Source organism: Plecotus auritus (assembly GCF_963455305.1).
Source record: "Plecotus auritus genome assembly, chromosome: 1".
Taxonomy (NCBI): Eukaryota; Metazoa; Chordata; class Mammalia; order Chiroptera; family Vespertilionidae; genus Plecotus; species Plecotus auritus.
The window spans coordinates 175,579,536-175,723,714 of record NC_137770.1 but is presented as its reverse complement, the minus strand read 5'-3'; the positions used below and the strand labels follow the sequence as shown (position 1 = coordinate 175,723,714).

Here is a 144,179-nt window from a genome sequence, read left to right as displayed (position 1 = left end):
GGTGAGGGCATGTATGGGAGTGGGGTCGGCAGACAATGGGAAGATATGTACACATGTAATACCTTAATCAATAAAAAAAAATTTTTGAAAAGAAAAAAAGGAATGGATTTCTTAAGTATTGTAGGTCACAATGGAACAGTTGGCAAATTACTGTTTGGGATGTTAAAAAAGCCCAAAGTGACATTTAACAAAATATAATTTTCACAAATGCATTTTCTTATTTAGTTAGTTATTTATTTTCCATATGATCAGACAGTAAGTTAGCCCTTTGATGTTTCATAGGCAGAAACAGTCTTTAAAAGTCTATATCATTATGTTTAAAACTTGTGACCTTTTTTCTTTGAGCAAATCTTAACCTGTATCTAAATCAGGCGTTTAAAATAACACTCACCCTTAATTACTAATTTAATATGTTCTCAATTAAGAAAATTTGGAAAGTACTGAGAGGAGAGAAGTGGAGTCAACTCTGAATGGCCCCCATAAGCACTGTTAGGAGTTTTGTTGTGTCCTTTTTTTTTTTTCTACTAAAGTTTTTGTCATGTAACATAATTTCCTATCATGTTGTATAGAATATGTAATTTCCAACTCCTTCTAATTTGCGTCTAACCTTCCTTTTTCCTTAGCAATCCCAAATATCTTCCTATGTGGTAAGTATTCACCTATTTGTGGCATTTTTATTCAACATTATCCTGCCTTCCCTCTCACAGAGGAAATAAAGACATTAGAAAGCTACCCCAACTTCACCTGTAATCTGCAAGTTATTTGTATTTTTGCCCATGATTCTTACTTTACCCCCTTGCTCAGTTTTCTCTGTTCCTTCTATGCATGATCTTCTCTTATGTTCTGAAACCTGTTATGTTAGTACCATATCCAAGGCAACATGGCAACATTTTTTTCATTTTTATCTACCTGATTATGTTTTTGGCAAAAACTGTTTTTCATAATATTTTATTGTCATGAAATATTGATAGACATCCTTTTTTAAAATGAAAATAAACTTTTTATAAAAAAGAATATATTCATTTCAAAATTTCTGTATTATTTTTATTGTACGTTTTATTTCTATACATATTTGAAAACTCAAAAGGTATTATAACAACCATTTTACATAAATACTCAGATTTACAGAAATAATTGCACTTTCTGATCATCTTTTTTTTTTAATTTTCCTGCATTACTGTGGTTTCATCCAGGACAATTTTTTTTTTCCCTAAAGAACTTCTTTCAGTAATTATTTTATTGTGGTTCTACTGGTGACAATTTTGTTCAGTTCTTTCTTTTTGCCTGAAAATGTCTTCATTTGCCTTTATTTTGAATGATATTTTTTGCTGATTATATTATTCTAAATTGAAAAATGTCTTCTATTAGTATTTAAAAGATGATATTTTGTTACCACTAGACTTCCATATATTCTGTTGTATAATCAGCTGTTAAAATATGGCTGTTCCTTTTAAAGTGAAGTGTCTCCACCCCCACCCCCCACCCATTGCTTTTGTATTTTGCTTCCAGCAAATTTTCTGTGAGTAATTTTATCTTTGTTTTTTGTTTGTTTATTTTTCTGATTGGCTTTATAGAAGTTCTTGAATCTGTGGTTTTATATCTTTTATTTTGTTTTGGAAATTTCTTAAATATCATTATCTCCTCAAACGTTAGGTCACTTCTTTGCCCTCTTTTGTCACTTCCTGGGATTCCTGGGATTTTTAGGAAGTTTTATTACTGTGTCTCTCCCCCCATTTTTCTGTCTGTATTTCAAATTTCTATAAACCTATATTCTTCCTATTTGCTGAAACTTTAATCTGTAGGTAAATATTTTATTTTATTTTAATTTCAGATAATTTTAGTTATATAATTTAGTATTTTTCAGTGTTAAGACTTTTTAAATTTCATTTTATAGAGATTCCATTATTCTAAAGAAATTTTGTATTTATCAATTTTTTAAACATGTCCATTAATTACAGGTACATTAAGATCAAGTCTATAACTGAAAGAGCTAGATTAACCAGGCATGTTTTCCTTTTGCAGTGTGTGTGTGTGTGTGTGTGTGTGTGTGTGTGTGTGTGTGTGTGTTTTCTCTTGGTTTTGGACATTTGTTCCTAATTTTTGACAAGACTGTCATAGTTTGTTGAATGTTTGACATTGCTTATGAAAAATTGTAGAGGCCTTGGTTGAAATAATCTTCCAATGAATAGAACAAATTTTTTTTCTTAGTATTCAAACTGAGTAAGGTCAGCCTACCTCGATCTAGTTAAAGCTAGTCTATTTCCTATTTGCATTTAGTTGAAGGAAATGGTTTTTCTGGATTCTTAATGGGAAGGCTAAGGTATTTCTCATGGCTTCTCTGTGGCAGACACTGAACTCTAGCACTTGGAGACCACAAAAATTCATGCTTCATTTTTTTTGCCACTTTCTGTTTGGTTTCTGAACTAATACTCTATGTATTTACAACTTAGGAATCTGCAAATATATCTACAAAAATTGTAATCTGTCCACTAGATTAATTTTCTGTGACTTGTTTTTTTCTGTAATTTTAGCCATAAATCCTAGAAGTCTTGATAATGTTGAATTTTGAATTGCTTCCCAAGCCCAGTGAGATTGCAGCAAGCTCTAATCTACTTCTTGCTGTTCCACACCTATATTTTATGGTAAGAATCAGCAATTGCTTAAGAGTGTGTATGACATCTAGTATAGAACTTACTGTTTTCCTGAATTTCCATTCTCATGAGGATTTGGTTTCTTGTATCCAGTTTGTTCTATTCTCAAAAAGCTTCATAAAACACTTTAAAAATATTTATTTACATTTTTACTTTTTTTTACTTTAAATAATTTTTTTATTATTTTTCAATTACAGTTGATATACAATATTATATTAGTTTCAGGTGTACAACCCAATAATTCGACATTATATAACTTACTAAGTGACCATCATGATAAATCTCATACCCATCTGACATCATACATAATTATTACAATACTAGAGGCCCGGTGCACAAAATTCATGCACGGGGGGGGGGGATCCCTCAGCCCAGCCTGCACCCTCTCCAATCTGGGACATCCCTCTCACAATCCAGGACTGCTGGATCCAAACTGCTCACCTGCCTGCCTTCCTGATTGCCCCTAACTGCTTCTTCCTGCCAGCCTGATCACCCCTAACCACTCCCTTGCCAGCCTGAATGATGCCTAACTGCTCCCCTGCCAGCCTGTTTGCCCCTGACTGCCCTCCCCTGCAGGCCTGGTCACCCCTAACTGCCCTCCCCTGCAGGCCTGGTCACCCCTAACTGCCCTCCCTGGAGGCCTGGTCACCCCTAACTGCCCTCCCCTGCAGGCCTGGTCCCTCCCAACTGCCCTCCCCTGGAGGCCTGGTCTCCCCCAACTTCCCTCCTCTGCCAGCTTGGTCACCCCTAACTGCTCTCCCCTGCAGGCTTGATCATCCACAACTGCCCTCCCTTGCAGGCCTGGTCCCTCCCAACTGCCCTCCCCTGCTGGCCATCTTCTGGTGGCCATCTTGTGTCCACATGGGGGCAGCCATCTTTGACCACATGGGGGCAGCCATCTTTTGTGTTGGAGTGATGGTCAATTTGCATATTACGCTTTTATTAGATAGGATAGAGGCCTGGTGCATGGGTGGGGGCTAGCTGGTTTGCCCTGAAGGGTGTCTAGGATCAGGGTGGGGGTTCCCTTGGGGCATGGGGCGGCCTGCGCGTGGGGCCTGTGGTTGTTTGCAGGCCAGCCATGCCCCCCCCCCCTCCGGTGACCCACGCGGAGGCCCTGGGATCTGGGATTTATTTATCTTCTATAATTGAAACTTTGTAGCTTTGAGTGGAGGCCAGGGCCAGCCAGGAAGTTTGGCTTCCTCCATCACCGGGGATACCTAAGCCTCCTGCTCACTCTGTGGCCACAGCCATTTTTTGGGGATTTATTTATCTTCTATAATTGAAACTTTGTAGCCTTGAGTGGAGGCCTGGGCCAGCCAGGGTGTGCAGGAATCTTTGTTTCCTCCATTGCCGGGGAAACCCAAGCCTCCTGCTCACTCCATGGCCGCAGCAATCTTGGTTGGGTTAATTTGCATGCTCCCTCCTCATTGGCTGGTGGGCATGGCTTATAGGCGTGGCCTGCAAGGGAGGTGCAATAGCTGGTATCAGACAAAGTCCTCCCATCCTGCTACCTTGTTGTCAGGCTGCAAGGGAGAGCATTTGGGGGCGATCAAGCCTGCAGGGGAGGGCAGTTAGGGGTGTCCAGGCTGGCAGAGGTGGGAAGTACTCATCTGATCCTGGTAGTACTGGTTTGATGGGAGCTCTCTTGTAGGTAACTAGCTGTTTTCTCTTGCTGCTTTTAAGATTCTCTCTCCTTCTTTATCTTTTGGCATTTTGATTGTGATGTGTCTTGGTGTATACTCTTTGGATTCATCTTGTTTGGGACTCTCTGCACTTCCTGGACTTATATGTTTATTTCCTTCACCAGGTTAGGGAAGATTTCTTTCATATCTTTTTAGATAGGTGTTTGTTTGTTTATTTGTTTGTTTTTTATTGATTTCAGAGAGGAAGGGAGAGAGAGATAGAAACATCAATGATGAAAGAATCACCGAATGGCTTCCTCCTGAACGCCCCACCAGGCATGTGCTCTGACGGGGAATCAAACCATGGCCTCCAAGTTCATAGGTTGATGCTCAACCACTGAGCCACTGAAGCCAGCTACATAGATTTTTAAGTCCTTGCTCTCTCTCTTCTCCTGCTGGCACTCCCATGATGTGAATGTTGGTACACTTAAAGTTGTCCCAGAAGCTCCTTATAGAACTCATTTTTTTAAATCTTTTTTTCTTTTTGCTGTTCTGATTGGATGTTTTTTGCTTACTTATCTTCCAAATCTCTAATTTGATCCTCTGCTTCATCTGTTCCACTGTTGATTCCCTGTAATATATTCTTCATCTATGTCTGGTTCTTTTTTATGTTTTCTATCTCTGTTGAAGTTCTCATTAAGTTAATATACTCTTCCCTAAGTTCACTGAGCAGCCTTATAACCAGTGTTTTGAATTCTGCATCTAGTAGATGGCTTATCTCCATTTTGTTTAATTCTTCATCTGGAGCTTTGTTCTATTCTTTCATTTGGAGCATGTTTCTTTATATCCTCATTTTGGCAGCCTTTCTGTGTTTGTTTCTATGTATTAGGTAGAACTTCTCCATCTTCCAGGCTTGGTAGAGTGGCCTATGTAGTAGGTGTCCTGTAGGGTCCAGTATCACAGCCTCCCCTGTCATCAAGCCGGGCACTCCAGGTTCGTGCCCCATGTGGGCTGAGTATACCCTCCTGTTGTAATTGATCCATTCATTGCTGTTGGTACATTAATGGGAGAGATTTACCCCCAAGCCAATTGGCTACAAGGACTGGATGTGACACCAACCACCATGAAGAATAAGCTGGGGGTGGGCATCCCCAAGAAGCAGGAGTTACTTCAGTGGAGCTCACTTGCTTTAGTGCCTACTGAGTTTTCCCCTGGACTGTATCATTTGTGGAGGTGGTTGAGTGGTTCTTCGATGTGGTCTGAAGTGGTCCACCAGGTCTGCTGGCTCTGGGGACTCTGGGTAGTGCAGGTCAAGGTCAGCTGCCACATTTTCAGCTATAATTGGTAGCAGGATGGGAGGACTTAATCTGATACCAGCTATTGCAACATAGCCAGAAATGGAATTCCTACTTCAGTAAATTTTACTTTAATTTTAAACTTCATCACTTTTGCTTAGAGATTTATTTTATTGTTCTTTTTCTTAGTCATAAACTTGAAAGCTGTATACATCTACATGCACTCTTTCTTGTATATTTTTTATGGCTATGCATTTTCTTCTCAACTGCACTTTAGCTATATTACATAAGATCTGGTTTCTGGTTGGCTCCCTTCCCCCTCCCCCAATCTTACTGAATGTTTTGGAATTTCCCTTTATATTTCTTATTTAACCAAGAGTGTAAGAAAGAATTTTATTGTTTTAAATTTTATAGACACTAGAGGTGTTTTTTTTTTTCTTATTTCTGGTTTTGTTATTAATTTCCAGTTTTATTTCATACTAAATAATGTAAAATGTATTATTTACATATTGGAGTTTATTGAGGCTTTTTCCTCAGTCTAAAATATGAAATTTAATAAGCATTTTGTGTTGTTTGGAAAAAAAAAAGTGTATTCTCTGTTTTCAAGTTTTTGAGGCCATGACTTTTTGTGGTCATCTTCCAACATATCTTCACTCCTCTAACTATTGTTGATTGTCCCAAGGATGATCAGCTGACTTCAACCAAATGAATCAGCATGCTCCACACCTCCCTTCGTGACTGCAAAGATTAGCTCTTAAATTAATCTAGGTCAACGAATGCCCTTCATTATGAATTTTTATAATAATTTGATTGAGATATAATTCACATGTCATGAACCCCAGCCCTTTAAAGTGCATAATACAGTCATTATTAGTTTACAGAGTCCCATGATCAAACCCACTATCTAATTTTATAATATTTTAACCACCCTAAAAAGAAACCCTGCACTCAGCAGTCACTTTCCATCTGCCTCTAACTCCCAAGCCTTGGCAATCACTAATCTACTTTCTGTCCCTAAGGATTTGCCTATTTTAGACATTTCATATAAATAAAGTGATACAATATCTGGTCTTTTGTGACTGGCTTCTTTAACTTGGCACAAACTTTAATGTTATAGTATGCATCAGTACTTCATTCTTTTTAATTGCAGGATAATATTCTATTGTATGGATATACCACATTTTTATGCATTCATTCATTGCTGGGAAATTTGGGTTGGTTCCACTTTATGATTATATGGATAATGCTGCTATGGGCATTTGTGTCCACATTTTTTTAAACTTGATACCAGAGAGGGTAACTCCCAATGCTATGCAGTTTGCCTCAGCTGGGCATGTTTTAACTTTTTGTTTCATTTATTTAATATTTTTATTGTTTAAAGTATTACATATGTTTCCTTTTTCCCCCATTGGCCCCCTCCCCAGCCACTCCCACTCCCCAGGATAATCCCCACTGCCCCAGTGTCCCTGTCCATTGGTTATGCTAATATGTATGCATACAAGTCCTCTGGTTGATCTCTTACCACCCTCCCCTCCCCTGCCTTCCCTCTGAGGTTTGATGTTCCTTTTCTCTGTCTCTGGATCTATTTTTGTTCATCAGTTTATGCTGTTCATTATATTCCACAAATGGGTGAAAACATGTGATATTTATCTTTCTCTAACTGGGTTATTTTGTTTAACATAATGCTCTACAGGTTCATCCATGCTGTTGCAATTGATAAAAGTTTCTTCTTTTTTATAGCAGCATAGTATTCCATTGTATAAATGTACCACAGTTTTCTAATCCACTCATCTGCTGATGGGCACTTAAGCTGTTTCCAAATCTTAGCTATTGTAAATTGTGCTGCTATGAACATAGGGGTGCATATATCCTTTCTGACTGGTGTTTCTGATTTCTTGGGATATATTCCTAGAAGTGGTATTACTGGTACATGGAAGTTCCATTTTTAATTTTTGAGGAAACTCCATACTGTTTTCTACAGTGGCTGCACAAGTTTGCATTCTCAGCAGCAGAGCATGAGCGTTTCTTTTTCTCCATATCCTCGCCAGCACTAGTTGTTTGTTGATTTGTTGATGATAGCCATTCTGACAGGTGTGAAGTGGTACCACATTATTGCATCTCTCAGATGATTAGTGACTTTGAGCATGTTTTCATATGTTTCTTGGCTTTCTATATGTCCTCTTTCAAAAAGTGTCTATTTAGGTTCTTTGCCCATATTTTTTTTTTTGGATTGTTTATCTTTCTTTAGTTAAATTGTATGAGTTCCCGGTAAATGTTGGAGATTAAACCCTTATAGGAGATAACATTGGTAAATATGTTCTCCCATGCAGTGGGCTTTCTTGTTGTTTTGTTGATGGTTTCTTCTGCTGTGCAGAAGCTTTTTATTTTGATGTAGTCCTATTTGTTTATTTTCTCCTTACTTTCCATTGCCCTAGGAGCTGTATTGATAAAGATATTGCTACTACATATGTCTGATATTTTGCTGCCCATGGATTCTTTTAAGATTTTTACGGTTTCCAGTCTTACGTTTAAGTCCTTTACCCATTTTGAGTTTATTCTTGTGTATGGTGAAAGTTGGTGGTCTAGTTTCATTTTTTTTTTTTTTTTTGCATGTCTCAGACCAATTTTCCCAACACCATTTATTGAAGAGACTGTCTTGACTCCATTGTATGCTCTTGCCTCCTTTGTCAAATATTAATTGAGCGTAGTGGTTTGGGTCAATTTCTGGGTTCTCTGTTCTGTTCCATTGGTCTACTAGTATATGTATATTCTTATGCCAGTACCAGGCAGTTTTGAGAACAGTTGCTTTATAATGTAGCTTGATATCTGCTATTGAGATCCCTCCAACTTTGTTCTTCTTTCTCAGGATTGCTGCAGCTATTCAGGGTCTTTTTTTTTTTACCCCATATGAATTTTTGGAGTGTTTGTTACAGGTTTGTGAAATATGTCATTGGGATTTTAACAGGGATTGCATTCAATCTATATTGCCTTGGGTAGTATGGACATTTTAATGATGTTGATTCTACCAATCCATGAACACGGTATATTCTTCCATCTATTTATGTCTTCCTCTATCTCTTTTTTCAATGCACTGTAGTTTTCAGAGTATAGGTTTTTTACATCCTTAGTTAAGTTTATCCCTATGTATCTTAATTTTTTGGTTGTTGAAATGATGACTGGGAAGTTTTTTTAGTTTATCTTTCTGTGAGTTCATTATTAGTGTATAAAAAAGGCATAGATTTCTGGGTGTTAATATTGTATCCTGCTACATTGCCGAATTCATTTATTTTGTTTTATTTTATTAAATACTAGAGGCCCGGTGCATGAAATTCGTGCATGGGGGGCAGTGTCCCTCAGCCCAGCCTGCACCCGCTCCAATCTGGGACCCCTCGAGCGATGTCTGACTGCGCTCACACAATCCAGGACTGCTAGCTCCCAACTGATCACCTGCCTGTCTTCCTGATTGCCCCTAACCGCTTCTGCCTGCCAGCCTGATCACCCCCTAACCACTCCCTTGCCAGCCTGATTGATGCCTAACAACTACCCTGCCAGTCTGTTTGCCCCTAACTGCCCTCCTCTGCCAGCCTGGTCACCCCTAATTGCCCTCCCCTGCAGGATTGATCACCCCCAACTGCCCTCCCTTGCAGGCCTGGTCCCTCCCAACTGCCCTCCTCTGCTACTCATCTTGTGGTGGCCATCTTGTGTCTACATGGGGGCAACCATCTTTGACTACATGGGGGCAGCCATCTTGTGTGTTGGAGTGATGGTCAATTTGCATATTACGCTTTTATTAGATAGGATAGAGGCCTGGTGCACAAGTGGGTGCCAGCTGGTTTGCCCTGAAGGGTGTCTAGAATCAGGGTGGGGGTTCCCATGGGTCATGGGGAGGCCTGGGCAAGGGGCCTGTGGTTGTTTGCAGGCCAGCCATGCCCCCCAGTGACCCAAGCGGAGGCCCTGGGATCTGGGATTTATATATCTTCTATAACTGAAACTTTGTAGCCTTGAGTGGAGGCCAAGGTTGGCCAGGGCTGTGGAAGCTTGGCTTCCTTCATCACTAGGGCAACTCAAGCCTCATGCTCTCTCCAGCTCTGTGGCTGTCTCCATTTTTTTGGGATTTATTTATCTTCTATAATTGAAACTTTGTAGCCTTGAGTGGAGGCCTGGGCTGGCCAGGGTGTGCAGAAAAAGCTTGGCTTCCTCAATTGCTGGGGAAACCCAAGCCTCCTGCTCGCTTCGTGGTCGCAGTCATCTTGGTTGAGGTTAATTTTCATACTCGCTCCTGATTGGCTTGTGGGCATGGCTTGTGGGTATAATGGAGTGATGGTCAATTTGCATATTACTCTTTTATTAGATAGGATATTTTCATTGATTTTAGAGAAGAAGGGAGAGAAAGAGAGAGCTAGAACCATCAATGATGAGAGGGAATCATTGAGTGGCTGCTTCCTGCAGGCCCCCTACTGGGGAGCCAGCTTGCAATCCGGGCATATGCCCTTGACCAGAATCGAACCCAGGACCCTTGAGTCCACAGGCTGACACTCTATACACTAAGCCAAACCGGGTAGGGCCCGAATTCATTTATTAAGTCTAGTAGTTTTTTAATGGAATCTTTGGGGTTTTCTATGTACAATATCATGTCATATTCGAATAATGACAGTTTACTTCTTCTTTTCCAATTTGGATGCCTTTTATTTCTTCTTCTTGTCTGATCGCTATGGCTAGCACTTCTAGTATTATATCAAACAAGAGTGGTGAAAGTGGGCATCACTGTCTTGTTTCTGTTCTTAGGGGAAATGAGTTTAGTTTTTGCCCTTTGAGTATGATGTTGGTTGTAAGTTTGTCATATAAGGCTCTTAGGTTGAGGTATGATCCCTTTACTCCCACTTTGCTGAGAGTTTTAATCAAGAAAGGGTGTTGGATTTTGTCAAATTCTTTTTCTGTATCAGTTGATATGATTATGTGATTCTTGTCTCTCAATTTGTTTATGTGATGTATCATGTTTATTGATTTGCAGATATTGTACCAGCCTTGCATCCCCAGAATAAATCCCATTTGTTCATGGTGTATGATCTTACTAATGTAATGCTGGATCTGATTTTCTAGAATTTTATTGAGGATTTTAGCATCTATGTTTATCAGGGATATTGGCCTATAATTCCCTTTCTTTGTAGTGTCTTTATCTGATTTTGGGATTAGGGTAATGCTTGCTTCATAGATAGAGCTTGGAAGTGTGCCTTCATCTTGAATATTTTGGAGTAGTCTGAGGAGGATAGTTCTCTTTGAATGTTTGGTAAAACTCCTCTATAAAGCTGACCAGACCAGGGATTTTGTTTCCTGGAAGATTTTTGATTACTGCTTCAATTTTATGAGTACTTATAGGCCTATTCAGTTTTTTTTATTCTTCCTCATTGAGTTTTGGAAGCTTGTATTTTTCTTTTTTTTTAAATATATTTTATTGATTTTTTACAGAGAAGAAGGGAGAGAGAGAGTTAGAAACATTGATAAGAGAGAAACATCGATCAGCTGCCTCCTGGACACCCTCCACTGGGGATGTGCCCACAACCAAGGTACATGCCCTTGACCGGAATCAAACCTGGGACCCTTGAGTCCACAGGCCGACGCTCTATCCACAGAGCCAAACCGGTTAGGGCAGAAGCTTGTATTTTTCTAAGAATATGTCCATTTTGTCTAGGTTGTCCAGTTTTTTGGTGTAGAGTTGTTCATAGTATTTTTTTTACAATCCTTTGAATTTCAGTGGGTTCTGCTGTTACTTCACCTCTTTCATTTCTGATTTTGTTAGTTTGGGTCCTCTCTCTTTGTTTCTTGGTGTACCTGGCTAGAGGTTCATCATTCTTGTTTATTCTTTCAGAGAACCAGCTCTTGGGTGTTTTTTTTTTTTTTTTTTTAATCTTTTGTATTGTTTTTTTTTGGTCTCTATGTCATTTATTTCCACTCTGATCTTTATTATTTCCTTCCTTCTGCTTACTCTGGGTTTTTCTTGTTGCTCTCTTTCTAATTCTTTAAGTTGTAGAGTTAGATAATTTATTACCATTTTTTGAGGTAGGCCTGTAGAGCTATGAACTTCCCTCTCAGGACTGATTTCACTGTGTCCCATAGATTTTGGAATGTTGTGTTTTCATTATCATTTGTTACCAGGATGCTTTTTATTTCTGCTTTGATCTCTTTGGTAACCCAATCATTGTTTAATAGCATGCTATATAGCCTCCAAGTGTTTGATTTTTTTCATTGTTTTTATTGTAGTTTATTTCTAATATTATACCATTTTGATCTGAGAAGATGCTTGAATTTGAAGAGACTTTGCCTGTGTCCCAATATGTGGTCTATCTTTGAAAATGTCCCATGTGCACTTAAGAAGAATGTATATTCTGTAGCTTTGGAGTAAAATGTTCTGAATATGTCAATTAATTCCATCTGATCTAGTGAGTCACTTAGGACTGATGTTTCTTTGCTGATTTTTTGCTTAGAGGATTTATTCAGTGGTGTCAATGGGGTATTAAAGTCCCTTATTATGACTGCATTGCTGTTGATCTCTCCCTTGATATCTTCCAGAAGTATTTTTTTATGTATTTGGGTGCTCCTGTATTAGGTGCATATATGTTTACCAGCGTTATATCCTCTTGTTGAATTGCTCCCTTTAGTATTATGAAATGGCATTCTTTATCTCTTGTTATGGCCTTCACTTTGAGGTCTATTTGTTAGATATAAGTATTGCACCCCAGCTTTTTTTTTCATCCTTTCACTATCAGCCTGTTTGAGTCCTTTGTTCAGATGTGGGTCTCTTGGAGACAGCAAATATATGGGTCATGTTTTCTTATCCATTCATCTACCCTATGTCTTTTGATTGGGGCATTTACTCCATTTACATTTAAGTTTATTTTTGATAGGTTCTTGTTTGTCGCCATTTTTATTCTTTATGCCTGTGTACCTTCTTCCCTTCCTAGTTCATCTTTTTATAGCACTCCCTTTAGTATTTCTTGCATTGTTGAATTAGTGGTAATTAACTCCCTTAGCCCTTTTTTTGTCTGTGAAGCTCCTTTTTTTCACCTTCAATTTTGAATGGTAGCTTTGCTGGGTATAGTATTCTTGGATTCAGTCTCTTGCTTTACATCACTTTGTATATTTCATTCCATTCCTTTCATGCCTGATGTGTTTCTGTTGAGAAATCAGTTGAGAGTCTAATGGGAGATCCCTTATGGGTAACTTTCTGCCTCTCTCTGTCAGCCTTTAAGATTCTTACTTTGTCATTGGAGTTTGCCAATTTAATTATGATATGTCTTGGTGTGTGTCTTTTTTGGTTCATCTTGTTTGGGACTCTGTGTGCTTCTTGGACTTGTGTGAGTTTTTTCTTCCCAATAGTTTTCTGTTATTTTTTCTTGAAGAGCTTTTCTATTCCTTTCTCTGTTTCCTCTCCTTCTGACACCCCTATTATGCGGATGTTGTTTTGTTTCATGTTGTCCCAAAGCTCCCTTAGGCTCTCCTGCTTTTTAAATTTTTGGTTGTTTTTTTTCCTGTTGCTGCCCTGTTTGGGTGTTTTTTTGTTTTCTATCTTGTCTCCTAGCACAGTGATGCGGTCCTCAGCTTATTCTAGCCTACTGTTGATGCTTTCTATTGTGTTCTTTATTGCAGCTATGTAATTCTTCATTTTCTATAGGTTCTTCCTCACCTCCTCTTGATTCTTACATATGTTGTTGAATTTGTCTTCCATCCTTTACAGCATCCCTATAAGGATTGCTCTGAATTCTTTCTCTGTCAAATTGCTTGCCTCCATTTCATTTTCTGGTGATTCCTCTTTTTCTTTTGTTTGGGGTTGTTTTTTTGTCTCCCCATTTTTCTGTTCCTCTGTGGCTGTTTCTATGTATTAGATCAAACTTCTATGTCACCCTGATTTTTTTTGAGTTTTTCTTATATAGTAGATGTTTTGTGGGACCCAGTGGTGCAGTTTCTCAGATCTTCTGGCCTGGGTATTCTAGGGGTTCCCCCCTACTTGGGATATTTGGGTTCTCTTTGTGTAGTTGGGTCTTGAGTGTTATTGTCCCATTTGTGGATGGAGTCTCCTCCCAGGGTGTCTGGTTATGTGGCTTACTCTCTACCATGTGACCAAACAGCACAAAATCCAACTCAAGAACAAACAACATAATGGGAACAAAACAGTAATGTACTCATGACACTGATAACCCCAATAAAATTGCCACCAGAGAAAAGAGAATTTGGAGATAGAAAAGAAAGCAAAAATGATATTGAAAAAAGGAAAAAAGGTAAGAGAGAAAAGAAAAAGAAGGGGAAAATATATTCATATATGGGGAGAAAACTCCACAAAACAAACAAATAAACCAAAAAAAGCAAACAGCAAACACCCGAAAAAATGGGGAGGACAGAATCTGTAGAGGCAGAGCTTATATCCAGAAAGTAAAATAAAGGAATTGAATGAATAGGGAATGGCCATGGTTTAGCATAGAGGAGGCAGGAAGAGAATGAGCGGATAAGAAGAAAAATAGAAAACAAAATAATCAATAAATAAAAATATGAAATTAAATTTTTTTAAAATTTATCTATCCATATATTCATCTATTTTTGAAAAAGGAGAATAGAGGAGAGAGCAGATAGGCTTGAGTTTAATGAGTGAAACTAATTAAGCAACTAGGAGAAGAAGAGAGCAAGAGAGGAGAGGAAAAATAAAAGCCTAAAAAACATTTGGCTAGCAAATAAAGAGAAAAGAGAAGGGTGCATGGACTTGGAGCAGGAGAGAGGAAATTAGATATATGAGTAAGCCAACAGAGACTACAATAGTAATAACATATCAATAAAGCAGATAAAGAAGATCAATTTTTCAAAAGGGGTAAAAATAAAGGAGAGGGAAAAATTAAAGCAGGGATAGGAGAAGAGAAACAGGATGAAAAGGGAAGAAGTGAGGAAGAAAAGGGTGAAAAAAAGAAAAAAAATAAGATAAAATAAAATAATAATAAAAATAGAATGAAGAAAAATAATACAAAAAAAGTTAAAAAAAGAAAGAAAATTTTTCTTCTTTTTAATTAAAAGATAATATATAAAAAATGAAGTGTCATTCACTTCAGCCCAGGTTTAATGTCCCATGAGGCTAATTTAATGCCCTTCTCTACTGTTCTGTCTGTCACCTCTGAGATTCCTGTTAGATAGTCAGCACCATGTTGAAGTTCCCAGCAATCCACTGCTCCTCTGTGTCTGTCTCTACAGCAGTTGGTTTCAGGCAGATGGGACCATTCTGCTTGCTTTGTTTGCCTGCCTGTTTTCAGTCTTATTTACACAAGCATCTATTTCTGACACTGGTTTTAGGTAGGGGTGATGTTTTATCGTTTTCTGGGACCAAACAGCCCCTCAATCCAGTCTCCCAGGGCTCCCTGGGGCTACTCAGATTCTTTGTTTCCTCTGTAAAGCTCCAGGCTGGGTACAGCTGTACTAGTTGCCTGTGGATGCTATTGGGAGTGGCTGGCTCCTCAGGAGAAATATGGCTGCTTATGGTTGGAGGGTCTGAAATGTCCCAGTGCCAGATTCCTGGTCACCTCTCCCTGTCCTGCTCCTCTCCACCGCCTCTCCCCAGCCTGCACAAAATTGCACCTCCACCTGCATGCAGCCTCAGTGAGTATGTGTAATTGAAAGGTCCTATAAAATGGGTTTAGCAAATAAAAGCAAGGGAAATATAAAGGCACAAGTACCACACCACTGTGAGTTTCTGCCCCTAACCCCTCGCCCTGGTACCCTGTGGCTAGGGCAATTCTTTAGGCTGCATTTCTGGGCACAGCCTCTCATGGCTGTGGACTTAGATTTAGATTCCCTGGCTGCCAGCAGCCCTGTGGACCCTCTTACACAGTCAAGTCTTACACATGTCCCCAAGGGACACAGACTTGGTGCAGTGCAGATTCCTTCTAACCTTCTCCTCCTGGTGGTTGTGTGTCTCTCTCTCCAGCCCAGATCCCTGATCCTACAATTCTCCAGGTGTCCTCTGCCCTTTCCAGTCACGAATTGTCTCACCAACTGTGTTTAATTCACCAATTCCAGGTGGATGTTATTCGATTTAGTTGTTCCTCCTATCGGCTCCATGAAAAGGCACAGGATACGTCTGCCGATTTGGCCGCCATTTTGAAAAGCCCATGTTTTAACTTTTTGAGGGAGCTATTGTAGAATATGAAAAAATAAGTAGAGGAAAAGAGAGTAATCCTTTATTTCTGTTTTTCACAAGGCATAAGTATACCATTCCCATTCCCATAGCTCAGTTACATGATCCACTAACATATCACATATTACATAAACTGCTTTTAGCTGGGTTTATATCTATCATGTCCAGACAAAAGAATTAAGGCTGGTACATGACTCTGCTAAAACCTTAAACAATGCTACCAGCAGTGAATCTGTTTAAATAATAAAAGTTCAAAGTTTATAAATAACACAGTTGCTCTCCAATTTCACCTCCATCATCTGTGTGGAAATAACCTGCCTGTGGATATAATCTGTAATCTTGAAGCACCAAACTCCAAATCATACTTTGCTCAGCAGGCTCCCTAAATATTTTATCACCTCTTCCACTTTAGGCTTAACCAATTTCTTCTGCACACTTATTTAGGGTTTAACTTTATGTAAATTATCATTAGTTTACATATCTGCCTTCTTCATTAGGTTGAAAGCTCTTTGAGACCTGGGATTTTGTTGTTGTTTAACTTCATGTTTCTAATCGTTCTCACAGTAATTAATTAATCACTTATTAGTTTTTACATATAGTTACCCACTTTGTTTTGGAAACTATGAGATGCCTGGGGATAAAAAGTGAATAAAGTCTCTTATGGGACTTACATCTTATTACGAGTAGGTTATATTTAAATCAATGAGAATAAAATATGTTTTTGTTATAGTAAAGGTAAGAATAAGTACAGTGGACAAGAAAGTCACTGGACGATGTAGTCAATTCTATTCAGATTATTTAATTTTAGATTGATTGACAAATCCACTCTTAAGCTCAAGAAGGGAATCCCCTTTAGTTTCTGTTAAATCAGGGTTGATCTGCAGTATATGTGAATTAACTACTTAGCCCATTTCAGAGTCACAAAGAGGCCACCAGTCTCAAACTGATCTCTATTGTGGTTTCCAGTTCATTGGGACACATGTCAGATAGTGGATCTCTTCTCCCTTTTACTAGTATGTCTGAGTAGGAGTTAGGTAGATGGGCCTCCTCCTGGGAATAGAAAGGACCCGAATGACTCCTATTCTCACTGGTCATGCTTGTGTGACAGGAAACTATGCAGACCCTTGCATAATACGTACTTCTGCAAAGGATGAAAAAAATCACATGCTTTCCCCACATGTAGCTTCTCTGTTTCTTCTTCTAGGCAATATATCTGATAAAAAAGAAATGGCTAGCAGGATGGAAATTGCAATTTATTTCTCACAGAAATCATAACCCCTTTTACTTCATATGAAAGATATAAAAGGTGAACCTATCAATATAGTTGGCATCTATCCCCTTCAAGTAGAGTTTCAAGGGAAGAAGACTGAAAAAAAAATCATCTTGCTAAGGGTATTACAATGATGAATAAGTTATAGTAAAGATTTAGAAAATAAAATCATATATTTAGCTTTATGCTACAATAGCTTTCCTGATCTATTATCATGTTTCGTTTGTTTTAGTGTAAGATGGAAATCATGTGTGAAAATGGCTTCAATGTACCAAGGAGAACTTGCCTTTTCCTGAATTGAGACGACTTTAGAGATTGTATTTTAATTAGTTTAAATTGGTCAAGAGTAGGGATAATTGACCCTACATGTAAAAAAAAAAAGTATAAAAAATATTTTCAGCAGTACTCACAAGATTAAATATATTGCTTATATTCCGCAGCCACAATTTTTGAAGTGCTCTCCCATTACATCTCTAGCCATTAGACAAATTCACTTCCTCTGTTTTTGTGGCTAGTCAAGCTACCTCCTGGAGATAGCCATACCCATGACTTAAACTCTTACCTCTTTTCAAAATACTTTTAAACATCCCTCTCTTACATATATTTGACTTAGACTTACAAATAACTACCCCCCCCGCCCCCCCCCCCCCCCCGCCGAGTAATGCCTTCCCTTTCCTTCAAAAGCATACATGATGTTTTTGAATCTAGGAGATCTTCATGAAGAAATATTTTTATTGGTCCCAATAAGGATGGCCTGTGCTTTCCCCCAGCATTCCTCAAAGGCTCAGGCTCCATGGACTCTTCATGAAGTCTGCAGCAGAGTACAGAGCCTGTGCCGCTGAGGGGCCTGTATTCGGAAATCTCACAGACAACTCACAGTTTGATACCACACAGCTGGTCTCTCAAAAGGTGGGAAATGAATGCCAAACCAGCCACAGGAAAGGAGTAAAAGGAACTCTCAGGTACTTTCTCTTGGCTTTGGTTTCATGTTATAAACATTTCTATTATTTGCTTTTGGGAAATGAAAACTCGTATTTTTAGCGAGAATTCTCACCATAAATTGTTGCTTTCTGTTTTTATTCCCTTTTTAGTTCTTTGCAGAGTCTATTATTCTAATTTCTTTTTCTTCTTTGAATGACACATCGACTGTAATGACTTTTGCTTTTCAGGTCATAGTCCAAGAGGACCTGGATTTTAGAAAGAAACTTACTTCATTTGCCTTAAGTAAATGTCTGCATTTTTTTCTCTTCTCTGAACTGTGAACAGGCTACTCACCATCCTATGAAATTATGTGGTAGATATAAAAACTACCTTCTCAATTCTCTCCCAATTTTTGAATTGTGTCAAGGGGCACAATTCTTGGAACCTGCCCTAAGCAGTTACACTTGAGTTATACCAATGGCAAATTTATTATCTTTGGTTCTCTTCCTGTTGAAATTTTTCTCCAACCACTTCCTGTTGCTGTCTTCTAGTTTCAAACATTCTCAATTTCAAAGTTTCTTTACCATGACTTATTTATAATAAAAACTGCCCACACAATCATATTATTTACAAGAATATTCTTGATCCATCCAATGGTTCAAAGGTATTTTTCAATCGCCACAGATCTATTTAGTATTTCTTTATCCTATACAATTCTTCACCAAATTGGAGCAGAATGACTAGAAAGAAGACTTTTTGGAAGCAATTACTGTGTCTTTTCATCATTATATATCCATGCCCTGCATTGTGTTTTGTACTAGAATGTGGTAGGTACTTACTAAGTTCTTTTTGAATGAATTAACAAATGAATAATGAAAACATGAAAATAAGTGTTTTCTTTTTGTTGTTGTTACTTCTCACCAGAGGATTTTTTTTTTCATTGATTTTTAAAGAGAGTTAGACGGAGGGAGGGAGATACAAACACACACACACACACACACACACACACACACACACGCACACACATACACACATGCACTCACACGCACACACATACACACATACACACACGCACACACGCACACTCACGCACACACATACACACACATACACACACGCACACACATACACACACACATCGACGGTGGCTGCCTCTCCCATGGGGGATCATACCCTTAACTGGGAATTGAACCCACAGTCCTTCAGTGCTCACTCCCAGCCTCTAACCACTGGGAACGCCCTCCAGAATGAGAAATGTTACCTTCTATCCATCCTGTGGAGGAGTGAAGCCAACAGGTTCAGACAATGAGAGACCTGTGGTGAATAGGTATGAAGGAAAACATTATTACATGTCAGCTAGGGAGTGGGGCTGAAATCTTAATCAAATCAATAATTATAGAATAATAATATAAAACAGTTACCAGAGTTCCCAAAGAAAGTCAAAACAACCAAAAAGAGAGATGGGGGATTTTGGATTATCTTGGCATTCAAACACTTTATAGTATTAGTTGTTAAAACTCAGATTTACTGAGCAAACTCCCTGTCACTTGCTAGCACAAGAGGGGGTGGTGTCAGCTGCAGTATCAGCAGAAAACTTGGTTAATTCAACAAGTCACCCTCAATCTAATAGAAAAGAGAAGATTCAGCACTTCTATTCAATCACTAGAGAACAGAAGCAAGTACATAATGCAAACAGCCCTGCAGGATGGAATATCAAAAAGCTACTACAACTACCAATTAACAGTGAGCTATTGCTCCACAGAGACTTAGAAAATTAATGCTAAAGGGAATTGAATATTCTCTTCCATATGTTTATTTAGAAGAATGTAAAAAAAATTCTTATTAAGGAATTTCCCCTAATGCTCAATTTATCACTGGAAAGTTTATGTGTTAGTTTCCTATTGTTGCTATAATAAATTACCGCAACCTCAGTGATCTAAAAGAACACAAATTTATTCTCTTACAGTTCTGGAAGTGAGAAGCTAAAAATCAGTCTCACTAGGCTAAAAGTCAGTGTTTCAGCAGGACTGATCATTTCGGGAGGCTCTGCAGGGGAATCCATTTCCTTGCCTCTCCAGCTTCTAGAAGCCTCCTTGGATTGTAGCCTTTTCTCAACATTCAAAGCCCATTACTCCATAATCTCTGCTTCTTCATCACCTCTCTTCTCTACTTTCCTGTCTCCATTTTGTAAGTACCCTGGTGATTACATTGGCCAACTTGGTTAATCTAAAATAATCTTCCCATTTCAACATCCTTAACTCAATTCAAGCTTCCATGTAATGTAAGGTATTTACACAGCTTATGGGGATTATGATGTGGATATATTGACAAGGCTCATTACATAGATTAATATTAAAAAATTTAGTTAAATGTGAGAAAGGGTAAGAAAATGAAGGAAGCCTCCCAGTAACAATAATAAAATAGTATTGCTACTAATTTCCTTCAAACCTTTCCAGTATTTGGTCTAATTTTGAACTAGCAAATAAAAAGCATAATAACTGTGAGAATAATATAATTCAGTATCTAAAGATCTGGACATGTCATCAAACAGACTGTCCAACCCATGAGGGAAGGTTGGGGGTGAGGAGGTAAGAGATCAACCAAAGGACTTGTATGCATGCATATGAGCATAACCAATGGACACAGACAGTAGGGGGGTGAGGGCATATGCTAGTGGGTGGAAGTGGCCAAGGAGAGGTCACTGGGGGAAAAGGGAGACTCATGTAATACTTTAAACAATAAATAATTTAAATTAAAAAAATAAAGATCTGGACATGTTTTTTAAGAGGAAAATTCTCCAACAATAAATAGCCAGGAAAAAGCAAAATATGATTTCACTTGTATAATACATTGATCCTTTAGGACAGAACAGAATCTAAAAGCAGAAATAAAACCAACAGCATTAGCAAAATAGTCCACTATGCATAGGTCCCAAGGAATAGGTTATGGCAACAAGGCAACAGTGAGCAACCTTACCCAGCCACTTACTGGAACATAGACTCACCGTGGGGCTCTTATAATCTCCACAAAGTGGGAAATAATATTGAGGTCATCAACATTGTGCTAGAAAAAAAATGCAAGAAGTCAATGGATCCAAGAGTTTGATATATTGAGAAACAGGAAACCAACTGCGGCTAGCATTTTTTATCCTTCTATAATACAGGTAAAATCAGAAACACGCAATTACAGGTTGCTGGTGGCCTTCTGCCTGAAAAGTATCTTAGCGTGAGAATTTCTAAGTGCCTCCTCCCTAAGAACAAGAATCAAGAAATAACTCAGAATTTCAGACCGTATCATTTCGTTAAGGGGAAAAAGCAGGGGTAAAATAAAGTCAACTGTGACTAAAGATGAAGTTGACACTGAGAAACAAAACCAAAATGAGTGAACATATTTTAAAAATATCTTTTCTTAAGTGCATGGGAAAACTTACAATACATGTAAGACTTAAGTCACCACATCTGTGTGTGTGTCATCTCCACACATTTTCCTTTCTTTGTGAAAACAGTGTCTACATATCCTCAGCCAAATAGCACCGACATTGTAATGAATTATGAGTTCAGCTCATGCTTATTTTAAAAAATATGAATGTTCATTTCTATGAGATTATCGCTCTATGGGAAAGTGTGTACAAAAAAAAGCAATTTTTATATGTGTATAGATATAAAATTGCCTATGGTGTCTACGAAATCTTTAGCAATGACTTCATGCGACCTTGAAAGGAACAAAGGATTGTTAAGAGGACAGGCTATGGAGTCAAATTGAGGATTGTATTCCAGCTCTGTCACTTAAAACTTTTAAAACCCAGATTCCTCATTTGTAAATTATGGTTAAAACCATATGATTTTGAAAACAAAATGACATGAACATTGTGAAACATTGTGCTTGGCACATGGAGAACTTAAAAACAAACAAACAAAACCAGAGTAGCTGTTCATAGCAACAACTAGTGAAACAAAAGAATAAATAAGTAAATGGGCTGAAACACTACCTCATAACTTGTGAACAAGAACTGTGTTCTCATTCAGTAGCTGAAACAAATATATAGCTAGAATAATTTTTGAACTTTAGTGGAAGATTTTAAAAGGTTTTCTAACACATAGCTTTATTAAACAAAATAGTTTTTAAAAAAACCAAACCCATAATTTTATACACATTTTTGCTTTGCTTTTTTCATTTATTAGTATCATATTGATGTAAATAGTGAAAGCAAGCATCTGGAGCTATAGTTAACTTTCCTATCTAATGTAAATCTTATTTTTTCTATGTGTATTATAGGAAACAGGATCATAAAGTTATATAGCTGGCAAAGACTTGACTATAATTACTCTAATTTCCTAATTTAGCTGAGATTATAGAAATATTAATTACACCAGTCGCCTAGATAGAAAGATGGAGAGTCGACATGGCAACCTCGGCCTTCTGAGTCCCAGTCCAGGGCTCTTCATACGAGAAGACTGCTCCATATGTGTTTCAGATACAATTTATTATCTGAAGACTATCTTTATCAACTATTTTTTTGCTTGCCTGGACGAAGTGAGCATTATGTGTTTCCACAGAACTAACTAGGATGCCTTTGAAGACTTGGCTGCTTACTTGGGAAGTATAAGCTGGAGTGTTTATATGTCTTCCTTCCTCCTCAAAATCTTGGTCAAAGTATCCTTTGTGGAGAATATATATACTGCCCTAACCAGTTTGGCTCAGTGGATAGAGCGTCAGCCTGCGGACTGAAAGGTCCCAGGTTCGATTCCGGTCAAGGGCATGTACCTTGGTTGCAGGCACACCCCCAGTGGGAGGTGTGCAGGAGACAGCTGATCGATGTCTCTCTCTCATCGATGTTTCTAACTCTCTATCCCTCTCCCTTCCTCCCTGTAAAAAAAATCAATAAAAATATATTTTTAAAAAAAGAATATATATACTAGCAAATGCATCCATTAAGACATTGTTTTCCCAGTGGGTTGGTTTAAAAAGAGTTAATGCTTTCCTAACAATTGAATTTCTGAAAATATTGACCAAGAGTTTATATGGACTAAGAGTTTATTATACTGAGGGCTCTTAGTAAATAGGCATTCACAGAAGACAATAAACTTGTCAATATATTATTTCTTCAATTAGATAAAATGTCTTCATTATTTCAAATACAGAGATCAACTTAAAATTAATTATGAGTTTAGAGGAAGTTTTGAAAAACAATTAGGTCTATAATAGTTTACAAAATTTGTTGACATTTTACAGACTTCTCTAAGTTTTCCTCATTACGCTATAAGTATAAAACAAGGCCAGTTATGTGACAAATATTTAACATTTTGATACTTGATATCTATGGTGCACCTAAAAAAGACTGTGAGATAAATAGTTGCTACACAAGCCTTCCTTTCAGGTTACTTTTCTAAAAAGGGAAGGGTTTGGGGGGGGAGGGGGGGCATTTAAACCACAGACTATTACCAAATCTTTAAATTAATCTTCAACTTTTTTTTTACTTTATAAGATAATTTAGAGATCTTTGAAAGAAGAGGGAAATTTATTTTAAGAATCTGGGGCAACTGTGAGTCTTCTCAGCCTTTAAAGCAAACAAAGCAACCGAGAGCACTGTGGTTTAGAGTACCTACTTAGATCCTTACCTAATTTGTACTGGGTCCTTCACACCTTATGAATCTAACCTAGAAAGTCTGTGCAAAATGAAATATATATATTTTTTTAAATACTACCTTCATCTACATCTTAATTTTTAGATCCATACATGTATATCTTTTACCGCCCATTTTCCAGCACATACCTACTTCTGCTATCCCTGTTTCTGCCCGAAGTGGGGGTATGGTGGGAGACCTAGAATGGGACAAGAAGAGCTGCAGTAACCGGTAACACAGCTTTTAAGATATCCTGAGTGAAAGGTGAGGAGGGAACAGGACCAGAGAGTGTTAGAAACTAAAGCAGCCTAAAAGGACACAAGAGCAAGCCCCTGAGCAGTTTCACTTCCTTAGGGCGCCCTGCAAAGCTGAGCTCAACCCGACCCTGACGCTGAGTCTCTGGTGTGTAACCGGAGACCTTGGCCCCGGCTGCCTGGGCGGGTGCGGGCTGCGGAGGAAAGAGGTCGGGAGACCATCAGCCCGCGAAGGACCTCCAGGCCCGCGACTCCGGAGCTGGGAGGCGGCTGTCTGCAGGCGCCTTGGCTCCAGCGCCGCGATGCTGCCTGCAGCGCCCGGCAGGGCGAGCGGGAGCCGCCGGGAGCAGCCGCCCAGCGGCCCAGCGCCCCCAGGTGGGTGGGCGCGCCCTGGGGCAGCTGAGGGGGAGGCGGCCCGCGAGGCACCGGGCTCGGCGGCTGAGAGAGGGCCATCTGGTCCACATGGGGACCAGAGCTGCCCACTTCTCCGCAGCGCTGCCTGCCAGTCCCTCTGGCAACCCAGCTCTTTGCAGGGAGGTGGAGGAGGAGGGGAGAGGGGGAAATGTGGAGGCAACCAGGTGGTAGTGCAATCTGTGTTCTGGCCAGCTTCCCACCACCTGTGTCTCCAACTTGCAGGTAGCTGGAACTTTCCAGAGCATCAGGACAGAGTCCTCTAGTTTCTATAATAATCTTGGGACGTGTTTTAAAGATTTGTGGGTGTTTTAAAGTTATGCGTGATCGTAAAAATTCTGTCCAGCCCTCACCGGTGTTGCTCAGTGGATAGAGCGTCGGCCTGTGAACTGAAGGGTCCCAGGTTCGATTCCGGTCAAGGGCATGTACCTTGGTTGCGGGCACATCCCCAGTGGGAGGTGTGCAGGAGGCAGCTGATCGATGTTTCTCTCTCATCGTTGTTTCTAACTCTCTTTCCCTCTCCCTTCCTCTCTGTAAAAAAATAATAAAATATATTTTTAAAAATTAAAAAAAAATTCTGTCCACATGTTACAGCAAAACCTCCTAAAGGTTTGTGGCATCCTCTGCCAGTGGCGTCCCCCCCGCCCCGCCTCCCATTTACCTGCCCGCTTTTCAGTTTTTCAAAGTCCACCCCGGGAAATTGGGAAATTGCTCGGAAGGACTGAGACCTGCTTTTTACTCTGACTACATACTTCCAACATGGCCATCCGGCTAATGCAGACCCACCTCACTCCACAGATGTTGCTCACTTGTTAAAAGAAAGAAACGGCCAACTTGTTTGAATATCTAAATGGATTTACAGGTCAAACTGACTTTATGGCATTTGTAGTTAGTTCTTTTTGAAGTATTTCAAATGCATTTGTGAACTTTATAATATTATAAAAAGTGTTCAGTTTGACTTTTTTTTTTTAAGCCTTCACTTGGGTATTATGATTATTGGAGATGTTCACAGTGAGAAATGCAACAAGAAAATCTGTGTGAATTCTATGAATTTGCTGAATAGAATTTCTCAAAGCTTACTAGCATTTTTCAGGTAATGTAGTTTTGGCTTCAGTTGCTTCTCTTGGCTAGTGTATGTTTTAATATATAAAATCGAAGAAGCTGATTTTCAGTTAAAATGGGAAGTATATTTTTGACAATGAAAAATGACAAGAAGGGAGTTGGAGCCCATGATATCTCAATATGTTAAATTTTAAATATTAAACATTGGCAATGTTGAAAACTGTGGCTCTGATGGAGCCTTTGTTACACTTGTAAGTAACCAGCCATGTCTTTTGAACCTAGAGCAGGTGAGCTGTTTTATAATTTCAATTAACAATTTAGTTAAATGAAAGGGACTGCAATTTGTTTTAAATTTCTAGATTGAGCAGAACAGCCAGAAAGTGACTTTCATTTTACTTGATACTCAAGTAATATTTTGAGGCTCTTGCTATTCTGAATAATGCTGGAGTGATGTCAACCCACCTCCCTCTCAATCTGATTATTCCTGTTCCTTCCATCCCCTTCCTGTCTTATTTGGTCCTTCCCAATATGGTACTTACTATTTCTTTATTTACCTCCTTATTTGACCAAAGTAATGACATTTTTTATATAGTGAGCTGTCTTTTGATATTAACCCAGGCCCGTTCCTAGATAGGACTAGTCTTCCAAGAGAACTAGTTTGGATTAATCCCTTTATTAAGTGGAGATCTCATTTATGTGACCACTTTCTGCTTTGGGCATCTCTACAGCATGGCAGACTTTAACTTAGGGATCAGTGCAACTGCTTCGTTTTAGAGAAGAGAAAACGAAGACGCAAGGAGTGATTTGCCCATTCTCCCATAATTAATCATTATTTGAAGATCATCCCTGCATCGCTTCACCAACAATCTTCTATCCCCTCACACAAGATTTGTGTAGTAATACAAATGTAACATGATAAATACAATCTAAAATGGTAAACATGGTTTCAGGCCTATAAAGGTATTTTTAGCATTAGGTGTATGGTGTACTTGTAGTGACATCTGTGTATGCTGCCATCAGAGATATCTATGAGTATCCAACTTGTCCCTTAGTGGTACCCAGTACTAAAACAATGGAAAAATGATTCACAGTAGATAGAAATTTATTCCTTTTGTTCCCTTGCTTTATTCTAAAACTAGAGATTTTAAAATTTAATTTAAACTGCTACCTTCAATAAACAGTTTATTTATTAAAGCACAAATTACTCCCCACCCTATAGTTTGGAGATATATATATATATATATATATATATATATATATATATATATATATAAATTGATTTCAGAGAGGAAGGGAGAGGGAGAGAGAGATAGAAACATCAATGATGAGAGAGAATCATTGATTTGCTGCCTCCTGCATGCCCCCTGCTGGGGATCAAGCCCACAACCCAGGCATGTGCCTTTGGCCGGAATCAAACCTGGGACCCTTTAGTCCGCAGGTTGATGCTCTATCCATTGAGCCAAACCAGTTAGGGTTGTTTTTGTATTTATATTAAAATTCTTTGATGTCTCTTATGAAGAGAGTTAAATATATCATTAGCTTACAAACAGAAAGCATCTCTCCTGTCTGTGCTATATGCTTATACATAGCTTGTAAGTTTCATGGTTTGTCTGGGTCTCTCTCCTATGTCTTTAAGTTCTTGAAGATTTGAAGCTTTTTACTCTGACTACATACTTCCAACATGGCCAACAACCTAGCTTTCTCCTTCTACAGAGACACTCTGATTCTGATTCTTCTCTGGTGGCTGGTAAAACTTTCTTCAGATCAGCTGGAGAGGTTCTGATAAGATTAATGTTGTTGAGATTTTAAAAAGGTGCTGTTTCTTAGGGAATTTTCACTATAATATGAAATAATTCCATCATATCCAATTGTTTATGATTTTAGGCTAAACAGCAGCGTATTTGGTGTAATACTTGGGACAGCAAGTCCCAAGTAGCAGAGGAACGTTTTTGCTGCATCTATCTGAACACATGTTGCAGGTGATCATGAGCACTTCGGAAAGCCTCTGGACTCAGATTGCCTCACATCCGGTCTAGCTTCATTGCTTGTCCACTCTATGATCTTCGATAAATAACTAAATCATTATCTCAGTGTATCCATCTAAAAAGCAGAAGCAGGGAGAACCATAACCTTCATTTGAAAAAGTGGTCTTGAGAATTAAAAGGGAAACATGCATGTGAAGTGCTTTTCAGGGGAGCCTAGCAGGTAGTAATTGTTTAATTCATATTAGCTATGATTTGAATTTGTAGGCCATTGGTCAATAGTGTCACATTTACATATAAAATATGGAGTTCTTATTGACAAAATGATCATGTTGCCTTAGGGGGAAACTTAAATGAATGAAGTCATCAAGCTTCCACATAAAAAGATAATGAGGGAGTATGGTTTCCTGTAGAAAGACACTGCCATATCCTTGGGGAAATATTGTAGTTAGTAGTACTAAGAAGATGATAAAAAAAAGAATTCACAATGAGAAGAACTAAGGATAGGTTGGTTAAAATGGTATCAGTCTAGGACAGGTACAGGAAAGAATAAAATAGAAATTTAATAGGACAGAATGAGACCATGTTTTATTTTCCCAACCATGGGGCACCAGTTATGACCCAATTAAAATATATGGGTGTGTGTGTGTGTGTGTGTGTGTGTGTGTGTGTGAAAAGCATTAAACAGAAAATTGTGAGATACCTCATCAAATTATAAGAAGATGGGTAATCTATTTTACCAAAATATTACTGCTGGGATTTAAAAAAAAAATGTAATATGAAGAATACTCCTACCAAATATAAATCCAGATTTAAGAATTTAAACCTGATTATCTAAGTTACTGTTGCTATTTTAGTACTTTATATATTCTAGAATATATAAAGACAGCTATAAAATAAGATTAGGAAGGGCAAACATTCCAGAAATTATTGTTTAAAACTAAGTTGTTATATGGCCTTGTAATTCATTTCTGTTTTAAATATAAAGACTAGTATCTAAGTTTTACAGCAGACATTGAATTAATCCACGTGGTGAATATGTCATATATTGTATGGAATTATACCCCTTTGGTATTTATTTTTCACTCAGATAAAAATAATGAGCTTTTTAGACATTTACCACTGGACCGAAATTTCTTTGTTGCTTCTAAGTGCTCAGCATTGAAATAATCCATAAATACCACTCCCCTTTGTAATTATGAGAAGTAATTCATCAATGCCTTGTGGTCTTTTATAAGATTTACTTTGTATCCAGTTCATTAAAATAAGTTATGTTTTGTTATACTAACTATGTGTCATATTTTCCTTTCTTTTCAGCTTCTGTGCCATTTTTCCATATTAGTAATTCCCATTGCTTTATGTTTTATGTATTCTATTTTATAAGACATACTAAAAAGTATAAGAACCGTTCCTGACTTGGAATTCCACTTACTATATTCCTCATATTTTTTTGGTCCTGATCCATGCTAAAAACTGACATTCTCTGATCAGGGTCAATATTCTCATTTCTTTTTGTTTCAATTCATTCATAACATCATGTCTAACTTTAAGAAGAATAACATAGTGTAAGGACCACTTGAAATTTTGGCCTCCTTTTAATAGCTACAATTTATTGTGTTCCTACTTTGAATTCATATGGATATCACATTACCTTGATAAGCAAGAGCATCAGAAGATTAGCACCTACTTTGGACAAGATGTTATATTGCTAAGTAGAATCATATGAAGATATTGAATAACTCCTTGTGTTCTTTCATTTCCTACAAAAACTTTCCTAAACTGTTAAAGCTGTAACTTTTAAGTCACCATGTTTCTTTTGGAGGAGTGGGGTGGAAGATGGAGGAACACCCACATCACAAAGATGTGGAGAAACATTCCATATCAAAGTGGCATGAGTCTATAAAATCATGTCACTGTAAAATATTTCTTGTGACTATATGAAAAATCCTTAAAGTATACACATTTTCTACATTGGTCAATCACATTTTATTTAGACTTAACAGACTGATATATTTTTAAAATTTCAGCTGTACTAAAGCTGCACTTTTAGTACAATTAGTGAACTGCAAGGTCACTATTGGAAAATTGAATGAGATAAAACTGAGGCAAAATTCTGTTTTGATTTTAATTAATGAGATAATTTCCTTAATTCTCTCATTGCTTTTCAATAAAAGTTTAGACCTTCCTCCTCTCCAGATACTTTTTCGTAGACCATTAGCCTTTCCCTTATCATGTCCTGTCCATCGATACTTGTGTAAAATGGGTAGAACCATGTATCACCCAGATTCTCAGAAACAGTCACTTGGGCCTAGCATAGGCACTTGATTCAAAGACAGGCAGCCAGCCAGTTGACTGATTAATGGCCAAGGGTGGGTGTTGTCTGTTTTTTGCAGATTTGCTGGACTCACCAAAGCCCTTCTTTCCTTTCAAATAAGAGATAGTGAGGCTTATCAGTGGAAGGTCAGTGTTTGATGATATACAATAGAGGATGACAGTCAGGTTGACTCATGTGCCAGATGGATAATAACAGAAGACCAGGTTAAAGAACTGAGGAATGAAGACAAAGGAAATAGACTTAGTTTCTGACTTCCTACTTCTAGGCCAAATAAGGCCCAGCTGCACTTGTTCTGATCTTGTCTGTCCATGACAAGTTGCCTGTGGGAATACAATTATCTTCTTTATTGATTAAGGTATTACATATGTGTCCTTATCCTCCCATTGCCTCCCTCATCCCCCCCCCCCTCCATACCTCCCCCCACCACCGCTGTCTGTTTACATGAGGGACTTTGAGTGAATTTCACTTTTGGAAGAAACAAAAGTTCAAGCTAAAGTGCCTTTATTTCTCAAATACTGCTACATCTGTTTCCATAAGCTTCTTTTAGAACAATGTTTTTGTAAAAATGATGTCCTTTATGCATCTTCCATTGAAAAGTAAACAATCTGAGAGTTAATTCTATTTCTTTTATTCACTGAAAATAGGATACCTTATGAGAAAGTCTAGTGGTCCTGCTTCTAGCTGTATTACTAAAATTTGAAGAAAGCCCATGTAGTTATTTTTGTCTCTAAACTTGAAGTTTGTAGAGTTGGTGAAAAATAATTCACTCATAGGTTTATATTGTAAGATTTAAGCTCTGTTAAAAAGTTTAGATTTTTGAATTATGTGGTTATCAAATGATGTTATAAAATGATAACAAGTGTCATTCATGTTTTGTTAATAGGATATTTTTACTTATCTGAAAAATGTATAGCATACTGTTTCTGTCATTTTTAAAAAATGTATTTTATTGAGGCATACAAAGTAAAAGAATGTTTATGACATTTACTTAATAAAAGTAGCATAATGTACTAGCTGTTATCTCAATCCCCCTGGCATATGAAGAAAAATAGCTTCACAGATAGGGAATTATGAAAACTTATACATGGTATCAGTAGATTAATATCAGTCTGAAGTAATGATTATTGTACTTCAGAGATTGGTCTTTGATCAACATATTTTTAGTGACATGGTAGAATGTATAAGTATAGTGTCTTTATTAAGTAACAGATGATAGGTTAATAATGGGATTAATGATCACCTTGAAAAACAAGATCAGAATTCAGTGTGCTCTTCCTGAACTGGAGAGATAGGCACAAATTAATGAAGTTTGAGTCTGATAAATGAAGTGTAATGATGTAAGTGAAGGAATAAGACTCAAAATGATAAATTTTTTCAAGATTTGACAAGTATTATGTATTCAGTGTTATAATGAGCAAGGGGGAGAGTTACAGAAGAAGCTGGGAAAGTAAACCGAAACTAAATTGCATAAATCTGTATTAAAAAAACCCAAAGCATAATGAGTAGCTATTGAAAAGTTTTAAAACAGAGGCAGATATGAACTAATTAGATTTTGGTTTTTTGAAGATCATATGAGCTGCTGTTGGTACAATAAATTAGAAGAGGTCAACAATGGAAGTTCTTGAACAATTAGGAGTTACCAACCAATAAACGGATTTACTAAGAACTATTACATGCCTTTTGTGATATAGCAGATATGGATTCTGAGAGAGAAAGAAATGTGAAGAACTTATCCTAGCTTTGTGACTTGAAAAAATGGGAGAATCGAGAAGTTGTCATTTACTCCAATGGGAAAGATTGAAGTGGGAGGAGGAATAGTTAGGGCATGAGAGGAAGAACATCCATATTTCAACTTGGGATATGTTATACTTGAAGTACCTAAGAAAGAGTCAAGTAGTGATGTCAAGTACACAATTTAACATTATGATCTGGAGCTCAGAAAGGCAGCTCAAACTGGAGATGTAAAATTAGGAAATATATAGTACTTTAAACTGTACCACTTAATATATTTAAATTATATGTTAAAATATAACATTCTATACCAGTAAATAAGATAACATAGGAAAGAGTTTAGATTAGAAAGAAAAGATGAACCAGGATAAAGACCTGTGGGAAACAAATACTTACATGTTGGTAGAAAAGGAGGTGTTGGCCCAATATGATTGAGAGAGGCTAAAAATAAAAGAAGGAAAATAAAAGTATAATGGCAACACTTCAAAAGCAAAATGTTTTTGGAAGGCAAGAGTGGTGAACTAGCCCAAATTCTTTGAGTAGTTCCATTACACTGAGGACTGAAATTTAGCCAGTTTATTTGGCATTACGGGACTTACAGATGACCTTAGGGAGAGAAATAAGTAGCTTTAGCGAAGGGGATGAGAGCCAAATTGGCATGAGTTAAAGGGTGGAGGTAGGTGAGATATGGTCACCATGCAGACTGCTTTTGAAAGCATGGCAGCCAGAGTGTAGAAAGATAGCAATAGCTGGAGGAGATATGGCATCAAGGAAAGGATTTTATTGTTATTTTTGTTTTAAGGTCAGTGCTACTATGGCAATTGTACTCAAAAGCTCATGACATCACACAAGAGGGTATTTTTTTTTTCCTATGAAAATTTTCAGAGTTCATGTTCCATAAATTCCATTTGGAACATATTTTCTCACGTGTTTAAGTATTCTGTCTCATTTCCCCCCCTTCCTTCTTTTCTTCTTTTATTCCATATTTCTGGAGTGCCTCCTAGTCCTTGTTTCCTTCCTTCTCTTTCTTTTTTCTCCTTATTTTGCCTTCCTTCCCTCACACTAATTCTCCCACTCAGCATGAATATCTGTGGAAAAGAATGTATTTCTTTTTATGAAAACTTTGTTTCAGTGCTGAATAATTTCTTACCTTTACTTTCTAATTTTATCCAAATTGGAATCCATACATCATTATTTTAATCACATCTTTGCATATGCTTTGACTCTCATCCTGTCCCTTTCTCTGTCATACCCACTTGGTAAACTCCAACCCTAAATAAGTCCATGGATCCATGACACTGAATGTTTTAATAAAAACACATTCAAGCAGGTTGGTCACATTATAAATTTTGACAATTCTTGTTATATATTAGTTGTTTCATATAGATTTATGATAACAATGACAGTGAGCTCAAAATTGTATTCTCTGACAAGTGTGTAGAATGCATATTTTTCTGTGATGTTAGATTACTGAAAACTTACATACTCTCTATTGGCTGATGGGCAAAAAATAGCATACTGTGCTACCCAACACTGTATCCACTAGATTTGTGGCTCCTGAGCATTTGAAATATAGTTGGCTCAAATTGAAATGTGCCTCAAGTGTAAAGCATACACTGTTTTGCAAAGACTTAACATAAAAAATAGAATATAAAATCTTTCAATAATTTCTTATTGGTTACATGTTAAAGCATATTGGATTTGTTGGATTAAATAAAACATTAAAATTAATTGTATCTATTTTTATTTGTTTTAATGTAGCTGTTAAAAATTTAAAATTGCATATGTGATTTGCATTATACACTGAGTGGCCAGATTATTATGATCCCTGAACGCATAATAATCTGACCACTCAGTATATGTATATATATGTTAGAGGCCAGGTGCATGAATTCGTGCATGGGTGGGGTCCAGCCAGCCTGGCCAGGAGGAGGGGACATGGGCGGTTGGCTGGCCTGCCTGCTGGTCGAACTCCTGGTCAAGGGGACAATTTGCATATTAGCCTTTTATTATATAGGATATACACTGAGTGGCCAGATTATTATGTGTTCAGAGATCATCATAATAATCTGGCCACTCAGTGTATATCTTGGATAATACTGCTTTAAACTTTCAGAAAAAATTCCAGTGAAATCCATTAAAGTTTTGATTTCACTCTCATGAACTATTATTGAATATATATTACCAGATAATTTTCATAAATACTAACATAATTCCTAATTCCTCCTGCAGTTTAGAGAGAACCCCTGTCCACTCATGCCCACTACATAATGTACTTTCACAGTGACATTTCACTAAAAATATGAAATATTAATTAAAATTTAATTAGCATTTTTATATCATTTATTCATATTGCTGTTGTGCCTTTGGTCTTAATAATTTGTAAGATTGCTTTACATACTGAAGATTTAAACTTTATCTTATACATCACAAACATTTTTTAAAATAATCATTTGTTAAATGATTTGATTATGGCATTTGTTGCCTTGCATATATTTTAATGTTCCTTAGTTCAATATTCTTAACTTTTCTTTCATAGTTCCTGTTCCTGTCTTGATCGAAGGAGTCTTACTAACCCCTACATGACCAATATAGTTTTTTACATTTTTTTTCTAACATTTAAATTTTTTACAGTGTGCCTGGAATGTATTTTTGTGAATAACAAGAGAATGAAATCCAACTGAAAATTTGAAAATAAGGGCAATTAATTGAGTATCAGCATAACCGTGCTCTTTCTATTGAATAGATATACCATCGTTGCCATATAGCAAACTTTCATATATCCTGGAATTTACACTGTGAATTCTCTATTCTCTCCTACCGATATATTTGTTTATTCCTAAGTCAATATCTGCAAAGGAAAGTTCTCCCGAGAAACCTTCTTTACTACAGTTTTCTTGGCTATTAGTAGATATTTATTCTTTTATTCTTCTATTTGCATTTTACATTATTTTACCTACTTCTCTTGCTTTCCCTGGAACAATTGGGATGTTGTATAACAAATTATTTAGAGGCATTTAGTAGAAAGCAATCTAGCAGTTTGAAGCAGAAAGAACTTTAATGTAGAGAATTAGTTGTTACATAATTTATGTGTCTTGGGAGCAACATCTAGGCTGGGCCACCAGGAAGAATTTTCCTGACTGGCCCCTGGGGAGATATTGGTTATCACCATAAAGAATAGAGGAAATCAGGAAGGCACTGAACCAGCTGTTGGCACCTGGAACACATTGGTGTCCAGATCACAAGAATACTAGCTCATCATCTACTGGTTGTGGACTGTGCATCAACCAAAATAGATGCCTTTTATTCCATTGGAATTGCATTATATTTGTGTACTGATTTGGGGAAAATCAACATCAAATGCTATTAAATCTTCCATTGGATTAATTTGGAAGAAAATTCTATGCATAAAAGGTCCTAGGTTTAAAAGAAATATATAGCATTTTGGTTTATCTAAATCAAATAACAAAGTTGGAAACTTTCCACTCTGATGTAGTTCTGTGAGCAAATGTAACAAGACATTGCTTTCTATGTTGAAAAGGTCTTTCCATGTAACATTTCATTACAGAATTGGTTCATTGAATCATTAATTGGAAAATGTGACCTCTGCATTGAAATTATGGGAAGGAAAAATATCTAATTTTCTATTAGTATTAAACTATATGACATGTTAAAACAAAACATGTAATGCTGTCTTAAAAGGAATTTAAGATAGATCTTTGGATCTATCTTACATAGAGCATTGCAATTTAAAATATATCAAGATCTATACTTGTATTATAGACCAAACCAATCTTCTAATCACTTACCTGTTTTCTGATACATTTCTCTTCCAATTTAACATTAACAAATGTTATTTTAAAAGATATCTGAAACACCAAGTTGTGTTTGCATTTGGGGGTTGAGTATGTATACTGATATATGTATTTATCTGTATTGACTCAGATATGGAATCTGTCACTTACTTGTTGTGTGACATTGAGCAGAGTACTTTTCTAAGATCTGATTTTTAAATATCTGAAAAAACACCTATTTTACATGAACATAATAGTAATTAAATGTAATTCTGTGTGTAAAGTGCCTGGAGCATTCATAGCAGGTATTTAGCAAATAGTAAATATTATTACTTGTAGCCAGAACTAGCATTCAACTTTTTTTTTTTTTATTAGAAAGAATGTGTTTACATGGCTCATTCTCTAAACTTCTATATTTAGAAATTTAACATACACATGAATCACAGGATTGAGAGCTTCATAAAAGTGCTTCCAGTCTTTTGTTTAATTTTTCTCATCACTATACTAAACACTATAATATCTCTACTTTAGGTTTCTTTGGGTATTCACTATAAATTGAATGTGATGAAACCTATGATCTGCTATGAAAGCAAATGACATGGAACTATACATGAGAATTGTCTGTTAATAGTTAATGGGTAAAAAATATTTTCTTCATTTTGAGAATTACTAGAGGCCTGGTGCACAAAAATTCATGCACTCATGGGGGTCCCTCAGCCTGGCCTGCACCCTCTCACAGTCCGGGACCCCTTGGAGGATGTCCACCTGTCAGCTTAGGCCTGATCTCCGGGGGATCAGGCCTATGCTGGCAGTCAGACATCCCTCTGGCAGCCTGGGAACCCTCAGGGAATGTCCAACTGTGGGTTAGGCTCGCTGCCCCTAGGGAGCGAGCCTAAGCCACAGTTGGACATCCTTAGCACTGCCAAGGTGAGAGAGGCTCCCGCCACCGCTTTTTCACTCACAGCCTTCAGCCTGGCTTATGGCTGAGTGGAGCTCCCCCTGTAGGAGCGCACTGACCACCAGGGGGCAGCTCCTGCATTGACCATCTGCCTTATTGTGGTCAGTGCACATCATAGCGACTGGTTGACCGGTCAACTGTCTGCCCCCTGGTGGTCAGTGCAGGTCATAGTGCGTGGTTGAGCGGCCTTAGCATATCATTAGCATATTACGCTTTGATTGGTTGGAAGGATGACCAGACAACTGGATACTTAGCATATTAGGCTTTTATTATATAGGATTCCCCATGCCTGCCACAAACACCACCACCACCACCACCAACACACACACACACACACACACAAAACTGGATCACAGTAATTTGACGTAGACTATATTAACTTTTGCGATAAAGACATTTCTAATAACATCATATAGATAAAAATAAGAGTTGATTTAGTTTTATAGGTAAAGTTTAGTGGTATATTCAGAATTGTTTGTTTTTGTTATGTCTGAACAGTTGATTCCTTATAGGATATAAATCTATGCAGTATCTCACCTAGATCTTTGAGAGTCAACAGGATAACAGAAAGCTCCCCTTAAGTGAATTTCTAGTTCTGCGTAACCTATGGGTAATTAGAAAGAATTTGTGACTTTGGAAGGAAAGGAACAGCTTTTCTATTTTTTTTATTAGGGTCAGATTGCTGAGAAGTTAGCAATTAACACACATTTCATTTCTCCTTAGGAAAATATAGAAGGTTCATTAAAAAGTATGTTTATATGTAATATTGTAAGTAGTATATCATCCCTTAAAATAATTTTCTGATTTGCTGCATATAAAAATCTAGGCTTAGGTTTAGAGTTGGATGCCCACCTGCATCACTTAGTAGTTAATTGTATGATTAGGTAACTCTGTTACAAGACCTCTCTGTACTTACTTCATTATGAAAAGATGAAAAATCACTTAGTAATACTTGCAGCTTAGTAAGTGCCCAATAATTGGTAGTTATTATGGCTGTGTTGCTAAGTGAATGAATGGCCATGTGGGACTTTGTGAAGGGTGACATACTTTTCTTACCTGATGGCCAATACCTGGAAAGCTTGAACTCATACTTCCAGGGCTTTCGTCCTTTAGTACTATGTCACTCGGACTGTATTCTGTAGGGTATATGTTCCTTGAAAAAAGTGTCCTGTGGTGAAATAAGTTTTGAATATACATGTTAGAACTTTCCAATGGGTTGAGAAATTCTGCAACTAACAATGTATCTTCAATTCCCTTGAATCCATTGTTTCGAAAAATATTTAACCATGGGATGTGTTGTCATCACAACATTGGTTGAGAAACAAGTTCTTTTGCACAAAGTTGTCATCCCTGTTAAATGGCAAATAGCTCTTGAGAGCACAGCTTTCAGCTATTTTTTGTAGGTGCTCTCCAGTCCCATGTGTAAATAAAGGTCTAAATCTTTCACTGATGACAACATTTTGAATGAATGAAAGGGAGGGAAGCTTATAATGGGAATAGAAACTGCAGGGCTGTAGAGGAGGGCAAATGGCATTGGTAGGCTGTGAAGAACACACACAATTTCTTAATTATCTTAAAGATTAATCCAATCAGGTGGGAGCTTTGATTATGGGCTATGCTAGAGAAAATAGGAGGAAAATCAGAAGGTGATTATCTGTTAGGGAAAGTAAAGTGTGTGGATCACATGAAACTAGGAAATTGAATAGGGAATTCTAATATAAGAACATTTTGTAGTGTGTGTTTATCTTTAAATAGCATCTGTGCATCTCAACTGAGCAGGTGTCTTTATAGGTATTTTCACATTAAACCATGTAAGCCTGCTACTGTGTCAATAATTATATAAGCTATGTAAGTGGCCTCACATTGTTTAAATATTGGGATTTCATTTATCAAAACATTCCAAAATTAAGAGCAACTTGACTACATGGCCATAAACAGATTGCTTCCATTTCAAAAGTGTTTTTCAATGAAACACATGTTTGAAGCAAGCACATGGGCTATTAATAGTCACCCAAATAAATTATTGCTGAAATATATTTCTACTTGAAACAACAGAAGCTGATATAACTGCAAATAATTTAGTCAGAGAATGGATGTTATATTTTGGAGATTGACTAACTTAACAGGTTATGTAGAAAACAACATCAATATGACAATGACTTTTATTACTCAGATAGACTGAATGCTCTTTAAAGGAAGCGGGTAACCTCGGACATCAGTCAGCAGAGATAAGCACATTTAATAGATGCTTGGTGATAAATAGCACAAAGAATGACATTAGAGAATCCAATTAAATTTATGAAAAGGATAAATAATGATGTATCTACTTCTGAATGCCACATTTCTGAATATCCTCAGAGTCCTCTATCTTCCCTTAGATAACCACTTTGGTTTTGGTATTTGTTTTTCAATTGTTAGGTTTGCAATAGGGCTTCCTTTCATTATGAAAAGAATCTTAAAAATTCATGGAACTTTTTATCCAAAGATAAGTTTAAGACATTTTTAATGATAAATTAACTTTTAATTTGATAACAAATAATTTAGTTATTTTTACTAAGATTCTATAACTTTTTAATATAACAGAATATTTAGCTAATTAAAATATCGTCTGGGGCAGAGAGAAAAAGTATGATTAGAGTCTAAAAGCAAATGAAATTTAATATCCTCCATGTATGTCTAGAAGATTAAATCTTTCTTTCTAAAACAATGCGTGCACATAATTTAAAATATCTCACAAAGACTTTAAAAAATAGAAAAAAGTGGTGTATGTATTCTAGTTTTTATTTTTCTACATTTACTTTAATAGCTTTACTTGTTCAGCTTCGTAGGTTTAATATATTTAACATTTGTATGTGCACTAATTCTTTATTGTTTGAAGTATTACATAAGTTTCCTTTTCCCCCCCATTGACCTCTCCCCAGCTGCTCCCACCCCCCAGCACATGCCCTCACCCCCTACTGTGTGTCCATTGGTTATGCTCATATGCATGCATGCAAGTCCTTTGGTTGATCTCTTACCCTCCTCCTCCCCTGCCTTCCCTCTTAAATTAGACAGTCTGTTCGATGCTTCTATGACTCTGGCTCTATTTTTGTTCATCGGTTTATGTTCATTATATTCCACAACCGAGTGAGATTGTGTGATATTTATCTTTCTCCGACTGGCTTATTTCTCTTAGCATAATGCTCTCCAGGTCCATCCATGCTGCTGTTAATGGTAAGAATTCTTTCTTTTTTACAGCAGCGTAGTATTCCATTGTGTAGTTGTACACTGTTTTTTAATCCACTCATCTGATGATGGGAACTTAGGCTGTTTCCAAATCTTAGCTATTGTAAATTGTGCTGCTATGAACATAGGGGTGCATATGTCCTTTCTGATTGGTGTTTCTAGTTACTTGGGATATATTCCTAGAAGTGGGATCGCTGGGTCAAATGGGAGCTCCATTTTTTAATTTTTTGAGGAAACTCCATACTGTTCTCCACAGTGGCTGCACCAGTCTTCATTTCCACCAGCAGTGCAAGAGGGTTCCTTTTTCTCCACATCCTTGCCAGCACTTGTCCTTTTCTGACTTGTTGATGATAGCCATTCTGACAGGTGTGAGATGGTACCACATTGTTGTTTTGATTTGCATCTCTCAGATGATTAGTGACTTTGAGCATGTTTTCATGTGTCTCTTGGCCTTTTGTATGTCCTCTTTCAAAAAGTGTCTATTTAGGTCTTTTGCCTATTTTTTTATTGGATTGTTTATCTTCCTTTTGTTGAGTTGTATGAGTTCCCCGTAAATTTTGGAGATTAAATTCTTATCAGAAATAACACTGGTAAATATGTTCTCCCATGCAGTGAGCTTTCTTGTTGTTTTGTTGATGGTTTCTTTTGCTGTGCAGAAGCTTTTTATTTTGATGTAGTCCCATTTGTTCATTTTCTCTTTATTTTCCATTGTCCTGGGAGCTGTATCAGTAAAGATATTGGTATTTTGATGCCTATGGATTCTTCTAAGATTTTTATGGTTTCCCGTCTTACGTTTATGTCTTTTATCCAATTTGATTTTATTTGTGTGTGTGGTGTAAGTTGGTGGTCTAGTTTCTGTCTGTGCACTTTAAAATTACATTAGTATGGCCATTTGGTGACTTCTCATTCATAAATATTTCTGTTTTACTCTCTCCTCATATATATATTCTACAATGTTTAGAAACAAAAGAAAACAACAAAAGAAAAATCCACAGCAATTTTTTGGATAAAAGAATTGATCATCTTCCATGCAAGATTATTATTCATTAATATAAAGACTGAATAAATTTTACCTTAATTTAAAAAATTCATTTTTCAATTACAATTGACATACATTATTTTATTAGTTTCAGATGTACAACATAGCGGTTAGATATATATATGTACCTCACAAAGTTATCACCCCAATAAAGCTAATATCTATCTGGCACCACATATAGTTATTATAATATTAATGACTATATTCTCTGGGCTGACTAAATTTATAATTGGCAATTTGTACTTCTTAATCCCTTTAACCTTTTTTGCCTACCTCTTGACCCTCCTCCCATCTGGCGATCATCAATTTGTTCTCTTTGTCTATGCGTTTGTTTCTGTTTTGTTTTTTCATTTATTTTCTTTTTTAGATTCTACATATAAGTTAAATCATGTGGTATTTAATACTGAATAGTTTTTAATAACATAGGAAATAGTTTTTTGGTTGAACTGGATTTGAGGTTAAATAAGCATAGGATCAAGTCGTGGCTCTGTAACTAATGGACCTTCACCTTTTGCAAACCAGGCATCCTCTCTGATGCTCAGAAGGCATTATGTATGTTGATGATGACATTAGTTATTCAGGGGAATGATTGACTCATAGTAATTCAATTTATATATCTTATATTCAAAGAAAAACACTGCAGAAATTAAAACTGCTTTCTCTAGGCATTTGGGATTGAGGATATTTATTAAGAAAAAGTGAATTAATGCCTCTATAGTTTTATGCAGGAGTAATTATCTGCCCTTCATTCATTCATTCTTCAATCATTTATTCCTGGTTGCATGTGCTGGGTTCCAGGGATACACAAAGAATGGCTCCAGCCCTCAGGGACTGTATTTAAGTGAAATTTGGATGGGAACATCTGAATGCCTTTATTTCTTTTTATATTCACTCTAATTCAAATCAGTGACTCAAAAATCCTCAGCCTGCAGAAATATGAATAATTCAGTCATTGAAACTAGTTAACAGGGATTAGCAGCAGCTAGGAGTGTTTTCTCTGAGTACTGGGGGTGACTCCTGATGCGTAACTGCTGTTCCAGAAAGTCATACTCATTTCAGAATGTAGTCATGAGTACAGTCCCCTGGGACAGTGTTTTGCGAATTTTAGTCATTCTCATAAGACCTTCCTCAATTTTTGGCTATACTACCTATCCTCTTGTTTAAGAAACATTTTTCTTTAGAGTAACTTTTTTTGGCTTAAATATAATACATTTAAAAGAACATTTATACCACTACCATCAGTGAAAAATTATTATCACTCGCATAAACAGAAGGTGAGCATTGAAACGAAATAGTATTGAGATACTTATAGCTAAGGACAGGCTGTGGGATACACTCTCCATATTCTAACTCATTTCATTCTCACAACAACTGATCTCACATGTGGTGTTATCCTGGTGTTACATGTGCAAAATTCAGGCTCAGAGAGGATAATTATCTGCTTGAATCTGGATTCTAGGAGCTTGGCCTTTTCACCACTCTGTGACTCTGAAATGAGCTCATTTCAATTTCACACAGACACATATATACATCCATATCAGAGAAGCATTCCTCCCATGCAAACATTTTTTTTCTTTTAAATCAATAGGGTAGCCATGCATAAAGTCATTTTAATAGAGAAATGTCCAACATAAAAGATAATATAATTACCCATCAACAGATCAACTTAGAAACACTTTTCCCCAAGGGATAGATTAGACAACCACAGTTTCCAGCTAATAATCATAGAAATTTAGAACATTTTGCTACTTTCAAGGACCTTGGAGGTGAATGAAATAACAGGAAGTGAAATATCTACAATAAAATGCTAGAAAAAAATGTCTTTAATGAAGGCCATGAGGATATTTAAAATCATGAAAGTGTAATAGAGATGTGATTAAAATATATTGTAAAATGCTTGCAATGAAGAGAACAAGGCTAATCATTTGTAGCTTCCTAATGCTTTGCATTTTCAAAAGAATTTTCAACCCCCTACTAATGGACTTTCAGAAAATGCTCCTAATGTGTCATTTGCTTGACTCAATGAGAAATCTAAACCATGATCATTTCAGCAATTTAGTCAGGGTTGTCCTACCTACAAACACTGTGTTAAGAGAAGCCAAGCATATATTGGACATGAACTGTTTTACTTCAGAAGCCTTCAGGAAAGGAAGAGAAGGAACTGGAGTTGAAAGCAGTGTTCAGGCATTGTGGTAGACAGAATAATGGCTCCCCAAAGGTGTCTACATCCTAATCCCCAAACTTGTAAATATGGAATTAAGATTGTAATCAGTTTACTTGGAGATGGGGAGAGTATCATGGATTATGCAAGTGAGCCTTCTAAGTGAAAGAGGGAAGCAGGAGAGGCAGAACCAGAGCCGTGGCAGCATGAGGAGGACTCAGCCCAATGTTGCTGGCTTGAAAAAGGAGGGGTGGGGCTGTGGGCCAAGAGCAGTGGATGGCTTCTAGAAACTGGGCAAGGCACGTGGACGATTCTTCCCGAAGGCCTCCAGAAGGAATATATCCCTGCCCGCGTCTTGATTTTAGCCCAGGGAGACCCATTTCAGACTTCTGTCTTCCCGAACAGGTGATTAATTTCTATTGCTTTAAGCCACTAGGTTTGTAGCAATTGGAAATGAATACAAATTTTGAAACACAGGTGGACTCAACAAGGACAAAGTATAGCATGAATGTCGCAGATAGGACCCTATGCCTCAGACATTCATACACCATCAGTGTCGTTAAAAAAACTGAATGTAACCAGGGAGAAGTAGCTTTTATAAAATATGAAGAGCATATCAACCCTTACATAGGCATCTCAGCAAGATATATACTTATTCATTATTGGAACATCTCTCTGGAATTACTGTTGTTTTATTAGCAAAATAAAAAAGTAAGTCCTGTTATTTGGGGCTTTCACATTTGGTGTTTGTTCATATTCGGTGGTTTTACCAGTTTAATAATCCTTGTCGTTAATGCTAATGGACACTGCTGCCTTTACAGTTCTTACTAGTACAGAGAGGTGAACTTGGACAAGATATTAAAGTTCTCACTGCTCAGTCACGACAAGTGCAAAACAGGATACAAAGAGCATTTGTTCAGAGGGTTGTTATGAGGTAAAAGAAGTTAATGCTTATAAAACACCAGAGCAGTCATTGATACATATTAGGCACTCACTACATTTGGGGTTAGCTTTTATTATAATTACTATGTGCCCAGTGCACAAATTCATGCACCTTGAAAGGAACTGAGGGCCTGCGAGGCTGCGGTGGGCACAGGGGCATGTCTCAGCCCATCCTCCCTGCCCCTGCCAGGACCCTCCCACCACGGCCTCAGGTCCCCTGTCTGCCAGCAGCCCTTCTCCTGCCTCTGCTGCTCCCACACACTGATGGCAAGGGCCCTGCTCCCTCCCACTGACAGTGCGGCGTGATTGGGGCCGGCGCCAGCACTGGGTGCAAGCGAGGCTGGTGCTGTCAGTGGGTGTGCGCGGCAGCTGCTGCCTTGATTGCACCTCAAGAGCAGGGGGAGGTGGAGAAGCCCTCAGGGGCGATTGGAGCTGGCAGCCACCTCTTGTACCCACTAATGGCGCTGAGTGATCGGGGCTGGCGCTGGGCACCAGTAGCAGGTGCGAGCGGTGGCTCCGGTGCTGGCAGCAGGTGCAAGCTCCAGGCAGGACCATGGTGTGCAGGAGCAAAGAATTTTCAGTAACCACCAGAGGCTCACCCCGATGACAGTAACTGGCATCCCGCTTTGGTCTGACGCCTCCGCTCACCTGCTCCACCATCCTGCTGTGGCCGACGCCTGCCATGTTCCGGACTCTGCCTCCTGCTGCTGATGCCCACCATGTTCTGTACGCATCCCCTTGTGGTCAGCACACGTCATAGCGACCAGTTTTTCGGTTGTTCTGCCGTTCATTCTATTTGCATATTAGCCTTTTATTAAATAGGATCATCATCCTGGTCATCATCACTGACATACATATCAGTGACTGCAGGATGCCAGGCCCTAACCTGACTTCATATATTATTTTTAGGAATTAGAAATCATAATCTCCATTTTTTTCAAGTAAATAAACTGAAACATCTTAACCAAGAAACAACTTATACAGGTTGAAGAGCTTTTAAATGAGGGAAGGACTGTCCCTGAAATATTTGCCTAAACTTCTACTAAGCTTAGTGCTAGATATCAGTAGAGTCCTGTTCCATCCCAACCCCTTAAAGAAAAAGATATTTTGAGAGACAACTGCATTAAATGTATACTCCTTATCAAAGTCACTAATGTCATTTTATGGCCCCACTTTGTTTTACTATCTAAGAAGATGAACCATTTTAATCCCGGTAGGGAATTATTTTAAGATCATTTTCTCCTAATGATAAAAATTCTATTGGAGTCGGTCTGGTTTGCCTTGAATGGAACCATATGGTATCATTTTTAGGGGTATCTACCTAATAAAAGAGTAACATGCTGATTGACTGTACCTTCACGATGCCCACCAGCCAATCAGGAGTGAGTATACAAATTAACCCAACAAAGATGGCAGGTTAATTTGCATACGAAGGCACTGAGCGGCTGGGGACAGGGCGGGTTGCTTGTGTCATCGCCATGGGGGGTTGCATGGCTGCTCCGGGCCTCTGGGCAGCGTGGGAAGACAGAAAGGCAGCTCCGTGCCGGAGTGGAAAGGCTGCTCCAGCCAGAGCGAAGGTGGTGCCGGCAGCCAGGGGAACGAAGGCCCATTCTTGCACGAATCTTCATTCGTGCATCAGGCCACTAGTTTTCTTATAAAAATGATATATGTGCATTGTAGAATATTTGAAAAGCAAAGAATAATATGAGAATAAAGTCATAATATACCTCAGTCCTTTAGAAATAAGTATCCATAATATTTGTCTTGAATTGTGTCTGTGTGTACATATGCAAAAGACTAAGATTATATAAATGGTTTTATAATGTTCAATGTGGTCTGCACATTCATTAATGATACAATTTCAGATATTTTAATGTTAAACAAGGACAGTTTGTAAAATTTACATATTTTTGATTTGTGAATTGTTCAATTCTGCATTTTGTGATACTTAAGAATATACTGATACTTTGTTTCTAAGGTAATACTTTCATATTAACCCTAGGATAAATGAGGTTAGAAGATTCTTCAACCATAGGTTTTAATGAGAAATTAAAATAAATGACCTTTTATTAAAGTAATTTGTAAAAGTCTATGCTCTTTTTATAATATATAACATCTTTTAAGAGCAGGAATTGTTCTTTATAATCTTTACTAGAGGCCCGGTGCATGAAATTCGTGCACGGGGTGGGGAGGGGAGGTGTCCCTCAGCCCAGCCTGCACCCTCTCCAATCTGGGACCCCTCAGGTGATGTCCAACTGCTGGTTTAAGCCTGATCCCGCACAGTGCCTGCCGCCCCCCAGCAGGGCTGAGGGGACTGGGGGACAGAGGCTGGATAAGATGGGGCAGAGAGAACTGGGTGACTCTAGCTGGATGAGGCAGTGCTGAGGGGACTGAGGGACTGAGGCTGGATGAGATGAGGCTGAGGGGCCTGGGGGACTCCGGCTGGATGAGGTGGGGCTAAGGGAACTGGGGGACAGAGGCTGGATGAGGTGGGGCTGAGGGCACTGGGAGACTCTGGCTGGATGAGGCATGCAGTGCCTGCCACCCCCCAGCAGGGCTGAAGGGACTGGGGGACTCCAGCTGGGTGAGGCAGGGCTGAGGGGACTTGGCGCCACCATCTTGTGGCTGTGGGCACTGCCATCTTGTGAGGGTGTGGCAGTCAATTAGCATATTCCCTATTCATTTGCTGCAGATGCTGCCATTTGTAAGGGTATGATGGTCAATTAGCATATTCCCTCTTTATTAGACTAGAGGCCCGTTGCACAAAGATTCATGAAATAGGCCACAGCGGAGAAGCCAAGCCTCTTCAGTCTTCAGTCTTCAGTCTTCAGTCTTCATTCTTCAGTCTTCGCTCGGGCCGGAGCCTTCAGTCTTTGCTCTGTGCCTACGTAATACATATTAACTCACCATCTTTGTTGTGTTAATTTGCATACTCACTCCTGACTGGCTGGTGGGTATTGCGGAGGTATGGTCAATTTGCATCTTTCTATTTTATTAGTGTAGATATTAAATGACTAGAGGCCCAGTGCACAAAAATTCATGCATTTGGGGGAGGGGTCCCTCATCCTGGCCTGTGCCCTCTCACAGTCCAGGACCACTCGGGGGATGTCCACCTGCCAGCTTAGGCCTGCTCCCCAGGGGAACGGGCCTAAGCTGGGAGTCAGACATCTCTCTGGCTGCCCGGGAGCCCTTGGGGGATGTCCAAATGATAGTTTAAGCCTGCTCCCTCGGGGGAGCGGACTTAAGCTGCAGTTGGACATCCTTAGTGCTGCCAAGGAGGCGGGAGAAGCTCCCACCACCGCCGCTACACTCGCTGCTGTCGGCCTGGCTTGTGGCTAAGCGGAGGTCCCCCTGTGGAAGCCCGCTGACCACCAGGGGCAGCTCCTGTGTTTAGTGTCTGCCCCCTGGTGGTCAGTGTACACCAAAGTGACTGGTCATTTCTGGTCATTCCGTTGTTAGGGTCAATTTGAATATTACCGTTTTATTATATAGGATTATTTAGTAAACATATAAAAAGATATAAATAATTAGGGAATTGACATTGACATATTTTATTAACATACTATAGAGGATTATGGTAAATCATCCTGCCTGTTGAATTTCAAAATACTTATCTGAAAATCCAAGTGATGAGTGAGAACTATAAAATGTTAGTGAAAATCAGGGTCATAGAAGGATAAAGATTATTATCTGTTAAATATGACTGTCTGGAAATAAGAATTTCCAGTGAATGAACTGTATCAATGATCTCACCCTGTTAAATATCTGTTGCTGATTTTCGACTTTGTTTACAATTTTAAATTACATTAAGATATAGTAATTGCTGCCCTGGCTCATTTGTTCAGTGTTTAGAGCATTAGCCCAAGGACCAAAGGGCTTAGGTGCAATTCTCAGTCAAGGGCACATACCTAGCCCTGGTGAGGATGCATGTGGGAGGCAACCAATCAATATGTCTCTCCCATGTCGATGTCTCTCTCTCTCTCTCTCTCTCTCCCTTTATCTCTTCCACTCTGTGATAATCAATGGAAAAAATATCCTTGAGTGAGGATTAAAAATAAAAAAGAGATCTAGTTATTCCTCAAATGCAAGTGGTAAATAATACCATCATGTTTTTACAAGCTCAGGAAAAATATACAGGAAAATTCAATATTTTGTTAGCTATTTCTCTACATTATTTTTTTTCATAAAAAAATTTTTTATTGTTGAAAGTATTACAGATGTTCTCCCTTTCCCCCCATTGACCCCTTCTGGCTTGCACCTGCCTCCCAACCCAGGCCTTCACCATACTCTTGCCTGTGTCCATGGGTTAAGCATATCCTATCTAATAAAAAGGTAATATGCAAATTGACCATCACTCCAACACAAAAGATGGCCACCCCCATGTGGACACAAGATGGCCGCCACAAGATGGCCGGCAAGGGAGGGCAGTTGGGGGTGACCAGGACTGCAGGGGAGGGCAGTTGGGGGTGACCAGGCCTGCAGGGGAGGGCAGTTGGGGGGAACCAGGTCTGCAGGGGATGGCAGTTATGGGCAATCAGGCCAGTAGGGGAGCAGTTAGGCATCAATCAGGCTGGCAGGGGGGTGGTTAGGGGGTGATCAGGCTGGCAGGCAGAAGCAGTTAGGGGCAATCAGGCAGGCAGGCAGGTGAGCAGTTGGGAGCCAGCAGTCCTGGATTGTGAGAGGGATGTCTGACTGCCCGTTTAGGCCCAATATCACTGGTGGGATTGGGCCTAAACGGGCAGTCGGACATCCTTCAAGGAGTTCCAGATTGGAAAGGGTGCAGGCTGGGCTGAGGGACATACCCCCCCGTGCATTAATTTCATGCACCAGGCCTCTAGCATGCATATAAGTTCTTTGATAAATCTCTTCCTACCTACCCACACACTCCTACCTTTCCTCTGAGATTCAATAGTCTGATTTATGCTTCTCTGTTTATGGATCTATTTTGTTCATCAGTTTATTTTGTTCTTTAGATTCCACATATGAGTGAGATCATGTGATACTTGTCTTTCTCTGACTGGCTTATTTCTTTTAGCCTAAAACACTCCAGGTCTATTCATGCTGTTGCAAATGGTAAGAGTTCCTTTTTTTTTACTGCTATATAGTATTCCATGGTATAAATGGTCCACAGGTTTTTTATCCACTCATCTACTGATGGACACTTGGACTGTTTCCAGATCATAGCTATTATAAATTGTACTGCTATGAGCATAGGGGTGCATACATTCTTTCTGATTGGTGTTTCAGTATTCTTACAATATATTCCTGGAAATGGGATCACTGGGTCAAATGGCAGCTCCATATTTAATTTTTTGAAGAAACTCTATATTGTTTTCCATAATGGCTGCACCAGTCTGCATTCCCACCAGCCATGTACTAGGGTTGCCTTTTCTCCACATCCTCACTAGCACTTGTCATTTTTTGATTTGTTGATGGTAGTCATTCTCACAAGTGTGAGGTGGTACCTTATTGTCCTATTAATTTGCATCTCTCTGATGATTAGTGACTTTGAGCATTTTTTCATATGTCTGTTGGCCATCTGTATGTTCACTTTGGAGAAGTGTCTATTTAGGTCCTTTGCCCACTTTTCAATTGGATTGTTTGTCTTCCTTTTGTTATATATATTTTAGAAATTAATCTTTTATCAGATGTATCATTGCCAAATATATTATCCCATACAGTGGCAAAAACTAAAATCATTTCTTCTAAGAACAGGAACAAGACAGGGATGTGCACTTTCACCACTCTTATTCAAATAGTACTGTAAGTCTTAGCCACAGCAATCGGACAAGAAGAAAACATAAAAGGCATCCAAAATGGAAAGGAGGAATTAAAGCTGTCATTATTCGCAGATGACATGATATTGTACATAGAAAATTCTAAAGACTGCCAAAAAAAAACTATTAGGTTTAATAAATGAATTTGGCAATGTAGCAGGATACAAAATTAACACCCAGAAATCAATGGCATTTTTATATACCAATAGTGAATTATCAGAAGGAGAAGTTAAGGAAACAATCTCATTAACCATTGCAACAAAAAATAACTAAGGAGGTAAAAGACTTGTACTTGGGAAAACTCTCATTGAAAAAGGGGAAAAAGATATAATCAAGTGGAAGAATATACCGTGTTTATTGGTTGGTAGACTTAGCATCATTAAAATGTCCATACTATCCAAAAAATCTATAGATTCAATGCACTCCCTATTAAAATGCTAGCACTGTATAATACAGATCTAGAAAAAATACTCCAAAAATTTAAGTGGAGCCAAAAAAAACCAAAAAACCAAAAAACCCAAAAACAAACCGAATAGTCATCTTGAGAAAGAAGCCAAAGTTGGAGGGACTACAATACCATATATCAAGCTATATTACAAAGCCACTATAGTCAAAACAGCCTGGTACTGGCACAAGAGCAGATATAGATCAATGGAACAGAACAGAGAACCCAGAAATCAACCCAAGCCATTATGCTCAAATAACATTTGACAAAAGAGGTGAGAACATACAATGGAGTCAAGACAGTCTCTTCAAAAAATGGTGTTGGGAAAATTGGATAGGTACATGCAAAAACATGAAACTAGACCACCAACTTATACCATACTCAAGAATAAACTCAAAATGGATAAAAGACTTAAATGTTTGTTGTGAAAGCATAAAAATCCTAGAAGAAACCATAGGCAGCAAAATCTCAGACATCTCTTGTAGCAATATGTTTGCCAATACATCTCCTAGGGCAAGGGAAACAAAAGAAAAAATAAACAAATGGGACTATATCTACACTGTTTTTAGATGTAAGGAATCCTATATCATAAAAGGCTAATATGCAAATTGTCCCCTCGGGAGTTTGACCAGGAGTTCAACCTCTCGCTATGATGTATGCTGACCACCAAAGGGCAGCATGGAACATGGCGGGTGACCTGTGGCGGTGATGCAGGGGGGCACTGAGGGAGTGAAAGAAGGAGGAGGCGGAGAGGTGGGGAAACTGATCATCCCTGATCCCCAGCCAGGCCTAGGGACCCTATCTGTGCATGAATTTTGTGCACTGGGCCTCTAGTTAATAAATAAAATGGATTCAATAAATAAAATGGATTACTAAAATTGATTAAGAATAAATGTAGCATTATTTTAATATATTCTTGACATAGCTTCATGTTTAAAACTTTTATATGATGTACAGCTTAAATTTTTTATGGACTGCGTCCTTATAGGTTTTAATAGGAGAGAAGAAATATAGGAACATGTGTAATAATTCTTTCTAGTTCTTTATATTCTAAAGTATTTCTTTGTCTAGAAGTTCACAATTTTATTAAGAATTCATGCATAGGTATTATTATATTATACACATCCAAATGTCAAGTTATTAATTAAAACGGCCCCATCAGGAATTCCCAGTGCTTCATTATTTCAGTTCAGAAAAGAGTTCAGTATTCAGTCTTGTACAAAATATTAGCCATGAGTAAAGTAATTAAACATTTTTATTATTTTTAACTTTGGCTTTTGTAACCAGATTAGTGCCTGAGTTCTGGGTTGTTAATTACCTAATATTACACCTGCAGCATGGGAATTAATACAAAAAATCAATTTTTATAAAAGTTAGCATTAAATGGAATACTCAAAATTGCTTTTACTTAACCACGTATTTCATCATAAAATTCTCTCCCCTTCAAATCACAATCTATATTACTTTTTACAATTTTGGCTAACATCATAAACACAGTATTTATTTTAGAAATGCAATCTAAATTTTAGATACGTAATTTCAAATGTTGTGCTTTGTCTGGAAATAAGCAATTTGGCCCTTATATGACAAACAAAATCACTGGGGTAAAATAAGGCAGATTTTGAGCAAGTTAATGATTTTAGTGAATTCAATTATTCACATGCATTTATTACTTCATCAATAACATTATAAATCATTTAAATTTTTTTCTCATTAGGAAAGTTTACAGTCTTCATTTTTAAAATATCAGCAAAACTTGAGAGAAAAATATGGTAGCTATCATCATCAAATATGGTACTAGGATTATTTTCAGTACAAAAGGACTAGTACTTCTCAAACTTGAATGAACCTAGGAATTAGCCAGATACTTAGTGGCATGATGAATGATTCTTTCCTGGGCCCCAATTCCAGAAAATTCTGATTCTGGAAGCTCCCAAAGTGGTTCGGATGCAAGTAGGCCCTGGACCACATTATGAGAAGAAAGTGGAGTCACAATGGGGCAATGTGGCTGTTATCAAATGCTTAACAGAGTTGAAGACTTTTCAAGAGACACAGTGTTTTCATTACTTACCATTTTGTGAGCTCTACCTAGAAGTCAAGTTTTCCATGAGCATAGTCCCCAGGAGGTTCCAGGGTGCCTCTGGGAGTGGTAGAAAAATACTTGTTAGGTCTGCTATTTCCCTCTGGTCAAGAATGGCTGCAGAGGACACAGACATCAGGGAGGGATGGGAGTTACATACTTTCTGGTATGCTCTCAACAAAAGAGTAGAAATTCAAACTGAGTCTTTGTTTCAGTATGTATGTGTTTTCTAGCATATAGCCATTTATAAAATACTAGAGGCCCAGTGCATGAAAATTCATGCACTGGAAGGGGGGTCCCTCAGCCCGGCCTGCCCCCTCTCACAGTCTGGGAGCCCTCAGGGTGGGAGGCGACCCAGTGGTCAAGGGAAGGCGATGCCCCCATCACACCTCTGCTGCTGCCACTGCCGGCAGTGAAAGCCTCGGATGGCCCTGGTTACCTGAGCCTTGGGTGGCCCTGGGTGGCTGGGCAGCCACCATCTGAGGCTTGCCTGTGCCTTGGGCGTTGGCTGGGCAACTGACATCTGAAGCTTGCCTGCGCCTCGGGCCGGCCCTAGGTGGCTGGGAAGCTGACATCCGAGGCTTGCTTGAACCTCAGGCCGGCCCTGGGCGGCTGGGGAACAGAGGGTACTGGGGGACTCCGGAGGCAGGCGTGTGGAATGGATGGACCTGCCTGGGGGCGGGGGAGGCCATGTCACTTGCCTGCCACCCTGGTGGGGCTGAGGAGACTGGGCACCACCATCTTGTGGCTGTGGGCACCACCGTCTTTGAGGGTGTGGCTGTCAATTAGCATATTCCCTCCTTATTGACTGGGTGCCACCATGTTTGTGAGGTTGTGGTGGTCAATAGGATTTTATAATCACCACAGTCAGATGTGAGATAAACTTCGCACAGAAAGTTTTGCTAAAAGTGTGTCTTTATTCAGTTATATTCTTGTATGGTGACATCATATTCTGGACATAACAAAACTGTTGAAAGACATTAGTGTCTAAATGATAATCAAATATTTGCTAATGTAATTAGATTTCAAGATTCCATTAGAGTTTGAGAACATGAAGTGTATTTATTGTAGCCTTGATTTATACATACTTCAGTAATAGGGATTATAAAGCATTCATTTGCACTGTTAGATCTGCTTAAAGTCCATGAAAGGAATTTAGGAAGAAAAACATAAACTATTTAGTCATGGCTCTCAACTCATGAAAAGAGGTACATTTTTTTTTTTTTTTCACACCACATCTTGTGCTTTGGAAAGAAGGGGTAGACATGGGGAGTGAGGGAGGACAAAGAAACTAGGGGATGCCAACACTCTTTTGTCTTGTTCAGAAGTAGGACAGCAAAATTAGATTTGCCAGTGGAACTGAAGTTATTCTCTTTTTAATCTGATCAACTCATTATATGCTTTTGGCCATGAGGAACTTCAAGGAAGGGACTGCAGTTTTATTTCATTTTCTCAGTAATATTGCCTGCAGTATGGCTTGATACCCAAACTAGAGTTGGCAGTAGATGGTGTGAATTTAAGCCCAGCTTCCTGAGTTACTATTGATATGATCTTATCAAGTCTCTCAAACTTTTTAACTTGTGTCTTCAGTTTAAAGTTTTGTTTTTGAGTTAAATTGAATTCAAACACTTTTCTTAAAACTGTATCATACAGCATAAAACACACCATCATATTCATGTGAATGCACTGTCTATATTATTACTACTGAATGGAATTTCCTTTGAAATTTGTCACATTCATACTTATGTGGTACGCCACTTTTTAGTGTAAGAAAACTCAAGGGCTTGTGTTGGAGATGGGGGTAGAGATTGAAAAGAAATATCACATTTCAATGCTTAAATTGTTAATCACATTGAGAAATAAGACAGCGGAGAAATAAAATGTTGCCTTTTTTATTGAAGTTGGCTAATGTGGTGTATATCTTTCAGAAAGTAGAGTTTGTAATGTGAAATCTTGGAATTAGACTGAGTTTCCCATTCAGACACAGAAGACCTTGGACCAAAGTAGCTTAACAAAGCAACAATAGGTAAGGATTGGGATTAGGTTCCAAGTTTATCCTGGTCTCCAGTAATATCCACTGGGTCTTTTAAAGAATTTACAACTTTTAGATTAGAGATGTACTGAAATTATTAGACTAATTAATATAGAGTTATATCAAATTTTGACTGTATATATTTTTAGGTTTAGGTATTATGGGAATATAAAATTTAGTAGAGTTTAAAAGATATTTTAAATATATTATTAACTCTGTTAAGCAGTTGCCACTTGACATATCTTTTTCTATTTTTATAGTTTTATTAATTTCTTATATATTTATTTTAGAATAATAAATATTGAAGTACAATCTACATGAAGTAAAATTTGATTTTTTAAATTAATCTTTATTGTTGAGATTATTACAGATGTCCCTCTTTTTTCCCCTGTAGCTCCCTTCCACCTAGTTCTCACTCCGCCCCCAGGCCCTCACCACCCTATTGTCTGTATCCATAAGTAAAGCATATATGCATATAAGATCTTTGTCTAATCTCTTCCCACCCACACCCCCTTTCCCTCTGAGAATCATCAGTCTGTTCCATTTCCATGCCTCTGATTCTATTTAATTCACCAGTTTATTCTCTTTATCAGATTTTTTATTTGTTTGATTTTCAGGTTTAATTGTTGATAGATATGTATTTGTTGCCACTTTGTTGTTCATATTTTTTATCTTTACATTTTTCTTCTTCTTCCTCTTCTTAAAGTATACCCTTCAGCATTTCATATAATACTGGTTTGGTGGTGATGAACTCTTTCAGCTTTTGCTTGTCTGTGATGCTCTTTATCTGACCTTCAGTTCTAAATGATAGCTTTGCTGGGTAGAGTAATCTTGGTTGTAGGTTCTTGCTATTCATCACTTTGAATATTTCTTGCCACTTCCTTCTGGCCTGCATAGTTTCTGTTGAGTAATCAGCTGACAGTCATATGGGCATTCCCTTGTAGGTAACTAACTCCTTTTCTCTTGTTGCTTTTAAGATTCTTTCTTTGTCTTTTGCCCTTGGCATTGAAATAGGAATTTTAGGGGTGAAATAGGCAGGTTTAGGGAATTTTTTTAAATTAAGGGGGTCCATGAAAAAAACACAGGGTTACAGAATTACAAAAGGTTACATTTCCATAAGACAAGGGAATTGGGAGAGGCAACAGTTACATTGCCATAAAACAAGGGAAAGGCAGAAGTTACATTTTCATAAGATAAAGAAACTGGGAGTAGCCAAAGGTCTATATTTACAAAATAAAGGAGGGCCTTATGTATTCCATGTGAGGTTTGACCTTTGAGCTAAGGAGTTACTATAGTGACCAAACGAAAGGAGAATAGTGGCCAATCAGAGGGGATATCGAGGCACAAAAACTGCAGCCTTTATAAACTGGGGTGAAAGGAACTTGGTGGGACTCTTTTCCCCCTCCCCACATGGCAGTCTGTGCTGTGAGACTCTTTCCCCCTCCCCAAGTGGGAGTCTGTGCTTGTTCTTCAATAAATTTCCACCTTTGCTATACCATCTTCCATCAGTGGTTTCATTCTTAGACTCTGACGGACAAAGAATCCGAGGAAGCCATCCTGCCCAGGTGTTCCAGTGCAAAAAATCCTTTGTCAGCATTTTAATTATATGTGTCTTGGTGTGATCCTGTTTGGGTTCCTTTTGTTTGGAGTTCTCTGTGCTTCCTGGGTTTGTAAGTCTATTTCTTTCACCAGGTAGGGGAAGTTTTCTGTCATTATTTCTTCAAATAGATTTTCAATATCTTGCTCTCTTCTTCTGACACTCCCATAATTTGTATGTTGATACCCTTGAAGTTGTCCCAGAGGCTCCTTACACTATCTTCATATTTTTTTTTTTCATTTTGCTCTTCTGATTGGGTGTTTTTTGCTTCCTCATATTTCAAATCATTTATTTGATTCTCGGGATCCTCTAGTCCAGTGGTCGTCAACCTTTTGGACCTCATGGACCACCACTTGGCGACCACTGCTCTAGTCTACTGTTGAATCCTTATATATTATTCTTTACTTCAGTCAATGTATGCTTAATTTCTGACTGGTCCTTTTCCATTTCTTTGGCATTCTCACTAAGATCCTTGAAATTCTCACTAAGTCCCTTGGAGGTTTCTAGAAGATTCTTGAGTAATCTTATAACTGTGGTTTTGAACTCTAAATCCAGTAGTTTCCTTTCTTCCATTTCTTTCATTTGTGACATGTTTCTCTGTCTCTGCCTTTTGGCTGCTTCCCCGTGTTTGTTTCTATGTATTGGGTAGCTGCAAAGTCTCCTTGAGTTGATAGAATGGACTTGTGTGTTAGGTGTCCTATAGGGCCCAGTGGCTCAGCCTCCCCAATCACCTGAGGTGGACACTCTTGGTGCACCCCTTTGTGGGCTGTGTGCACAGTCTTGTTATAGTTGAGACTTGATTGCTGTTGCTGTCACTGGGAGGAATTGATCTTCAGGCCAATTGGCTGTGAGGACCAGCTGTGACTACAATGAAAGAGCTGCTGTGCAGGAGACACCCCTATGAGCAGGACTTGCTTCAGTGGGGCTTGGGTGCTCACTGAGTCTGCCCCTTGAGTGTGTCGCTTATGGATGTGAAGAGCTGTAATCTGGTATGGTCTCACACTGACCACTGGGTACACTGGCTCTTGGCTCTCCAGGGAGGTGAAAAGTCAGCCACTGCCTGGGGCCACCCAGAAGGAGCTACAGGAAGATCTGCAGATTCCTCTTCTTTGAGTCAGGTTTGGAAGTGCCCAGACAAGGCCCAGCTGTGAAGTAAGGCAGGTTAAGGCTGATGCTGGTGCCAGGTCTTAGGCCTTTTATTGATAGGTTTGGAGCTCCTGACCCAGCTGCATCTTGTTTCACAGGTTTTTAGCCTGAGAAAGGACAGGCCATTAATATGCAAAAGCTGCTGCACACAGCTTGGATGGGTTTATAAATTGGGTAGGGCGAGGTCTCAGGAAATCACTAAGGCAGAGCAAACAGAAATGGCTGCCAGTCAGCCCTGCAAAGGGGAGGTCCCAGCATGGGAATAATGACTGCTGCCAACAGCTCCATCTGGAAGAAAGCCACTCCCGAGTTCCTGCCCTGATGCCAGACAGCCCACTTTCTCCTGCTACATGTCTGAGTTCCCCAGAGCCTCGCTCAGCACTAGAGCTCAGAGGGAGCAGGAGGAAGCGGGACCTTGTAAGTTCAGTTTGTGGTACAGGCCTTTTAATAGGAGCAGCTGGGTCTCCAGCAGCCTGTGTGTCACTCAGCCCCAATCCACACTGGTTTTTACAGCCTATAATTCTTACTGTCCATAGGGACTTCTTTTCTCTGCTCTGGGACCCTTGGCTGGGCGTCTGGTGTGGGCCTGGGACCCATTAGTCCAGTGGTCGGCAAACTCATTAGTCAACACAGCCAAATATCAATAGTACAACAATTGAAATTTCTTTTGAGAGCCAAATTTTTTAAACTTAAACTTCTTCTAACGCCACTTCTTCAAATTAGACTCGCCCAGGCCGTGGTATTTTGTGGAAGAGCCACACTCAAGGGGTCAAAGAGCCGCATGTGGCTTGCGAGCCGCGGTTTGCCAACCACTGACTAGCCCAAGCTTTAATTATCCATTCTAATAGGCTGTTAAGGACACCCCAGATAATTGAGATAACATTAAAACCTGAATCTTGTATGAATACAATCATAAATTCAACCAGATTCAATCATCCGTTTTGTTCTTCTTGGTCTTAATAAATATTAAAATCCATACCATATGTACTTTTCAGACTCTTGTTAATACATATAGGCAAAAACCTATAATAATTTCTGTGTATGAAATAGTTTCTCAAATACTTCTTTCACTTATGTGGTCTAACTCTAGGTATTGATCTTAGAGGCAATTATTGAGGGATGTTGGCATAATCAGGGGTGGGGAACCTTTTTTTCTGCCAAGGGCCACTTGGATATTTATAACATCATTCTCAGGCCATACAAAATTATCAACTTAAAAATTAGCTTGCTTTATTTGGTCAAACATTTAACTCACCCCTCATGTCTTGGCAAGGCCAGATCAAATGATTTTGTGGGCCTTATATGGCCCTCCCAAGGTCTGGAATTTCCCCACTCCTGGCATAGATAATGAAAAAAGTTGACATCACTTGTAAGGCAATTGCCACAAGTGAAATTTTTGAAAACTTTTTATTTTGCTTTAGTTTGTTTGTTTTTAAATGGAATATAGGTTTCCCCAGTAAAGAAAGAGCCAAGGACATTTGGGAGTTAAAAGTTCTCAGCCTCGCCTAGCCGGTGTGGCTCAGTGTTTAATCCCCAGTCAAGGGCACATGCCTGGGTTGGGGGCTGTATCCTCAGTGTGGAACATGCAGGAGGCAATTGATCAATGATTCATCATTGATGTTTCTATCTCTCTCCCTCTCCCTTTCCCTTCATCTCTGAAATAAATAAAAATATATTTTAAAAAAGTTCTCAGCCTTATCTCTGCCCCAATCTTTTCTCTGAAGTCTTATGGTTCCAATTTGTTAAAACAGTTGTTTTACATTAGTTAAAGAATCTTGGAGGGGTTTTGTCTGCTACTGGAGTTGTAACTCTGAGTGCATATGCATGCTCTCTAGGGGAAGATTCAATCTGGAGAGATCACAGAAAATATTCAGGTCCTAAGGAAATCATTCTTGAGTGTGAAGTGGAGAAATGCGAAGCCCTTTAAGAGACTGTGTGAGATGATCTTACTACCATATTTAATCGATTCTGACAATGTTTTTGTTTGTTTGTTTTGGTCTACTCAAATGCTCTGAAATCAGAATTCATCCTAAACCTGTAATATATTATAGCTTATTTGATCACAGTATTCTTACAATAATGGGCTGTCTTATGGTCACCATTATCTTAGATTCAATAATCTGTAGAGTAATGGTAATCAGAGCTGAGAAAGGAGATGGACATTGCAAAATTAGAATTCCACAAAGGTGAACTAAAGAAGTTTGAAACATTTTAAAGCCTCCTTATAGATCTAGAATCTTATGTTTATAATTTTAAATGAAATACTAACAATATGTACTAGTGATAAAAACTGATAGTGGTGGGAGTTGAACATTTGCAGTTTATATGTGAGGAGTAGAAGGTCTTAGCAAAATAAACCTGTAAAAGTTAACACTATGCCTTTTTTTAGAGAAAAAAACGTATCCTCCAAGGTTGTTCTGTAAAGCATGAAAACATTTGTTTGCATCTTAAACAGAAGAAGAAAGGGGAAAGTTTTACATTTGTATAAAAATAAATTTACTGGTTGTTTTTCACTGTAGCTGAAAAGCATAATCTTAAAATGTGTTGGTACTTTCCTGTATTTAAAAGGAAGAACTAGGTTAATTAACATATATGTTAATTTCCCTTGAAGAAGACTGAGAAATGGACACAAATGCAGGTATTTTATTTAGAGGTGAGCTCAGTACTAGTGAGAAAAATGGGAAATGTGAGACAAGAAGGGGAGAAAAGCCAATAATGTATCTATTAATTAGCACAATAATATTATGAGCAGTTACAATTCAATAGCACTGGAAACCCTCTCATTACTCTGTAGAACAAACCTCAGAATTGTCCCACTGAAGATGGCAGAAGCTGAGTTATATAAACATTGATTTCCATCCCTCATTTCCATCCCTCAACTCGGGGTTGCCCGAGTGCCCCCACCCTGCCCCCAGCCCTCTATGCACTAAATCCCCAGCACTTCTGATCTGCCAAGCAGCTCCCTCAGCTCCAGAGAAAGTCCCCAGGCAGCAAAGCAGAGGTCAGTGTGCTTAACAACTGACCATCAAGATGTAACTGGTGGCCAGGAAGATATGGGATGAACATCAGCCACATCTACTACACAGATATATACAGAAAACACCTGGTACTTTTTGCCACTATGAATAAGTGAAATTCACCAACTTTCCTGTAGGAGAAATATGAGTTATACTGTGTTTTACTACCTTCATCCTATGGAAAATCCCTAGTTTTGTTCCCCTGTTGTACGGGAATACAAAGTTAGAAATAAGATCAATTCAGTTATACTTACTATATAATCTGAGTACTGATATATTTGTGTGTGATTATATCAAGATTAATGTTCATGTTAATCTCTACTGAGTCCATTATGGCTGCAAATCATTTCTTTGTAATTTTCTGTTTGTTTTTTCTGTACTTTGGTTACCAGTTAGAAAACATATAATATTGAATAGATACACATGTAATCTTTCTTCATTATGCACAAACATGAGTAAGATATGGGATCTTATTCAAGAAGAAAAAAAATCTACCATTTGAAGCTATAAATATGTAATAAGAAGAATTTTGATTTATGATCAGTCTCATTCTTTTGGCAAAATGTAGTATAATCTCTTATTGGTGCCAAAGCAATTATTGATATAAGTTATTGATACAATTACTTTCAAGTTTAAGGATTTGTTATAATATTTTGCAAGATAAATAAGGCATCATTATGAAATCTGAAAGAACACTTTACAGTAAATTTATAAAAATTAATATGGCTACATTTTGTTCCTACCATTGTGTAATGTTCTCATTTATGTTGCTAGATTGGAGATTTACATTTTAAATAATTTATTTGCTGACCTTAATCACAAATTGAAGCTTTTAGGAATGAAAATTCTGCATTTCTATATTTTAGGTTCATCATTTATTGTTTCATTTCACAGCCTATTAAAATTGGCCAACCTTAATGACAATAGAGCTTCTTAAATGGGCAGAATGATGATTAACATTTTATTTAGTTTAAGTGTATAAATGGAAGTGTATTTCAAGGCCAATGTCAGTAGGCTCCTCTTGAGACTTCATAGAGAATCCTTGTTGGGTCTATAGTTCAGATGTTACTAAAAGACAAGCTTGTATTTTCTAGGATAAGGGAAAAGAATACCATGGATATGAAAAGGCCTTATATTGACTTTTGTAGTTTGACTCAGTGCAGTTTTATACAAAAAGACTAGAGGCCTGGTGCACGAAATTCATGCATGGGGGTTGTGTGTCCCTCAGCCCAGCCTGCACCCTCTCCAATCTGGGACCCCTTGAGGGATGTCCGACTGCCCATTTAGGCCCGATCCTACTGGGATCGGGCCTAAATGGGCAGTCGGACATCCCTCTCACAATCCAGGACTGCTGGCTCCCAACTGCTCACCTGCCTGCCTTCCTGATTGCCCCTAACCGCTTCTGCCTGCCAGCTGATCACCCCCTAACCACTCCCCTGCCAGCCTGATTGATGCCTAACTGCTCCCCTGCCAGCCTGTTTGCCCCTAACTGCCCTCCCCTGAAGGCCTGGTCACCCCTAACTGCCCTCCCCTGCTGGTCTGATCACCCACAACTGCCCTCCTTTGCAGGCCCGGTCCCTCCCAACTGCCCTCTCCTGCTGGTCATCTTGTGGTGGCCATCTTGTGTCTACATGGGGGCAGCCATCTTTGACCACATGGGGGCAGCCATCTTGTGTGTTGGAGTGATGGTCAATCTGCATATTACTCTTTTATTAGATAGGATAGAGGCCTGGTGCACGGGTGGGGGCCATCTGGTTTGCCCTTAAGGGTGTCCCGGATCAGGGTTCCCTTGGGGCGTGGGGCAGCCTGGAAAAGGGGCCTGTGGTCGTTTGCAGGCCAGCCACCCCCCGCTCCCCCCCACTGGTGACCCAAGCAGAGGCCCTGGGATCTGGGATTTATTTATCTCCTATAATTGAAACTTTGTAGCCTTGAGTGGTGCCAAGCCTCCTGCTTGCTCTGTGGCCACAGCCATTTTTGTTGGGATTTATTTATCTTCTATAATTGAAACTTTGTAGCCTTGAGTGGAGGCCTGGGCCTGCCAGGGTGTGCAGAAAACTTGGCTTCCTCCATTGCGGGGGAAACCCAAGCCTCCTGCTCGCTCCATGGCTGCAGCCATCTTTGTTGGGTTAATTTGCATACTTGCTCCTGATTGGCTGTTGGGCATGGCTTGTGGGTGTAGCAGAGTGATGGTTAATTTGCATATTACTCTTTTATTAGAAAGCAGCGGAAATACCAATTACTATCTTCATGGCCCTGACCTAACCTCCCTGAGGCTCAATGTCCTTATCAGTAAAATAAGGATATTAAAGCTAACTTCATGCAATTTTGTAACTATTAAATGAAGTAATGCATGTTAAATGCTTAGCAACATACCTGGTACATAGAAAGTCTTAGTAAGTAATAATTGAGAAAATTAAAGATTAAAAGACCCAAATAATTCAATCTATAGAAAAGGAAGGGTTGGCTTTTAATGCTAATCCTCAGGTTTTTAAAAACTCAAACAGTGATTATTGACACACTGTAAGTCAATACAAATGTAAAAGGAAAACTCACTTTCAACATAAGGAAAAATAGCCATAAAATATTAAGAAAGAGTCATTTTCTTGGGCAGTTTTGAAAGGTAGGTTATGATTATCTCTGGAATTGATTTCTTATGGTTGTCTTTCTATGGTAGTGTGATAGCCAACCACATAATGTGGGAGTGTTCATGCTATACTTTAATATACCTTCATAGTTTAGTCTATAATTTTATTGATTTAAATTTGAGAGTCAAGAAGGAAGTTCTATAAATTCTTCATAGATAACTGCTCTTGGAGTACGTCATATAGTCTATTTTATCTTTTCCCTTGAGAGGAAATCAGATTCCCAGTAAGTTTTCACATACATTGCATATTTAGGATTCATTTATAGACTGCTTAATATTAACTAATCTAGTTCATCTCACTATAATAAATCTATTTGAATCTTTTAAATAATGTTACTGTGATCTTTGCTCTTTGAGGTTAAAAGTACAGACTGTGGAGTCAGACTGCCTACATTAGAATCCTAATTCTAATACCAATTTCATTTTATCATCTGTAAAATCAGAATCACATTACTTCCTTAACAGGGTAATTTTGAGAATTAAGTGAATAACATATATAAAATAGGAAAAGTACTAGTTTATTTTAAGTACTTGGTAATTAAAAATATTATTGGTTTAAGTTTTACTGCAATTATTCTATAACTATACAGCAGTTACTCTGGCTAGTTATAAAGAAATTCTCCTCTACTATTCCTCAAACATAAAAATACTGAATTATGACACTCTGTCTGTGTTTGTTTAACAAGTATTTATTTAGCATTTAGGCTGGGTGAGACACTACATAGAGAATAACAACTATACTGATGAGTCATACACAACTACTATATGCTTCTCATATGTTTTCTGCCAGATGTTTTTTTTTTCTCATTCTATATATGTAAATATATATATATATATATATATTTTATTGATATTTTACAGAGAGGAAGTGAGAGGGATAGAGAGTTAGAAACATCGATGAGAGAGAAACATCGATCAGCTGCCTCCTGCACACCTCCTACTGGGGATGTGCCCGCAACCAAGGTACGTGCCCTTGACCGGAATCGAACCCGGGACCCTTCAGTCCACAGGCCGACGCTCTATCCACTGAGCCAAACCGGTTTCGGCTATGTAAATATATTTTAAATTGTTGTCAAATATCTGTTCAATAAATAGTGCTAGGAATCAATGAGTTGAAAGAGAAAGCATCTGTCATCAGAGATAGTTTTTTTTTTTTTAATATATTTTATTGGTATTTTATAGAGAGGAAAGGAGAGGGATAGAAAGCTAGAAACATCGATGAGAGAGAAACATCGATCAGCTGCCTCCTGCACACCCCCCACTGGGGATGTGCCCGCAACCAAGGTACATGCCCTTGACCGGAATCGAACCTGGGACCCTTCAGTCCGCAGGCCGACGCTCTATCCACTGAGCCAAACCGGTTTCGGCTAGAGATAGTTTTTATATCATGAGAAAACCTGGTGGTTTTGCTAACTCCAGTATTTTCATCAGTACTAGTTCTAGGGTGGGAGATAGTTTAGGATTAGCGCTTCCCCACCAGAACCTTCTATTTATTTTATCAGAATCAACTTTATAGTTTATGACATGCAATAGTACCCTTTATTGGTTCTTTTTGCTATTGAATTTCTTTTAATTTTTGTTTTGTTGGTTTTCTGGGCATGGAAATTCTATAACCTGTCTTTATGTACCCATCTTGACCTGGGAGAAAGATTTTAAGGTTCTCTAATGTAAATTCTCTTATTTCTTCTCAGAATAATTTGATTCATTAGGTAAAAGAAAGAATGGCTCAAAGGGGTTAAATATAGTAATCTAGGTCAGTGGCCAACAAACTGTGGCTCGCAAACCACATGCGGCTCTTTGGCCCCTTGAGTATGGCTCTTACACAAAATACCACATGCGAGCGTGCACGTACATTGTGATTGAAACTTTGTGGCCCATGCGCAGAAGTCGGTTTTCGGCTCTCAAAAGAAATTTCAATCGTTGTACTGTTGATATTTGGCTCTGTTGACTAATGAGTTTGCCGACCACTGACCTAGGTAAATTTGTGGTTATTGGCAGAGCCATACCTGGTAGCCCAGAGTCCCTAATTCTATAGAATATTCTTCCTATTCTACTGCCAGGCCTCGCACTTCCTTTGAGCATCTTCTAGATTCACATTTGTACAGTCAATGCAGTGCAGACTTACACAAAGCATGAACTTCGTTGCATCTGAAGGATTAGTTTAATCCCATATGATTATGATGGGGATAATATGAATTATATTATTAGTCTCTCATATAAGCAAATTAATACATTCCCTAAGGAGTACATTAAAGTGTTTGAGATGTTAACATAAAAACCATTGAAACCTGTAAAGAATTTTTGTGAGTTTATTTGAGCCAAACTCTTGACATATGCCAGGAAGCAGAACCTCAACGAATTGAGATAATGCTCCAGAGAATGGCGGGTTACATTTGTATTTATACATTGCAATCAAAGGAGGGACATAGGTGGGTTACATGAAATCCATTGGTGATAGATTAGAGAGGCGGGATAAAGCAAACCTGTGGGAAACCCCTGGGATTGGATAAAAAGTAAAATGATGGACACATACTTAGGTTAGTGCAGGAACAATTAACATGATAATGAAGGAATTTGTGGTATCTGTTCTGGCACCCACCACATTTGGTTGTGCCCCAGGGGCTCCAGAAAAAGGGAAGTTACAAGTTACCCAGACATCTCACAGATATGTTATCTTAGAGGCAAAAGGCAAAGGGGCTCAGTAAAGATCTAAGTTCTTTGTCAGGGAAGATACTGGCCTAGGATGTAACTGCCCACCATAACTGCTTTTAGTTAAAGTTTAATTTCAGACCATCCTTTGTGGTTACTTTAGGTCTCTGAGTTTGCAAGACAGTCATGCAGGCCTCCCCTGAGCTTGTCAGGTCAGCATGTGGCCCCTTTCGTCCACAGAGAAATAACAATATAACCATCTGGTAGCATTTTAAATATAAGAAAAGTAATATATTATTGTCTCTTTTTCCAGAAAATACAAAAGACATCCTAATGATTTATGAAGAGGATGCTGAGGAATGGGCTCTATACTTGAGGAAAGTATTTTTACATATCGTGAAAAGGGAAGCAATCTTGTTGTACGGCTTGGAGAATTACTCTCTTCGGGATTTGGAATTGCTGAGTTTAAACTCTTACAAATGCAAACTTTTGATACTATCGGATAGCCTGCTTAAAGACTTGACTCCAAAGAAATGTCAGTTCCTGGAAAAGGTACTTCATTCACCAGAAAGTGTGGTTACCCTGCTGTGTGGGGTGGCGAGTTCAGATCAACTCTACAAGTTCTTAAATATCCCTGGAGGCAGATGGGAGATCTCAACTGAGCAGGGGCCCGAAGACTACATCTCTGTAATCGAGAGTATCGTATTTGGAGGTAGTGTTACCCAATCTTCCTTATCTATTTGTTTTTATTTTTGTCTATTTATTATAATTTTTTTTAAATCTAAATTTTTTAAAGAATGAATATCTGGATGTTCGGATAAAAAAGAAAAAAATGAAAGTGAATTTATTTAACAGTATATTGCACTTTCCTCAAAATGCATAGAGGTTGTTAATCTTTAGCAATATTCCAATAAGGGCTTATGGGTTGTTCTAAAATGGTTTATAAATATATTTCTTAGGGAAGTTTATATAAGATTATACTTGGCTGAACAAAAATGGTATGCTAAGCTGCTGTATAGCAGTTTGGTTCTGAAAGCTAGATTCCTACGTAACTTGCTGTAATGTTACCACGCAGACACAGTCCAGTGTTTTAAGGTCTGTTTTAGAACTACAGAGCTTTTGTTGTGTTGATAATTGTATGATATCTTTTACTGGCATGAAATACTGTTATTTTTATTAACTTTAAAAACAAATTTTGTTTTAATCATATATCCATTGTGTTAAAGAGCAAAATGCAAGGGCTCCTTCATTAATTAATTATAGTTCCATGTAACAGTCAAAACTCTGAGGCTTACTAATGTTAAAGCTTCACCCTCCCCTGTCTCTTCTGCTTCAGGCTTGGTGTGGAAGGGGTGCTATGGTCAGCCCCTTCGCTGGTTTTCTCAACCTGCTCTTTCCCTTTAACTCCTAGTATTCCAGCTGCAGGAAAGAGGTAGAGTTCTTATTTTCCAGTGGCTATATAATATAATAGAGGTATGGTGCATGAAATTCGTGCACTGGGGGGGGGGGGGGTGTCCCTCAGTCCAATCTGCACTCTCCAATTTGGGACATGCCTCTCACAATCCGGGACTGCTGGCTCCTAACTGCTCGCCTGCCTACCTGCCTGATTGCCCCTAACCACTTCTACCTGCCAGCATGATCACCCCCTAACCACTCCCCTGCCAGCCTGATTGCCCCCAACTGCCCTCCCCTGTCAGCCCAATCGCCCCCCACTGCCCTCTCCTGCCAGCCCGGTCACCCCTAACTGCCCTCCCCTGCAGGCCTGGTCCCCCCAACTGCCCTCCCCTGCAGGCCTGGTTGCCCCCAACTGTCCTCCCCTGCAGGTCTGGTCTCCCCTAACTGCCCTCCCTGGCCAGCCATCTTGTGGCAGCCATCTAGTGACCACATGGAGGTGGCCATCTTGTGTGAGGGCATGATGGTCAATTTGCATATTACCTCTTTATTATATAGGATGAAGTGTTGGCTCTTTTTCTTGGAGTATGTTTCTGGGTTGTTTGGTAATCCCTTCATTCACAAAGGATGCCCCACCTGCAGTTATGTAATGAGTGTTTCCTCTCTTCTAAGCATCTAGTGTGGTGGTCCACCTTATATAGATTCTAACTGTGGGTTTCCATGGCTCCCTCATGTGTCTCTTCTGATCAAAGTCTCTCTGAGATATCTCCTGGCTGGTCCTTTCTCTTTCTCACCTGGTCCAGGTCCATCTGTAAAACCATTCCTTTGTCATTTGCCCTGACAAACTCCACAAGCAATCCATTCACAGCACAGCCACCACCATCCTGCCCTCAGAGCAACAATGCAGGCACAGCCTCTTGCCTTTAATCATTTCCAAACATGGGCCTAACATGAGTCTCAGTGTTCTGTACATCCAGAGAACACTTGTCAACCCCCAGTGGTCTGCTGGCAGCCCTTATCACTATGGGTGAGGATGGTGGTATCCCTCAGGTTTCCCTGTGGCAGATGGTGGGACTCATAGCACATTAACAACTCTCCTTAAAAAAATCCTCTTTCTATTTCCCAGCCTTCCAACATCTTCAAATTCAATATTTTTAAAGCTTTGTTTAAGTAATCTATTGTTGCCTAAAAATCTACCCTAAAATTTAGCAACTTAAGACAATAAGCAATAGTTCTATCACAGATTCTATGGTTGAGGAATCTGGGGTGACTCAGCTGGGAAGTTCTGGATCAGTGGTTGTAGTCAAGCTGTCAAGAGCTACAATGGTTCATAAGCCTCCACTGTACACTGGGGGAGGATTTGCTTCCCAAAGGACCTTATACTGCTGACAAGTTTGTTACTGAATTTTTAATCATCTCTTGTTTGGATAAGTCCCCTCTCCTAGATTCCTGAGGAAGGGCCCTTGGCAGCAATGTTTCTGAAATCTTGCATGTTCAAAAGTCTTTGCCTTTTGTCTTGTACTTGAAGTACAGTTTGACTGAGGGCCATGTTACTCTTCTTTCTTCTAGCATTGTAGGATTTAGGGGGATCTTATTTGCCTGGTTAACTAAAGGATTCTTCATTTGTGTTTTAAATCTAATGATTGCACTGAAATGTTATCTTAGTGAAACAGGAATTTTAGTGGTAAGATAGGACAGGTTTAGGAAATATTAGAAATTTGGGAAATTAGGGGGACCATCTAGGAAGCACAGGGCTGCAGAGCAGCAATAGGTACATTTCCATAGAATGGTAGAGCTGGGAACAGCCAAAGGTCTATATTTACAAAATAAAGAAAAGGAAGCCCTTCATTCAGAAGGAGAAGAAAGCCAGAAGGGAATAGGAAAGAATAAGGAAGGAGCAGGCAGAACCTCACATGTCCCATGTGAGGTTATACCTTTGAGCCTAGGAGTTGCTATAGTAACCAGTCTAAGGGAATAGTGACCAATCAAAGGGGATACCAAGGCACCAGGATCTGCAGCCTTTATAAGCCTTAGGGAAAAGGAACTCAGTGGGACCCTTTCCCCCTCCCCATGTGGGAGTCCTTTCTGTGGGACTCCTTCCCCCTCCCTACGTGGGAGTCGTACTTGTTCTTCAATAAATCTTCACCTTTGCTATACCACTTTCTGTCCGTGGATTCATTCTTTGATTCTGGTGGACAAAGAATCCAGGTTCCAGTCCAAAAATTCTGTATCATTAACACTGACTGTTCTGAACTATTTTACTCATAGACATGGCTATTTTTGTATCAATCCCACTGCCTCCCCAAGATGTAGATTCAAGTCTTCTTTTAGTTCAGAAACAATGTCTTGATTTATATCTTTAAACATGTGCAGTCTTATTATGATGATATTTTTTAAAATTCAGGGATTCCTTTTATGTGTAGGTGTTATGCCCAGATTTCGTGATCCCCAAATACCACCAGGGAGCCGAGTCCGATGCAAAAGCAAAGAGCCTTTAATCGAGCTAGCTCGAGCTCAGTCCCACACACACACCGGCGCAGCGGCGAGGTGGAGAGAGAGAGAGCCCCAGACCCCAATTGCGATGATTTATAGGGGGCCTGGGAGAGGTAGGAGAGGTGAGGTAGTGTGGCCTCCGCTGATTGGTCGGGGTCAGGTTGCACAGGGGGGCAGGGCGCGGCTTACTTTCCTCCTGCATTTCTATTGGCTAATTCAAAAGTGTGGGTTGGGCTCTTGGAGAGTCTCTAGGGCGGGAACCTGACTCCACGAGGTGGAGGACATGGAACAAAGGCAACATGGAGTCGGTCTCTCCCCGCCCTTTCATAGGTTGAATTTATTTTATTTGTGATACATTCAAACAATTCATTTTGATTCTTTATTAATATTCATTACTTAGTTTGTATTATCACATCAGTTTTTGCTGTCTTCTTAAGTTTTCAGTACTTTCTTTTCCCCTCTATACTGTCCAATTTATCTCTCACTTTTATGGTGCTTTTACTATTTTCCATTATACTGTTTGGTTGAGCATTGAAAGTTTACAATTCATCTCTTATTCTTGTCTTACTAACTGCTCCTTAACATCTTGCATTCTGCACTACATAATTGCTTCAAAGAGGTGGTTGCTATTTATTACATTTTAAAAATTCATGGTGAAATGCTTGGTCACAATTTTCCATTCCTCTTACGGCTACATGCTCTTAGTTGTGTGTTTCTGATGTGCCATTGGTTTTACTTTTTTCTCTTTCTCTTGTAGAATCTTTATATAGATCCTGTGGTTGCTCAGTTTTGTTTTGTTTTTGTGCCACTGAACAAAGTGAGTTTGTGTTTTTTTGTCTAGCCAATGGAGGTAGGCAATGTGGGTTTTTGTTGTTCTGTTCCTTCTGTTTTTCTCCCCCACAATGAAAGACTTTACTTCTCTTTTTCCACATATATAGGTTGCTTTCTGCAAATATGTCTTTTCTGTGTAGTTCCTCATTTAACCCTACTTTCTCTGCTTTTTGGAACCAAACTGCTTTCACAGCTGCTTCCACCTGAAACTGTCGCATCATGTCTACAATATAAAAATGTGTGGCCCCTACCCTTAGAGGGAGGTAGGTTTGTTAGCTCTTCTTGAAACCTGCAGTTTCTAGATTAAATCTTCATGGTTTCTTTCCTCTGTTTCCTACTGCACATGCTTTAGCTCATGGTCACTGATTTTGGAACCACTCCATTAATCTAGAGGTCTAGAATTTCAATGTGTTCTATTTTCAGTAAATAGGACATTTGCATAATTATTTCTCATTCTTGATCTTGGGGATGATTTTCAGGAATAGAAAGGGGAAATGTTGACTATACAGTAAAATTTTGAAACTGGCAGTCCTCAAGTTTTTTCTTACCTCTGTTTATTGTTTATTTGTTTGTTTTCCCCAAATGCATTAAGTTTTTTCTGTGTGTGTGTTTTGCTGTTGTTGTTGAAAAGGAAAAATATTACAACTGGAAACTCTGAAAAATTTTCAATACAATGCACATAAAATACAAGTAATTGTATGCTAATTCTCCTCCCTACTCCCCGAGCTCCGAGACAGAGGAGCACTATAAATTGGAGGCAAAATTTTAAATGATTCTCGACACCTATCATTTCTATTTCCTTAAAGAGATGAGTTATGGCCACTTAAGTTATGCTGTCACTATTACATAAAAATATTGACTGAAAAACCTGTTGTAGTGTTTTATTTTATGACGAATATCTTTAGGTGCTTATATCAGTGGTGTTCTTGTATATCTTCAAATTATTTTCTTACTGATATTTAAATTAAAATACCCTCATGCTTTATGAAAAACTAGGATTATTTTGAAGACATTGTTAGCTCTCATCTTTCCACATTCAAATTTTAGACTCTATTTCTTAGAATAACTTAGATGTACCTACCAATTGAAAAACACAACAATGTGCATAGGAAAACACATTCAGAGATGTTAAAGTTGTCTTAACTATGAGCATGCAACCAGAATGTAGAACTTAAAGCAATTTATAAACCATGCATGAAATAACTTTTACATATGGGTTGAGAACCTTGATAAAAATCGGTGCTAATTGCTATCATTGTGTTGGATACATAAAGTCTAGTTTTTAAAAAATGGGTGAAATAAAATGAAAGGTATGGAATTCAGTTTTTACTGTCCTTTTGCTACTTCTCTATCCCATAGAGAAATTTTATAAAAGAGAAAGGGAACTTATTATTTAGAAACATGACATGATAATGAGAATAGTCATAGAAATAATTAAATGTTCTGATATATTTACATAAGAAAGAAAACTCAGAAAACATTTTATAAAACATAATAAAAGAGAAAGATATTTTATAATTAATCAAATTTTCAGAGAGAAGTTTTGAATGCTAAAAAATTAAAAAGACAGTAATTCATATTTACTATCATTATTTTTGTTTTTGTTTTGAGGATTTTATTTCCTTTTTTAGGAATTAAGAATGCTAAATTTCCTGTCTCTTTAATTCCCAAATTAGGATTAATACAAACTTATGTGTTTCCCACCTTTCTGTGTAGTATAATTATTTTGACCATTGTTCATCTATTTTCTGCCTTCTACTTCTTTATTTTTTATGTCTTTAGCTCATTGTCTGCTTCTAGTTTTTCCACATGTGTAGGTTTCATACAGCATTGTTTATCTGTATATATAAAAGCCTAAGCAACCATTACAACTGAATGACTGGAACGCCCGGTTGCTATGATGCACACTGACTACCAGGGGGCAGATGCTCAATGCAGGAGCTGCCCCCTTGGGGTCAGTGCACTCTCACAGCCAACCTACCGAGGTCCCTCCCCCCAGCCAGTCTCCCCGCCCCCCCCCCCCCCCCCGCACTGGCTAAGGCTCCGGGCACTGGAGAATCTGGGTCTGGGAAGCCTGTAGGAGGAGACCTACCCCAATGCTGATCGAGACAGAGTATCAGCTCCGAGTGGGCAGAAGGGGCAAGGGAGCAGCCTAACTGCAAAGACGTAAAGTAAGCACCACCACCATCTTACCTCTGCCACCCCACCATGCCGCTCGCCCTTCTGCCCTCATCAGCCACTTCTAGCTCGGCCCCACATCTTTCCAGGGTCCCAACCGCTGATTGGCAAGCGCTCTATGGCAGTGTGCCACCATTGGCCTAAGTCAGCTACCTGTTATGCTTGGGAGTGAAGCCCCAAGAAAATGTGCAGCTGAGGTAGGAGAGACGACCTGTCTGTCAGCAACTTTGCCTTGGTCAGCGAAGTAGCGCTGTATTTCCACCTCAGAGCATAGCTGGTGTTCAGGCCATTTTGGGGCGCTCTGTCTATGGTCTTTGCTTGCTGCTACCTCAGCACATCTACACAACTAGATCAGGGCTTTCTGGCCAACCTCCCACGGCCTGCCGGCCAACCTCCCACGGCCTGCCGGCCAACCTCTCACAGCCTCCCTCTTCCCGCCCAACCCCCACTCCATGCACTAATTCATGCACTGGGCCTCTAGTATGTAATATAAATGATATGATCTCAAACTTAAATAAAAACAATGAACATTTCTGGAGTGTTACCATTGTGAATTTTGTTGTTTATAAATCATCCCCTTAAAAAAATGTTTACCAGTTTCTGTGAGCAGGGCACATCTGATGAGTCCCCTTTCTCCCTTGCTCTTAGTCTTCATTCTTATATCTTTTTTCTTTGGACCTTTGCAGGCACTCTGGTTTGCTCTCAACAATTAAGTCATTTCCCTCTAAACTTTATTTTATTTACATTTATATTTATTTTATATTTAAATATTTCATACTTATTGTAGTTTATTTATTGTCAACTTATAAATGTAATGGCAGTGGGAAAGTTGCTAATTCTTTCTTAAATAACCTTAACATTTTAATTTTGTTTTCATATTATAAAACCAAAGATTTAAAATTTTTAGCTTTATTAAGCATAAAAGAAGAAGTCTAAAATGAAGAATAGCTATGTAATATTAGAGTTACTAGAAAAACAAAACAATAACAACAACAACCACACAACAGAAACAAACTGTGCAGAAGCAATTTGCTTTTCTTTCCTTCCATCTGAGCTGTGACCTGCTGGAAGAGCTCTGGTTCCCTGGTAAATGAGGCCTCATGGCTTTTCAAATGAAGTCCATCCTTTTTTGCATGGTCTTCCAGCTCCTGGAAGGTATGGCCCCAGCAAAGGTGTTTCTGTACTTAGTGTCGGCATATGCTGCACACTAGGATAATTGCATCACCTCCCACTGAACAAACACAGTCAACCATTTCTACATTCATACCACTGTTGTTTTCAGTGGAAATCCCAGCTCTCCTTCAAGGTCAGCTAAAAAGCTGCTTTATCAGTGAATTCATCTCAGAGTCTTTCTTCTTGAAAATTATTTTCTTCAGTCTCTAATTTTATTACATTTTTATTATTGTTCGCTCATTACATTCTTTGTAATTATTTTTGACAGTTCCTTTTCTTCTCCCTATTATTTTCTGTTTTAAAAATGTAATACTGATGACTTTTTTTCTAAAACATTTCAGCACTCCTAACATTCAAAAAGTAACAGAAGAATACAAATTGTGTTTGTTTGTTTAATATTTTTATTGATTTCAGAGAGGAAGGGAGTGGGAGAGATAGAAACATCAATGATGAGAGGGAATCATTGATTGGCTAACCCACTGTAGGGATCGAGCCTGCAACCCGGGCTCGTGCCCTGACCTGGAATTGAATGTGACCTCCTGGTTCATAGGTCGACGCTCAACCACTGAGCTATGCAGGCCAGGCCAAATTGAGGTTTTAAGTGCAGGTTTATAAATGTTTTTGGTGCAGTTGGGGTTTTCACTTTTTTAATGATAAAAAGTTCTGTATTTTAGTGCCAAAAATACACAACCTTAGACAAAGCATGAGGGTTATCAAACAAACCTAAATTTGATCCCACAAAATACTTTTTTTGTATTTTTCAAATACATTAAAGTCTAGAAACTAAAAAAAAAAGGATGAATTATTGTTCCAGATTAAATGAATTTAAAGTTGCACAAAAACTACATATAATATTTAATCCTGAATTGTACACTGGACTAGGAAATACTAGTACGGCTATAGTTAATATTTTTATAAACAGAAGTCCTTAATATAGTTATATATGTCAATATTTTTCTTTAATTTACTACTTCTATATCCTGTCTAGGAAATCTTTGCCTCTTTTAGGTCATGCATACATCTTCTAAAATTTGAAACTTTTGACTTTTCTCATTAAATTATGACATCCATATGGAATTAATTCTGTGTGCAATGTGTGGTTAGATGCCAGATTATTTTTCCCATGTGAATGAACTGTTCTTTGAATGTTTCAGTTGAATATATATAACAGTTTGGAACCATTCAGGTTTTCTAGTTGAATAATTTTTGTTGTGTGTTTTTTCTAAGAATTTACTGGTTTCAATTGTTTTCTAATTCATTGACATAAAATTGTTTGTAACATTTCTTTATTTTTTATATCTGCTCTATATGAAATCATGTGCTCTTTTTTATTTCTAAAGATCATTTATTTGTGTCTCTTTTATTAAATAGCAATTAATCTTCCCAGAACTTTGTAAATTTCATTTTCCCTTTCAAAAGACAACTTTTTGAATTTTTAAAAAGTATTTTTATCATAAAATTTTATTTATTTTGTATTATATTTAATATTTATTTCCTTTTACTTTCTTTGAATTTTTAAAAAGTTTAGCTCTTAGAAATGTACCTTATTAAAAAACAATAATGGATTCAATTTTGCCATCTTATTTATTGCTTCCTCTTTTGTTTCATTTTTTTGTTTGTTTATTTTTTCTTTAACTTTTCTTGCTTCCTTTTGGATTGACTTCCTCCCCACTCCATTTGTGTGCTACTTTATTCTTTCAGTGATATCCTAGGAATTTCAAGATGTATACTTAATGTAGCAATTAAATTAGTATTATTAACCATTTTAATTATTAGTCATATTTAATTTTCTTTCTTATTAAAAATGTATAAAGGCCTTTTGTAATGCTTTAACTTGAATCACCTCCTTTTCCAGTTTTATAGAATAATTATTCTACCTGACATTTTTCCATGTATTTGATTTTTAGAGAATCAATATTTGTTTAGTTTAAACCACTTATTTACACTATTCTTTATATGCCATTCTTTCTTTTACCTCAACTCTCTTCCTGAGATAATTTTCTTTTTCCATAAAGCATATCTTAAAAATTTATTTTAGTGAGCCTTGTTAGTAATAAACTACCTCATTTTCTATTTTCATCATCGCTGGAAATAGGCTCAGTGGATAGAGCAGTTGGGTTATTTTCTCTCAGTCCTTGAAAGTATTATTCTACTCTCTTCTTATGTCCGCATTGCCATTAAGAAGTTGGTTATCTGACAACCATTCTTCTGTAGTCAACTTAATTTTTTCATTAACAACTATTAAGATCTTCTCACTGTACTTGGTTTTCTTCCTTTTTATAATGATGTGTTTAGATATTTATTTTAAAGGTTATCCTGTACATAATTATTTTAACTTCTTAGATCTGAAATTCCATGTATTTCCATAATCTGAAAATTTTTCCTCTCCCCCTTATCTTGCTGGTTGGAGTTGCTTTTGATCTCCCAGATGCTCAGGCCAGAGATACCTCTGTCCTTGGTTTATGGCTATTTTAATTGCTCAGGCCAGAAATGTTTCCATCTGCCTGGACCCTCCCCACCCCTCCCGCTTCCTGTGCCATTTCTCTATCCTCTGTACAAGATAAGCATTTCGGCATCTTCAAGCCCCCATCTATTAATTCCTCTCCCATGGACCCTTTTTATCTCTAAGATTCCCTAAACCTGCCTATTTTGTCTCTAAAATTTCTTTCAACAGGAAGTTATACTTAAATTTATGTGAGAAAGGGATTCCTTAGAAACATCTGATATTTAATCAATTTTTTAAAATAACCTATCCAGGGTTCTTTAAATAAACAAAAACAAGTTCTTTTAATAAATAAGAACTACTGTGTTCTATTTTTCCCATCATCTGTCACTTATCAAACACAATAAATAGGCCTATTTCATTGTAGACATGATGTGGTTTAAGTAATCTTCACGTTTTGTTAGCACACATAACACTGCATTAGATATTTTAATTCAGAGTCATGTCAAAGGAAAGACTAATTTTCTCATGGTAGACTTTACAGTTTAAGAAAACTTACTGATTTATGTTTATAACAACAGGTTGGAAATAAGTGTAGTAGTGCACATTAATTAAATTGCAATATTTATGTTATGGTTTCTCTTTAAAAATTTTTTTGGGGGGAGATTACTATAGGTGAAACTGTGGTTTTATGTATCCCAGTGATAAACCCCCTTGGAAAGGATGTTTGGAAACTATGATTTTTTGTTTTGACCTCTGGTTGGATGTGTTTGAAGAAAATGTGGTATAAAATCTGTTCTTAAAAGTTAAGTTTACTTTTAGCTTTACTGAATATTCTTTCTTCTAATGCCCTCGCCTCTAATTTATAGTGAGTTATGAAGGGGTTGGGGCAGGAGAGGCCACACTATGATGATAGTATAACTAAAAAAAGAATGTTGCACATAAATTCAAAACTCTTAGATTGTAAGTAGATGACGTAAATAGCAACAATGAAATTCATTACCACTGTCCATTACAAATTTCTTTAAATTTTCAGTCAATTTCAATGAGCAGAAAGTGCAGACCTTACATAGGGTGATTGCTTTCAATCATTTAAACATTGCGTTCATGTAATTTATAGTCAATCCTATCTATATATATGAAAGCCTAAGCGACCGGCTGACCGGCTGACTGGACGGCCAACCAACCAACCAGCCAGAACATATGACAAGCCCTGGCAATTTAAAAATAAACGTTGACTCCTGGGTGCGCGATACATATAAAGCTCTCACTGACGCCAATCGCAAGTATACAGGGAGATATTAGAATAAGTTTAATTAATTTATCAGTCATTGTTTTTATCAATATTGTTTTATATCACGTTTTTGTTGTTTTTATTTCATGTCTTTGTTTTTATATCATGTTGTTATTGTTTACTTATTAATCAATTGATATATTATTTTCATATACATTTTACTAATTTTCTTTCATCTCTGACACTTCTATTATAGAGAAAGGGCAAATGCCAATATTAAGTTATTTCTTCTAATTAATTTCCGTTCAATGTGCATGAATCCATGTACCAGGCGTCTAGTTGTTGCATAATTGTCTAGCAGATTAGAAAAGAGACCTCTGAGTCACTGTTGTCTAGTCACATATTTATGGTAATGACTGATTCTCATAAATAGAGGGTGAAAAAATGACTCTAGGAAGTTTCAATTACTTGTTTTTATTTCTTTAAGTTATTTCATTTTGGGGGTATGACAAAATGAACAACTATTTTGAGACCAGGGCAAATCTATTTCAGTGAGAAAAAACTTCATGTAGCTTTGAATGACTGTAATTTACTTACAGGTGTTTTTGTATAAGAGCCTGGAGAACTAGCTGAGAGGAAATCTGCAGAGTTTTTCTTATTTCTATGGAGCTGGAATTTTAACAGCAAGGCACTAATTTTAAAGCCCTTTCAAATATAGATAAAGTATAACCAGGCAAGTTATTTTATTTTATTTCTTCCATCGCCATTTATCCCCTCTATGCCCACTTCAACCACCACTTGCCCCCACAATCACCACACTGTTGTCCATGTCCATAAATTCTCTCTTTTTTTGTTGTTCAATTCTTCCACCCACCCTTCCTACACCTCCAACATCAGAGCTGTTTGCCTGCTATCTATGAATCTATCTCTATTAAGGTGGTAGTTCAGTTTGTTCATTAAGTTCACATGTGAGTGAAATCATATGATACAGGATGTATATAAGGATTACTTTGATAGTGTGGTATAGAGATAATGGCTAGAAGACTAGGTAAGGAGAGAAATGATGAGGGCCTGAATTAAGGAATTAACCCAGAGATGTATGCCCGCTAGAAAACAACTTATAAAGATGCTTAAAGGGCAAAACAAACAGATTGAATGTACAGAGGTTGATTAACTGTTCCTAAATGTGGCTTAAAACATTTTCTCTAAGCTGAAGACTTTCAAATCTATAATTCCAAGCAAGCAATTCTTAAACATTTTGTTCTCAAGACAACTGTATATTCTTAACATTTTTTGGAGGGCTTTTGTTTATGTTAGTTAAATCTACTGATTTTAAGTGAGGAAACGCCAGGTGATTGTCTTGTGATGAAGCCAACTTTATTAAAGCAATTGAACCATGCACTTGTATTAAAGAAGAAAGGCCAGCAAACCTATACATCTGGCTTATGAAGCACAGATGGGCTCTCAGCTAATCTGGGGGTCCGAGGCATTATATACCCTCCTGTCTATAGGTTTCAGAATTCCTCTGCTGAATATTTTGGTGCAGATGAATCCGCAAGGTCCCTTTTTACTTTGCTGTGGCCTTCCCAGAATTCATGAGATGCACTTGGCAACTTTATCTTGTCAAACCCTGAAACTACTGGCTGTTCGGTTCAGGGCAGGGATCGGGAACTTCCAGCCCACTGGTGGATTGTATAAGACCTGCAGAATCATTTGGTCTGGCCCTGCCAAGGCATTAGGGGTGAGTTAATTAAATGTTTAACCAAATATAACAGGCTAATTTTTAAGTTGATAATTTTGTATGTCCCTCGAATGATGTTATAAATATCCAAATCTTCCCTGGGGAGGGGGGATGGGGGGGGGGGTTCCTTCTCCCTGGTTTAGGGAGTAAAACTGCCCTTTGTTCCTTTCCACTGCCCCCCTCTTTTCCTGCATTCACTCCTTAGGGAGGCTTTTAAACATTTGCTCTCAAAGTGTCCTTGGTCTGGGGAAGATAATGGCTTGTTATTTACAGGCCAGCTGCAAATTGCCCACACTGTTTGGCCTTGTTTTAACTTTCCTGTCTCCGTTTCCCTATTCCTCTTGCCCTGGAATTTTCCTATCTTTTCACTGTCGTGTAAAAAAAAAAAAAAAAGGCTATATTTTCTTTTAAATATAGTTTTATTGATTTCACAAAGGAAAGGAGAAGGAGAGAGAGCTAGAAACACCAATGATGAGAAAGAATCATTGCTTAGCTTCCTCCTTCACACCCCCTACTGGGGATGGAGCCCACAACCCAGTCACGTACCCTTGACCGGAATCGAACCTGGAACCCGCAGGCCAACACTCTATCCACTGAGCCAAACTGGCTAGGGCAAAAGGTCTATATTTTCAAAATAAAATCAATTAGTGGGAAAAGTGCCATTGCTTTATCTTTTTGCAAAACTTTTAATGTCTGGTTTAGTAAAAGTCAGTTCAGTTCTCTTACTGGCATCAGCAACATGTGATATGCAAATAAAATCCCGCCTCACCGATATGTAGTTAGAAAAGAGAGGCACATGCTTTTTTAGTACTGCACTAAAATTCAATAAGTGATACGTGTTTTATTAGCATCAACTTAAAGAATTACACAGGTGCTTTTCCTTGACATAACTATTGAACTTCATTTTGTAGTAGAGGGCAATATGCATTTTGCCACATAGAATATTAATAAGACATGTACTGGATTTTCCCTTCTTGCCAAAATGGTATAATTAGGAAACAGTGCAGCTAAATAAAATGGACTATATACCCATTTGCAGATGCTGGATATCAGGAAGTTCAGTTTTCTCTGTGGGGAAATAGGTAAGTCCTATAACTGCCCCAGCTTACTATCTGGAGAAAGTTTCCATGCCATAATACAAGAAGGCGTAACCCAAGTGGAGTGAACAGTTTTTGAGGGTTCGGAATATGAAGGTGGGAGCACAGGGAGGCTAAAGCGACTGGAGTTCTCAAGGCAGCTTATTGGAGAGGAAGGAGTTGACCTGAAAAGGAGCCAGGAGCAGAGGAACTGCTCAGGGCTGAGAGGAACTCACTCAGGGCTGAGAATAACTTGTGTTTCCACCAAGAACAGAAGAAAGCCTATAATCCAAGAAAAATTATGTAGGATACTTAAGTATTACCTAGGTATTGGGAGCACAATGAGCCCTAGATTAAAGACTGTTCTGGCCATGCCTAACAAAATTTAAAAGCAAGACATAAACATACCCAACTGTTTTCAAGAACAGTAACTGCATCCCAGAACAAGGCTCAAGAATATCTATAGGAATATAGCACCCAAGAAGGCAAAGCCCTTAATGTCAAACAACAAATCAAAAATTATCGAGCATGCAAAAGGCAGGAAAATTTTATGCACAATCAATAGAAAATTAATCTTAAATAACTTGTATTCAGAATATAGAGAGAAGTCACCACTTGATAATAAGAAAAAAAAGCAAAGAAATAAAAAAAAAATACTAGGCAAAATATTTCAATAGATACATCACCAAAAAAGATATCCAAGTAAGCAGATGGAAAGATACTCAATGTCATTAGTCCTTGTAGCAATTTTCCAAAGGTTTTATAGCTTTTTACATTCCCACCAACAGTGTTTAGAGTTCCAGTTGCTCAACACTCTCACCAACACTTGGACAGTCTTTTTAATTTCAGCCATTCTAATGGCAGTGTAGTGGTATCTCATTGTGGGTTTTTATCTTACACTAGAGGCCCAGTGCATTGCCGGGGGAGGGGGGGTGGGTCTTCAGCCCGGGCTGAGCCCTGAGCCCTCATGAAATCCGGGACCCCTCGGGAGATGTCTGACTCCTGGTTTAGGCCTGATCCCACAGGGATCCCTGCGGATCAGGCCTAAACTCTAAACTGGAAGTTGGACATCTCTCTTGCAATCCGGGACCGCTGGCCCCTAACTGCTCACCTGCCTGCCTGATGCCCCTAACTACTTGCCTGCCTGCCTGATCGCCCCTAACCACTCACTGGGGGTGAGGGGCTGTGGTCATTCTGGTCCCTGGTTGTTCTGGTTGTTCCGCCATTTCAGTTGCTGGGTTTTTATTATGTAGGATAAAATTAACATTTAACCACAGTGTATGGTGGTTAATACTAAAGTTTGGTGCCACTGCCTTTATTATCAATGCTTAGGTGACAGTTGTTTTACTCTCCCTTATGCACTATCATAGGCAAATTACATCTTAGTATTATGAAAATTGTTATGACCTCATGGACCCCTTTAGTCACTGTTCTAGCCCACACTTTTCCTCTACATTTCACATTATTTATTTCCCTCTTCAGATTTACTAAAATTATTATTTTTCTGCCCTCCCTCTTTTTAAAAATATAGCTCCATGTGTTCACTATTTTAGTTAAAGGCATCACTACACTCCCATCACCCCAGTGCTATCACAGAGACCTCTCTTTCCCACATTCAATTAGTTTCTGCCTTAGAAGTTTGTCTATTCCCCACTGTCCTAAATCATCATCTTTTCTTTTACAGTTCACTGCTGGTGGCCTTTCTCTTTCTTCTCTATCTTTCTGAAACACACACTCAATTATGGGCTCTACATCACCTACAGAGTAAATTCAAAGTGCCTTAGGGCATCTGACAGACTGCTCATAATCAAATATTATGTAAAATATTTTAGAAAATTAGAAATATGATTTAATACCCCTACATTGCTTGTTCACTAATTCAGACAATAATGAATCAATTCTAATAGTAAATGCGTAATGATAACGTGATATATTTAGGACAAAGGCCATAGAACTGTTTTTGTACTTTTAGAATGTATTAAGGTTTGAAAAATTATTAGCTGCCAACTTTTAGATTCAAGGATTGAATATCTTTTTTTTCTTTCTCTAAGAAATGAATAGTTCATTATAACTTCAGAATTCCAATTAAAATGATGGATTGTTTGAAAAGTATATTACTCAAAAAGTCTGAATTTTAAATATGAGTTCAGGTGTGTGATGCTTTTTTGCACAAGGGTTTTATTTTGTCCCAGAAAGCTTCTCTGACTTGCATGATTTAATAACATAGTTCCAATTATTCTGAGGCTGCAGAGACTGAGGTTTCAAGGTGTTTTCCTCAATTGATACAAATTCAGCTTCCCTTCGAAGAAGTTTACCTTTTTTCTTTTAATCAGTTTATGTTTTTGAATTCTATTTTTCATTATTTTATTTTATTTTGTATTTTTTCTTAATGGCATTTTTGGGTCATTATTATCTATATTGAGGAATTATATATACATAAGTATATAGATATAGATATAGATATAGACATATAGATATAGACACCAGAGTATAGTTACAAGTTCTTTAATGCTAATAAAATAAAAGCATTTGGTCAGGATATATTTAGTTGTGCTACTAACAGCATTTTGAACACTACTCTAGGTAGCTTTCACTATGTTCATATTATGAATGTAGTGCCCTCTATTCCATATTTCTACTACTTCCCTTTTTGATCAAAACTAAGGTGCACTGTTTCATTTACTCAGGATTATTATGTTATTAACAACATAATGGCTAGCTTGTGTCATTCCTTGCTACTCCAAAAATTCCACTCCCTTTGGGGATTTTTTTCTTCATTTTTATTAAAGCTGCTCTTCCTTTTCATGTTTCATCTCCACGTGGGAAACGATCATCTGCTGTATTTTTTTAAAATCTTTATTGCTGATATCATTATAGATGTCCCTCTTTGTTCCCCCCATTGCCTCCCTTCATCCGGTTCCTGCCCTGCCCCAGGCCTTGGCCACCCCACTGTCTGTGTCCATAGGTGATGCATATATGCACACAAGATCTTTGTTCAATTCCCTCCCACCCCTCACCCCCCTTCTCTCTGAGAATTGTCAGTCCACTCTATTTCCATGCCTCTGATTCTATTTCATTCCCCAGTTTATTCCATTCATTAGATTTCTTATTTGTTTATTTTGGTTTTTAGATTCAATTGTTAGTAGGTATGTATTTGTTAAAATTTTATTGTTCATATTTTTGATCTTTTTCTTTTTCTTCTTCTTCCTCTTCTTAAAGAATACCCTTTAGCATTTCATATAGTACTGGTTTGGTGGTGATGAACACCTTTAGCTTTTTCTTGTCTGTGAAGCTCTTTATTTGACCTTCAATTCTAAATGATAGCTTTGCTGGGTAGAGTAATCTTGGTTGTAGGTTCTTGCTATTCATCACTTTGAATATTTCTTGCCACTCCCTTCTGGCCTGCATATTTTCTGCTGAGAAATCAGCTGACAGTCATATGGGCATTCCTTTATAGGTAACTAACTGCTTTTCTCTTGCTGCTTTTAAGATTCTTTCTTTGTTTTTAGCCCTTATCATTTTAATTATGATGTGTCTTGGTGTGGTCCTCTTTGGGTTCTTCTTGTTTGGGACTCTGTGCTCCCTGGACTTGTAAGTCTGTTTCTTTCACCAGGTAGGGGAAGTTTTCTGTCATTATTTCTTCAAATAGCTTTTCAATATCTTGTGCTCTTTCTTCTTCTGGCACCCCCATAATACAAATGTTGGTATGCTTGAAGTTGTCCCAGAGGCTCCTTACACTATCTTCATTTTTTTGGATTATTATTTCTTTTCACTCTTCTGGTTGGCTGTTTTTTGCTTCCTCATATTTCAAATTGTTGATTTGATTCTCAGAATCCTCTACTGTTGAATCCCTGTATATTATTGTTTATTTCAGTCAGTGTATGCTTAATTTCTGACTGGTCCTTTTCCATGTGTTTGGCATTATCCCTAATATTCTTGAAAGTCTCACTAAGTCCCTCAGAGGTTTCTAGAAGATTCTTGAGTAACCTTATAACTGTGGTTTTGAACTCTGTATCCAGTAGTTTGCTTTCTTCCATTTCTTTCATTTATGACATGTTTCTCTGTCTCCCCATTTTGTCTGCTTCCCGGTTTTTGTTTCTATGTATTGGATAGAGCTGCTATGTCTCCTTGAGTTGATAGAGTGGCCTTGTGTGGTAAGTGTCCTGTAGGGCCCAGTGGCTCAGCTTCCCCAGTTACCTGAGCTGGGAACTCTAGGTGCACCCCTTTGTGGGCTGTGAGCAACTTGTTATATTTGAGACTTCGTTGCTGTTGGTAGTCACTGGGAGGAATTGACCTCCAGGCCCATTTGTTGTGAGGACCAGCTACAACTACAGTGGGAGAGCTGCTATGTAGGAGACACCCTATGGAGCAGGACTTGTTTCAGTGGGGCTTTGGTGTTCACCGAGTCTGCCCATGAATGTGTCGCTTATAGATGTATAGAGTTGTAATCTGGTATGGCCTGAAACTGACCACTGGGTACACAGGTTCTTGGGTCTCCGGGGAGGTGCAAAATCAGCCACTGCCTGGGGCCACTCAGCAGGAGCTACAGAGAAATCTGCAGATTCATCCTCTTTGTGTTGGATTTAGAAGTGCCCAGACGAGGCCCAGCTGTGAAGCAAGGCAGGCTGGTACTAGTGCCAGTGCCCAGTCTTGGGCCTTTTATTGATAGGTTTGGGGCTCCCTGACCCAGCTGCAGCTTGTTTGAGATTTTCAAGGACAGGCCATTCATATGCAAAAGCCACTGCAAACAGCTTGGGTGGAGTTATACAATGGATGAGGTGGGGTCTTAGGGATTCAGCAGAGTGGAGCAAAAAGAAATGGCTGCCAGTTAGCCCTGTGATAGGGAGGTCCCAGCACAGGAACAATGATCACTGCAAGTACCTCTGTCTGGGAGAAAGCTGCCCTCAAGTTTCTGCCCCGATGCCAGACAAATGTGTCTCCCAAAGCTTAGACCTTGTGCTGGAGTTCAAAGGAAGCAGGACCTTGTAAGTTCAGTTGGTGGTGCTGTCCTTTTAAGAACAGCTGGGTCTCCAGCAGGCTCTGTGTCACTGAGCTCCAACCCTCACTGATTTTTACAGCCTGTAGTTACAGGGACTTCTTTTCCCAGCTCTGAGACCCTGGGCTGGGGGTCTGGAGTGGGGCTGGGACCCCTTGCTCCTCCAGGCAGCCTCCACAGAGATGATCTCCCTCCTGGTCAGCTGTTCTGGGCCTCTGCATCTTCTACCAGTCTCTGTGTGCTTTCTTCTTTACCTCTCTAGTGGTAGAACTTCCATTCAGCCAGCTTTCCAGTGGTTCTGGATAATGGTGGTTCTGTATTTTAGTTGTAATTTTGATGTGGTTGTGGGAGATGGTGAGTATAGGTGTTTACCTATGCTACCATCTTTCTTCCTCCCTCCCATCTACTGTATTAACAGCATCATTCAAAGGCTTCTCTGAAGATTAATTATAGTGTCAAAGGGAAGAAACTATGTGTAGAGCTAAAAAGCAAAATACTACTGTCTCTGATTGAATAAAATATCTAGCTCTGAAATCTATATCAAGGTAGTCAATATCCTGAAATCTACAAATCTATAATATAAGCTCCATTGAACTCCACCTTGAAGTGATGACTGAGCCATTGGAAGGAATTTTTATATGTGATCTGTGTTTGACTTAAACATGCCTTACTCTAATTGGTAACCAATCATTTACCAATCTCAGTAATTATTTTCCTAGACAGACACTCTGAACTTTTATTTTCTTAACATCAGTAACATTTTCTCATTCACACTCACATTTATGCTGGAAGATAAAACATGGGATCGTATCAGATTAACTAATAGCTTGATACGAAGTGATGTATCTAACACTGATTTACTATATTTTTATATTTCACATAAGGAATAAAGTGATAGGCGCTTATATTTAAATTTAATTATTAACCAAGAAACAACAGAGGCTATTTAAATCATGTGGATAAGTAAAAATAGATTTAAAAAATCAGACATTTTATGGTACCACCAAATGAGACATCAGTTACACTCATACAGGATATGTATTTTTTTACCTTAAGTTTGCATGAGATATTTCAAATTACTTTTACTAGTATCTTAATATTCCTATAAAATGGGAGCGCTGCAATTTTAAAAAATATCCTCATTTGCATATTGCATAATAGCAGAGTTAGACTTACATGTCTTCCCAGCAACTATCTTTATTTATTAAATTTTTATGGTTGGACTCTTTACTCTGCATTTATGATTTTCTTTTGGATTATAATAGGAATATTTCAGAAGATAGAAATGAATATAAATCCTCTTCTTAACTTCATCCTACAGTTGTATTGTTTGGGGCTCTTAATAGTATCATAATGCTATAAAATGTATTTGTAGGGATATAAGTAATGCTAATCAAGCTCTTTATTTTACAGTATAATCTATACATTTTATTTTATTTTTTATTAATTTCTTTATTGATTAAGGTATCACATATTTGTCCTCATTCCCCCATTCCCATCCCAAACCCTTCCCCACCCATGCCCCCACTCCCCTGTTGTCCGTGACCACTGGTTAGGCTTATATGCATACATACAAGTCCTTTGGTTGATCTCTTCCCCTTACCCCCACCTTCCCCTACCTTCCCTCTGAGGTTTGACAGTCTGATCGATGCTTCCCTGTCTCCAGGTCTGTTTTTATTCATCAGTTTATGTTGCTCACTATTTTCCCTCGATGAGTGAGATCATGTGATACTAGAAATACACTTATAAGAACCAAAAATGAGACAAGCAATAATGGTTATGCTGAGGGGCAAATGAATCAGTCTGTAGTGAGTTTCTTTCTGGACCAACAGTTCTTTTGAGTCCCAATTTCAATGTCAAACAGTTACTTATATGTACATGTCAGCAATGATATTTCAGTTCTGGATGGTGGACAAATGGTGGTAATGCAGGTCTGACCCTCTCTGGTTTGGTCCTGGGCAACCTGCCGCGATGCACAGCTGCTGACTGCTAGTATGGCAAGGTGTCGTCAGCATCTTCCATCTCTGGACTGTTTCTCTTCTGTCTTCATGGCTGGAGCAGTCCTGTCAATTCCTCTCTGTTGCAGGGATCCACATGGTCTTAGAGTTGTTTTCTGAAAATATACATACATATTCTCAACCAAAAGTTAATAAAGGAATTTTTTCTATAAATTTGACTTGGGATCCTTTTTCATTTTGTGCCCAAACGATTTTCCTTTGGCTTGTTTTGACACCATGTGTCTTTTTCATGGGTGTCTTGCTGTTAGCATTACAAATGAAAGTTAATTTTCTAAAGATTTGCTAGAATTTTGTTGAGGATTTTGGCATCTATGTTCATGAGGGATATTGGCCTGTAATTCTCTTTCATTGTGTTGTCTTTATCTGGTTTTGGTATTAGGGTGATGCTGGCTTCATAGAAGGAGCTTGGAAGTGTTCCTTCCTCTTGAATTTTCTGGAATAGTCTGAGGAGGATAGGTTTTAGTTCTTCCTTGAATGTTTGGTAAAACTCCCCTATGAAGCCATCTGGCCCCGGGCTTTTGTTTGCTGGAAGCTTTTTAATGACTGCTTCAATTTCTTCCATAGTTATTAGCCTATTGAGATATTTAGAATCTTCCTGAGTAAGTTTTGGAAGGTTGTATTTTTCTAGGAATATGTCCATTTCCTCCAGGTTATCTAGTTTGTTAGAATAGAGTTGTTCATAGTATTTTTAAACAATCCTTTGTATTTCTGTGGGGTCTGTTATTTCACCTCTTACATTTCTGATTTTGCTTATTTGCATCCTCTCTCTTTGCTTCTTGGTGAGCCTGGCTAGAGGTTCATCAATCTTGTTTATCCTTTCAAAGAACCAGCTCTTGGTTTTGTTGATCTTTTGTATTGTTTTTTTGGTCTCTATGTCATTCATTTCTGCTCTGATCTTTATTATTTCCTTCCTTCTGCTCACTGTGGGCTTTTTTTGTTGCTGTCTTTCTAATTCTTTGAGTTGTTGAGTTAGATGATTTATTACCATTTTTTCTTGTTTTTTTGAGGTAGGCCTGTAGAGCTATAAACTTCCCTCTCAGGACTGCTTTCATTGTGTCCCATAGGATTTGCAATGTTGTGTTTTTTATTGTCATTAGTCTCCAGGATGTTTTTAATTTCTTCTTTGATCTCATTGATAACCCAATCATTGTTTAGTAGCATGCTATTCAGCTTCCAAGTGTTTGAATTTTTTGGAATGTTTTTATTGTAGTTTATTTCTAATATTATACCATTGTGGTCTGAGAAAATGCTTGATATGATTTCAATCTTTTTGAATTTGGGGACACTTTGCTTGTGACCCAATATGTGGTCTATTTTTGAAAATGTACCCTGTGTACTTGAGAAGAGCTTATATTCCATGGCTTTGGGGTGAAATGCTCTGAAGATGTCAATTAGGTCCATCTGATCTAGTATGTCATTTAGAATTGCTGTTTCTTTGCTGATTTTTTGTCTAGAGGATTTATCCAGTGATGTCAGTGGTGTATTAAAGTCTCCTACTATGATGGTATTGTTGTTGATCTCTCCCTTGATATCTTCCAGGAGATTTTTTATGTATTTGGGTGCTCCTGCATTGGATGCATATATGTTTACCACAGTTATATCTTCTTGTTAAATTGCTCCCTTTAGTATTATGTAGTGGCCTTCCTTATCTCTTATTATGGCCTTTACTTTGAGGTCTATTTTATCAGATATACGTATCGCAACCACAGCTTTTTTCTCATTTCCATTTGCCTGAAAAATGGTTTTCCATCCCTTTGCTCTCAGTCTGTGTGAATCCTTTGCTCTGAGGTAGGTCTCTTGTAGACAGCAAATATATGGGTCATGTTTTCTTATCCATTCAGCTACCCTATGTCTTTTGATTGGTGCATTTAATCCATTTATGTTTAATGTTATTATTGACAAGTACACGTTTGTTGTCATATTTTTCCTTAGTGTTTGTGTTTCTTCTTGTCTTTTTCTTTCTTCTTTTTACAGCAGTCCCTTTAGCATTTCTTGCATTTTTGGCTTGGTAGTGATAAACTCTCTTAGCCCTTTTTTGTCTGTGAAGCTCCTGACTCCACCTTCAATTTTGAATGATAGCCTTGCCAGGTATAGTATTCTTGGATTCAGTCCCTTGCTTTGCATCACTTTGTATATTTCATTCCATTCCCTTCTGGCCTGGTGTGTTTCTGTTGAGAAATCAGTTGATATTCTAATAAGAGATCCCTTGTAAGTAACTTTCTGTCATTCTCTGGCAGACTTTAAGATTCTTACTTTATCATTGGTGTTCGCCAATCTAATTATGATGTGTCTTGGTGTTGGTCTTTTGGGGTTCAACTTGTTTGGGACTCTATGTACTTCTTGGACTTGCATAGTTTTTTTCTTGCCAAAATCAGGGAAGTTTTCTGTCATTATTTCTTCAAACAAATTTTTCTATTCCTTGCTTCTTTTCCTCTCCTTCTGGTATCCCTATTAAGCGAATGTTGTTTCGTTTTGTGTTGTCCCAAAGCTCCCTTAGGCTCTCCTCTTGCTTTTTAAGTCTTCTTTCCAGTTGCTGCTGTGTTTGTGTGTTTTTTCCTATCTTGTCTTCTAATTCGCTGATGCGGTCCTCAGCCTCTTCTAGTCTACTGTTTAGGCCTTCCAATGTGTTCTTTATTGCAGCTATGTGGTTCTTCATCTCCTCTTGGTTTCTTTTCATTTTGGTGACATTCTCATTCAGCTTCTTATAGTTCTCATTGAATTGTGTGTATTTGTCATTGAGTTGTGTGTATTTGTCATCCATCCGTTTAAACATCCTTATAACCATTACTCTGAATTCTATCTCTGATAAGCTGCTAGCCTTGAATTCATTTAACTCCCTTTTTGGTGGTTCCTCTTTTTCTTTCCTTTGGAGATTGCTTTTTTGTCTTCCCATGTTTTCCTGTAATGTTTGGTTTTTTTTTAAATATATTTTATTGATTTTTTTACAGAGAAGAAGGGAGATGGATAGAGAGTTAGAAACATCGATGAGAGAGAAACATTGATCAGCTGCCTCCTGCACACTCCCCACTGAGGATGTGCCCGCAACCAAGGTACATGCCCTTGACTGGAATCGAACCTGGGACCCTTGAGTCCACAGGTCGACACTCTATCCACTGAGCCAAACCAGTTAGGACTCCTGTAATGTCTTAATTGTAGATCCAATTGCTTTGCTACCCAGGTTCTTTTGGGGATGGTGCTACTGGTGTAATCTCTCAGTTCTCCTGGGCTTGTTAATCTAGTGTAGCTCCCTACTTGAGCTATTAGGGTTCTCTTGATGTAGGCCTGCGAGCTTGAGAGGCACAACTGGGGTGTCTAGAAGTAAGTGGCAGTGGAGGGGAGTGTCCCAATTTTTGCTGTCTTGCACCCTTAATTGAAATCATGCGTGCCCAGCAGGGACTCACAGTGGCACCCAGGAACCGTCAGTTGGGGTGATGGGGCTCAGGGGGCCTTCTCTCTGGAAAGGCGTGACTGTAGTGCCCAGAGTTCTGTAGTATTGGGGTGGGCAGACCCAGCTTTTGCTGTTGCACCTGTGGTGAATAGGCGCTTATTCCCAGTGGTGGCTCACAGGAGCACCTGAAGTATGTTTGCCAGAGAGGCACACTGAAGGACTCTCAAGGGCCCTGGCAGTGTAGGCACGCAATTGAGATGCCTGTGGGCCGGTATCCACGATGAGTGAATTCAAAACTTCTACTCCTGGGGGGAAGTGTGCCCCCACTTGTTCAAGTTTGTACCCAGGGAGAGCTCACAGTGGCTCCCACTAGCATCCTGTGGGTAGATGGGCTCAGGGTGCCTGCCTGTTGGAACTTCGCCTCTGTGGAGGTGTGCTTGCTGGACGCAGAGTTCTGATGCACTCTGAGGGGTCCTGGCACTGTGGTTGAGCCGCTGGGGCGAATGTGGGCAGTTATCCAGGAAGAGGAAATTCAGAATTTCTTCTGCAGGGCTGTGCGCCCTTGTCTGTGCAGAATCACACCCTCGGGGGCTCTCAGCATCTCCCAAGCGCTGCCTAAGGAGTGGAGTACCCTGCGCAGCTGGAAATGCGCGAATCTGCCTGAGGGGCTGGATACTTGTGAATCCAGAGTTCTGCTGCTGGGGAGGAGGAGGTTGCACTTACTGCTGCCGAGCGGTGCACCTTTGGAGGTGGAGGTCCCAGGGTCTGTGGGTCTGAAGCTGGGGTAGCAGGGTTTTGGCTGGAGTGGTTGCTGGGTTGCGGGGCAGTTCCAAGGCCTGTCTGGTTGGTGGTGTTGATGAGTTCCTAAAAAAGGCCATTCTCCCCTTCAAGATGGCATGGGCTCCGTGCTGGAGTCCCGCCATCCAGGGAGTGCCTGCAGCAGTGGTAGTCTCTCCTTGTCAAGGAAAGCCTGTCTGCCAGCCCCTGCTCCTCCTGCAAGATTTGACTTTCCCTCACTCACTCACACACACACCACGCACATCCACACACTCTCCTTTCATACCCTGACTCTCTCACTTCCTCTCCCTCACCTCCATCTTGCCAGCCGCCATATTTTTCTCCCTCTAATCAATCTCTTTAATAGCTTTTCATATGAAGAAGCTTAGCTTTTATTCAACATTTCCTTTTTCTCAAGCACCTTAACAAAAATTCAATTTAGCTAAAATTATGGTAATAGAGAACATATATTTTTCAGCCCCAGTTGAATGCCACCCAGTCTCCTGTTATCGCTTTCTCTAATCTGAAGCTTCTTAAGCAACGGGCATTTTCTCCATCATTGTTCCATTATTCACAATGAGTAGGCCATACACAATAATCTATTATTTATAACTCACTTAAATTCTTTTAAAATACAAGAAATTATGGTTTATGTCTAATCTGTAATTGTTTCTTAGTCTTTCATAGTTGTTCAGAAGTTAGGAAAAAGGAGTTATAAAATTATTTTCTTTCTATTCTCCTTAAGAAAGATACTATATAATTCCCAACATTTATTTTTTATTTTATTTTACTTGATCTCAACGTTGAATTATGCAGAAGAATTTTTAAATCCAAAAAAATATTTAAGCATTTTAAATTTATTTTTTCTAATGACATAAATGATATATGTTTATTATAAAAAATCTGAATGGTAAATGTAAACAGGAAAAAATGCCACTCAGAATGACTAGAGGCAATTACTGTTAACATTCTTGCATATTTCCTTCCAAAGAAAAATATTTATAGTATAAAATATAGGCTATTTAAAAGTTAAGAGAGTACTTGCCAAATATGTACATAGGATCATTTTAAAACAATATCATGATGTGTTAGAGGAAAAGGCAAGGCTTAAGTGGCAAGTTAGGACTCTACTGCTGAATGAATGTGGGAATCACATTTTTAAAAAATCTCAAATGAAAGGCCAGGATGTCACATTTTGCCTTTGGCTCAGAAATGATGTATTAACAACTGTTCCATGAGAAAATGAAAATCTCCCAAATCAATGTTTCACTCTAATGAAAGATTCCAGTTTGGAACAAATAGTTCATAATAATGAAACAAAAGATTAATATATGGAGGCATAGATAACTTTCATTACACAGAATTATGCAAAATATTGATGTAGGGAGAAGCAAAATACAGTGTTCCAGAGATGAGTTACAAACGGATGAACTATAATGAAAAATAGAAGAAGATATAAATTTATAATGATAATTTTTCTAGGACTTTATATGAATAATTATTTCTAAAAATCTCTTTTTATAAATAAATCATAGACTCGTGCTAGAGTTTAAATTGATTTCAAATAATATCTTCTCCAACATACTTGACAAGAGATGTAATTGAGACCCCAGGACGTTTCATTATTTGTTCAGGACCCATAGTGTAGTTGTGGGAGGAATCTGGGGAAAACCATGCGGAGTCAGGGTCCGAGCTCCTCCCTTCATAAGTCCAGTTCTCAGATACCGGTAGTGCTTGCACAGGAAGCATTATTTGATTATTTGTTCATAATTGATCCATTCCATTATTCCTAACTTTAAAAATTATTTTTCTAACGTTCACTTATGAATTTATATGAGCCAAAATTGTTCTAATAACCTTACACACATTTTAAATTTAACCTTCACAAAAGTGATGAGGTTCAGGCACTACTACCATTCTGAATTTTAAGTAAAACTACAGCATAAGAAGGTAGTCAACTAGAAAATGACAGAGCCTGAATGTGGATCAGATACTTCAGCATCCACATATCAAATAAATATATGACTGAAAAAAATTTGTTGGATTTGAAAAAAATAAATTTTAGGGTACTTTGGGAGTACCAGATTGTTTTTAACTTTTTAGATGTATACATGCTTAAGTTTAATCATAATGTTCTTAAAATCATCCAGAATTTTACTTTTCAGAGTCTTGGATGAAAACCTGAAGTGGCAATAATTGGAATGAGCTTTGCTGAGAACATTGCTATCATAGGCAGGGAATCCTCTCCTAACCCATCATCTATATATTCGGTGGGGAGATCCTAAGCTTTCTTTATAAGACACCTCCACAGTCTAGATTGAATAGGGTCACAGTTTAATGTATTTTATGTCTTAGGCTCTGTGTCTTGATTTACATTTACAAGTTTGCAATATATTTTAATTTGAATGCAATATTATGTAGTCTTTTCATTTCAGTTATCTTTCTCATGAGCTAAGTGAGATTTTGAAAGTTTTCCTTTCTCTAACAGTATAGCAATATTTAAAACCTTTTAAAATAAGGAAGTTTCTGAAATTTCAATTAAAAACATTTCCCATTTTAACCAAAGTTTATTCTTTATCATTTCAGGCATCATATTTTAAAATTGAAAAAAAAATTATTATCTGCTTTTCCTGGTCTATCAGTATTCATCTCTCTTATTTGTCTCATTTCATTATAGGATTTTTTTTTACACATTTCCTTGTCAATATTTCTTTCCTATTTTATACTTTTTATGATAAATATTCTATCATATTAACTTTGATTTATCAACACATTAATCATAACAAATTAATCTGATCTTCATGAATTTATATACTTTCTTCATATTAATGTTTTGATATCTGAAATGTATTTTCTCATTGTTAATTGAAACATGAGAATCAAGCATTTTATAATGTTCCCTCTTAACTTTTATATTTAGATATTAGGAATACTTTTCTTTCATAATCCTGAAACTAATTTAAATATTATGAATACTTTTTCCATATTGTCAATGTCTAACATGTTTGCCCACTCTCCATGCTAGTTAGTTGCCTGTCTGTATAATTGGTTTTTCCTCACTACTCCACTTTGCATAATTTTCCCTTGAAACATACGTATTGCCTATAAGGAACAAGCACCTTCCTATCAAATACATGGTTTCCCTTTTGGTTTGGTTGCTTTTCCACTAATTGTTTTAGCTAATTGACATTTATTGAGTTTCTACTGTGTTGCAGGCCTTTGGCAAATACTTGGAGTTGAGAAGGAAACAAAGGTCATCAGTTACAGGAAAGTAAATGATATGTAAATAATATGATCCATGTGACACTTTCTAATGAAGTATTATGTATCCAAAGAGCTATGATTATGGGGAAGCTGGGAATGGCCTTACACTGGGAGCAACCATTGATGAGAATGTTGAAAATTAGGAGGAAAATGGGACTGGGCACAGTAGGCAAAAAGGAAAAAAGTATGCATGAAAGTCTTAGAAACAAAGACTAGCCTAGAAGTTTCCCTGAGCAGACCAAGCCAGTTTAGTTATTAATTTAGCTTAATTACCAATCACCTTGCACATGTTACTTTCTTACTATGTAAGTTGCTTTGTAATGGTACATCCCTAAGCCTCATTCCATGTTTGGATTTGAGTTCTCCTGGTTTGCAACCCGTCTTTTTGGTGTGTGCACAATAAATTTTTACCAGTTACTACATCAGTGACTCATTGGTTTTACCTTGGCTACTTCTGAATCTTTCACAAAAGAATGAAAGATGATGGTTAATGTTCAGAGACTGGAAGAGGGAATGACTACAATGGAAGTAGAACATTGTCACAGATGAAGCAAACAAAGTGGGTCATAAGGGCCCTTTTTCACTCTGAACAGAAGGAAGTCTGCTTGTTTGTGAGGCAAGATGTGGTTCAGCCAAGACTCTTAACCTTCCGTGGAAACCTCCACTCTGTGGCCAAGGGTTTGGTGCCCAATTTTGGATTTGAGTCCAGCTCGGTGACCTATGACAATTTTTTAAAAATTTAAAAGCTCATTTATTCACCAGTAAAATCAGGAAATAATAGTATGCATCTCTTAGGATTATTGTGAGGATTAAATATAAGAATATATATAAACCTCTACCTAGAGTATTTGTGACTTACATGTTACCTTTTATTTTTACCCCAACACAAACAGACCTAAGGGCCTATCCACAAGGTAACCCCAAGGAAAGTTTTCCTAAGACTAATTGCCAAGAGTCCTTTCTCATTTGAATATATCTCACTGAGTAAATGAGACAAAAGCTAAACATATTTCTGCCTCAGAGGTGAGTAGACTCAGTTACTATAGTTTTTATTCAAGTTAAGGAAAGGTTATACTTATATATGATGCACGGTGTGTGTGTGGGGGGGTGTTCCCTCAGCCCAACTTGCATCCTCTCCAATCTCAAGGGATGAGGACTAAACCGGCAGTCGGAAATCCCTCTTGCAATCCGGGATCGCCACCTAACTGCTCCCCTTCTGGCCTCATGGCCCCCAACTACCCTCCCCGGCCAGCCTCATGGCCCCTAACTGCTCTCCCCTGCTGACCTGATTGCCCCTAACCACCTCTGTCTCGGCTTCCACCACTGTGGCTTTGTCAGGAAGGAAGTCAGATGGTAGGAAGATGTCCGGTCTCCCGGTCTAATTAGCATATTACCCTTTTATTAGTATAGATTCCTGAGAAAGTGAAATAAATCAATGTAGCCTACTTTTATGTGGAAGAAGGCAATTTCAAAGTCATTTTGTCTAGTTACATGAAAATATAAAACTAAAAACTATCATCCCAAACTTATTTACATATTTAACAACACTGAAAATTTTATTTATATAATTTGAAAGTTAAAATAAAAACCTCAGGTACCGAGTCCATGATATTCTATGGATATATTCTTAGATATATCCATTTTAAGAGTTGATTACTATTTTAAATGTGTAAAATGTTAGTGAACAGCATTAAAAAATTTTAAGTCTGCTGTCAAAGTTCAAGTTTTCCTAGATAAATGTATAGAATGAAGATATCTGAAGGGGAAAACCCAGAAATGTATTTGTCTCCTTCAATCCAATTTAGACAGAAAAGAAATGTCATTCCCTGTTGGTAGCAATTCCACATGTTTGACATTGAGTCATTTCCTCTGGCAGCAAGCGTCAATCTGACCACATACAAACCACCCCTGGAAATCCTCTGTAAAATAAAACATTCTTGTGAGATAATTTGGTGAGCAACAGAATGGTAAACAAACACATACACATAAACTGCCAGTTTTGTGTAAATTAGCAATCCTAACTAGGACATCAATTTAATGTCAAATGGAATATAATCTCATATTATTGTAAGCATTTTGGGCCATATGTTGTTTTTAACAGCTCTAAAAATGTGTCTTTGATTCTATCATATCATTCCTGTGACAATTGACTGTCATATGCATGAATTTAACTGTGGCTGAGGAAACAGTGTGGTGTAGTGATTGGGGGTCTCTGAAGTCTGCCTCGCTAGTTCCTCTGACTTCAGCAATAGCTGGCTGACTGTATGGCCTTTGGGAGAGTTACTTAATTTACTGCTTGAAAACGTGTTTTCCTCATTTAAAACAGCAACCCCCACCCCATCTCCCTGAACTCCCCATCAGCCTTCCTAGTTTTAATTTTTTAGAAATGTATTTTTATTGATTTCAGAAAAGAAGGGAGAGGGAGAGAGTGGTAGAAACATCAATGATGAGAATCATTGATCTGCTGCCTCCTGCATGCTCCACACTGGAGATCAAGTCCCCAACCAGGGCATGTGCCCTGACTGGAAATCAAACAATGACCTCCTGGTTCATAGGTCAGTGCTCAACCACTGAACCACACAGGCAAGGCTAGTTTTAATTTTTTTTCCAGTACTTCCCTGCATCTGCTCCACTCCACATTTGTGTGCTTCCGCCCATTACATTTCAAGTCCTGTGTAGTAAGGCTCACCTCAGCATCCTGTATAGCACTTGGTCCATAGCTAGTACTTCATAAATGTTTGTACAAGAATTAAAAAAAAATCTATAAACTAAAGATAACATTATCTCCTACCTCTTGGACTTGTAGAGTATTGTCTGCTAATAGATGCAAAACACTAAAAGTAGTACTTAGCACATAGTAAATATTCAATAGTTGTAGCTTTTATTAATATTCCCGAGGAAGTTTGTTTATAAAATCATGGGCATTCATTTTAGAACAGATCTCTGTTTAAAATTATTTTCCTTTTAGGCAATAAATTGATTATAGCTTCCCTTTCACTTGTTAAGCTAGAAGACATCACTAAACACAGTAGCTTACAGCTGACCCTGCTGCATTGCAAAGGGAAAGGTCAGGAGTTAGACAATCTTGCTAAGTAAGATAATGTAGTCATGCACTGAGGATGGAAGAGAAATTCAAGTCCAGTGGTGAGGGCATGGTATTTGAAGTGTAATTAATATTTGAAATGAATATTCTTATGTCAGTTTTAGTCATGATTTTATTATCTAATTTAATTATACATTTATGGAAGTAAAACAAAGCAATTCTATTGTTACTTAAACTTAGGTATTACAAATGTGTGGCATGTTTTACTTTTTCCAAAATCAGGATCCTCTCTAACTTTTAGACATTATAAAAGGATGTGCCTTCCTCTTTCTTGATGATCTATCTTTCTAGGATCCTGTTCTTGTCCTTCTGGTCTTTTCCCTCCTTTCCCTTTTAGCCATTGAATCCTTCTCCAAGTCTAGCTACTTCATAGGCTGGTGTTCTTTTCCTCTGAGCCACTGAGAAGGTCAGATTAGACACACATGGCTCTTTCTTGCTTCCCTATACTTAGTCCTCTGTATTGTCCTGAAGCCTGTCTCACACTAGGATCTGTAGCTATGTGTAAATACCTGTACCAAAGGCAATACTAAAAACAGATACATTAAAATAGTCATGAATATGGATGGTTCCCTAAGTCTCAAAGGGAAGACAATTACAGGTAGATCCTTTGCAAAGAGAAGTTGGCACTTTTCCACTCTTAATCTGTTTCCCCTAGCCCAGTGGTCGGCAAACCGCAGCTCGCGAGCCACATGCAACTCTTTGGCCCCTTGAGTGTGGCTCTTCCACAAAATACCACGGCCTGGAGAGTCTATTTTGAAGAAGTGGCGTTAGAAGAAGTTTAAGTTTAAAAAATTTGGCTCTCAAAAGAAATTTCAGTCGTTGTACTGTTGATATTTGGCTGTGTTGACTAATGAGTTTGCCGACCACTGCCCTAGCCTCATTACTTTCAATCATTTCCAATTATAATATACTAGAGGCCTGGTGCACAAATTCATGCACCAGTGGGGTCCCTCGGCCTGGCCTGCGGGATCAGGACTAAACCAGCTCTCTGACATCCCCTGAGGGGTCCCGGATTGTGAGAGGGTTCAGGCCAAGCTGAGGGACCCCACTGGTGCACAATAGGGGCCAAGGAGGGAAGCGGGAGGTTGGCCAGCTGGGGAGAGACTACGGAGGGCTCCAGGGTGCATCCGGCCCATCTCGCTCAGTCCTGATCAGCCAGACCCAGCAGCAAGCTAACCTTCCAGTCGGAGTGTCTGCCCCTTGGTGGTCAGTGCACATCATAGCGTGTGGCTGAGCGGCCTTAGCATATCATTAGCATATTACACTTTGATTGGTTGAATGGACAACTGGACAACCAGGCAATTAGCATATCAGGCTTTTATTATATAGTATTAATCCCTTCATTTTACAAATAATTATTGAGCACCTATCATGTGTTCAACAATGAACAAGATAGTCCATTTCTTATTCTCAGGGAGATTGAAGAAAAGTGTGATGGGAGCATGGTTCCAATGACTCAAATGTTCTCTTTCTCCCTTCTTCACCATTGCACATTTAAGGCCCACTTCTGAGAAGGCCAACCTGAACACCAATCATCATAATGGTTTTTATCTTAACAACTAACATATGGTATTAGTCTTCTTAATTAGGATATAGGAAATATAGGGTGTCCCAAAAAATGTATACACATACTTTGAATAATTATAAAGGCAGTGTTTACTATAATACATTTTATTTTTAAAATTAAACTATCAGCTGTTAAGGTGTGTATATGTATTTTTGGGACACTCTATATATACACACTCATATACACACACACCAAACACACACACACAAATATACATATTACACATATATACATTAATATATGTACATATTTATATATATTATATAGAGGGGAGGAGGATATGCATATACAGCATAATGTCAAAATAAATAAACTACTTATAGTTTATTAGGAGGAAAATAAACTCAAATCATTTTCTAAACAGTATTACAATTTTATTTTCTACCTAAGGGCCAGAAGAACCTTATCATTTACTTTGCAAATTTTAATATTTGCTATTGATCTTACTATAGATGGTTGTATTACTTTATTCCTGGATTAGTTGTACCTTTTTATTTTTTAATTCTAGTCAATGCAAAATGTGTTGTCTTCACATTTTTAAACTTATTAGAAGAGGAATAAAAGATCATCTTATTTAGCTGAATAATATATGGGGGAGGAACAGTTTCTGATTCACAGAATTTGAAAGCTATCTAAAAAAAATTTTAAATGTTTGACAGAAATTCATTATTCCAGCATTGCACAGGTATTATAGTTTTAAGTGTGTGCTCAAAATAAAGTCTATGCTTGGGAAAATCTTGATGGCAAAGAGTCATTCTATATAATAAAAGGTTAATATGCAAATAGTCCCGTCAACCAGGAGTTTGACCAGGGGGCAGGGCTGGCGGGCCAACTGCCCGCAGCCCCTCCCCCTGGCTGGCCTGGCCTGATCGCCCTGATCCAGGCAGGCCTGCCAGACCCCACCTGTGCACGAATTCATGCACTGAGCTTCTAGTTGGAATATAAAGTATTATTATTGTACCTAATATTGTAAATACATTTAAGATTGTCCCATTTAAATTTTTCAAAAATATGCATTTGTATTCTTCAAACAGAGACTAGGAGGATATATATCAAAAAGTTATTCTAGGGAATATAATTAATTATAGGCAGTTTTCTTTTTCCTTTATTTGTGTATTCTAAATTATACATAATGAATATCACTTAAATAAAATACATAATTTTGATTATGAAAAATTGAATTGCTGCTATCCTCTCATCCAACAAAAAATGATAACTTCTTGATTATGTTTATTTTTGTTCTACTGATTGGAAAAATAACATTTGTGAGTTGTTGAAAGTCTGGTGTACATAAATGAATGAGGAAGAAAATTCTTAAAATGGTATTTATCACTTCTCATAAATAATCAATTAAGATAATGGTAATATTTTTCTTGTCTCATATACTCATATACACATAGAATGTGAATATGTATAAACTTACATATATGTATACACATGTACATATACATATGCATATACATATGATATATCCACACACATATACATATACATATATACACTTTTTTTAATTCTTGGGAGGCATCTTTGATTCTTAAAATTCTTTAAATTTTTTTTAATTAACATTTACATTCAACATCATTTTATAATAGTTTCAGGTATACAGCATAGTGGTTAGACAATCATATAGATGACTAAGTGTTCCTCCCAACATTTCGAGTACCCACCTGGCACCATAAGTAGTTATAATATTGATGACTCTATACCTTATGCTTTACTTTACATCCCCATGACTATTTCATAACTATCATTTAGTACTTCTTAATCCCCCTTGTTTCATGCAACTCCCCCGCTCTGGCATCCATCTGACCTCTGTACCTATGAGCCTGTGCCAAATTTGTTGGTTCATTTATTTTGTTCTTTAGATTCTCCATATAAGTGAAGTCATTGATATTTGTCTTTCTTCATCTTTAATTTAACATAATACCCTCTAGTTTCATCCATGATATTGCAAATGGTAGGATTTCATTCTTTTTTATAGCTGAGTAATATTCCATTCATAGTTATGGGTTTTTATTCAGATAACATAGCAAATTATTGTGTCATGCTATTACAACATCATTTGAAACAATGTTCAACTGTATATTTTATGAATCAATATTCAAATCAAACTATGCTTCTTTCTTAATTGTAAGAAAATAATAACCAAAAGAAACTGTAAATTGTTGAGTATGCCTGGATTGAGTGTGCATTATCATGCCCTAGGTATTTCAATGCAATATTTTTAAGACAACAAAAATACATTATTCATGAACTATGTCCCATGTATCATTGAACACTCAAAATTGGAATAATCAGTGAATGCACAAATTTTTTCTGTAGCCTAGATTTAAAATATGTAACAACCAATATTAAAAATTTCACAATGCCATTCAGTAAATAACATAAATTTAAAGTCCAGTGGTCAGCTATTGTTTGTAATATTCAATAGACCTTTATTTCTAGACAATTTCTGAAAGGGATTATCACTAATTCATATTGAACTTCTTCATGGAGGATATAATTAGAGTTTGTTCCATTAACTAGCCTTGTGATTTCCAAGTCTCAGTGCTACGGATACCCAGCTGCAGGAAATAACTTTCGATGGCATAGGTAATGCAAATATTGCCTTAGCAACTCTCAGAAAAAGTATACAGTGATACGTGTAGGAGATCAAGAAGCAAGCTTAGTACTGCTAAGTTATGGTGATTTTCTCTGGCTTTATTTAGTTCCTGGCTTAGGGTTATACTGATTGAAGTACAGATGTGCTTTCTTTAGACAGTCAGGCAAGAGTGTGTCAGGTGGAATAAATTACTGTACAGTAGATACCAGCCATCCCTTGAACCCCTGATCCCCCCTCCCAAAGGCAAGTTAGGCATGGATTTATTCAATCATTAAATCAAACAACAAATAATTGAACCTACTATGCATAAATATATAGCATGTTATTATTATGTCTACTTATACAAATATTATAAGCATCTACTATGTGAAAGGCCCTACTGTGTGCACTGGAGATATAGAGATGAAAAAAAGAATGAATTGCCTGACCTCAAAAGCTTGCATTCTAGAAAGACAGACAAGAAACAAGGAGACAGATATAATTTTAGTTAATGGTTTATGCTGTGATAATATTATGGAAACATATCACATCAAGGTATAAATTGTTATTGCACATTGCTTCTCAAACTGCAATGTAAATTCAATTGCCTTTTATAATTCTGATCCAGTAGTCTTGATGGAAACTGGGAATTTGCATTTCTGATAAGCTACTGGTCTGAAGACCACACTCTGAGTTGCAAGGTTTGGTACTATTTCTATGTGACAAGTTTGACTAAGAGATTGGAAGGAAAAAGTGCCTTAAAGGAAGACTGAGTAATGGGTGATGGAAAAGGAAAAGGAGAGAAAAATGGTAGTAAAAAAAAAGGAGAAAATGTAATAAATAACATGGAATGAAAATGCAGTAAAATTAAACACACAGGCCACAAAAGACAGAATCTCCTTACATATACTTTGGAATTATCCTGCATGTTATGAACTAAAATTAAAAGACTAAAGTACCAAGAATATACGTTCAGCCTAACATAAGAGAGAACTTTAGCTGGTAGAGTTTGTGTAGTTAGAGTGCCAGGAAAAAAAATGAACATTTACAACAAAGTAGATTTATGTTCTTCCTTTTGGAAACCAACATTTCCTTGGCTATATTGAGCATTTTCATTTATATATATATATATATATATATATATATATATATATATATATATATATATGTATATATATGGTAGGTAAGAAGTTTTATTATAATTATTATTTTATCTTCATCCCCAGGATATGTTTATTGATTTGAGAGAGAGAGAGAGAGAGAGGAACATTGATTGGTTGCCTCCCTTAAGCACATTAATGCCCTACCTGGGATTAAACCAAACCTAGGTATGTGCCCTGACAGGGAATGGAACCCTCAACCTTTTGGTATATGGGATGATACTCCAATCAACTGAACCACCCAGCTGGGAGTTATTATCATTATTAATAATCATTATCCTATATAATAAAAACCTAATATGCTAAGTGTCCAGTCATCTGGTCTGCCGTTCAATCAATCAAAGCATAATATGCTAATGATATGCTAAGGCTGCTCAACTGCTTGCTATAGCATGCACTGAACCAGGGGGCAGACGCTCCAACTGGTAGGTTAGCTTGCTGCTGGGGTTCGGCCAATAGGGACTGAGCAAGATGGGCCAGACATGCCCTGGAGCCCTCCGTTGGTCCCTCTCCAGCTGGCTAACCTCCCATGTCCCTCCCTGGCCCCCATCATGCACCAATGAGGTCCCTCAGACTGGCCTGCACCCTCTTGCAATCCGGGACCCCTTGGGGGATGTCAGAGAGCTGGTTTTGCCCTATCCCACAGGCCAGGCTGAGGGACCCCACTGGTGCGCGAATTCGTGCACCAGACTTCTAGTCATTAATAATAGCCTTGAATGAAATATTTTTTATATTGTGTCTCATTTCTTGAGGTTGTCTTGAAGTGCTGTGAACTTCTCTCTCAGGAATGTTTTTGCTATGTCCCATTGATTTTGTGTTGTTGTGTGTTCATTTTCATTTGTTTTCAGGAAGTTTTTAATTTCTTCCTTGACCTCAATGGTAATCCATTTATTGTTTAATAATAATCTATTTAGTCTCCATGTGTTTGAATATTTTTGAATGTTTTTGTTATAGTTGATTTCTAGTTTCATGCCATTGTGATCTGAGAAGACACTTGATATGATTTCAATCTCCTTGAACTTTGGGAGACTTAGTTTGTGTCCTGACATATGGTCTATCTTTGAGAATGTCCCATGTGTGAGAAGAATGTATATTCTGCAGCTTTGAGGTGAAATGTTCTATAAATGTCAATTAAATCCATCTGTTCTAATGTGTCATTTAGGGTCACTGTTTCATTGTTGATTTTTTCACTGGAAGATCTATCTAATGAAGTCAGCGGGGTGTTGAAGTCTCCTACTATGACTGTATTGCTCTCTGTTAAAGTCCTCCAAGATACTGGGTGCATATATGTTTACTAGGGTTATATCCATATCCTCTTGTTGGAAGGGTTATGTGTGGGCCTTCTTTGTCTCTTCTTATGGCCTTTGCTTTGAAGTCTGTTTTGTCAGATATAAAAATTGCTACCTCAGCTGTTTTCCATTTCCATTTTCATGGACAAAATTTTTCCCATCCCTTCACTTTCATCCTGTGTGAGTCTTTTGTTCTGAGGTGGTTCTTTTGTAGAGAGCATATATATGGGTCATATTTTCTTATCCATTGAGCTACTCTATGTCTTTTGATTGGAGCATTTAATCAGTTTACATTTAAGGCTATTATTAACAGATACTTATATATTGCCATTTTTATTCTTTATGCCTATGTTTCTCTCTACATATATATTTTTCATATTATTACAGGAGATCCTTTAATATTTCTTGCAGTGCTTGTTTGGTGATGTTAAACTCCTTTAGACTTTTTTTTTGTCTGTGAAGCTCTTTATTTTATCATCTCTTTTGAATGATACACTTGCTGGATATAGTAGTTTTGGTTTCAGATCCTTGCTTTTTATTTCCTTGAATACTTCATGCCATTCCCTTTTGGCCTGCAGAGTTTCTGATGAAAAATCAGCTGACAGCCTTATGGGAGCTCCTTTGTAGGTAACAAATTGCTTTTCTCTTGCTGCCTTTAAGATTTACTCTTTGTCTTTAATTTTTGGAATTTTAATTATGATGTGTCTGGGTGTGGGCCTATGTGAGTTTTTGTTTGGGACTCTCTGTGCCTCATGAACTTGTATGACTTTTTCCTTTACCAGGTTTGGGAGGTTTTCTGCCATTATTTCTTCAAACAGGTTGTCTATCCCTTGCACACTTTCTTCTCTTTCTAGGTCACCTATGATGCAGATATTGTTACATTTCATGTTGTCTCACAGCTCCCTTAGGCTACCCTCCTGTTTTTAAATTGTTTTTTCCTTTTGGTCCTCTGCATGATTTTTTCTGCCTTGTCTTCTAATTCGTTGATGTGATCCTGGGCTTCCTCTAATATGCTGTTTATTCCTTCAGGTGTATTCTTTATTTCTGCTATGTAATTCTTCATTTCCAACTGGTAATTTTCATTGTTTCTATGTCTTTTCTCATGCTGTTGAGTATCCTTGCCATCATTAGTCTGAACTCTATATCTGATAAATTTCTTATCTCCATTTCATTTAGCTCCTCTATAGAATTATCTTTTTCTTTCATTTTGGGCTTGTTTCTTTGTTGCCCCATTTTGGCTGCCTGTTTGGGTTTGTTTCTATGTATTAGGTACATCTACAACTCCAAGTCTTGGTATGGTGGCCTTAAGTATAGGTGACCTGTGGGACCCAGTGGCACAGTCTCCCTGACCTGTGTGCTCTAATAATGTCCCTTGTGCATATTGTGTGGGCCCTCCTGTTATAATTGAGTACTGATTGCTATTGGCCCATTCATGCGTGGGCTCAACCCTCAGGCTGGCTGACAGTGAGGCTCCACCCCCAACACAGCTTGCAGGTTGCTGTGCAGTTGCTTATCACATGAAGTGGAATTCACCTCAGCCAGGTTTGGAGCCTGACAATATCTCCTTGTGAAGCTTTTTGGATCCTACTCTGTTGTTGTCTGAAGCCACCAGGTTTATTGGTTTTTGGCCTCTTCAAAGGGTCTCTGGTGCAAGCCAATGTCAGACGCTATTTGTGACTTGCCCTGAGTACCCCTATTTGGAGCTACCAGTGATCCACAGCTTGTGGATCCCTCTGCTGGGACTGAGTGTGTGTGGAAAGGAAAAAACTGCACACCACTGTCTGCTTTTCCTAGACCCGGACACAGAAGCATGTCAGGTAAAGACTCAAAGCACCAATGATCCGCCTCTGCCTGCAGGATGATAGACTCAGTCAGTTAATGAGCCTCAAGCTCTAGAGTTCAGGGTGGCATTAACACAGGGTGGGGCAATTGCTTCCCCCCAGGCTAACACTTCCTGGATGGTAAAGGTCTGCCTGAAAAAGATGGCTTTTGCAGTATGGGGGAATGACTCAGCATAGGGATCCAAGTGGCTGTCCCCTCAAGCTCTCTCCCCAGAGCCACTGGATTTTCCTCACACAGCTCTAGTCCACTCCGCCCTACCTCTGCCGGAGCCCAAGGCGAATAGCTGCCCAAATAATCTATGTGTTGGACCTTTAAGAGGTTGCCTGCATTTCCAGCTGTCTCTGCTTGGTGGATAGAAACCCTGCTACTTTTCACAGCCAGATGTTATGTGGGTGCATTTCCCAGTTCTGGTGCTCTGAGTTGGGGAGCTCAGTTTGGGGTTTAGACCCCAGACTTCTCAGGGGGAATCCCCCACAGCTGAGATATCCCTCCAGAATTTTAGCTATTGTCTGTAGGAGCCTGGCCAGCCCTCTCATGCCTCTGCACTTCCTACAAACTCAATGTGGTCTCCTCCTTATGTCCTTGGTTATAAGGGACTCCAGTTCCTTTGTCTTCAGTTCTCTTCTCCCATCACTTTTATTATTATCATCATTCATTTTATTTATATATAAATATACATAAGCATTTATATATATATAAATTGTATATAAATTGTATATACAATTACACATGTATATACTGATATATACATATATATCAGTATATACATGTGTAATTGTATACATCATTATTATTTTAAACAAACTGTTATCTGTTATATCAATCACAATAAGAAAAATAAATATTCTCATTTTACCTTTAGCTGTTTCTTCTTGAGACTCTTTCCTTCTGTATGTAAATCTGGGTTTCTGACCTATATTATTTTCCTCCTCACTGAAAACTTTTTTTTAAGTTTTCTGTCAGACAGGTCTATTGACAACAAATTATCTCACTATTTGTTTGTATGAGAAGTCTTCAATTCTCTTTCACTTTTAACGACTAAATTCACAGGGTACAGAATTCTGGGTTTGAGGTTCATTTTTCTTACACTTTAAATATTTTACTTCCCTCTCTTTTTGCTTGCATAGTTTCTCAGAACTCAGATATATTTCTTATTTTTGTTCTGGTATAGGTAAGTTTTTTTTTTCTTTTAGCTTTTTATTCTTTTTTGTCTTTGATTTTCTGTCATGTCAAAATGTTATTTCTTCCTATACTTTTTTTGGGATTTATTCTACTTGGTATTATCTGAGTTTCCTAGATCTATGATTTGGTATCAGTTATTAATGTTTGAAATAATTCTTCTGTTCCTTTGTCTCTTTCTACTTCTTCTAGTATTCCCATTACACATACGTTATGCCATTTATAGGTTTCTCATAGTCTTTGGATATTCCATTATGGGTTTTTTTTCAGTCTTTGTTCTATTTGCTTCTCAGTTTTCTGAAATTCTAGTGAGATATTGTCTAGTTCAGAGACTCTTTTCTCAGTTGTTATCAATCTACTGATAAACCCATCAAAGGCATTTTTCACTTATGTTGGTGTTTTTGATCTCTAGAATTAATTTTTTATTCTTGCTTAGGATTTCCATCTCTCTGCTTACATTGCTGAGGATATCTGTATTTGTCTGCCTCTGCCTGTCTTTTCAACTTTGGGGTCAGCAATTGTGCTGTGTTTGCATCTTTCTTAAGTATCAAGAAAAGAGTTGTTGACTTTTTAGTCCATTCAGCTTTCTGTTTGTTAGAATGAGTGGTGACTTCAAAGGCTCCTTTACATGTGAAATCTAACCAGGGATCCTATTTTTTTTTTTCAGCTAAAATGGTAACCTACCAAGTTGACAATTTTGTAACTGGAATTTTTTTCAATTATATTATAAACTTGTTCCTTGTTAAATATTTTTTCATGTAATTTTTATTATTGACATTACATATTTTTATCTGGTCCCTTATTGTTCAGACTGCTTCCAATTTTCTGCATTATAAATTGTGCCTCTGTGAGATATATCATCTTGTACATCTATGATTATGTCCTCAGGGTAAATAAAATAGCTCATCTTAACCTATTAATACAGAGAATTTATTATAAAGTAACCTACATATTTTGGTGGTAGAATAACTTGCACCTCCTTCTTTTAAGGTGTGTTAAATACAATCAGTGTCTTTGTTCTTTTATCAGTTCACAAAATTATCAAGCCAGTTCTATAAAACCTTCTATTGTTTTGATGTATATGTGTGTGTATGTGTGTGTGTGTGAAAGAGAGAGACACTGAATGACACATTTTATGAAAGTATTTTGAATTGTTAGAGAAATAAAGGCCATTTTTTAAATTTCATTTCAAGCAAGACTAATCCTAGGAGAAATCTGCAAATCCCAGGTGCTTTGGTGATTTTATTCTGCAACTTTCATAAGGTAGAATAAACACACCCTCCTTCTTAGCTGTGGCATGGGGGCAGCTTTTCTCTAGGGGGCATCTCCTTTGTTACTCGGCTATCCTGATAGAATTACCTGTATAAAACTGGTGACTTCACTTTCTTGGATACTATGGGACCAAATTCTAGCTGCTTCCATCTATATTGCCTTTGGCTCTTCTTCTTCCTTTTTATCCTGTCAATATCTCTTAGCCAAAGATCACTAAGAACACACCTGTACTTGAACTATTTGAATTTTTTGCTATTTGTAATTGATAGAGGACACCATGCAGAACCATAGGGTATCTCAATAAGAGGTTGTTAAAACAAAACATCTTGTAGGGTTTAGGCTTGTGTTAAGTGATATGAGGGAGGGTTCAAGGATGCATGGCTCCTGTCGAAAAGCAAGTGTAATTTTATGATTTCATACAATCATGACTCTTAACAAGAAGCAGGGTTACCCACCTTCCCAGTATGCTTGTGTCTTAGAGGGTTCCTGGGACACAGCATTTTCAGTGCCCAAACCAGGAAAATTCCAGGCCAACTGGGAGGAGTTGGTTTCTGTATCTGGAAGGCAAGAGAAATAAAAAGCTGAGGCTGGAATTGGTGAAGAAGCAACATCAGTCATAGGAGCCAGGACTAGGAATAATTGGTCATGTTTGCATTTGGTCAATGTTCATGTTTTTGCCTGAAGTCAGACATCATTACAAAATAGTCTCATCTCTAACTTGGTCCATCAAGGTGACAGATGGGCCTTGTCTGATGTTGATATTGCTCTTAGCAACACCAAGGGCTTTGCACAGTTTCTGGCCAGTTTTTAGCTGTCAGGGGCTTCTTTCCTTTCTTCCAATTCCATTTTTTTGGGAATTTGAGGACTATTCTTGGGGTTGGCCTCAGACTCTATAGATGTGATCTAGTCATGACAGCCTTGGTTTCAGCCACATTACTTCAGTGTCCTAATAACATGCATTGGGCTTTGAAACACTGAGTAATAACAATATTATTATCTCTCTTAACACAACATCTTTTTCTTCAGTACAGAAAAATGTTTCAGTGATTGAGGTCAAATTCTAAATTACTAAATGTTAAAATTTTTAAAAGTTAAAATGCTGTTCTTTTCTTCTTTGAGATTCAAAATTCACATTAGAATATTTCAGTGTTCTTAGTAAAACTGCCATAAAACCCCCAATTTATTTAATATAGAACTTTTTACCCACATAACACATTCACATGTTGATGAACACTAATATTCCACCAGTAAACTAGTGTTTCTACTAGTTAATTTCGTGTCTCCTAGTTCAACTTTTTTACTTTAAAAACTAGAAATATATATAAAAGGTAAATAATTATTCTGATTTAAATTGTTTCCATTTAAAATGAAATAAATTTTCTTAATTGCAGTTATTAAAAATATATAGTTGCACGTTTTTAAGATTTGCTATTTTAATAGTAAGAGAGAACTATTAAGTGGTGGTTGGATTTTTCGTGGAAAACATTTAACTAGTAATGAACATATGTAGTTGCTATAGTTTAGTCACTAAGGTTATAACGCTAGCTTAATTGTGGAGCATTATGTTAATTATTAACATTGGTTCTTAAACTCAGCTGGGTTGTTCCATATATGAATTAAATGGGTTGCTCAGCACTTAGTCTTTGTAACAGTGGAGGAAATAAAATGGCCTTCGCTATATTATAATAGGCATCCATGCACTTTTCTCTAGGTTCTAACGACTACCTTGAGTTCAGTATTCCGACGGACATAAGAGTGGAACATCCTGGCGAAGTAAGCGAGAGAAAGCAACTGGAAGAACTCTCTGCAGTTCCAGGAAGCAGCCGACCACTGGCAATGGTGCTTCCCATGGAAGTTCCCTGTGAGGTCAGTTAAGATGCCTTATCATTTAAGTGGCCTTATTGTTTTAATGGATATTGCATGTCAATAAAATGTAAGCTCCAAAAAGACTGGTGTTTTTGCCTACTTTGCTCATGGCTATGTCCTCAGAACCCAAAACAACATCTGGCCATGAGTAGGCATTTGATACTTTATTTGTCAAACAATCGACTGCTGGAGAATATATGAAAGCTTAATTTTATCAACTGTTACTGATGCATTGTAAACAGATTGACAATTGCTACATATATCAAGCTACTTAAAAAGGAACACTGGGTTTGTATTAACCAAAGCAAATATTTTATTTTCATAAGGGGAAATATATTCTTTAATTTGAAAATACTTATTTTCAGGGTCTTCAGTATTTCCATTATAAAACATGTATCAAAGGCCTACATTATGAAGGGGAAATATCATAAGATCTAGAAGAGCTGGTCCTTTTGGGAATAAAAGGTTAATGGAGGGTGAGGTGGATTTCTGAAGGTGACTACATGAATACATGTTGCTGACATTTTTCCTCTTGTCTTTCTTGGAATGAACACTTGAAATAAGCCTCCTGGTAGAGCTTGACTGGAATCTCAGGCTATGTGATCTCTAGACAATGGAAGAATGCTGGCTCAGCGCCTGTGTCTTTGAGTGGGAATAGCCAAAGATACAGGAGAGCCTTGGCAGATGCATGCAAAGGACCTCTGGTACAGTGAGCGGATTTATGTGTCTGGGTGGCAGGGGCTGCGTGGTCTGCTTGCTGGGAGGTGTGTGTTGGGAGAGACTCTCCTGACCCTGCTGAGACCAGTGGTCCTGGAGGAAGCTGCCCATTCTGTGCCATTGGGCAAAGTTTCATTCCCTCACCCCCAGATTCCAGGCCTCAGCAGAAGAGGCGCATTTTTAAATTATTATGCTACCAGTTCCAGAGAAACAAAAACTTCTCAGGTGCTTCCTTAGAGACCCAGGAACCTAAACTGCACAGGTTCAAGGTAACTGGCACAGATAATCAGACAAGGAAAAAACTGCAACCCACTTAAAGGACTCAAGTACTCAAGGGAGGAACCTCAGGCTAAAAAATCAGAACTGGGGGCTTCTATTGGGTCAGAAATAATGGAAGAGTCAGCAATAAATAAAGAGACTGTAATAAAAGAAAAATGAGAACTGTTCTCAAGTAGATCAAATCAAAGCAGAACAAACAAAAAAAAAATGAAAAAGAAAAGAAAAAAAACCCTCTGGAACTAAAAATAGCTCCCCAAGAATTATGCAATGGTTCTAAATAACTGCTTTTAAAAAATATCTGTACAGTAAAATTTGAATAATGCAAAATCTTTCCAATGTTAAATTTTCAAATAAATTAAAACTCAAAAAGGAAAGCTCCTTGCTCTCCAGGCAGAGGTGACTGGTTAGGACCAGGGTTCTTTCATTTGCAGAATCGTGGTGAGTTATTATTTGACATGGAAATAATTCTTCCAGACCCTCTGAAGTGAAATGATTTCTTTTTCAAGTTTCTCTTGGGCACGCCATTTTTTAAGCAACCCTAAGAGTTAAAAGGTCATACAAGAATATTTTAGTTCCAGTTCCACAACCTAAAAATTAAAAATAAGCTAATCCTTGGACTAACAATAGTTACCTCAGTCAAAAGGTTGTGTTCTCTCAAAACCTTGATCTTAGTACACAATCAGAATGTATATGTCAATTGCCAAGCACGCAGGAGACATCAATTGCATCCAAATGAGAGAAAAGCATGTTCCAGATTTGCCAGGAAAACATTCAGTCTACGCCTGTTGTTTGAAAGCACAACTTTTGAACTTATTCATTTCTGAGAAGGCTTCGACTAGGTCAGTGGTCGGCAAACTCATTAGTCAACAGAGCCAAATATCAACAGTACAACGATTGAAATTTCTTTTGAGAGCCAAATTTTTTAAACTTAAACTTCTTCCAACGCCACTTCTTCAAAATAGACTCTCCCAGGCCGTGGTATTTTGTGGAAGAGCCACACTCAAGGGGCCAAAGAGCCACATGTGGCTCGCGAGCCGCCGTTTGCCGACCACTGGTCTAGGTGAATAGAGACCCCTGAAGAATACAGCCTCCTCTCCCAGGAGGTGATAGTTGATTCTCTGGCATCTTACAAAATCTAGAAATTTACAATGTTATCATTGCCAGCTACCAGGTCTTATTGGAGGTTTGCCTTTCACACCCAGCATCCCCCAAATCTATTCATGTTTCTATGGGCTTTTGTGTTTCCAGCATGCCAGCGCTGAGTTTTCTGTGAGTTCACCCTAGTGGCATGATCTTTGTCTTTCTGATGCACAGGGCGTTAGTTTGAATCTGCCCTGCTGCTGCCTCCTGCTGCAGAGCTGCCTGGGTCTGGGGGCTGCCTCCCAGAGCAGTGCTTTCCCCGTCCCCCCATCTGTAAGGGAACATCAGCATGAGCGGATTATTTAACTGAGGCTGCTGTTGCTGCTTTTAAGCCCAGGAGCCTGGGAGTGTTGCTCCCTCAGCCTCATCATCTTTCCATGGATTGTTTATTGTTGCATTGTTACTTTCCAGGGATTGTTTATTCCCTGGGCCTTGGAAATCATGTGCCACTGTAAAAACAGCAGAAAAGATTTTTTCATCAGCGTTTGAGTGTGTGTGTGTGTGTGTGTGTGTGTTTGTGTGTTTTACACACTGGTGAAGATATGCCTCCAGTGCTCTATTTATCTGAATTATTCCCCGTCTCTTTAAGAAACACCTAGGTGTGCCGAAACCGGTTTGGCTCAGTGGATAGAGCGTCTGCCTGCAGACTGAAAGGTCCCAGGTTCGATTCCGGTCAAGGGCATGTACCTTGGTTGCGGGCACATCCCCAGTGGGAGGTGTGCAGGAGGCAGCTGATCGATGCTTCTCTCTCATCGATGTTTCTAGCTCTCTATCCCTCTCTCTTCCTCTCTGTGAAATATCAATAAAATATATTAAAAAAAAAAAAAAGAAACACCTAGGTGAAATTTAACAGGTTAAATCTGCTACTTAAATTTGGCTTCTTTCTTTACCATCTTTTAGGATTAAGATCCTTTGTCCTATTTTGATATTTTTATTTCTTAGCCTTTTTTAATTAAATTTTTTAATGTGGACACTATTGCAGATGTCCATTTCCCCCACCTCTGCTCACGTCCACCCACTTCTGCCTCCCCGTCCCTTGGCCTTCACCACACTATAGTCTGTGTCCATGGGGTGTGCATGTATGTTCTTTAGCTATTTTGATATTTATAAATCCTTTTAAGGGCCAAGGCATTTCTTTTCCTAGCATATTCCTCTTGATTTTTTCTTGAGGGGTAATTGATTATGAGAGATGAAGTCAGTGAGTTCTGTCTGCCCAATGTACCCATTATTCTAATGAATCTTATCCAATTTTTTATCCATGATGAAAATTCCACCTGGGAGGCATTCCCCCACTGGAATAGCATCTAATCCAGAACTGGACCTGATCGTTATTTTCTAGTGTCTCTTCCAGGTGCTCTGTGTTACTTCAAAGTCTTAATTTCATTAATTCTTCTGGCAAATTCCCTCAGAGCAATGACTTTCATTTGAGAGTGATCTTGCTTCCCTTCCCCCAGAAGAAATTTGACAAAGTGTGCAGAGAGTCATGACTTGGGGGCTGCTATGGACATCTAGTGAGTAGAAGCCAGGGATGCTGCTAAAGATTTTGTAATGCACAACAGTGACCTTGCTGCTCCAAAAACCGACAATGGCGCCAAGGTTAAATCCTGTCCCAGAAGAAAGGAGATACATTCATGCCCCCTCACAGTAGTAATTACCTAAGAATGGCATCAAGAATCCAGCACTCCCCTTCAGAGAGCCCTCTTCAACCTACCCGGTTGTCTCCAATCACTTGCTGGGGTTGTGTAATCTCTCAGCAGAGATTCCAGTCAGTCTTTTGGGGGGTGAGTAGGAGGGGGAGGTGGGTATCAAGTTTCTTTATACCAAGGGATGGTACAAAGGGAAGAACATAAGTAGATGATTTGGTACAACTTTTACAAAAGGTAAAGGTAGCCCCAGCATGCATGAGGTGCTTTGGTGATCAGTGAAGTCATCCTGTGGCATGGGAAGCCAGCCTGAGGCTTAGCTTGCATCACTGTCTCCCAGGGTGAGCTTGTCACAGAGGCACTCTGCCATGCCAGACTCAGGGGCCCCATCCTGTGTGTGCATTGGTGGCACAGCAGTGAGCATAGCTATCTTCCAGGCACTCTTTTATGGATTACACCTGAGGCTGTAAGAGGAAGTCTCTAAGACTGAAGCACATTTTTAAAATCAGTTCAGTCACTTGGTTTCTTGAGCAAATTTAATTCTTAAAGTTACAGTTATAACTGCTAAAGGCCCTTTAATCAGCTTTGCCAGCATTTAGATCTATAATAACTTGAATTGTCTTTCTATCTGAATCCTAGAACATGGCATATTCCCTAATAAAAGGCCTTCATTTTATTTGTCCTGTTCATTGACATACCTCTGTGGCTGCAACCATAATATAAGTCTCCAAGCCCATAGTACAGACCACAGATTATGTAAATTAAAAATCTAGAGAAACCCTGAGACTATATTGGTGGATGTGGCCTATATGGGCCCGTGGGCAAGCCATAAGAATCTTAGATTACTTCCTACCTATTTATCACTTGGCCTTGATTCCAGAGTAAAACAATATATAGAAGCTAGCAGCACTGCCCACTTATTTCTGACACCAAATCACACACTAGTTCTTTGTGATCATTCTTAACGTAAAGTTTGATCTTGTGATTTAATTGAAAAAATTATGGTAAAAGTAGCACAAAAAGTATTGTGTGTATCAAAGCCAAAAATATCGATGTTGTGAAGTACTGCCCTTTTGGTGGTCAGGCTTTAAGTTTACAATGACCAATAGAATGATATATTTTCCTTTTAACCAAGTGGTTCTCAAACTAAGATGCATATAGTGACTACTAGTGGAGCTTTAAAAAAATAATAGTATTGCCTAAATTTTGTGCCCTAGGTGATGGCCTGGACATTGGGAGTTTTAGAATCTTCCCAGGTGATTCTGAGGATGAGAATTAGGATCTCAGTTTGGAACCATTACCATAAGCTAATCACTGTTCTATTGCCAAGAGTCAGATTCATGATGGCTGTAGCAATCTGCACAATTCTAGCTTAAGAAGGACCATGAAGCTATACTTGCTAAGCTAGTGACTTTAAAGTAGTCATGAATATAGGAAAAGAGCCATTGGCCCATATACAAAGGTCACAGTATGACCCCTAGGATCAAAATTCTTTTGTTGCCTGTGCTTAATAAAGACACCCACCCTGGCAGAATCACAAACTTCACTATCTGTATATTGTATGTCATATTGTAGACCAAGTTCTAGCCCTTTTGTTTACATCTCAAAGTTTTTGACTAATGCAGCAAAACATTAGGAGTTGGAAGTGATAATAAGCATAATAACCCTTTCTCTCCACTCAAATGCTCAGAACTAAATAAGAAACAAACAGAGAAAAGATTGAGAGCAAAATAACAACTTCATAACAGATAAAACTAAATATTTGACCATTTGACTATCCCGGCATTTTCTCCATGGAATTAAATGTGTCCATATAATTTCACCCTTAATTAAGATGTCCACAAGGACAGGGCTGGACAAGTGCATCCTTCCCTCCTGGAGCAGGCTACTTCCTGCATGGAGATGCAGGGACCAGATGAGGCTGTGAGTCCTGAGGGAGACAAGGAGAAGAGCAGAGTATGCTCAGTTTTCACAGTCTTATTTTTCTCTTAATTTAAAAACACGAGCGGACTGTATCTTAGGTACAAAGATCTTGCAAGATTCCCCAATGATATGAAAAAATAAAAATACCTTCAGGATGCTTAAAATCTAGCTGGAAAGGCAAGCCTTAGACATGGAACACTTATTAAGAGCAGAGAGCATAACTTTGAAGGGGTCAAGTAAGGAGTGTAGGTGTAAATTCTTTGTGACTCCTTTGGATTTGTAAAACTCCTCATGAGCTGAAACTGTGGGAAGGATTTGTGGAACTGGTGAAACCTGAGTTGGACTTTGATGGAGAAGGTAAGTATGGAGAGATGGAGGGAGATAAGGAATGAAATGAGAAGCCAACATTATGTACAAAAAGGACTGGCTACCTAATCAGCAGGCCCAATGCAAAATGAAAACACAGGAGCCCTTGTTCACATTATTAAGTATTTTAGGCAGTGACAGCAGAACACTAAACTAAGCACAGAGCTCTGTGCAGTTGTACAGGTTATCTGCCTATGAAGCTGGCCCTGCGTACAGGTGAACATGTCAGTGCCTCATCTGGGGTGGTCATATGCTCGTCTTCTGTTTAGTGCTTTTCTCTGGTGGAAAGGTGGGGCCGTGCCTTCTATCAAGGAGAGGATCGGTGCTTAAGAAGCAGCCTGTTGGAACATGCAGGAATGAGGATGAGTTGCCTGGGTTAATAAAATGTTGGAGAGGATGCTTAGGCTTACATGGTTTGGAAACAGAGGACACAGTTAAATAATAAGTGATGTTTCCATGGAAGAGAACTCTGAAGAACTTCGAAGCAGGAATTGGGGATCTGAGCCAAAGAGAAATGGGAAGTCATTAAATATGTGAAGAAAGGTGACAGACATGAGTAACAAAGGAACTAAAGAGCTGTGCTAGACCTGAGGTGCCATGTAGAAGAGGTTGAAGGTATGAGGAGCAGAAGAGGCTCACAGTCCTAACTTGCAGGACTCAGATGAAGTAGTGCATTGGGGAAGGTACAGGGAAGAAAAGAAGGTCTTTCTGACATATTGGATGTGTGGGGCAAGAGTGAGAGGAGGAATAGTGGTAGTTCCCTTGATATGGGATCTTTTATTTTATTTAAAAAATATATATTTTATTGATTTTTTACCGAGAGGAAGGGAGAGAGAGAGAGAGAGTTAGAAACATCGATGAAAGAGAAACATTGATCAGCTGCCTCCTGCACACCCCTTACTGGGGATGTGCCCACAACCAAGATACATGCCCTTGACCAGAATCAAACCTGGGACCCTTCAATCTGCAGGCCAACGCTCTATCCACTGAGCCAAACCAATTAGGGCTCTTTTTTTATTTATTTTTTAAATATAGTTTTATTGATTTCAGAGAGGAAGGGAGAGGGAGAGAGAGATAGAAACATCAATGATGAGAGAATCATTGATTGGCTGTCTCATGCACACCCCCTACTTGGGATCAAGCCCACAACCCGAGCATGTGCCCTGACAGGGAATCGAACCATGACTTTCTGCTTCATAGGCTGTTGAGCCACACCAGCCAGATGGGATCTTTTCTTGATGTGCAATTTAATTGGTGAGGAGAGATTTAGATCAAAATAGCCCATGGGAAAATATTTGGGAGCACTGGGTGCTGGTGGAAATGGCCAAAGAGGATGTATGTCAGCTGAAATGATTTTGTAACATCAAGGAATTTGTACAAACTCTTTGGTACAGAGCATTAAATATGTAAGCTTTGTTGGTGGTTGATTTTTGCTTAGGGAGATAACATTTAAATAAAACAACTTTGTAATTAGTGACTTTTGGGTAATCACAATTTGATAAGAGGCTCCTGTTTATTTTGTGAGGAACTTAAGTTTAGTTTGACTTTGAAGAAAGCTTTGAAGGGTGATATATGGGATAATCATAAAAATACTATTTCATTTTAGTTAATTTGAAAGGTTAAACAACATGATGTAAAATAGAGCGCCGATTTTGAATTTGGGTTGTTCTGATTCATCTTCAGGTTAACTCTGTGTGTTAGTTACCCTATTCAGAAAAGGTAAATATAATAGTTTTCATTCTGGTTTTCATGTGTGCATTTATTTGCATGTATGTATTTGTGTGTGTATGTTTTGGTTAGGATTTTTAAAAATCTCTATACAAATGGGCTTAAAATCATTTTTAGTATAAAACATATGTTTAATAAATATTTATTTCTTTTTTCTCTGTATTAATGTTAATCTTCTTATTCCTAATTTAAAATAATTCCAAGAGGTTTTCAATAATCCTTATTATATTATGTACATAGATTTAGCTTTTCCACCTTAATAAAAATCTTTAAGCTTTTAGTTTTATAACCTTTAGTCAACTCAATAACCTTCAGTGATAACCATCATAAATAGACTAACAAGAGAATATTTTTCAGGTAAAATTTAAAATTCTTTTTTTTAAATCATATTTAAATTATAAATAATCATATTTAAATGTTCAGTCCTTTTATTTATAGAGAAATACATCAAGTTCTAGAAAGGTGTGGGGGAAAGATTTGGAAAAGGGGTTTGTTTAACATTTGAATTGCAGCTCTCTGGAGGTCTGTGTCTGAAGAGATGCTCACTCCCCTGAGATACAGAGCCACACACACAGGGAAGAGGCAAGAGGAAAGGGGAGCAGCTATGTTCTCACTACGTTTTCAGTTGCAAAGTATGGTATTGGGGGGGGGGGGGAAACTGAGTGTTCACTCGACACCAAGTCCATAAACTCGTAGTGAGAATCACATTTACATATTTCATTTCTAAACATGGTTGAAAATATGGACATGATAGAAGACATATAATGACCACGTGCAACCTCTATCATTAATGAATGTAATGGGTTATTTAGTTAATGTAAACATTTTCAAATGTTTAATTGGGTTATATTTTTCATCTTATAGAATCCTGGTGAAATATTTATTATTTTGAGAGATGAAGTAATCGGTGATATGGTGGAAGTTGAATTTACGTCAAATAATAAATGCATTAGAACACGGCCAGCCCTTTGGAATAAATCTGTATGGTGTATGAAAGCTTTAGGTAAGAAATTCTTTTATGCTTTAAAAAATATAAAACATCATCCTGAATTTCTTTCAATAAATTTATGATAAATGGTTTCACTTCCCTACAGAAACTAATATTGTCCTGCAGGTGTTTCCTGTGCTTAACTTTCACTATTAATCTGAATTTGCAAAAGTACAAATGTGTAAATTATGAGAAATTAGCTTGTGTACCATGTTGTGAAATGTGATCCAGTAACATTACATGTTCTTATACGTGTCACACTCAAATATACACCAACTAGTATATATGGAACTAGAATTATCAGCTTTATTGTAATAGGACTAGTAGATATTTGGATGTTCATTATGAATTTTGAAATCTTTTTTGCTTCTCTCTCTCTCTTCTTCCTCTCTCCCTCCCACTCTCAGTCTTTTTGTGTGTCATGCTCCTGAGTATATTTTTGGTTGTTTTGGAAAGCATAAATCTTTCTCACGATTTTGTCATCAGGCTAACATTTCTATATACAATCGTCCCTTTTTTTCCTTATTTAATTTATGAAGCTAACCATTTCATTATGCAACTTTGCTTGCACTTCGATAAATAGTATCAGATGGAATATCCACACATGGCATGATAATTATACTAAAATAAAAGCGACTATATTAGTTTCAGAATGTTTTGATATACAATGTGGGACTACTTGTTTTTTTAATTTATCTTTTTATAATCAGAGAATAAAATTACCTTACAAAACTTTGTAAATGTGAACTTCATAAAATGTGTTAAAGTAAAAGATATGCAATCTTACTAAAAATTTGGAAATGTAAAAGTATTTAAAGTTAAAGACTATATCGAATGCATCCTGAGGTTTTTATGTAGCTGTTATGCGAAGCATGTGTCCCCTCTGGATTTCCTTGCAGAGCCAAAGTGAGAGTTCAATTATAGAAAGGAAAGACTATGCCAAGCATTTATAACATTGTAGATACTGTTTCCTCTCATGGACAAGGATGTGCAGAAATGAGATGAGAAAGAACTCTCTGTCTCTTTGTTTCTCTTCCAAAGACCATTACTTCCTATGGCACAGTTTTAAATGATTTAATGAAGAATAATTTCTAATTAGTTTTGGAGTTTAAACTAAATCTAGTTAGACTAAAATCACCACAAAAAATCAATTTAGCAAATTAAGAAGAACTTAGATAATATTTCACAAATAGCAGACCAAAATGTCAAATAAAATTACTTATATTAACATTTTATGAGAATTTTAATAAAAGATTTTATATTCAGTTTACTTAGTAGCTAAGAGCAGTGCACAGAGTAAAGCATGTCAAAGTGCAAATGTTTTTCAGTAAAGCAGAAAGCTGATAGTCTGTATTTTCCAAGATTTACTAGTTCATAATATGTGTATATAGTTAAACAGCAAGTTTATAGCAAAACAAAACAAACCACTATTTACTAGTTATGCTAAGTAAACCTCTCCAAGTCTTTCTTTCAACTGGTATATTCTGTACATTAATGAGAGATTTTCTTATGAAATTTTAATTGCTGTGTGCTATGTAGGAATATGTAGACTGATTCCATGAGTATATGTGGGAATATCTACAGAGCATGTCTCACAGAAATGGCCTTAGAATTTTATTTTCTCTTCCACATGGCACTGTTTCTTAAAATTTCTTGAGCCCTAGTAAGAACTACACTTTATATCATGAGCCAGTACATATGCATAAACCCATAACTAAAACAAAGGTTTTAAAGCAATAGTTAGACTAATGGTAGTTAGCCCTGCCATGTAGAACTTGAATATTGTCACTCCCATTCTACAACAAGAAAAAATCGAACAAATGGAAAATAAATAACTTTTCCTGAGTTCATTGAGAACTACTCGTATGGTTGCAGGGCAAACCACTGTCCCAAAATTTGGAGAGAAAAGTACAAGAGAGTGACATCCAAGAGCAGAAACCAGTAGGAGCACTTCCATGGTAATTTTGATGAAATTCAGGTGGCTGATTGTGGACAAGTTTGAGAGTAAGAATCTCCTGGGAACTGTAGTCTTGTGAGGCACCTGTAATTTGGTGGGCTTTGCCTCCAGGAACCTCACTGTTTCTCAGAGTGAAGATCTGAGATCTTCTGGAGGCTCTGCCAGGTTGGAGGAAGAATAATCATGGTGAAATACTCCAAGTATGTTCTCCATAACAAAGGAGGCTCTACAGAAGAAACTACTTTTCCAGAGTCTTATCCCAGCTGGGAAAGGGCATGCACACCATTGTACCCTCTCTGGTCTTCCTGGAAGTGGGGAGGAATCATCTGTGAAGGTCAAACCAAGAGACCTGGGCCCATTAAGAGACTGAATTATAAGATTAGAATGCCTCCCCTCTCTCAGCCTGACCTCCAGCACCACTCTGCAGGATTCAATCTAATGGCAATGCATTACAGTTGACTGTAATGGAGCGCGTCCCCCGGAGATAGACCACTGAGACCAATTGGATCTAACAGGGAAGAAGTTTATTGCAGATTCGAATCTGGGCCCCGCTGTAGCTGGCGCAGCAGCAGGCAAGTGCCGTGGCGAGAGCGCCGTTGAAAGGAGCAGTCCCTTCCTTTATACCCCTTCCCTCTATAACCGTTGGCCTGGCATTCCCTGATTGGCCCCTTTGAATGACCCGCGAATGTGGGACCCCTTTGTCCTGGACTTTTCCTAATATGGTTCGCTCGCGCAGTGAGGAAGTTCTACACGGGACCTTTCCCTATATGGGTTGTTCGTTACAGAGACAGCTCTGTAATGCCTCTGGCAGGTAGGGGAGTGGTGGTCAGGCAGAAACTATTTCTTTTATTTATGGAATGGGGAGTTCTATAGTGCCTGCGGGGGGTGACCTTTCCAAGTGGTTGTTTTAAATTTTTCTACTCTGACTCTAGACCCCGAGGTCTAGTCCCTTCCTGCCCTCCACATTGACAATACTGCAAGATGCAGAATCTTTCTGAGGAGGAGCACTTAGGGAAACACAAGGTCAAGAGGGAGGACAAAAACAAGGACAGTAGAAGAATTTGAAATTTCTGATATGTATAGTTACAGCAAACATTAAATACAGCCCAAGTCCTACCCAGATTACTATACATTCTCATTGCATGCCTACTGACTTCATTCCTTATACCTGACACAATATGTGTGGTTTTCAGTGAGAAATTACAAGTCATGCCAAAAGCCAAAAAACAGCATTAGTCTAAAGAAAGAAAGCAAACTTTGAACCAGATTTAGTTGTGGCACAGAGGTTATCAGTCAGAGAATTTTAAATAACTCTGGCTAATATGTTAAGAGCAATAATGAAAAAGTCAACAACATGCAAGAACATGCAATGGGCATTATAATCAGAGAACTAGGGATTGTATTTATTTTATTTTATTTTATTTTAATGCTAGTTAACACCTAGTAAACTGATGTCATGATGTATTTGGGGATCTGGAGTAAGTATGCTTTGTAGCTGCACTGGCCAATACTACAGCCGCTGGCCACATCTGGTTTTTGAAACTTTAATTTATTTTAATTAAACAAAATTTAAAATTCAGTCCCTTAGTTACACTAATCACATTTCAAATGATTTATTAGAACATACCCATCATCTCAGGAAGTGCTTGAAAAGCACTGACTGTACAATAGGCTTTCTTTTTCTCTACACCAATTGTGGAGTACGAGAGAGTGCCCAGCATGCTCTTAAAGACTAATGATTGGTCCAGAAGCTGCAGGTAGCCAAAGAAACAAACTAGTGACCAAGAGAGCTGTTTTTATTCTGTGAGGAGCCATTTACTGGGTAACTTTAGACAAGTCTCTTCATCATTCTGTGCCTCAATGTTCTTATTGATAAAATGACTTATCTACTGACATTTCAAGTACTTACTTATGGGATTTTTTGAGATTAAAAGATAAGATATAAGACCACACTTAAACAGACATCCAATGGAGGAACAAAGTGTCAATCTCTCCCTCTAGCAATTCCCTTAAACACAGTGGGGGTGTGGTAAACCATTTAAAAAGACCTGGGGTGGGGGTGGTGATGGGTTCAGGATGGAAGGGGTCAGTGGGGGGAAAATGGACATCTGTAATACTTCCAACAATAAAGATAAATTAAAATAAATAAAAACTTCCTTCTCTTCCCTATAGGGAAGAGAATTGAGGGGTTTATCTTTCTTTATAAATGTCGCATACCTCATGTTGCCCCTCTCATCTCTTAGTCCTGTGTTTATATCTCTTGATATAATAACTAGCAAAATAGTTTGTCCCATTTTACCCTGAAGAATCATGCTCAGGAGTGCTCCCAGTTCTATTTCATCTCATATGTAATCCCTTACCCATTGGTGACTTCCAACGCTGAAATGATCTCAATCAGCTTTACTCTTTGCACATCATCTTTAAAACATTTTTCTGTACTTTTTTGAATACCAAGTTAAAATGGAGTGATCAAAAATTAAAGTGGAAGCATATCAAGAACCCCTCTCCACTCTCAGCATTCTTTTAAAGAATATGGATGCATCAGTGTCAAGAAGAGGCCCCTATCTGTCCAGTCTCTTTTCAGCCTAGAAAACATGCTCATGTGACTTGATTTTTGAACATCCAGACTGAGTTAATCAGTCACATGACTTAAAATGTGGTTTGCTTCCTATAAATGTTCTCTTGTGCTGTAACCAGAGTTTTTTATACTAAATCTGGTTTGTGTTGAGGGCTGGTATGGCAGCTTCACAGTATTGTCCAGGACACAGGCTTATTTCTAGTCACCATTCCACAGTCCTAGGGTGTGGCCATAATTAGTATGGAACAAGATGGCTCCAAAGACTTTTGCCATCACACCCATGTTCAGAGCCATATGATGAAGTAGTGGTGTGCTGGGAACATTTCATACTGGATTGATAGAGCCAATTTTCTGTATCTCTTCCCTAATTCATATTCAGTTACACCACTTTTATTTTATTTTATTTTATTTATTTATTTATTTATTTTTATTTTATTTTTTATATTTTTTATTTTTTTATTATTTTTTTAATTGTTTGAAGTATTACAAATAGTAGTACATATGTCTCCTTTTTTTTTTTCCCCATTGACCTTTCCCCGGCTCCCCTACCCCCCAGTACATGCCTTTACCTGCCCCCTCCACCCAGTGTTTTTTATCCATTGGTTATGCTTATATGCATGCGTACAAGTCCTTCGGTTGATCTCTTACAGCCCCCCCTCCCCCCCCCGCAACCTCCTCTGCCTTCCCGCTGTAGTTTGACAGTCTGTTCAATGCTTCTTTGCCTCTGTATCTATTTTTTTCCCCATTTCATTCCTTTAAAAAATCTTGCCTCTGCAGACTAGAAATAAACATATAATAACAAAAAATGTTTGAGTCCCAATTTCCATGTCCAACAGTTCTGAGTCCCCGTTTCAATGTCAAACAGTTCCTTAAGTATACATGTCAGCAATGATATCTGGATGGTGGGCACATGGTGGCAATGCAGGTCCGACGCTTTCTGGTTTGGTCCTAGGCAACCTGCTGTGTTGCACAGCTGCTGACTGCTGGCGTGGCAAGGCGTCGTCAGCGTCTTCCATCTCTGGACTGTTTCTCCTCTTGTCTTCGTGGTTGGAGCAGACCTGTCAATTCCTCTCTGTTGCAGGAATCCACATGGTCTTGGAGTTGTTTTCTGAAAATATACAAACATATTCTCGACCAAAAGTTAATAAAGGAATCTTTTCTATATAATTGATTTGGGATCCTTTTTATTTTTGCCCAAACGATTTTTCTTTGTCTTATTTAGACACCATGTGTGTTTTTCATGGGTGTCTTGCTGGTAGCATTACAAATGAAAACTAATTTTGTAAAGTAAAAGTTTTCTAGATGTAATTTACTTATAGGATATTTTTCCTTACATGATATTACCCTTCTAGCCCCCCTTTTCTGGTTAATGGAGGCTTTTGTAACTTTTATAATGCAGTCTTGATGACTTTAAATTTTAATTTTTTGACAAAAATATGACTGCTTTAGTTTCATTGCATGCAGTTACACCACTTTTAAACTTTTCAGACTTTCCTAACAAAGTACCACAGACTCGATGGCTTAACCAATAGAAATCTATTTTCTCACAGCTCTGGAGGCTCGGAGTCTATGATCAACAGGCCAACAGATGGTTTATGGCAAAATCCCCTTCCTTGGCTTGCAGATGGCCACCTTCTCTATCCAAAAATGGCCTTTTCTCTGCACACCTTTTCTCTGGTATCTCTTCCTCTTCTTATAAGAATGCCAGTCTTATTAGGTAAGGCCCCCACCTTTATCACATTATTTAACCTTAATTACCTTCTTAAGTCCTTATCTCCAAATCTGGTGCATTAGGGGTCAGGGCTGCAACATAAGAATTTGGGTGGGGGAGGAGGGTGGATACCATACAGTCCATAACACGTTGGTAGCTTGAAATCAGCCATAGTGTAAGTATTTACACCAGATATGGGCAAATCTAAATACCAGGGCTTTTTTTTTTTCTTCTTTCCTTCTGGGGAGTTAGTTTCTCAGCACACCACTGAGATAAAGAAATGAAAGTTTCATTAAATAATAATAAATTTCCTATTAGCCAGAACTTAATCCCAAGGTCATATCTAGCCAAAAGGAAGAGTACAAAATCTAGTCTTTTTAGTTGGATGGAACTGTGTCCTGCAACAACAAAAGAAAATCAAAATCTCTTTCTAAAAAGAAGAAGATAATAGACATTGGGGTAGGCAACTAGCATTTCTGTTAGAAAAGGTTACCCCTAAGACTAAATACTCTATTTCCTTTGTTTGGATACCTGCTTCTAACCATCTAAGTGTGTGTGTGTGTGTGTGTGTGTGTGTGTGTGTGTGTACTACTAGTTTCTCAACATTGAGGCATATCAAATACATGGTCTCAGATTTCTGTCTCTCCAACCCACCACTATGCCATATTAATGTTCTTTTTAAATGTATGTTTCTTTCTAACTTAGTAACAATTCAGAGAATAACAAAATTATATAAAAGTACAGTGTGCTACACAGGGAAGAAATCTTAAGTTTCTCTTTTTCTTTCCCTTCTGACACACCTATAAATATTAACTGGATTTTTTCATTTGAGAAAATATCCTCTAAATTTTGCCTTCTCCCTCTCAGCTCAATAACTTGATAAACTTGTAATTATTTTATTTTCTAAAAACCAAATCTTCCCAATGGTATCCACAGGTTTGTCTCAGAGAAAAACTGTTTTGTGCTGAAAGAATTTAAATTTACTATAGTCCAGTTTATGCCAAAACATATAAAAATACATGTTAAGGCTTTAAACTAGAAATATTAACTAATTCTTACTCAGAAGGAAGAGGGTATTCCTCTGGTACCTGCAGCTCAGCCAGAAAAATATTTTATGCAACACGGGGACAACCAATTAAAAGTTGAAAATAATATAAAATGAATCCACAATGATATAGAATCTATTTATTAATTAGGAAACTGAGTTCTGAATAATATAAATTATAACATCATATTTCATTTTAAAAGGATAAAAAATACTTTAGGATGTACCAAATATTAATCTGAACCTGCTTATACAAATAACAATAAGAAAATTTTCTATATCATCTTCAGGAAGATGACTTTAACATATATAAAACTTATATTCATTTTTAGGCATGACCAAGGTTTTGAAGCTACCAGTATTTATTTAATTATACTGTTCTAATCAAAAGAGTCATGTTGATTTCAGTTCCCATGGAAACATTTGGTAGATGTTTTTAAGGTTTACCATGTGATATGGGCTAAAATTGGTTCACAAAGGAACACAGCATCTCATATAATGGAAATATAGAAAGTGAGACACTCTTAAATAATGGATTTGTGAAATATCCTTTTAAGTGGAATTAGTGAATGTAATTCTGACTTTTAAGAAATACCTTTGAATTATATCTTCCATAAATTACTTTAGTTGTTCCTTCAGATGGAAGGACAGACCACTTAAATCACAGAGACAAGAAAGGTTGACAAAGACTCTTGAAGAGCCTGGAACTTGAGATTTGAAATTTAAGTAGAACCTTTTAGCACCACTGCTCCTCTGTAAGTGTACTTTGTTGTGTATCTATGTCTGATGAGGGCAAGAAGTTCTATTGTTTTTCTTCCATTGTAAGTCTTTTTGCTTCCTCATAGCTGACTCCCACAACCTTGCTTGGTTGGTGACTTTGGCCTATCTTTGTGTATACCTCCTGTGTTAAACGTGAGTTGCCTACTTTAGATTATAAATACAAGAATTCACTTTTCCTCTCTTCTATTTGAATCTTTAAAGTAATTGATTTTATTTTCATTGAAGAGCTATAAAATGTAGACACCATAGTGCCCACAGTTAATGTAAAATAATGCTCAAGCCATATGGGTATTGTTCACAAAAAAAGGCCAATTCAGAAATACCTTCTGAAGGAGGCCCTCCCAAGCAGATGAATCCATATGGAAATGGTAATTAGGTCTTATTTAATCAATGACATTCAATAGATGTGAAAAAGTACACAGCAAAGACAGTATTTCAAAGGACATCTCTTTGGAGGATTACTCCAAAATCAGCATCATTATCAGTAGATCTAATGGCAAAGTTTTGAGTCAATGAATGGCTCCAGATATCAGAAACAAATGAGTTCATTTTAATTTTCTATTCTAGAATATTTTAGTATTCTATATCAAAGACCTAGCAACCAAATCTGACCATATCTCTCTTATCATTTATCACCTGACTTTCTTTCAGAAAGGCAACAACACCACCCCATTGTAAAACTCCTAATCTCTTTTCTGATAAACAAAATCAATATCTTCATTCAAAATCATCCTTATGAAATTTACTGAGATTGATTTCATTTCACTCCCAAAACTCCAGAACCCCTGTCACCAGATGTGCATGGCTGTAGGTGATGAGATGCACTTTACAACTTTCAGTCTTTTGTTGTTATTTCTCTTTCATTCCCTATTGGACAGATACTTTAGGAAGAGAAAGCTTCTCCTTTATAATATAGGTTAAGTGTCTAGTCAGGCAATATGGCAAGGGGAAATTTCAGTTTCTTCATCTAGCTAAGCTTAAGATTGCTTTTGTGGGCTTTAGATTACCTCGAGCAATACTGTAAGATCCTTTACTTTAGGAGATAAAGTAAAATTAATGCTTAAACCTTAAGGACTTTTAAATATTCAAAGCTTCATTTGGGGATTAGGATTATAAGTAGCTTTTTAGTCTTGTTCTTAATGGCTTATTCCAAACCCCAGATGTTTAGGTGACAAAATTTTCCCAGGATAATTTGGAACATGTTTCCAGACAAAGAGTGAAAGTTTTTAAACTATGTTCTGGAAATGAGTTTATTTATTTTGTTTATTTTTGTTTCAATAAAACACAATGACTTTGCTATTGAAATGACTGTTTATTGTTATTTCACGGGAAGCCCAAAATTCTTAGGTAACTTTAACTGTTAGTGTATTATGTCAGAATTCACAATGAAGTATATTAACCACTTTAAACAGGATGTTCACAAAAGACTTTGGATAAATAAATGTATGGTGTAACTAGTACTTAAATAACAGGGCATTAAATCTTGCATTCCCAAAGGTTTTTTATTATAATCAATTGAATAGAAGTTCTATAATTTCAATTGACTCTATTATTTCTCTGTTCAAAGATAATTTTGAGAAACTTGTCCATAATTTATGGAAATTTTCTTCATAAGAGTAGTAACAAATACCCTTTTATGAGCAATTTTACTGTTCTAAATTATAAACTATTATTTAAAGATGATCACAGATTTTTTTTAATGGAAGTTAGTAGTTAGGGAGAAAGGACTTAGTGCTTTACTTTTATTATACTTTTACCATGTGTTATCTTGTAAATTTTTTAACAAGTCTAAAATTGTACATTCTATTATGTGATTTCTAACTTCTAAAGATAAAAAAGAAAATATCAGTGCTAGATGTTAGTAAAATCATTATGAATTCTTAAAGCCTTCCTTCATATTTTCTAAGAGGTATAATAATGTGAGAGATACATTATATACTCAGCTCCTAACTCTATTTTTGTGTTTTATAAGATTTTCCTGCTGGCTCCATCAATGTTCATGTCTACTGTGATGGAATTATTAAGGCCAAAACTGAGATGAAATACTATACAACAGAAAAGGCTGTGGGAAGCCTGTTGGAAGTGGCAGGTCCAGGAGGTGGTGTTTGTCAGGTAAGCTGATCTTTCCATGAAGGTGATAATGGCCTAAAAAGCCAATGCAGATAAAAGAATGCACACTTTTGTAGAAACACTGTATGTTGGTTGAATAAGAATGAATTACTGATCAATAGAAAGGGAGGAAACAGAACCTCTGTGAGGCAGATAAATTACTTTGCTTAAGTCAACCATTCCAGATAATGTCACTGAGAGACAGGTTACCCATTGTGAAATAGCTATTGTGATGGGCTCATTTTAAAGCTGTTACAGAGCAGATAAAGAAAGACAGAAGGATTAAAGAGAAGTCTTAAGAAATTAATTTCCTCTTTATCCAGGTCTGGATAATACAAAACAAAACAAAAAAAAGTCAGGCCATCTGATGCTTAGAGGTTAAGAAGTCAGACAAACCAAGAATACTACCCAAAAGGGAGCCTGTGGTGTTAATCTAGATAGAAATTGTTATTTTCGTGTGGAAATTTCCAAGCTCAGTGTACTAGGATTTTTTCTTAGTTTCATTTTCACTGTTATCTGATAGTGAAAATTCTTGCTTCAAATTAACAATGTTAGGAAATCCAGAGGTTAACATTTTCTGGTAAGTATACAAAAGGGTATTGTAAGTGTACAAAGAAGCCCCAGGTTGCTTCTATTATTCAGCAATGGTGACTTGGTGAGGAGTTTGTGGTCTCCTCAGAGAGCCCTTGTTTGGGACATTTTCCAGTGAGTGTAGATGCTATGAATCCCCTACCCTCATGAAATTAGAATGTAACTATTGCATTTTGATTAATCTTATGCCATTATTTTAATTTCTGCATTTTATTTATCTTCTTGTTACCTGACCCACTTTCAGTAGAGAGGGAGTTTGCTTGATGTGGAACTTTTATCCTTTATGTGCTTATTCCATCAAGTTCTCAGACTGAAATAAATGTCACTTCTTTTTATAGCTATGAGATAATTAGAATTATAACCTTGCTTAATTGCCATTTTTGGTGTGTGGGGGGCGGAGAGGGAAAGAGTAGAAGGGGGAAGGGATAACGAAAGAGGTAGTCAAATGAACAATGTGATCTTCAAATTCAACACAAAACACTCCAAAAGAATGTGTAACAAAACCATCAATGATAGTGAAGGTGACAGGTTGTCATGAAGCCTTATATGTTTAAGCTAGTTTAGAATTGGAAGTTTTGTTATTTATTTTGTGTGACACATTTTTCTATTAGAGTTCTCCCTTATGAATGGCATATTTTAGAACAATGAAAATGGTAAAAATGTCTTAGAGAAGGACAGGCAGTAAAATACCATTTGTCAAACCAGAGAGTCTGTGGACATTTGACAAAATGTCTATTTTGTAATTGCAAAGCAAGAACAAAAGTAATAGCCTGAAATACAGAATGTTTCATTTTCTTGTGACAAGTCTACCATATCTTCTACTTTAAAAATTCTGCTCATTACAAAGAGGTTAATAAAAGTGATATATAGCATTGTTAATATATAGTCAACATAGAAGTAAAGTAGTCCCCAAAACACGTTTTTGTGTTGGTCTTGCCTTTAGGGAGGAAAAATACTTTTATGTAGAGTCAAAATTAAATGTAATTTATAACTCTTGGACAGTTTTTCAGAATCCTGTAAAGTACAAGTGTTGATTTCTTCTACACTTGTACTTTGAGTGAATAAAAACTTTTAGATAAAACTAGAAAATGCTCTGTTTCATTTTTGCTCTCAGTGTCAAAAATGAGAGGTCAGTAAGGGTTATGATTGCATCTTCAGGTTTCTCCTCTCCACTGAGCCCTGGTGGTCTAGTGAAAGGAAGAATGGGGACAGTCTCAGCTTGACTCATGCTGTCATTGGCAGGAAAGAGCCATTTTAAACTCAAGGTGAGAGTCCTGAGGTAGAACTATTCTAGTTTGGTGACAGCAGACCGCAGTGTAAGAAGAAACATTATTAAGAGATTAGGTTTAATATATACAATTTAAGATAGATAGTCATAGAGATTTAGATATTGTCATCAGGGGACCTAGAGATGTTGTGGGATTAGATCAAACTGATCCTGAGACAGATCTCAGACCAGGCCCAGCTATACCATCAAACACCTAAAAGAAGGAAGAGTCTGCAGTTCAGTCAGACTTCCCCAGATCTCAGACCAAGTATGACACGGGTTTGTCTAATCCACTGGCATCTGGACCACACATGCTTTACCTGTTATGAATTCATTAAGATGGTGGATGGCAGACTCTGTCCTTGGTGAAAAAGAAAGAAGCACAGTGGCATTTCCTTGGCATGTTTTAGGGATGTTTGGCCTCGAAAGAGGTGGTCCAGCCCACACTGCTTCTCCTTGTGGGCGCGTGGGTCTTCTCCCATGTAGATTATATTTTTGACATTTGATTCTCCTCCCCCCATATATCATATTTTTGAAATTGTGTAAAAACATTTGTTTTTTTCATTCCATTATAGAACATTACAGTAATTGTTTCTTTCATGTGCTTACTATTGTGTCTTTTAATTGGGAAATGTGGGTATTTTGCAAATAGTCCACTGAACATCTCTATTCAAAGAAAATATACATTGTAATTTTATTCTCTATAGTTTCTGTGTGTTTGTAAGAATATATACCCTCCTATTTAGCTGAAATGGTATATTGTAAGAGCTAACTTGAGTTTTCCTATACATTTTAATGGTGGATATGATTCAAGTAATCCTAAAAATTAGTAATAAAATATTCCCTATAATAATTTAGAAGCTATTTGGCATATAATAACATGAACATTCTTTGAATTTGAGGAAAGGAACAATAATGAGAAACCTGTGTGGGTTTTATTTTTCAGTAATCCTAGAATTTGCAATAAGAGACTTTACATTATCATTTAAAACCTCTTGAGCATATAGCAGAATGGCCATTCTATAAATTTGAGAAAAGAAATGGTAATGAGAAATTTGATTCTCTCAGTTTATTTTTAATGATGTCCATTAGGTGTGAGAATACGTTACCAAAACCAGCTTAATTATCTAACTGCTTCCTAAAATCATTTCATCTTTTTTGAATAGATACTAAATCCCAGCACATAGTCTCATAAAGATACATTTTCCACATCATCACCTATAATGGTGAATTCAATTGAGATTCAATGAAAAAACAAAATCCAAAGCCAATTTGGAAAGATAATTAGAATTCAAGTACTAGTATTAGAAATATTAGTAACTCCTATTTAACTGAGATTATTAAAATTTTTGAGACTTTCATACTATTTACAAACGTGTCTAGGGAAAACAATAAAGTTAACTTTGTATAGGAAAAACTAGGTACAGTATAAAAACCAAATTAGGTTAGAATGCTAAAAGAACATAGAATTATTGATCAAAGCATTAGGATCCTATACATTAAGAGTTTTTGAAATGGTACCAACTAATTCTTCTTAGTTGTATTTTTTATTGGTAAAATGGTAACTTTGCCTTTCATGTATTTATCATTTTGCATGTTTTACTTTATACTTATTTAAATCTTCTTTTCATCTTCATATTAGGTACACTTCATTTCCAGTTTTTATGCAATTATATATATTATTCAATCTTTGGTTTGCTACCTGCAGATGTTTCAGACAACATGAAGCCAATGCAGTTGGGTGAGACAATGTACAGGCTTAGGAAACTCTCTTATCATTTGGAATTTCCCAGTTGTGACTAGTTTCCTTGCACGGTAGTTTCTTCACTAAGTTATAGCTCAGGTATTAGCAGTTGTCACCTTTAAAGAATCTTCAGGAAGGTAAAGGGGGATAAATGGTGATGGAAGGAGACCTGGCTTGGGGTGGTAAACATACAATACAATATATAGATTATGTAGTTTAGAACTTTAAACCTGAAACCTATATAATTTTATTAACCAACGAGAGGCCTGGTGTATGAAAATTCATGCACTGGAAGGGGGGTCCCTCAGCCTGGCCTGCCCCCTCTCACAGTTCAGGAGCCCTCAGGGGTGGGAGGTGACCCGGCGATCAGGGCAAGGCCACGCCACATCACACCTGTGCTGCTGACACTGCCAGCAGCGCCAGCCTTGGCCAGCCCTGGTTACCTGAGCCTCAGGTGGCCCTGGGCGGCTGGGCAGCCGCTGTCCAAGGCTTGCCTGTGCCTTGGGCTGGCCCTGGGCAGCTGGGGGCACTGAGGGGACTGGGGGACTCCGGAGGCAGGTGCGCGGAGCTGCTGGACCCACCTGGGGGCGGGCCCAGCCTTGCTGCACACTTGCTGCCCCTACAGGGCTGAGGGCACTGGGCACCACCATCTTTTGGCTGTGGTCACCACTATCTTTGAGGGCAGGGCAGTCAATTAGCATATTCCCTCCTTATTGGCTGTGGGCACCACCATATTTGCAACAGCGTGACAATCAATTAGCATATTCCCTCTTTATTAGATAGGATGTCACTCCAATACATTCAATAAAAAAGTAAAAAAAAATTTAAAGAGAATCTTCCAGAGATTCTTCCCACTGGGAGATACTGGGAATTCCCAGGTCTTTCAGTAATTGTTTTAGGCCCATGCCTTCCTCAAGAGTTTGGTGGACAACTTACTTCCTCTTTTCATCAACTCTTATTGATGAGAGGTACAAATGCATCTAGTCTCTTCACCATAATGCCAGTGTTGCCTAAGACACACCCTGGCTACAGACTTTCAGTGGCTCCCTGGATAAGGTCCAGACTCCTTTGATTGGCACACAAGGCTGCAGGATCACAAATCTTTTCCAACTCAACTCCTACCACAGCATACCCTCTCCATGTCTTCTTAATGCTCTTCATAACTCCTATGTTCTGGCCATCAGGATTGCTCATTTGTAGAACACCCTACGCTAATCCTCCCTCCACCCTCAGCTTCTTAAAGGCAAGAGCATTGCACCTTTCATCTATGCATACTCAGTTTATGTCACACAAGTAGTTCCCGATGCAAGGGGCACAACTGATAGTTATTGCGTAAAAAATGGGACAACACAAAGTGATTGCCGTTTGAAAAACTGGCAAGTGGCAGCATGCAAAGGAAAATTAGTTTCCCTATGGGGCAGGAGCAGGAGTTAGATTCCTTTACTGAATCAGCAATCACTTACTTCCTGAGAACTCAGTGTTCTTAGTGCTGAAGGAACTCCCCTATGTGTACAATGAAGAAGCTAGAGTATATGATCGCCAGGGTCACTTCCAAATGAAGTAGTCCATAATTTCATGCCAAGAAAACTATACTTAACTACATTGAAAATTATGACCGCTCTCCATTAAAGAGGATTGTCTTGCACATATGTGGGCTTTCCATGTAGCCTTTATTTCACTTTTATTTGCACTCCTTCCCAATTCTCCCTGCTATATAGCAGATGTTATAGGGAAAAATAAATATTTCTGAGTGCAAATACTTAGACATTAACACAACCATACTGTTGTCTACAACTCTTATCTCACAAGCCAGCTCAGTCCATTTTCATAGCTTTGGGCCCATGTCTTTTAGCTATGTTCAACTGCTGTTTAGAATATTTCATTAATGACTTGCTAATTTATTGTTTCTACTTACTCAGTGGAAATAAATACTCGCCCATTTTGTATTTCTTCCAAACGAAAGCATCTCTCTTGCTTCTTACATCCCTCTCTCCTCTGGTCACTGGGGCTAGCTTTGACTGCCCTTTACAGAGGACGCCAGAGAGCTGGTGGGAGTATTGCCCATAACCGACCCTATTAGAGTGCAGGCTTCTGCTTTTGCTATCTAGTTGTTTAGAGGGTTGATATCCATAAGTAGTATTAAAAAAACAAAAAAAACAAAGCACAAGTCTAACACAGTTACCAATGTTCCTTTATAGCTGTTATTCGTAACAAGATAATGATAGAAAATTAGAGAATCTGCCACTGATAGTAACAAATCCCAAATCATTAATAACCATTTGGAAATTAGAAGACTGAAAAAAGTTATTGTGAAAAAAAAAAGTTTGTTTATATTTTTAAAAAACTCATTATGCATTCTTGTGGGCCTATTAAAACAGCTATATTTCAATAATAAGATAAGTAATAAAGTAGATATAAAATTTTGGAACTCTAAATTGTGTTTAGCATTCATGAATTACACTTCTACAGTAAACTGCATCAAGACAAGGGATTGAAGTAAAAGAAATCTTTGACAAGAAAAATTTAACTTCTGAAAATCTCCACCTTTCTCCCCTAGACATCAGCCATTTAGCATCATCAACCTTATTATTTAAGTAGCAACACACAAATATATATATCAATTATGTTTAAGTCTTTCCCCAAAAATTCAATGGACATTTTTCTTGTTCAATTTAACTTGAGTTTTCAGCAACAATTAACGTCATTAACTAACTCACTTGCTTAATATTTATTTATTTTTTTTAGCTTTCATGAAGCCATATCTTCCTGGGATTCCTCCTATGTCCTTAGCCTCTTCTTCTCCATTTCTTTTGTAATCTCTTCTTTCTAGAAAATGAAGTTTCACATTTGCCAAATTTTTAACCTTAGACTTTCTTCTTTGCTTTATAAATATTTCCTCTTCAGGTTATCTCATTATATATAATAAAAGCCTAATATGCTAAGTGTCTGGTCATCCGATCATCCGTTCAACCAATCAAAGCATAATATGCTAATGATATGCTAAGGCCACTCAATCAGTCGCTATGATGTGCACTGACCACCAGGGGCAGATGCTCTGGCTGGTAGGTTAGCTTGCTGCTGGGGTCCGGCCGAATGGGACTGAGAGAGATGGGCTGGACACACCCTGGAGCCCTCCTGTGGTCCCTCCCAACCTGGCCAACCTCCCGCATCCCTCCCCAGCCCTGATCATGCATCAGTGGGGTCCCTCAGCCTGGACTGTGCCCTATCACAATCCGGGACTCCTCGGGGGATGTCGGAGAGCCGGTTTCGGCCTGATCCCATAGGCCAGGCCAAGGGATCCCACTGGTGCACGAATTCGTGCACTGGGCCTCTAGTTAACTTATAAAATATACCTGAATGCATTTCTTTTTCACTAGATAAGCCCCATTCTTTCTAAATAAGGATATACTTCATCATCAATCCAGTTCCAAGGGAGAGGGAGCCAGAGGCTGGGTGGAGGTGGGCAAAGGTTGGGAGGGGGGAGAATGGGAGATATCTGCAATAGTGTCAACAATAAAAAATTTAAATAAAAAAATTAAATTAAGGTGACACACAGGAAAGTAAGAGTCTCCTTAATACTTTCTATTCCATCACCCTACAAATTCAGTTCATCACTAAGCCATATCAGTTTTACTTACTAAATATTACTCACTTCTCTATACATCTCCCAAGTTCCAGTCCTTTGGTCCATCACTTTTCCTCTTGCCTAAACAACTGTGATACCCGCCCCCCTGGTCCTCTTGGTTTCTTACACAGGACCTACTTATCTTAAGTCCATAGTTTGAAAGGTTCTTTTAAAAAGAAAGATTTTAGCATGTTATTCTCCTGCTCAAGCACTCCAATAATTTTGTTACTGTGTGGATTTTAAAAAAATCTTTATCATGAACAATATGGCCCAGTAGTGACCTTCACCTCTCTTTCTCTCCAGGTTAATCACCCATTCCAGGCACACTGGCCTGATTTTAGTTCCTGGACTATTAGTACCTAATTTTCCATCACAGGACCTTTATGTAAGCTCCTCTCTGTAACTAAAATATGTTTTCAGCGTCTCCTTCTCTCTCACTATCTTTACCTAATTAATTCATCCTCCAAATTTAATTTTAGTATCTCTTATTTAGTAAAGCCTTTCTGACCCCACACATCCCCTGTGTATCTCTTTGTAACACTGATCACATTCTAATTGGACACTGATGTGTGCGATATTTCTCAGAATGGTGTCTGCCTCTCATTAGACTCCAAGGTCAACAGGGCAGAGATACTATCTTATTTGGTTCCCTATTTCATCTCTAAAATCTGGTACACTGACAGAGACGTAGCTACTCAATACATATTTCATTGGATGAAATAATGACAAAGGGCAAGAAATGTATACATTGTTTCCCACCCAACACAAGTGGCCCACCTATCAGAGCCCCTTGTTCCAACAGCCACTGGCTTCCTGATAGCACGGCACAGCCCTGTTCGAGAAGGTCACTGGACTGTTGGCTGAAGCAGTGCTGCTTCTGACTGCTGTGGAACCAGCAAGGCAAAGAGAGGACAACAAAGGAAAAAACTCAGAAGGAGAAAACGATGAGACCAGTTCTGGGTTGTGTAGCTTGGAGACGAGAGCCTAAAACAACCCAGTAGAATAATTCCAGAATTTTTTTTTTTTTTTTTTTTTTTTGCAATCATGGCACGGGTTAGAGAAACCTTTTTAAAAAGACATTTCTTTGTATATGTGAGTCCTGTATTTGTTTTAAATCTTGTCTTATTACATACTTAACAGTAGGTTGTTACAAAATGACTGCAAAAGGGAGGCAAGGCTGAGATAAGTGATGCTGCTTATGACGACTCTATCTAAAGCCTACAATAGAAAACTTTGGCTTTTCGTATTTCACCAATATGGTCATTAAATATCCCCATTAATGAATCTATTCAAGTTTAATCAAATTAAAGTTTTGAGACTTTTTGACACTATTTACAGGAGGTCAATGTTGAAAAATTCAGCACAATCAAGTGTTAGTAAACAATCTCAAAGTTTATTTTAAAAAGTTACCAGATTGCCTTTACATAAATTATGATGTTTATACATTTGCATGATTGACTGGGATGGCAGAAACTGCAGGTTGTCCCCCAGTATTCCTTTTTTCTTTCTTACATAATAATATAACTTTTATCTGGACATATGACTTCCCACATAAATATTGCACTTCCTGATTCTCTTGCAGCTAGGTATAGCTACAGAACTAGTAGCCAACAGCATGTCACTAGAAGTGATATGTGCACATTTCTGATCATGTCCTTAAAAGAGGGGTAGGAGTCATGCTCTCCCCCCCTCACTGACTTTTTACTTTGGCTGCAGTGCCAACAAGGGAATGATGGATAAAACATCTAGGACCATGAGGATGACATATAGTAACAAAACAAAATAGAGCCTTGATCTCCTAACCAGGGAACTACCATGTCAACCCTGGATTGCCGAATTCCAGGTTTTTATGTTAAAGATAAATAGATGTCTATCTTAGTTTAAATCACTGGCATTTTGGGTCTCTGTATTACAATAGCAAAACCTACATTCGAAGTAATTTAAAAGATATTTAAAGAATTTAGAAAGAAAAAGCAAACTAATTTATTTGTTCAGTTGTTGCAAAAACAAGTTTAGGGACCAAGTCTTCTCATTGATAGACTTGTGTACTTTTCTGAATCACAATTATTATTTCCATGTGTTGTTATATCTGAGAGATCACATCATAGTATTTAGAGAAAAGGGAATTAATATTTACTGGAGATTTACATATATTTTAATTTAAACTCTATGCAATTTTGTGATAAGTATTATTAAGGTCTATAGGTAGCCAGTCCTGGAGCAGACATTTCCACACAGGCTTCCCAGATCTCAAAACATATTTTCTTCTTGTTAGACTATAACTGTTAAGTTATTGAAAGAGATTCTACAACAATATGAATCAATAACAAATATATGAAACTAGCCTTAAATTGCGTTGAGTTTCATATTTTTATATTTATTTTTGCATATGTCATCACTAATATGTTGAAATTCTAAGAACTGACTCACTCAAAACATAGAAAAATAAATTTGACAAAAGATAAAATCTTATTCACTTATTTAGATTTCTCTTTTAAATTAACTGCTTGGACTCACAACGTAAAAAGAAAAAAGGCAAAGACAAAAGGGCTTTCCATAATTCTAACAAGCATTTGCTTTGCTCTTTTACCTATCATTTTCTTTGCAAGCTTCAGTGGGAAATTTTTTATGAGATATGTTATGTACACTGTTTATCAAATTCCCCTTTAAATGGCTATTTTGGCTTCCTTTCACAGCACACATTATGAACAATAGAATAAACAATGTGACCTTTGTTTTTTTACTACTGAAACTTAAACAGCATAGCAATTTGTTATAATAGGAACAAGATGTTTTCAGCTCAACTACTGACTTCCCTTTTAGATATTTGAAGGTAAAGCATAAAATGCTGCAACTATTTCATAAATTTTGTCTCCTATGATGAATATTTCACAAGCCTCCTATGGTTATGTCACTGAAATTGTTTCTGTTGTTAATCAAAACTCTATTATTGTCTTTCTCTAACCGATTTTTAAAACTATCCTAATATTCGGTAGCCAACTTTATAGGTTTCTTCACCCAACATCAACGTTAAAACCTCCTTTGCTTGACATCTTTGCTATTAAACCTTGGAAAGCCAAATTTTCACATTTTAAACCTATGAAGCTAGAGTGGCTACATTAGAGAATTTTAGCCAAAGGGACAACTTTAGAGCTTTTGTTTTTTCAATTAAAAAAAAAAAAGAATAGATATGGTTGGCAATAGACACCTTCTGTGTCCCCCCTCTAGGTATGCCTAAACAAGAATGTGATGTCCATCATGAAACCATGCGATATAATTTATTTTTTACTTTACTCAAATTATACTTCAGATTTTATTCTTCCTTCTATGACTAGAATGTGGTATAAAATGCAGTTTATTTAGAATGTGAAGGCATAGGCTAAAATCCTTATTCTACTACATAGCTCTGCCATTTGGAGTGTTATTGATTTTGGGGGGCCCAAATTATAACATCTATAAAAACAGACATTTAAAAAATCTATCTTGTAGAAATGTTATGAAAATTATAAATTATATAAAGCCTAGCACATTTTAAGTGCCCTATATGTGGTAGTTATTATTACTACTTAAACTCTTTGAGTCTAGTTCATTGTATATACTAATCTTACCTTTCACACCATTCCAAAGATCTGAGGTATCTACCAACTGCTTACATTAAACTGCCATTTGCAACAGCATGGATGGAGCTGGAGAGCATTATGCTAAAGGAAATAAGTCAGTCAGAGAAAGATAAATACCACATGATCTCACTCATTTATGGAATATAATGAACAACATAAACCGATGAACAAAAACAGATCCAGAGAAAGAGAAACATTGATCAGATGCTCAAACCTCAGAGAGAAGGTAGGGGAGGGTGGGGGGAAGGGGGAGAGATCAACCAAGAGACTTGTATGCATGCAATGGACAATGGATGCAGACAACAGAGGGTGAGGGTGAGGGCAGGATTGGGGGGTGGGGTGAGGGGAATAATGGGGGGATAACCACACATTTGTAATACCTTAATCAATAAAAAAAAAGAAAATTAGAGCACACAGCTGCCATTTTTCTACTTTTGAACCTCAAATCTCAATTGATTTTAAATGACTAAATATTTAAAGAGAAGAAAATCTCTGCAAATGAGGTCCTAGAAACATTCTACTTCCTTCCCATTTATTCCTACACTATTTTCCTCATTGTTACTGGATCACACTAGCTAAAACAAAGAATAAAAAAGAATTATATTCACTGAGAATTGTTTGAAAACTAAGTAAAAAAGCAATAATCCAAGTGGGAAAAAAATCATCCTAAAGTCTTTTTAAAGTCTCTCAATGCCTTCATACTCAAGCAGCCTTCACACTCCTCATCCAAGAAAGAAACAAATTAGACTTTGAAGGGGTCTATGTAAATAGCTATTTATCTTAAGGACTTCAACTTTGCGTAATGAATATCTTTTCTTTTCTGGTTTGTTTATATTCAGTTAAACTCTTACTTAATAGAAATTGTAGATTTACATGTATTTGTAAGAAATAATAGAGAAAGATCCTGTTTGGTAGTTTGTGCCTTTTAAGGAATTGGTTCATTTACTCTAACTTGTCAAATTGATGTATATAGAGTGGTCCACAGTACTCCCTTATTATCCTTTTTATGTCTTCAGGGTGTGCAGTGATATCTCCTGTTTCATTTGTGACATTTGTCATTTGTATCTTTGTTTCATGATCAATCTTGCTAGAGGTCGGTCAATTTTCTTGATCGTTAAAATAATCCTTTAAAATAATCATCTCCTTGCCCAGCTGTTGTGGCTCATGGTTGAGCGTGGACCCATGAACCAAGAGGTCACTGGATGGATTCCTGGTCAGGGCACATGCCTGGGTTGTGAGCTCAATCCCCAGTAGGGAATGTGCAGGAAGCAGCTGATCTGTGTTTCCTTTCTCATTGATATTTCTATGGTGAGAATGTGTATTCTGCTGTTGCTGAATGGAATGTTCTGTATATGTTAATTAGATCCTTGTTGGTTAGATCATTGGAAAATGAGATATAGTGTTTGAGTTTTTCTATATTCTTGCTGACTTTCTGTCCACTATTTCTATCAATTTTGAAAGAGGGGTATTTAACTATAGCTATAGATTTATCTGTTTCTCCTATCAATTTTGTTCATCTTTACTTCACATATTTTAAGCTTTTTTTTTTGCATACACATTTAGTGATTCAACTAGTTATATTAGGCTAGAATATTGGAAAAATATCTGTATTCTCTCCTAATTAATAAAATGTCTTCATCTACATTGTAAGGACTTTTTCTTCTGAGGACACTGCTATTTCATTTTTAAAAATTCAATGCTATTGCATTTCTAATATTGAAGTATCATGGTGCCTCCATTTTTAGTGGGAACTCTTGCTCCTTGAATTCTCATTTGTGTCTCAGAATCTCAGAGCTGGAAGTGATCCCAGAGGTTACCTTATGACTAACTTATTTATGAGTGTAGTAACTCTATGGCACACCAATCTATACCTACTAAATCTTATTAGTTTTGGAAAGAAATACCAAGTCTATCTCTGTATGTAAAATTACCAAGAGCCCTAACCGGTTTGGCTCAGTGGATAGAGCGTCGGCCTGTGGACTCAAGGGTCCCAAGTTCGATTCCAGTCAAGGGCATGTACCTTGGTTGCGGGCACATCCCCAGTAGGGAGCGTGCAAGAGGCAGCTGATCAATGTTTCTCTCTCATCGATGTTTCTAACTCTCTATCCCTCTCCCTTCCTCTCTGTATAAAATCAATAAAATATATTTTTAAAAAATTACCAAGAACTCTTGTGACCATTGACACAAATTTAGAGAAAAAGGTACAAACTAGTATTATGATTTTCATGTTTTCTTAATTTCCCTCTTCATCTCATACAGCTACAATGTATTCTCTTGAGCTTTAGTATAAAGGAAATGCAAACATATTGCTAACAATGTTTTGCTCCATTGCTCCTATCAAAGACTTCTGGAAAAGATTAAAAGGGTAACCACAATGAGATATAATCTTATACCTTTTAGGATTGAAATTATTAGAAAGATTAGAAATAATAAATATTGGCAAGGATGTGAAGAAAATGGAACCCTTGTGAATTATTGGTGGGAATGTAAATTGGTGCAACCACTATGGGAAACAGTATGGAGGTTCCTCAAAATATTAAAATAGAACTAAGTATATAATCCAGTAATTCCACTTCTGGATATGGATCTGAAGAAAATGAAAACACTAACTGGAAAAGATATATGCACCTCCATTGTAGCATTTTTTTTTACAATAACCAGGACATGAAAAGAGCCTGTGTCCATCTATGGGTGTCCATATGTAGATAATGGAATATTATTTAGCCATGAAAAAAGATTAAAAACAGCCTAAGTGCCCATTAGCAGATGAGTGGGTTAAAAAACTGTGGTACATCTACACAATGGAATACTACGCTGTGTAAAAAAGAAGGAATTCTTACCATTTGCAACAGCATGGATTGAACTGGCGAGCATTATGCTAATTGAAATAAGCCAGTCAAAGAAAGATAAATATCATATGATCTCTCTCATTTATGGTATATAATGAACAACATAAACTGATGAACAAAAACAGATCCAGAGACAGAGAAGCATCGATCAGACCATCAAACCTCAGAGGGAAGGTATGGGAGGGTGGGGGGAAGGGGGAGAGATCAACCAAAGGACTTGTATGCATGCATATAAGCCTAACCAATGGACACAGACACCAGGGGGGTGAGGGCATGAATCAGGGGGGAGCAGTGGTACATCTACACAATGGAATACTACACTGTTGTAAAAAGGAAGGAACTACTACCATTTGCAACAGCATGGATGGAGCTGGAGAGCATTATGCTAAGCGAAATAACTCAGTCAGAGAAAGATAAATATCACATGATCTCACTCATTTGTAGATTATAAGCAACATAAACCGATGAACAAAAACAGATCCAGAGACAGAGAAGCATCAATCAGATGCTCAAACCTCAGAGGGAAGGTAAGGGAGGGTGGGGGTAAGGGGGAGAGATCAACCAAAGGACTTGTATGCATGCTTATAAGCCTAACCAATGGACACAGACAATGGGGGCAGTGAGGGCATGAGTGGGGGAGTGGGGGAGGCAATGGAGGGATAAGGACACATGTAATACCTTAAGTAATAAAGAAAAAAAGTTAAATAAAATAAAATGAAATGACATTAAAAAATAAAAAATAAACTTGAGGAAAGAAAAAAATAAAATCTTGACATTTGTGATAACATGGATGGAACTTGAGGACATTATGCTAAGTGAAATAAGTTAGACAAAGACAAATACTATATGAGCTCATATGTGGAATCTAAAACAAAAACTGAACTCATAGATAAAGAGAACAGGTTGGCGGTTCCCAGAAACTAAGGATGGCATTGGGAAAAATGAATAAAGGTGGTTAAAAGGTACAAATTTTCAATTATAAAATAAAGTCATGGGGATGTAATGCACAGCATGGTGACCATAGTTAATGATATATTACTGCATAATTGTAAGTTGCTAAAAATGTAAAAAATTCTCACTATAAGAAAAAAATTAATTATGTATGGTGATGGGTATTAACTAGACCTATTGTAGTTGTCATTTTAATAAATCAATATTTACTACCACTGAATCATTACATTGTACATCTACAACCAATATAATGTTATATGCCAATTATATCTCAATTTAAAAAAGGGTAATTATTGCTAATATAAAATTGTCTTATCTTTATTTATAAAATAGGTTTCATTCAATATCAATATTCAGCTACTAAGTGCTCATAATAATGCTGCACCTTAAATAAACTTGATTTAATCCAAATAATAAACATTTCCATGTCAAACAATATAGGCCCTAAACAACTTCTCAATGTTTACAGCATGAATTATTACGTTTTATATCAAGGTACTTTTTGAAATGCCTACTTCTTTCTTCTCTCTCATTCTACTATAGTCTTACATAAATTCCAAAAATACATAACTGGATCATGATTCATGATTCCTCCACGCCTGTAAGCAATTTGTTCAGTTAATCCAGAATGTTCCTTGTATGCATGGCAATGGCAATTTAGATCATCTGCTCCATACAGTCTTTCCTGGCCATTTCTTTCTTTGTGGAATTGAGCCATCTCCCTTTTGCCCACTCTGCTTCTAACCCATGGTGACTTTCTATCATAGTACCTAGAACTCAATGTGTTGCCCATATGAAATTACATGACTGAATTCCTTGAAGGCAGAGTTTGCTGTTCTCTCTCTCTCTCTCTCTCTCTCTCTCTCTCTCTCT

The 144,179-nt window shown here is 37.8% G+C and overlaps 1 protein-coding gene across 1 annotated transcript; it reads left to right on the top strand.

Moving 5' to 3' along the window:
• Positions 1–23,947: 23,947 nt before the first annotated feature.
• Positions 23,948–136,874, top strand: BANK1 (B cell scaffold protein with ankyrin repeats 1; the record flags this gene model as incomplete). The annotated part of the gene is made up of 6 exons (XM_080655264.1): positions 23,948–24,180; positions 65,146–65,544; positions 109,541–109,695; positions 115,694–115,754; positions 128,523–128,662; positions 136,707–136,874. Exons 1-6 carry the CDS (start codon positions 24,108–24,110, stop codon positions 136,872–136,874), a joined length of 996 nt encoding a protein of 331 aa, XP_080511390.1. The 5' UTR covers positions 23,948–24,107.
• Between the last annotated feature and the right edge of the window lie 7,305 nt (positions 136,875–144,179).